The 144179-nt window shown below is 38.9% G+C and overlaps 2 protein-coding genes and 1 long non-coding RNA gene across 7 annotated transcripts; 2 read left to right on the plus strand and 1 right to left on the minus strand.

Moving 5' to 3' along the window:
* Positions 1 to 20513: 20513 nt before the first annotated feature.
* Positions 20514 to 76361, minus strand: IBTK (inhibitor of Bruton tyrosine kinase). 3 transcript variants are annotated; one of them, XM_027644808.1, is made up of 29 exons: positions 76142 to 76361; positions 68134 to 68801; positions 64649 to 64745; positions 63277 to 63401; positions 62636 to 62746; positions 61233 to 61403; positions 59962 to 60079; positions 58003 to 58183; positions 56647 to 56770; positions 54739 to 54916; positions 52992 to 53166; positions 51565 to 52158; positions 50117 to 50203; positions 49125 to 49207; positions 48985 to 49022; positions 47119 to 47215; positions 46649 to 46750; positions 45613 to 45730; positions 43913 to 43973; positions 43071 to 43198; positions 42118 to 42230; positions 41340 to 41488; positions 40984 to 41147; positions 39505 to 39597; positions 38209 to 38367; positions 31752 to 31904; positions 25241 to 25309; positions 25008 to 25140; positions 20514 to 22616 (listed from the first exon to the last, which is right to left on the minus strand). In XM_027644808.1, exons 2-29 carry the CDS (start codon positions 68455 to 68457, stop codon positions 22491 to 22493), a joined length of 4071 nt encoding a protein of 1356 aa, XP_027500609.1. In that variant the 5' UTR covers positions 68458 to 68801; positions 76142 to 76361; the 3' UTR covers positions 20514 to 22490. The 3 variants fall into 3 exon arrangements, with proteins under 3 accessions (XP_027500609.1, XP_027500610.1, XP_027500608.1); XM_027644809.1 differs by having other exon boundaries at positions 38209 to 38364; positions 52992 to 53169; XM_027644807.1 differs by having other exon boundaries at positions 52992 to 53169.
* Positions 76362 to 76586: 225 nt separating this feature from the next.
* LOC113947838 lies at positions 76587 to 82859 on the plus strand. Of its 3 annotated transcripts, none has more exons than XR_003527892.1 (2): positions 76587 to 76627; positions 82485 to 82859. It is a non-coding gene; the product is annotated as an uncharacterized LOC113947838 (long non-coding RNA). The 3 variants fall into 3 exon arrangements; XR_003527891.1 differs by lacking the exon at positions 82485 to 82859 and adding an exon at positions 77653 to 78640 and having other exon boundaries at positions 76609 to 76627; XR_003527893.1 differs by lacking the exon at positions 76587 to 76627 and adding an exon at positions 79820 to 80588.
* Positions 82860 to 101889: 19030 nt separating this feature from the next.
* Positions 101890 to 106084, plus strand: TPBG (trophoblast glycoprotein). Its single transcript, XM_027645069.1, has one exon. The coding sequence runs from the start codon at positions 101903 to 101905 to the stop codon at positions 103025 to 103027; it is 1125 nt and encodes a 374-aa protein (XP_027500870.1). The 5' UTR covers positions 101890 to 101902; the 3' UTR covers positions 103028 to 106084.
* The last annotated feature ends 38095 nt before the right edge of the window (positions 106085 to 144179 follow it).

Below are 144179 nucleotides of genomic sequence, written 5' to 3' on the forward strand. Positions count from 1 at the left end.
CCCTAAGGCAATCAAAAAAATCACAAGTATCTCACAGCACACTTTAATAGCAATGTCCTGTAAAACAGCTTTTGCATCTGAAATTCATCACTTCCTCAGCAATCTCATAAAAATGGTAACTTTAGAGATGCCTGCAGCAATGCAGGCACTACACTAGCCCTTCTTCCAGAAGTTACTTCTCATTGCTGTTATTGGCATTCACGAGTGGTAGAGCTGACTGGTAGGGGGCAAAGCATTGACTGTCATCTTGTCATGTTGCATCAGTCACCACTGATACATGCTAGTGAATAATGTAGCATAAATGAGAACTTCTGCAGACAATGGCAAAATATCGAAACAACAGTAAGGTCATTACTGAAAGATACTCATTTCACAGTGCTTTTTACTTAATAATACTGGCAGTGAATAAGACCTTTTAAATGCAATAAAAATAGTTGCTTCTTGGTGGCAACTTAATATGAGACATTAGAGAAATCCAGGCTTATGAGAAAGGAATCAAACAATCAAATTTAAGATATCTTTGATGGAAGAAAAAACCTGAAAAAATACCTTTGATGGAGAAAGAAGAATGTAAAGAAATCTCCAGTTTCATGTGACACTACCAAGCATTGAACACTATAATCAGCATAGAAAGATTAGCAGATGTTCTCTATACATGCCTGCTAATGCTCCCCTTTCCCCAGGTTCTACTAGCTTTTACATGGAAAGATTATTTTTCCTTCAGTGCTCATTCCACTAATGTTATCAACAGTAGTGTTGATCTGTAATTAATCATTGCACACATTAACCCAACCGCAAAACACCCACTCCATGTAAACACAGAGACTTCCCCACACAGTACCAAATCTGAAAAGGAAATAAAAGACATACTTAAATTGTGTGACAGACCTAGGAAGAAAGTTCAAAGTAATCTAGGAGCCATGTGTTGTGCATGAAAAGTAAAAGAACAGATTAATATCTCTAATTACAAAATGGGGATTATCCTTAAATGTTGCAATTTGAACAGCCAATTAACTGAGTTAATGGTTGCAAATACATGGCCTGAAGTGTTCTTACCTTTCATGTTTCAGTAAGGCTAATATCCATAAGAAAGAAATGTTCTCAAACCATGCTTATCATTCATCCAGTCTTCCTCATAAAATGTAAAACTCTTCTGGCTTATTTCTTTAAGCAGTAGATTTCCTACAGAGATTTTGTTTAATAGCTTGCTACTGCATGAGCTTCAGCAGATTAATCTGACTCCAAAGCAGACAATGCTGTTTTGGTACTCATTTGCACAGAGTTTTGTACTGAGGAAATAAAGTTATGCTGCATAGCTTGCTTGAACATTAGTCTTTCATCACTCAATTGATAAAGTACTGAAAATAAGCTTTGGTTAAGAACTAAAAAAATACAGTTTATGAACACAACTGCTATAAGTGGGCATGGCTCTGTGTTTTGATTTTTTCACAAATGCACATTTTACTAAAAGCCTACACAAGTGACTGATAGGACATTGCCTTGTTGATATAAATAGAATAGCTAGACTGGAAACCAGCTAATAGATCCTTACATGGTAGAGGTAACAGATGAGCTCCGAGCCGCACATCTCATCTCAGCAGCCCAGGGTAGTCAACCATGCCTTCAGATCCACCCCTTTCTGTGGGATATTTTCTTATTCCACACTTTTCAGAATCAGAGTTTGGTTTTGTTAAATTCAACAGGTCATGCAACATTCCAGAAATTTGGCTGTATCTTCAGACCCAAACTTGGTCATACCTGCTCAGAGCTACTGATGAGGGCACGAGGTACATCATGCCTGAAATGTACCAAAGGCAAGTCCATTCTTTCCTGGAAACTTCCCTGCCCACTCCAAATTCTGAGTAACACAGTCATCAGCAGATGCAGAGAGGTTGCTGTCCACCTTGAGTTCACAACTGGGAACTAATTGGCACAAACATAATCAGAGATATTGTCACTCCATTTCGCAGTAAAAGCGGGGAAGGAACATTCCTCCCCCAGACATTCAAACTGATCCATATGCTCTTTGTGGTAAGCTAAGTGGCTGCAAACTTCCAGCTATACACCAGTTGGAGAGTAGCTGAGCAGGGAAAGTCATAACATGCTATGGTTTCCAGCTGCTCCCCTACGGCCTGACATTTCTGGAGTAGGTGTATGTTTTGTGAAATAATACCCTTAGGCTCAGTGGAGAGTAAGGTTTTTTTCCAGAGCAACCACGACCAGTGCCTGCACACCACAAAATTGCTGTAATCCTCACTGTTTTAAATGACTGACTCAGACTTGGCAAAAATACTTGGTTATACTAAATAAACGTGACGATCTTAAGCATACCTGCTGGGAGACTGGAGGCGCAAGAGATGAGATGCAGCAAGCAGGAAGGCAAAAAGGAGGGACTTTTGAAAATTACAGGATGTTTTGTCTCTCAAACGCATTTCTGAAAACAAAACAAGGAAGAAATATTTCATGTAACAATGAGATGACAAGAAATTGTAAGAGAAAAGGCATCATATAGGAAGGCGACAGGAAAAAAAATTAGCAGGAAGAAAAATGAGGAAATACAGCAATAACTCGCACTGCAATCAACTGGGAGAAGTTTTAATTTCAGAGGAAATATTCATGGTCAGGCTAGGTTCAAAATGTGTTCAGACCATGTTCACCCACAATGATCAAAACTATGCTAGCTTTCTTTCCAACAGTTTCTAATGCCAGTACACATAGTCTTACCCATGTACAAGACTTGAACAGCTACCCACATCTTAACCACTAGGTCTGAGACTTTTCCTTTGTTGATTTAGAGGCTATGGCTTTGAATTAAGGCTACACCTTTTATCAATGGTCAGATGTTAACTGTTGTAGTGACCTGTGTGTGTGTGTGTGTGTGTGTGTGTGTGTGTGTGAAATGGGGAGGAATAATGAGGGAAAGCACAGCAACAAGACCTTGCTCTGGACTGCCTTGTCTGAGTCAGTTTCTATTACAGTTTCCAGACCAAGAACACACTGTTTGCTCGTGGTCTGTGGAAACCTAACTTGTTAAAGGTTTTTTGGCTCTCCTCCTCATTTCCACTTGCTAAATTGCCATAAAAAGCAGCTACGTTATGCAGGGATTTTCACCTTTGGCATTTCTGAGATGTCTAGCCTTGTTTTTCACATTCCTGCCCGGTGTCAGCAAGTGGTGTGGCTTCAAGAAACATGCTATGTAGTCATGACTAGCAGAGAAAAAGTCCTATGGAACTGTGAACTGGGAGGCCAAGAAGCGTGATCCACTTACTGGTTTGAAAAAGTCCAAGAAAAAGGGTCTCCTAAAAAAAATTCTGACTTCTCGGTCCTACTGGTGTGTGTCAGCGGTGCAGAGGGTCTGGCACAGAGAGACTCAGACCCTTCACAGACCCCTGCTCTGGCCTCAGCCCCAGATTCTTCTTTACCTCCAAATTAACAACTAAGATTCACCAGTAGAGGCTGCTGATTCAAAGGTCCACTAAATCTCCTCACAAGAACAGGAGGCACAAGAGTTATGATGGGACAGCAGGGGAAATCACATCTTGTAACAACTCTTCACAAATACCTTCATCATCTAAACCAGGAAATAAATAAATATTTCCAGAGTTGTCAATGGGTATAACTCTTACAAATAAGGATGGGGGTGTTGGGGGGAGTGCAGTGGAGGAGGGAAACAACAGATCTATACAGTACAGACACAGGAGATGCTCTTAGTGGAAAGTTGCAAGTTCAAGTGTACTGGAGGTAAATGGGGTGAAAGGACAAGAGGTCTGAAGGCAGAAAGAAAGTTTTCCTCAAGGTAGAGAGGATGTTTTTACAGTAGATTTTGCTTCTTATTCGAAACAGATTTGTTTTGTGTACGTCGTTTAACTTGCCTTATTCATAGACCAACCCAACATTCCACTGCCCTGTAAGGCTTCTAGATGTCCTCTCCTTACTGTAAAGCGAGTGTCCTCCCATCCACTTTGAGATCAACCACAGGTAGATTGCATAATTCTGGGCTAATTCTAATGGTATATACTGTGAGAACTGAGCCCATTATATGCTACATACTATCTCTCTCGCAGTGGTATCTAGCCCAAGCAATCTTAAACTGAAACATTGCATTTCTCCAGCAAGGCCCTGCTCAGCCTTGCTCTTCCTTTTCTCGAGAAATGTCAATTTATTTCCTTCACTTAGACTTAATTTGTGAACCTCCTTAATGACATCCAAAAGTGGGGGAAAAAAATTAAAACGAAATCAGCCAGGCTACAGTTACTTTGACTGAGCTAACTATAACTATAAACGAGTACAAAATCTTTGGGAAACCATCACCACAAGAAATGCACTTGAACTAAAAATATTGTAATACAGTTTGACTGAGTCTTGATCACTGTGTTTTAACCAAAAGTTTATCTTTTAGTGTTTGTTTTCAAGCAAAGGTCACTAGAAAGCCAACTGTTATGTATAAATTCTAAATGATCTTGTGATTTCTTATCAAAACAGTCTCATGCCCTTTGTTTTACTTGGGGGAAACTAATTTAAACTGAAACCCACAGTTACTCTATCTAATTTAGAGGTTCAACACTGCAGAACTCTTTTCACAGAACGGTTTAATTTCTGCTTCCGTAGATGATTCAACACAAAAGAAGGTGCTCAGAAGGTGTCCAGTAATTAATTTTCAGCAACTCTGGGGCTCAGGGACACTATATGAAGAAGACCAGGGCTAAAGACACTATGCAGTTACTATAAACTATGTAAAATGAAACAGAAGCAATCAGGCACTTGCGTCAACTTGCTTTTCTTTTTCATACACACTGGCACATCCAGACTGCTATTGTACTTCTCCACTAAAAGCCAGGCACTTATGTGCTATACTTATCCTTCTGATTGCCCAGATAAAAGCACCTGGCTCTTGCTTCAGTTACTGGATTTTCCAAATCCCAGTCACTCTTTTTTAAGAACATAATGGGGTTTTAAAAATGGACATTTTACGCAAAGTCACACAAGCATAGTAGTGTTAGTACACTATTTTCATTGAGACGACACCAAGCTCTACTTGCTCTGAATGACACTTTAAGTGCACAGATGCATATTAAAAGCCACTTGCTGAAATAAACTGAAATAATTAAAATAATTTCTGATTATGCTTAAAGAAAAGTAATTTCCAAGCAGTAAAAATTGATAATCAGTGAAATCTTGTTATTCAGCCATGGCACATGAGATATATGCTTTGATGTCTATTAGTTCTGTAATTTTTTCCCTCCAAGCATTCATCTGTGGAGATTTGGTAGCTCTCTGGGGTTGTTATTAATTACTCTAAAATAATTTGTCCTGAAAAAATTGCCAGTGCTCTTAATAAGTGGCAAGTCTGGATGCTTAGCTGCATGACTCATGAATATCAACCGTTAATAACAACTCCTCACTAAAAATACTAAAAGTTCCTTGTACTAATAACAACTTCTAATGCAGAACCTTTCACATAACAACTGTCTTTATACAAAGGTCTCTTTCATACAGATGTCAGCAGGGGCAGAAAGTGCTCCCTTTTTAGGAGGATGTTGATCATGATTTCAGGAGAACTACTAAGCAGGAGGCTATCTACATGAGAAACAGAAGAAATGGCTTGGATGGTGGGGGGACCTAATTCACCTTATCCTGAGTTGGGATCATTTACACCTGCCTTCATCCAGCCTAATTTTAAAGACTTCAGTGATTAAGAAAGTCTAGGAAAGTCATGGCAAGGCTTCACCTTAGGTGTTATCACAATGTTTAAGCCAAGTCCTCAATGGTCCAGCTGTGCAGTATGTTCCTACTGCTTTGAGAGATCCATTTCTATTCTTTTCTTGAGACTAAACAACTTCAGTTTTTCCAGTCCTTCCTCAGTGGTGATATTTACTACACCTGAAATGACTCCTGGGAGAAAATGCGCCTACTTCAGCCAGAAAGCTGAACAGGAAAGCAAGCCCAGCTCACTTTCACATTTTACTGCAGAGATACAGCAGAAGGTGCTCAAAAAGGCCACTGTGACCTCTGAATGGAACAGACATGTACGCATCTAACACATAACTCCTAGTGCATAACATTAATTTTACATTAATGTAAAATCATACCTATATAGTCAAAAATGAATGCCACTTGTTAGTATGAGAGATTACCCAAGAAAACAGTGATGATAGAAAAATAGGGATAATAAAATGAACATAAACACTGAGTATGAGGTGAAAGGGTTACCAGGATTTTTGTATGTGTCAACAAGTCAGATGAGAACAGCAAGGAAACTTTATATATCTCATAATCTGGTTATACTATGACTTCAGTGGAGTGCTGTATCAGATCATGGAACCCAAATATTCACATTTCAAAGAGGACTTCAAGAAGAAAAGAATAAAAAATCCAGAAAGTTTCCAGCAAGAGCTGTTACTCGGTTACATACTCTGGGATTATAAAAACATATATATTATAAATATATATATATTATAAATATATATATTACAAATACATTGCACACAAAGCAAATGATTGGAAGCTGAAGCTAAGGAAATAAGATTCAAAGTCAACCTACTACTGTAGAAGACAAAACTGCTCAGAGTATTCCAGTAGACCTATAGATCTGTCAGTTGTCTTTCAAAAAGACTGTGTGCATTAAATGTAAAAGAGTTGCATTACATCAAGATTTTATTGGGTTAATGTTGCAATTTCAAAACTTGCTGCGTTTTTAAATTCTTAATACACTAGGTTATTGTCAGTCTTTACTTTTAATATAAAGTAGTTTTCTTTGTTCAGAACAGAAAAGGAAGGTAAGAATATGAAGTTTTATATTGGAAAAGCCACTGACATTTTCCGTTTCAGAAGCTCTTTTTCAGCACAAGAAAAACAGGATTTTTTTCAAATGCAAAATTACTGAATAAGTAGAGAATACTTTAAAAACTAGGGATAGGAGGAAACAAAAGCATTCTAGGATTTGCCTTCAGCCCCCATCTACAGCACAAACAAACTCAAACATGAATCTTGCTGACCACCAGGAAAGCTTCACTGCTGCTTCTTCATTCACCTGTTTCAGTCCTCTGTCCTTCCCTATTTCTTCTCAGACCAGAACGGCATGCTGACAGACTACCCAAAGCAGAATTTCTGACCTCCTCTGAAGCATCACATAGTGTGTGAGAAAGCTTCTTCCAAAGTCACAGTCTTGTAGTAAAGCCCACAAGGAGAGAGAACTCAGCAGAGACTTTCCCCTGCACATGGCATGGCCAGACACCATTCCTGAGACAGAAACACACTGTTGAGCTTCCCACAGCAAGCTCCACACATGCTTCTCACAAAAGTCTGCATCCCTCTTCACCAAAATGATGACAGTTTACACAAGTCAGGATGAAGGAGACATGCTTGGTACTGGCAATTTTCAGCTAGAAGTAGCTGAAAGACCTATTTTCCTGGACTGGCAGAGTTCCTCTGTTGACTTACCTTATCTTACTCAATTCTCACTGACTTCTTTGAATTTGATTTCACAGATATTTAATTACGCTACTTAAAACACAAGCACTAAGTGTTGAAAAGTTACATGTGAGATAGTACACTAAAGTGTATCAGATAGGGGGGAATCCCAGGTGGGTATGAAAGGGCTTTGGCTGTCCAGTGTGCTGGCTAACAATTAGTAAAACAGTGTGGAAACAGAAAACTGCTACCAGAGATGTGTCTGACTACAGTTTTGTAGGCCACTGCAGAAGCACAAAAAAGATAGTAAACATCAATTCCATTTCTAAATTGTATTAAAAAACCCTTAATATGGGTTAAAAAAAATCTGGATCTAATAAAAAGGCTAGAAAAAAAATGGAGAGTGATTGTGGCTCTATGGTGAAGCAAAGCTGGAAACATTGCAGCAACAGACATGAAATCAGATATTATGAATATTGCAAAGGAATGTATAAATAAAATATAACCAATGTGAATCTGTGAGTAGATTAGATTCTGATTTCCAAGTAGATGAACTTTAAAGGGAGGATGTATAATAAGTAGTGTTTCCCTAGATAATGAGAGATATTATGAAATTGCAGTAATGGGAGAGAAAAAACTTGGGAAAGAGGAAGCCAGGCACAGCAGACCAATAAGCAGCAATTAAAAACTGCTGCTACACAATGCCAGGGCATTTAAATAAAACAGAATACTTTGGGGAGTGAGGGAGAGGAATCCTGAGAATTCTCCAAAAGCAGTTTAAAGCCATACAAAAATGGCATGTGTGAAAGATATTTTTGAACAGTGTTATCAAGAAGTTGAAGGAATCCCACAATAATATTCCACCAAGCTACTAAAAAAGACAGACTTGTGTAACTACCCAGTTTCCAGAGATGAACAGATGGCACTAGTAACAGAAAAGGGAAAGGCCATACCTGAAATGAAAGCACAGAAAGACACAAACCCTAGCAAACAGTAGAGACTTGCATAAACCTGATAAACAAGCTTATATGCAAACACAAGTCACACAGTGGCAGAGACAAGACACTGAGAAGAAAGGGGCAAGCGACATGGAAAATAAATCTGCACTCAGTCAATAGCAAATGTACAAGATGCAAACAAAAGAAAGAGGGTGATGTCAAGTAGAAAACTTAACAGAAAAACCTTATACATAGAATCATCATGTCAAGGGTTTCAGGAACAAATTTCCTTGCCAGTAAGTTTGAGATTTCTCACAGATGACATTAATAAAACACAAAAAGTAAAAAGGTAAAGGTTAGTCATTCCCCCCCCCTCAAAAAAAAAAAAATAAGACAGCAGTGAGTGAACAGGAAAACAGAAACCAAAGAGAGAAAATCAACACCTTTTTTTTCCATGAGAAACTCTATACTAAATAGTGCAAATTAAAACTGTACAATAGGATGAGTCTGGGATCTTTATTATGAACAACAGTTAGTCACATGAAAAGGGGTAAAGATTGAAATTTCTCATAGGGAGGAAAAGTCATGGGTTCCAAATAAAAACATGCATATAGCAACTAAAACCTCAGATACACTAAACCTAAGATACACAACAAAAAAAAGTAAAATTTGATAAAAATAGGATAGTTATGAGTCAGTCATAGCACATAAGTAACACATTGTTTATCACTGACTCTGAAGAAGTAAAAATGCTACTGCAGATATCCATCCTTAGCATTATCAGTGCAATAACCATTAGGATTTAAAACTATCTGGTATTTTCTCAAAAACTTGCAAGTACTTTCACCATCTGAGACAACAAATGGAGTAAGCTTCTACAGGATACTGTCTCAGCACACTGCAGCTTAAATGTTGATAGGAGCTGGAAGCCAGCTACCACATCCTGAAAAACAAAGTGGTGAATGAAGAGGCAATCAGAATACAGCATGAGATCAGCCAGGCAGAGCAGAAGTACCACTCCAGCAAAAGGCACTGAGCTGCTGGATTGCACATCAGCTTCATTATCAACAGATGGTCGAGAAATACTTGGAAACAACATCTTAAAATAAATGTCTGCTTGACAAAAGCCAGCCAGAATTTTTAAGAGTAGGTAAAAACTAGTGGCAAAGGATATTAGAGGATATTAGCCAGTAAGGAGAGGCTTTTTTTTTCTTTTCCCACTTAGTTGATTACTGGGTTGTGGGAGTTCTGGGGTGTATTTTTTTGTTCTGTTTGGTTTTTAACAAAAAATATCACAATCAAAACAGGTACTTCACTGAAGTGACTAAGAGGTAGAGAGCAAACTGCTGAGGTAGAGTGGCCTTGCTATGAGAAAACACATCAACTGAACAAGAACTTTGACCTCACAATGAAACAGAAAGCATCAACCACCCCAACTAGCTGAGAATTTTAATGCAGACACTAGAAGGAAACAGGAAAATAAAGCAGAAGCACCCAAGTGCACATATTCCTTATTCTGTCAGGCTGCCCCTGTCCCCACCTGCACCTGGAGGAAGAATTCTTCTCTGTGCCCACAAAGAAAAGAACCACAGAGAAAAGAGTCACATTCAGAATCAGATTGAAAGCATTGCTTAAAAGATGAGTGGATCATCAAGAACAAAAGGGCTGTAAAAAGTCAGAGCCACTATGAGAGGGAAGGCTATTTCTGAAAAGTCAGATTTGCCAAATTCTGCCCAGGACGCTGGGTTAAGTGGTCATGATACTTGCAGAAGTCAATTTAAGTGGTAAAGAGATAATGAGAGCTCATAGTACTGGCAGCAGGTTTTATATTTTAGAGTATTGTTAGCTACAGATAAATCTTTACAGGGTTAAAAAAAAAAAAAGAAGGAAAAAAACTTAAAAATCAAAAACTAAGGAAAAAATTTAAAAATTTAAAAAAAAAAAGAAAAAAAAAGAAAAGGGAAAAAAAAAGGAAAACACAAAAAAAAAAGGAAAGAAAAAAAAAAGAAAGAAAAAAAAAAGAAAAAAAAAGTCCCAATAGTATTTCAGTGGAAGAGTATGGTTGTTTTCTTGCAGTTAGTTTGTAGAAATATGTGCATATAACATTACCACCATATCACTGTCACATATGGAGAAAAACTAAATCTTCTATTAAAATCCCAAATAATACATTTTTTAATTGAAAAAAACCCTCTTCCTTGACAACACCAATGCTGAAATATTTCAACCTAAACATCTATGGAGGTCACTGGCTCTAGCATGTCCACAGACAGAAACAATAATAGGACTGATCATTCAGAAGAAAGATGATTACAAAGTGTCCAAGAAGCCCAGATCTGCTAGAAATACAAAAGCTCTGTAAGCATCAATCTTTCTCCCTGGGAGATATTGCTACATACATGAAAGAACTTACTTACAAATTCCCTTCAGTGTAGGACTGAGCACTTCAGTGAATCACCATTAGTATGGAGAACACTGTGTTTGTTCAGGTTAGAGATAATTTTGTATTGACAAATTGTGCTGCTTTTGGCTGGGATAGAGTCAATTTTTTCCATATTAACTTGCATGGGGCTGTGCTTTGGATTTGTGCTGAAAACAGTATTGATAATACAGGGATGTTTTCATTATTTTTGAGAAGAGCACAAGGAGATGGAAGGGGACACAGCCAGGACAGCTGACCCCAGCTGACCAAAGCAACATTCCATTCCATATGGCATCATGCTCAGCACATAAAGCTAGGAAAGAAGAAGGAAGTGGGGATGTTCACAGTAATGGCATTTGTCTTCCCAAGTCACCATTACCAATGATGGGGCCCTGTTTTCCTGGGAAATGCTGAACACCTGCTGGCCCATGGGAAGTGGGGAATGAATTCCTTGTTTTGCTTTGCTTTTGTGTGCAGTTTTTGCTTTACCTACTAAACTGTCTTTATCTCAACACATAAGTTTTCTCACTTCTACCCTTCCAATTCTTTCCCCCATCCCACTGGTCAGGGGTGAGGAAGCAGCTGTGTGGGGCTGAGTTGGTGGCTGGGATTAAACCATGACACAAATATATAAAGAAGTCATCTAATCTACCCTAACACCACATGATTTGATTTTAAATTTACTGTCTCAAACTAATGTGTCAGAAGCACAAGTGATGCAGTCTCCCTGAATAGGTAGCTATGATCTTATGTAAAAAAACTGAAAACAACTTTCAGGACCTTTTACTCGGTGAAGACAGCACATGTGCAAGAACAAACAGAACCCAGACAATGAATTCTTGTCTCACTCTTGTCTTACACAGAACAGGAGGGAACCAAAAGAGTCTCTGTGATAATTTATATGCTTGAAATACTTTTAACCGCAGGGGACCAGATCAATTTTGCCTGAAATTTTCTCTGCTCATTTGGAAGCATTTCCTGTCATGGATGTGAGTATGTGAGGGTGCATGAGAATGAAACTGGTTCCTGATTTCAGTCTGCTCTCCATCCTCCTCTTGGCTGCTTAGCTGCCTGTACCTCCATACTACTGCCTAGGAGTTACCATAACCTCCATGTCACAGGTCAAGAGCATGAAACAGTTTAATGAGAAAATAATTTTTGCTTTTTTGTCTTTTCTACTCAAGCAAGCTTTCTGTACTATATAATTAGTAGTTGCCATCAAAATACCATGATAGAACCTTCACCCAGACCTTCATAATGTTATTACTGCAAGGCAGTGTTTCAGTCAGTTCAATGCATAAGACATTAAAATAAATGCAACTGAATTTTTTTTCTCCTTTTCAGCCTGATCCAAAATGGTAAATTGATAGAAGAATGCCAGAAATATTGCAAAGGCTCAAGTTTGATACATTGCATCTACAACAGCTGAACTGTACCACAGCTGCACCACCACAGGAGAGTACATGAAGAAGCAGCCATACTTTTAGCAGATATTCAAGGCACAGATACTTTGGGGGAAACAGGGCTGGAAACTAGCATCTGATTAGAATCTGAGAAACTGCAAGAGAAATACTCTATATGTACAGCTCAACAGGACATAGAACTCTGTGAATTCATTTTTCATCTCTGCTTCACACTTTCACTTAAGCTTTAGTTTCTCTTCCCATGAACTGGAATTCAACATCCAGTATGTGAAATTAATCATTATTATGCTATCAGCAGTAGAATCCAAAAGAGATGTTATTAAAAATGCGAGAAATATCTAGACAAGAGTAAGAGTCAATAAACCAGCTCTTGAATCTGTTGGATGTCAGTATATTGTTTCAGAGTCCAAAGCAGCATTACGAACATCCAACCCTGAACTTACAGATGTCACTTTTAATATGTTAATTAAAGAAATATTAAATTCCTATTCATAAAATCTTCCTTCTTCCAGAACAGACATTGATTAATGTCCTCAATAAATAAAAGATCAACTTTTATTCTATGATAAATCTTTCAATTGTCATGTGTTTGTACTTTCCTGCTCTACCCACTGCATCTCCTCCAGCTGCTATGAGCTATTACTAATATTTCCAGAATGAAAACATGGAACTGTTCCTGTTTCTTCCCAAATGCCAGAACTGACAAAAATGAAACAGAAAGTGACATTTCCAACAATTTTTACCTGACCCATCATCCTTGCTGAAAATAAGTGTCCAAATAATAATGCAAGGCATAACTACTCCCACTTGATTTAACCTAAATTTTCCTTGGACTTCAGTGGGAGGAGACTCTTCATATGCTAGTCCACAATCCCTAACCAGAGCCAGTGTCTCTATACTTCTCATTTCTCATCTGTAGCTTCACCTGGGGGTGGGGGGGAGGAGGTGTGGGTGGATGGAGTGGTGACATTTACCAAAAAAAAAACAAAACAAAAAAACCAACCCCAAAGAACAGGTCATGAAACAAACAAAACAAACAAATGAAAGTCCTGATCCATACATCATAGTTTAGTGAATATCTAGCCATGATATGCAGTGTACAGTTGTTTACAGGACCATATTAAAGAGCAGAATGTGTTTGTTATTGCCACATGCCCACTACCTAAGTTGGGGCTGGCCATGATTCTCCCAAGCAAAAAACTTGTGAAGCAGTAGTCTAAAGCAGATAGGTTTACAGAGACCTATCTTGCCAAAACATTTGATTTTTCAAAATATTCCTCAGTTTTGTAGCCAGAGATTACTAAAGTAAACAGCTTTACAGTCCTTCAGGATAACCCAGTTCGACTAAGATGGAAACAAAGGAACAGTGATAAGTATAAATGTGATAAGGCAAAGCATTGATTTTCAGTCCATTACATTGCTCCTTTCAAAGGCATAAACCTCCTTGCATTAGCTTCACAGGGAGATTAAGTTCCTGTGCTTTCCTTGCCTAAAAAGAACTGATGCAGAAATTCTCTTTTCAGAGTTCCTTTTCTCCAATATACCCATCTTACCATAGTACAGATAAGAAGTCCTACCCAAAGTAGATCGTCTTCAATAGTCCATAAATTAATTTCCTTTCCTATTTAACATACAACATATTTTGTGCTAACAAAGCTTTAAGAGCTTGCTGGACTTTCATGTTTCTGTCCCTGCAATAAGGTTTCCGAGAATCTGGTCAAGACCTCACCCCAACAGAACCACAGTAATAGCAATATATTTTTTATAATGTTATACAATGAATGACATGGTAATCTGTTTTAAACTCTTGTTTAAAGTTAATTCTGACCATGCAGACATTCCCTATCAACAACTCCTTTAAGTAAAGCTGAGAAGGACATATAAATGCGGATGTGAAGGGAGGTAGTGAACAGAGAAAGCTCCTTTCCCATTCATGAAACAATTGAAACAAGCAAACAGTACACTATTAGTAAGCAAACTCTGACAGCTTTCCCCCTAAAATCTTACTAACACAGAAACATGGAGGCAAGTAGGTTGTGAGGCCTAAGATGAATACAGCCAGTAAAGATCTCTTTGATCCATCAGTGCTGTCTCATCCAAACCACGGGGAAGGAAAAGGCAAGAGGGTACACATCCTAAGTGGAGAGAAATGGGAACACTCTCCTCAGAAAATGAAAAGGAGGCAGATATACTAAGACTGATGGCATTAGTCTTCAGGTATTACCTGTTCTACTGGTGTTTTCCCCCAAATTTAGGGCCATTCCCCTTGAAAGATCCAATTGTTTGAATGCAGCCTCTGAACACTCCAACTGGAAAGCCTGTCCCTTAAATATTCCTAGACAGTCCAAAAGCACGGGTATTTAGTTTTCCCTTGGTGAGAGAACTAGCTTACCAAGAGGGAACCCCCGACTACAGATGTAACCATTGTGACTTCGAGCATCATGTGACAGAAAGGTAATAGAAGACAGCCTTATGTTGACCTCTGCAAAACAGGACAAGACAAAGATGTTGCAAAAAGTGATTTCATGTTCTAACAAGAGTTTGCACCAGGTCAGTAGTTACCTTCATTTTGTAATGGTTTTCAACACTAGACCTTCAGTTATTGCTGCTCCTTCTGAAGCTTCAAAGGAACAGGGGGAAAAGGACTGAGTAAAACCTGAGTTTATTGTTTCTAGGAAAGAAGAGGTTGGAAATTGTAAGATGAAAGTGAATAAAGGGCAGCATAAACAATTGCAGCTTGCAACTTACAACGAGTTTTGAGAATTCCAGACAGAAGAGAGAGTGCCCTTGGGAGTGCAACTTCCACCTCTGCTTGCATTGCTGTCCAGCCCTGAAATCTTACACGTATCAAATAATACCACATGCTTTGAAATCTAAATATATTCCTCTTTTCCCCTCAATCAAGTTATGCTCATGCCTTTTTTTTTTTAATTTTATTGTACTGTTTAACCATTTCCTTGTCTCTCTTCTGCCACTGCCATTCCCCCTGCCCCCAGCTTAACTACTGGGAATAATTTTAATTTTATTGCTTCAAATAACAGGAATTTCAGGTCAAAACTTTCCTAGATTACAAGAGGACATTTTAGAGACTCAAAAGTTGTTTACCACCTGTTCTTACAGGTTAGATGAAAGATGTTACCTGTTAAACACCTCAAAGAGAATATCTGTGTTGAGATGAATACACGTTGTGATTAAAATCTTCACCTTCTCTTTGCTTCTTTCTTGCCCTGATAGTACTAAGATAATACAGTATCTTTAACATAGAGATGGACTGAACATGTGATGCAAAAAAAAATGATGTGCAGAAATATGTAAAAGATGTACTGTAAAACTACTTCTACGACATGAACAAGAAACCACAGAGGACGTAAACTCAATTTTCTTCTCTTTGCAGTTCACTTTCAGACACCTTACAGTCAGCCCATCACTTCTCCATGCAAGTGGCACTTATTATTTTGTGCAGTTCCTGCCATAGGTTAGTGTCCTTTCCCTCAAGGAATTCATCATTACCAGTTCAACTAGTTAAGCTTCCCTATTTAAAGTGACATCATCACACTAAAACTTGTAATCACAACCATCATAGACTTATCAATAACAGGTCAAGCACTTTTTACAAAAACATTAGTTGACAAGACTAGAAATTGCTCATGAACATGGAAACAAAACAAAAGAGAAATATGACCTGATCAGCTTGTGAAGGGCTTACAGCCCCTTCAGAACAGTAATGAACAGATATAACCAAACAGCTGGCAGCCCAGAGGAGCATGTTCTGGCAGCAGATGCACTTGCTTTATAAAGACGGTCAGAGAAAGAGAAGAACAAGTTTTGGTTGAAAGGAATTGCTATATAGCTGATTCCAGAAAAGCTACAGTCTCCACATGGGACTGGAACAAAAAAACTTACAGACTCTCCTTCAGGACATGACTATAAATGAGTACATTTAACCTTAGACTAACCAAACTCCTACTTGTGTGCTGACAGCCACCACCTGGAAGCTGGGTAACAGTCCACAGTTAGTGTACCTCACAAATACAGTGAGACGTAATTGTTAACATTTGCAAAGCATAGAGATAAAGTTCAGATGAAAAGGTTCACTACCACTCAGTACACACAGATGGAGGGAAGAGATAACACATTAACTGTATTTGTTGAAGTGGTGTAATATATCCTAATTCTACAAAGACAAGCAAATATGGCTATGCACACGTGCATGCACACACATTCTCCTTCAGCCCATTTGCTACAAGCTGTATGTGTAACACAAAGATGTAATCCTGGAAATCCCGCTGCACTCACAGCTCATTCCATCTTTGCAGTATCCATGAACGTGGACAGTGTGTCTTGTAAACATCTTAAAATACAGTGGCGAAAAAAGACTTATATTCTGCATATTTTTCCCTTCTGTTGCAATAAAGGCAGCATATAGAAGGCAGCGTAAGCAAAAATATCTGTATGTGTGCATAAGGAAAACAAAAAACAGCTTTATGCTTAATACATCCTTTACATCTTTTTTTTTTATGCTAATGTATCAGCAGTTGCTCCCAGTGTTCTGTCACCAAATGGCATGAGTACAGTTCGCACCAGGAAGTGCTGTGTTGCCATCTATGACATTTAGCAGAAGTGGTAGGGTCCTGTAGCAGAAGATCAAAAATACCCGTAGAAGTCACGCTGAAGGCAGTCACAGCTGATGAATCAGGATGACTGGAGAGAGCTGAGCAGGAGCAAGTAGCTTGTATTCCCTGTGCAGCTCTCATGACCTCTTCGCCTCCTGTATAGGGACAGCAGCCAGGCTCATGCAGCAGGTACAGCTGCTGTACTTAAAGCAAAGGGCACCTGGCACACTCCCAACCACGTAACCTATAGCACAGGCAGCTATTTCCCTGTAGTCAGGGTTCAGTGCCTGACAAACGTACGTGACATATTCCTGCAGAATTACAGAACAATGAAATGACTACGTGAAGAAGACTCATCTTCTTTAATGGCAGTTCAATTCGAGGAGACAGAGACCTGTAAATATTTTCAGTGCTGTGAGAAATTAGTTAAGAACACAGACTCAGGAGTTGCATTCTCCTTATCTTCCTGAAAAACTTTTAAAGAATATGGAAGGGGGGGGAGGTGAAGAAATCTTGAAGTATTGAGAGTGATATAAAAAAACTTTTGGGTCCATATTTCCTGCCTACTTTCTTATTTGAGAATGATACATGAAAATTATGATTATTTTTTATTAGGAGAAAGGAGAGAACTGACTCTCGGCTTTCCCCCAGCTGTACATTAGTACTTGGGAGAATACACAGTGGATCTGTTTCAGTCTGCTCTAAGGTAAGTTTGCCTTTTGTTTGTTTGTTTGCTTATCTGGTTCTCATGCATGCTATATCCCTTATGCAAATGAAATCAGAAGAAAAAAACAATAAAACATACCCAGGCTTTTAACAGGTTTACTCCATTCATTATCTGAAAAGTTTATGCACAGTTTGGAAGAATTGACCCCAAACATTAAAAGAACGTATTTTAAAGCAACTCTAAAAATCAGGATCAAGGGGAGTGTGATTATCTGTTCTAAACCATCCCTTAACTCAGACCTCGTGAACTTTCTGGATCAGTTTCTTCTCAAAAAAATGCAGTTGAATGAGAACATTGTTATCCCACTGTGAAGTTATTAATCCTATAGAAGGTTTTGACTGGGTATTAAAAGCATCCTCCAAGAAGGGTTACCCAAAGAAAATGCACTTGAACAAAGCCTCATGCTTTTGACAAACTCATGCAGTTCCTGTGAAAAGATGAACCAAAAAGTTCTTTTCCTTCTTTGGAAAGGCTGAGACATGCAAATTCAAGTACCTTCATGTGGTCTGAAAGGAGCTGGAGAAGACCCATCCAAGGCAGGCACCAGAGCCTGGAGAGAACTCTACTGAGCAGCCCTCAGAAGCCCACTCCAGGATCTTCACACTCCCTTGACTCAACTGCTGACCTCTTTACTGTCTGCAACAGCAGCTTAGTCACACAACTCCTACCCCAAGGCCCGGTTTCAGGCCCTGATACCCATACACAATCACATTTGAGCAGAAGACTGCTGACATTTCAGTCACTCAAATTACAGGAAATACAACATGGTTTAAGCAACACTTTGATAAATTTGAGTACACTCTTCAAGGCTGACCTACAGAGCAGAGTTTCAACTTTTATAAGTATAATATGTTAGTATTAGTTCCTGCCGATCCTTATCTGAAGCCATTGCAAGTTTGCTGAATTTCTTTTCTCATTTTATTCAAGTGCTAAGAGAGAAAAAAGGGGGGGAAAAGGCCATGCTAAAGAAATAGCATTCTATATGAGAAATAAAAGCAAAAGAAAAGGGGAAAGGGAGAATAAAAGAGAAAAGGGGGGAAAGGGAGAATAAAAAAGGGGGAAAGAAGGCAGAACTGCTGCTGGAACAATAAAGATAGCTCACCTGAGGAGTATCTTCATTTTGTTTCTTTACATCCAACTGCCTTCCTCCAGAAAAGGCCTTCAAGGCTCCTAGTGCTGAAGCACTAGTGTAACATAAGTCCATGTAGGTCTTATCCATCTGAAAGCTGCTACAAAATTGGTATTTTTTTGGTGCCATGATATACACCATAGTTCAAGAAAGTTTCCTGAAAAGCAAAAACTTTCTAGGTAGAGTTTGTGTCAGATACAACTCTCTCATCCAAGAAAAATCTCTCACAAACATTAGGGGAACTCTCTGAACTCAAAGAATACCTTTGCTGCACCATTGCTAAAACCCTTTCCATACATGTATTGTATGTGTGTGAATTTGTTGGTCTTCTACAATTAATAAGTTCTTTTTTAAGGAATAACACCTAAAATGCTACAAATACAGTCTCTGCCCTCTTGGTGCTTATGAGGTCTGCCACAGCTTGAGTCTTGACAGGAGGGATTCGCCTTTTGGATGCCTTAACATCTCACCTGACCAGGCTACAGAACATCACATGTTAAAGAGAGAAAAACTTTCCCTTTGGTTTAACTAACAGGCTCTTTGGTGGAGCTTTACAAACTTTCTTTGGAGTAAAATGGATGGAATCCATTCTGAAAACTTTCAATACTTTAACTGACCAGTTCCTGTTACTGGAAAGGAACATTCTCTGATGACATCACGCAAGTCAAGGCTTAAGGGTTTAAGTTACTTAATTTCAGCGTAAATCTTTTACCTTTATATTTAGAGTGAGATCTAAGAATCCAGTGTTCTATTCTGACTTGTGTTGTCTTTACATTAGAGCAAGCAATTCTTTGGGTAAGGAAGAGTTCAGATTGCAAAAGGGCTGCAAAATTTGATTTCAATAGCAGAACGATCAATGAACTTCTCAAGCTGCGCACTTTCAAAAGAGTTCAAAGAGTTTCTCACTGTATTATTTACAAAAAAAGAAAAGAGGACGCGTGGACACAAATGGACACCAAAATCATTCAAAGTCCAAAGGCTTTTTTTTAAAGAAGTTCAGTTCCACAATTTGACTATTGCAGTAGAGCCTTCGTGAATGCTTTCATTTTAGAATATGTAGCTTTTTAAAAGGTCCTGTTGCCACCTATAAATGACACCAATCACAAGAGGCAGGGAATGGGAATTCAGTTAAAAAACATATGGTAGGAAGGTATCATCAAGATTTATACAAGTCAAATTCGAAAATTTAGTAATTTTTTTGACAATGCTCTTCTGTGAAAGATTGTATAATCAGTCCTTATATGGAGATTCCATTCAACAATACTCTACTGTCAGATTATTCACTAAAAAACAACCTCTCCTCTTGAGGAACAAAAGCAGTTAAGGTTCTCTAATTGACTGAAGTCTCCTGCTTTACTTATATTTTCATTTCAATATACAATGCAGAAAAGTTATACATTTCTCAAATGCCTTCACATGACTATAATAGCACATGCTGAAGGCAGTGTAGTACTATTAGAATTTTAGATGTATTTATTTCTCCATTTTAATGTGAAAACATTTGCAACTTTTACTTATCCTTCCATTTTTTAAGAAGTGACTGAGGTTAGGGATAATGAATGATGAAGAAAAGACAAAATGCTTACTGTTGTTCAAGAAACCTGTTTTGGGGGTTGGTTGGTTTGAGATATAACAAATATTTCACTAGAATCCTTTTGATAACTTTGCATTTCTTACACTAATTAGCCATAATACATTTCCTTGAAATTATATATCTGTATCCTAAATATTGTTTTTTACTGCAAACTCTGAGGTGTTGCTTTATGTTTATAGGAACCTGGGAATTCCACCCTATTTTGGTGTAAGTTAAAGGAATTAATAAGCCCAGAAACGACAAGACATTATTAGAGTTGAGTGAACAAAGATGGAATTCATTTTTAGCACTATGAGAAAGGTCACAAACTTGGGCATCTGACTTAGAAAATGCCAACCTTCTGTGTCACAGTTTAGCCTTAACTTTAAGCTATTCTACCACAACAGTTTAAAAACATTCTCAGCTCAAGAAGAGTGGCACACTGATCATTCCTTATTTTTGTTTAGGAGTATTACATATAAGTGATGATGCCTAAACAAACTGTGACAATAAACCCAGAACTTAAAGCAGTCAAGTTCCCTGGCACAGTGGAAGCATCAATCCTCTTACAATATCAGGAGAATGAGATTTTAAACAGCATATTTTGAAAAGAAAAAAAAAAACAAAACACAAATTAGGAACTTTACAATAATTTTACATTTGATAACAAATTGGGTTCACACCTGGAAAGGTCCACTTCTTTTTTAGCTGTTTCTCACAGTACATAAGCTTTCTTTTAAATCAGAACTATAGTTTCAGCAGGCCCTAAATCCCTGCAGTGCATCAAGTAAAGCCCTTACTGCAAGCAGTACCATCAGTATAGTGAATGAATCACCAGTAGAATTAAAAAACAGAATTAAAAGTTACATCATTTTTCGCCTGTGCAGCTTCAAAATGCCTACAGTTCTTGTTTCATACAGAAAAGAAATACTTTTAGATCACTCTGCAGTTACCTAAATCATTGATTATATATAGACAGCACATAGAAGTATATTAACTTTGTGTAAATCAAGATTTTATGGTTTATTGCGTTTGTTTACAATTTTTGTGGGGAATTTTTTTGGTGTAGCTTGACCTGAAATCATTAAGACATATCTACATAGGTTTTTTCAAGATTCTTTTATCACACAGTGATCAATTCTCTACATTCATTTTCTATAGCTCTCTCAATTCCAGTTTTCCAGAGTTTGCAAGTACTAACACTACTGAGAAAGTACAAGTTCAAACACACCTACACAAACAAGACAAACTAGACAGAATATTGCAGATAAGGCTACCTTTTTTTTTTCTTTTTTTATATACAAATTTGTTTCAACCAGGCACAGAGAACTTTGGAACACACTACTGAAAGCCATCTATGATAATCTTTGAAGGTTAGGTGTTTGCAAATTCCCCAGTCAAGCACTCATCCCTATAGCTTTAATAATGCATGCTCAGATCTTTTATTTCCTTCAGCATTTCAAGTGAATTGTTCCTCAAACACAGTGGTTCTAAAACTGTACCATATTTACCAGAATAAGACTATAGATGGGCTAATTAAGTACCACCACGTTCTATCCAACTGTGTGCTTTACTTCATGACAGAGCTCACTGCTCAAAGGTTGATCTCATAACAGTGGAAAACATATACAATTGAGCCAGGAGCAGGCAAAGGCCGGGCACTTGGGAACAGCCTGGGGCACAACAGTGAAATGCACTGGCCACAGCAACCAGAGAACCAGTACTGGCACACGGAACTTAAGGAAAACTGCATCATCAAACAAAGTCCTTCACACAAAGTCCAAGCACAAACTTTTTTCCAATAATCCCAATTGGTCAGAAAGCTCTAAAGGACATACTATCCCCCAAACTTTTCAAGTGTGTAATTCTGCACATCCAATTCCACATTAAATCACAAAATAAGCACTGGCTTTCCAGACACCTGTAAATTTAACAAAAATCCCTTACAATTTAAGATTAGCAAATGCATTCCCAATCTACAGCTTCATGTAACATTACTAATAGTATGTCTTGTTAAAGAAATTCTCTCAAAACATACATACAATAGATACTGTGGGAAAAGGACACAGTGAACATATTATTTCATTCTCTCTAACAAATACCTAGTGATTATGGGCAGTGTTTTAATGCTGATGTTAAAAGTTTCATGATTCTTATTCTTCCAGTCCTGTTTTACTTGTAGCAAGAATTACAACTTCAAAAGTGCAAATACAACTGTGAAGACTGTGTAAGGGAGGACTTTGAAGAGTACGGATTAGTGCTTGTTCCACATAGGTGTAGCTATAGGTCCCTGTGAAGCCCTTTCAACAGTCACAAATTCATCAGGGTTGTCAAAAGCTTCATAGTGGATTAATAAATCTTGAATTGCACACTCCTCGATCTGGAAGAAAAAAAAGAACATGTATGTCAGTGTCAGATCTACATTTACAACACTGGCATAGTTATGAACTGGCTTTACTGGTCCTGAATGCATGCCTGTTACAGACCTCCTAATCAGGAAGAAGTAGTAGGTGAGATTTTCTTCAGGCAACTTTAAGAAACCTCATGTTTTCAGGCCCTGCTCCTCATGGGAAACTGAACTACCATAGTATCTGCTGTAAAGGGAACACAGCAGGGCACAAGCAGTCCAGGAGGTCTGCATTGGTGAAAACTTCTTAACACAGATGACCAAGGAGCTGATCAAGGGAGACACTGCTGGATCTCATACTTGCAAAAAAAAAAAAGGACTGGTCAGGGATAAGAAGGTTGAGGGCAGCCTTGGCTGTAATGACAATGAGATGCTGGAGTTCGGGATCTTCAGAGTTAGGAACAAGACAAATAGCAAATAACAACCTGGGACGTCAGAAGAGAAGACTATGATCTGAAGGGGTCTGCTTGGAAAAAATTCAAGAGTTATGGTCTCAGAAAGCAGAGGGGTCCAGGTCAGCTGGTTGATTTTAAGGATCAACTCCTCCAAGCTCAGAAATGGTTCATCCCAATGAGCTTCTTAGCCCAGTAAGAGTGGCAAGAGGACTGCATGGACATAAAAAGAGCTCCTGACAAAACTCAAATGAAAAGGAAGCATATAAGAGGTGGAAGCAGAGAAAGGTGACACAGAAGGAAAACACAGACACTGTAAGCACACAGGAACAGAATTAAGAAAGTCAGTGCCCATCTGTAGCGGAATCTGTCAAGGAACTTGAAGGGCAACAAAAAAGGCTTCTACAGCAGCAAAAAAAGACAACATGGGTCCACTGCTGAATGACAAAGGCACGGAAAAGGCTGGGGACCCAACAGTCATCTTCATCTTGGTCTTTAGTGGCAAGATCAGTCTTCAGCAATCTCAAGCCCCTGAGATAAACCTGGCTAATATATCTGCAAGCCTCACTCTCAAAAAAAAAATCTTTGAAAGATTGGTTCCTGAGAACTTGAAGGAATCAAATGTCAGTGCTACATTCAAAGAGCGCAATAGGGTGACCACTTATCAGCAACCCTCATCTTGATCCCTAGGAAAGTGTTACAGTTTAAGTATGGACTAAGAGCTTAAGTGGACAAGCCTAAGAACAGACCATATAAATGGCATGTGAGAAATTGAAAACTGGTTGAACTTGTGATCTCAAAGGGTTGTGTCCAGTGGCAAAAAGTTAGATGCCAGGTACTAGCACCAATACTGAGACTAGGGCCAGTACTGTTTAACATCTTCATCAATAACCCACATGATAGAACACAGTGCACCCTCATCAAGGCTGCAGGGGTGGCTGATATACCAGATGGCTGTGCTGCCACTCAGAGAGACCCAGACACATTGGAGAAATGAGCTACAAGGAACCTCATGAAGTTCAAGAAAGGAAAACACAAAGTCCAGCTCCTGGGAAGAATAATCCCAGGCACCAGCACACACTGGGAGTCGACAAGCTGGTAAGCAGCTCAGTATAAAAGCAGCTGGGGTTCTGGTGGACAAAGTTGACTTTTAGTCAGCAACGTGTGCATATGGCAAAGAAGTATGACAGCCTTCTGTGCTCTGTGAGGGACAGTACTGCCATCAAAATGAGATAGATGACCCTTTCCCTCTACTCAACAGTGGTGAGACACATTTGGAGTGCTGGGTCCACTGATGGATTCCTCAGTACAAGAGACACACAGATATACTGGAGATAGTCCATTGAAGAGGCAAAAAATGATTAAAAGTTTGAAGCATCTGACACTGAAGAGATGCTGAGCACACTGAAGTTGTTTAGCACGGAGAAAAGAAGGCTTTGGGAGATCTTATCAAAGTATATAAATATCTGATAGGTGAGAATAAATACAACTGAGCCATGCTCTTCTCAGTGGTGCCCAAAGACAGGAGAAGAGGCAAAGGGCACAGATTGAAAAACAGAAAATTGCATTTAAAAGTCTTTTTTATTGTGAGAGTGGTCCCTGGAATAGGTTTCCCAGAGAGGCTATTAGCCTCCATCCTTGCATGGTAGCTTTGAGAAACCTGATCTCACTGGCCCTGCTCTGAGCAGGGATTTGGATTAGACATTTCCAGAGGTTCCTTTCAACTTCAACCATTCTGTGATGCTGTGAATATATTTATCATGGACTCGGTAGTCAATCTGACTTTAATACAGGCCTACCTTATCAAAGAGCAATGTAAAGTTATTATTAAATTATATTTAACATTATCATATAAATGGCATGTACTAATACATAATAAATTAAAAAAAAATTAATACTAATAACTGATCTCTGAAACAGCCATTGGAAACACGCTGTGTTACTTTACAGCAGCAGTAACTTGGCACTTTACCTGGATCAAAGCCAAAGGTTTTTCTCTGCTCCTAATAAGAGCAGCCTCTTGCTGGAGCTCTTCCTCTACAATAGCTGAAAACATGACAGGTGCCATCACAGGAGAGCTGGCTGGTGATGCTGCTGACCAAGGACTGCAAAAAACACAAACAACATTATGAGGCAACATCAAGAACAAAGTCAGCACAACACACAGAAAACAAGCTCCAGAATCTAAGCCACTGTCAAACTTACTTATGATTCTCCAGCTGAGGAGAATCCACAACATGGTCTTCCAGACCTGGACTACTTCTACTGGTGCACCTGGAAAAAGGTAGGAAAGGAGACTGAAAGTCACAGACAGAGCATTCTCCTATACCACATCGTGAAGTACAAACTTCCAGTAGGCAATTTGAACAAATGTGTATAGTTTTTCCAGAAGAAAGGCATTACAATGCAATGGTGAATTTGTTTTTAAGTGTGATACAGTGACTAAAGGAGACACTGATGCTCATTTCTAACTACTAAAACTTAATGGAACTTCAGTTTGGGCATTAATTCTGGCATTTCCTAACATTTGAGCATTTAAACAAAAGTGCGTCATTTTGGGGTTTGGTTGTTTATTAAGAAAAAAAGGCTTTTTTCCTTTTTTACATGTGAATTAGCCAACTGAGTTATGCACTACCAGCACTGACTATAAAACTTTGCAATTAATATGAAAAGAATATGGTTTCAAGATAAAAATCCAACTGTCCTGCATTCAAATTAAGCATTTCATATAAAAGAACCAGTGCTACAATAGCACTAGAGGAAATTACTTCCTCAAGTGTAAGCCCAAAAATTATGGACTTTCAGTACTTATCCTGTAACCACCCCCCCACATTCATAAGAATAGCATAAAACCAGAATTAACAGAATAGAAAAAAAAAATCTTGAAATATTTATAGAGTTCCCAACAGGATGATATTTTATGCAGCTGCAAAATGTTAACCTCTTAGTAAAATAAGTCACATTTGGTATATTGTACTCCTCAAGCGATGAGGATTTTTGTAAGAAAAATCCTACACCAGTAGGAAGAGAGGACACTATTCTCATGATTTAATACCTCTCTTTGACAACTTCTGCAATTTCCAGAACTCTAAAAAAAGTGTTACAGCATACTATGAAATGCTGGCAGACTTTTTTGAATTATTCTGTGGCATTGCAAATAACTCTAAGGGTGTTGCTATTACAATAAATCAGTCTCAACTTTCTTTAAGGTTTTGGTAATCCTTTGTAAGTGACCACAAACTCTTGAAAATGACACAAAAAACCCCCTATAGAACGCTAAGAGAATTCCAGTAACTACTAAGTTCTCTGTATGGAATATTTTCCCCAGAACACAATTCCAAAGACAACAAAAACCATGACTCCTACCGCTAAGCAATGAGGGCAAGATCTCAAAAAATCTGGAATCAAACATCCATCATCAAAAATGACATTTAAATGAACTGTGTTGACCTCTTTGTCAAAAAATATAATTTGCCCACCAAAAAAACAATGTACATTGCCAGGACATGTATCTTTGTACTCAGTCTGAAAAATATGGACTGAGTAAATGGACTACAATATGGGTGTAAAATAGGCTGGAAATGGATTAGCTGTACAAAGTCCAAATGGAAACCAAGTACTTGTGGTGGTTCTCAAGGACTGATACTGGAACCAATCCTTTCAAGCATCTCTGGTACAAGAAAACACACCCTCAGCAGGCCACAGATGGATGGGGAAAGGATGTGGACAGTGCACATTCTGAATGCCACGCTGCCACTCAGAAGCCCTCAAGAGGCCAGAGAAATGTGTAGCTGATAACCAATAAATTTCAACAGCAAGTGCAAAGTCCTGTATTTGGAAGAGAACAGCCCCACAACTCAGTACAGGCGAGGGGCTGACTCGCAAGAAAGCAGCTCTGCAGAGAGAAAGCAGAACCTGCAGAGTCCTCGCTGGCAAGGAGTTGAAAATGTCATCAGCCTGTGCCTTGGCAGCAAAGGCAGCCAACTGCATCCTGGGCTATAATACAAAAAGTACAGCAAGGCAGTCAGAGGAACTGATTCTTCATATAAATGAAGAATAGATACCCTGTATCTATTAGTCTATAAACAGAGTATCATTCTCACTTTTGTGCTCCTCAATTCAAGAAGAATGCTGTCAGGTTGGAACAAATCCAGCAGAGGGCCACCAAGATTAGGTGTTAATCCCAAAGGGAGTCAGCAAAGGGCAGATCTCACTGCTGTTGTCTTCAACAACCTCACTGGAGGGTAGAGAAAAGATGCAGCGAGAATCTTCTTAGAGGGGCACAATAAGAAGCAACATACGCAAGAGGCAAAATAGGAAATCCCAGGCAGATATAAAAAAAAAAAAATCCCATATGGAGATGATTATACACTGAAACATGCTGCCCAAAACGTTTGGGATATCTTCACACTTGGTAGCAGTCACAACTCAACTAGACTAGGTTCTGACAAAAATTATCTAGTTTGACTTACTTAGAGTGGGAGTCTAAACTACAGAATCTAAATTATTCTACGATTTCAACAGCAGGGCACTACTTTTTATCTGCATCCAGCTTTGGGATCCTCAGCACAAAAAACCATGGACCTTGGAGTGAGTCCAGAGGAGGGATACCAAGATGATCAGAGGGATGGAGTACCAACTCTTGTATGAGGAAAGGCTGAGAGAACTGGGTTTGTTCAGCCTGGAAAAGAGAAGGTTTTGGGGTGACCAAATTGTGGCCTTCCAGTACCTGAAGGGAGCATACAGGAAAGACAGATAGGGACATTTTACAAGAGCATGTAATGAAAGGACAAGGGGGAATGGCTTCAAGCTGAAGGACAGTAGGTTTAGATTAGATATTATGAGGAACTTCTTTGCTGTGAGGTTGGTGAGGCACTGGAACAGGTTGCCCAGAGAAGTTGTGGATTCCCCATCCCTGGATGTGTTCAAGGTCAGACTGGATGGAGCTCTAAGCAACCTCATCTAGGAAAACATGTCCCTGCACATGGCAGGGGAGACGAAACCAGATGATCCTTAACGTCTCTTCCAACTCTTCCAATCATTCTGATTCTATGATAAACTAGCATCCAGCTTTTACTGCACTTTAAGATAAAAACATATTAAAAGCACGAAAGAACCAGAGGAGGGAAGAAGAAGAGGAGATGAAGGCAGTTTTTTGCACTTTTATACTCGTGTTATCTCTCAGCTTTATCTCTTTTTCCACCTGCTTTAGTAATACTCACCTTCCTGCACGTTTGACAGTAACCAATTTGACAGCTACACTCTTCTTCCCACTCCCAACCCAAAGAACTCACAGCACTACTATAAATGACCCCAAGTAGAATGTTGTACTTGACAAAGTTGTCTCAGTACAGACTAAAAGTTCCTTCCAGAGTAAGATTTCTATACAAACAAACAAACCAAAAAACCTAAACAGCCAAAAAAACCATCTCAACAGGAATTTCCAAAAACTGGAATTCCTAGTTCCAGCATCACAGCATACTCTAGCGATCAGTTAAAAGACAAGTAAATACTTGTGTCATCTCCCTTAATTTAAATATGGCTTTAAAATGTAGGAAGCAGTCGAGGTATTTTGAAGCTGTTTGTACATATATATATCTGTGCTTCTTGCTAGCAAGATATTCAGTCAAGATATTAAATCAACTGCAGATATTTCAACATACTAGATTAATTCCTCAGCTGGCATCAAAATAACTAGGGGAAATGGAATAGACAGGAAACGTGAAGCTAGCATATACAGGAAAATGGGAAAAAAAAGGCTCAAAAATACAGAACTTGGAAACCTGGAAGTCCTGGAAATTAAAGACTGATGCAGACATATAAGTGGTTCTGCATGGTAACAAACTAGCCAAATATCATCAGTACTGAACCAACTGGATTAACTCAGTTGGCTGAACTTGCCATGATTCCTGCACAGCCACCAAAATGTCCCAGCACTCAGCACCCCAGTGTTTCTTTAGGATTTGTTCATTCGAAGCCAGGTCAGGTCCAGTGCCTCTCTGATCTAATAACTGCTCTCAGAAAAAGAACACAAAGCCTGGTCTCCTGCAGAACCTCTTGGGTTTTGCTGTACCATTTCAGTCATGTACTACTTATTAGCTCATTATTAGCCATGACAGAACTAGGTCATTCCCACACGAAGTCACAAATACTTGTTTCCACTAAGACTCTTCACTGCTCCCCGGAGTAAAAACAGTGAAGACAACTCAGGCTGCCACAACAAAGTTAAGTCACGCCAGGCCTGTGTTTTTAGCTTGGACTATGAGCTACACATGCACAGCTGCACAGCATAACTCCCAAGGTGAGGTGCCCCTGGAAACAATGCAGCCACATCCACACACCCTGGCTTTTGGGATGATCTGCGTCTGGACAAAATCCAGTCCACATCACCACAATAAATGACATGGCTTACATACAGAAAATTTCTGGGTTGCATAAATTTGAAGGTGGCATAGAAGAGTGTTTATGCAACCATCCAAAATCCACAGACATAAAACTGTCAGTTTAATTACCACACATTTTATCCAAAGAAAAAGTAAAAGCAGGAACATTAGTCATGCAAGTATCTTCAGTGTTCCATCAACAAATCTGACATCAACAGGTGAGGATTACTTATGCTCTACACGTGTGTAATTTCCTTCCCTTAAAAAGGAAGAGGTAAGGGTATGGATAATTAATCTTCACAGAAATAGCCCTTGAATGCCACAGGGAAAAATCAGAGCCTACTGTGACAGGAACTGTACAGTCAAAGACGAAAATTACCTCAAACTAGAAACTCAACTCATAAGTTTCAGATGGAGGAACGAGTCACTGAGGCTCTTTATACCTAACAGAGAGAAATAAGTGTCTTCAGACACAATTCAAAACCATCCTGAAATAGCTCTAGAAGTACCTTCTTTTCAAACTGATGATAGTCAAATTAGCCATCTACTAGGTTTCCACTGGTTTAATGTAACATTTTCAGACAGTTAACATATTAGACCTGGATTCAGCTCAAATAATCCACTTTGAGAGCATGCAGACTGCCCAGAGTGCACAGACTAGACAGAGCAATGTGAAAGGAAAAGAAATGACTTCATGAAGATTACAAAGCTGTTGTGACAAAGATATTAATAGCATCCAGGGCACCAGCCCTTGCCATCTCCTATATGATGAAAAGTTTTATTATTGTGCAAGGAACAAAATGAATACCTGGTTTTATGCGGATTTGTGTTTCATGTCCCTACATGTCCACTCACTACAGCAACTTCAGCTTTATCCCTCTGTTCCTGAAGAATGCGTACTCATCACACACACTCTCCAAATCTCTCCTACATCTCTGCTCAGACACCATCCCACACACAGTGTTCCTATATTTCTACCCTCGTTTTGTTCTTTATCTACCAATAAGACATGTACTACTTCTGTCCTAAGGAAACACCAGTTTTTATACAAGTTGAGCAACCAAAAGTGAGGTCCAGTAGAATACTCTTTTCCTTAAAGAGGAGTCACTTACTGGAGGAGAACAGAACAGGAGTTCATAAGAAAAACTAGTAGATAATGAGTGTCAGGGCTCTCTATGCACCAATGGGCTCTACAAACTCTCCTCCCTCAATGCAGCTGTGTGAACTTGAGTCAAGCTGCTGTGAGGAGAGCTGGGTTGTAAGGAAGAGTTGAAGGATTACAGAGGCTACTGCTCTTTACTCAGGAGCTGCATTTAAGCTCAGTCCCCCAGTCTTAGGTGTTCTTGAGCTATGCTGCAGCTATGCCCAAGCCCAGCCTTGCTGTTCCTGAGCACGACATGACTTGCAGGTTTGACCTCAACCCTACCTCATCACAATGGAATTCTGTGGTTCATCCTGGTTTCTGTCATGCAGTCTGCCCTGCTCACCTCACTCTGGCACATTGGGGCTCTGTGCTTGCCACGAAGGCCACCACTCAGCCAGTCCTGCTGTCACCTCGGCTTCTGCACCACTGTGGGTCAGCTGGCCTGCATTACTTCCAGATAGGAGGTGGGAAAATCTGAGATTTTCAGGCTCTCTGTCTTGTGAATATATCTGAAATGCCTAGCACTGAAAATTACTGATGACAGGGGGAAGAGACGCAAGTGAGTGGGCAGCTCAGAAGCACCTTAGCAGTACCTTAGAACTGTAGTCCTCCAGTAGTTATAATACACAGACATAACCAATGCATCAATATTTCTGTAATCCATGAAAAATTCCTCTTAAACAATTAAGTCAGTTTATAAGCAAACTTGTATTAGGAAATGCCAGAACTGTGTTTGAATAAACTGATTTTATCCAGTCAGTGGTTACACAGAAATACCCCCAAGCAAACGGTTTCATGCATGCCAATCTGAATGCCAATGAATACATAATTTCTACAGAAGTCAGAAAATATAGGATTATCATTTTATACATACATACACAAACACACACACATATTTTGTTTGGAGGCTGAAGTGTTTGTATATATATCTATATATACATATAGATATCCATCTATACAGACACAAACGCTTTGACCCTGAAACAAAGTATCAACAGTGGCATGAAACTGCTTCCTATTCAAAAGAGTATTCTATTCATAAATACTATTAATAGAATCATTAGAAGAATGTTTATGGGATTCTTTTTTCAAATTACAATTTTATTATTTCTTTTTTCAACAGAATCTAAACAAGGTCACTGTGATTCCTGTATAACGACTGATCAATTAGAAAAGACTACATTCTTACCTTAAGGCGTTTTGGACTAATGAATCCTCAGATCCTTTATATCCACATCTTCTGATACCAGTACCAGATGAACTATTCACACTCATACTTTTTTCTTCTTCCATTACAAGATCACGGAATGACTTGGGCAAGGCAGAATGTAACGAAGACGACCTTTTTAAAAACAAAAACCAAACAAAACCAATTCACTTTATATTTGCACTTTCCAAAACTCCATATTGTTCCATGATTCAGATATTAAAGAGAACCTTTTCACTTGCTAAAAATAAAAATATAATATTACTCAGTTTTTCTATTTCATCATTATCCTGATAGACCCCATTTGCTAAAATAAGTCATTTTGGGTCAAATAGGTAAAGAACAGGAAATAAATATCTGTGAGAACAGAACAAGTCAGTAGTTTTGAAATTTCATTAGAATTAAAAATAAAAAAATCAAACCAAAAACCCATCCCTCCTTCTATTCCCCCTAACACATCCTCTTAAAAATCAATTTTTTTTCCCACAGTACTAGTCTAACAGTACTAGTCCACAAAAAATATTTTCACAAACCACACGATGCCCTAGTACTGTTGATCTAATACTGGCAGTTTACCACCATGAAAGTCAAGTATAGCTGATCTTTTTTCCCCTGAGATATTGAATGAGTTACTCGTACCTTTTAGATGCTCTATAAATCACTTAATCCACAGTGAAGCTCAACTGATATCCATGATTTTCTTTAACTTGACTAAGCATAAGTTACTGAACTAGAGCCTGCATATTATCTTTCAAAAATAAACCATTATGAAAATATAGCAATTTAGCACCTTGGGTATTATGAACTCTTTCTGATCCCAAAGCCTTTTTGTTTACAGAATTCAAGGCAATTACCACCAGTCCTTACCTTACCCATCAAGGCTTTGGAATTAATTCTTCATACGTTTGCTTAAGATTTAACTTTATTAAGCATAGCAGTCCCATTCATTGTTAAATACACCAAATACATTCTGGAAGAACAGCTCTGCTCATTATCTACTCAAAGAAACAAAGGACTAATTATAAACACTACTGAAGTAAAACAAGCTCTTTATACAGTGCCAATTGTTTGTGCAGCTGCCATAAGAAGGGAAGCATCTGAAGTCAAAGACTTTCAAACTATATCTAGGTGGTATACAATTCAAGATAAGAAATACAAAGGAATTAAAACATTGCAACATTGTATCTGAAATCTTACAACAAAAGCACCTGAAAGCTATACATGATGCCTGATGTTAGACCACCCCGGCTTAAGTTTGGGTCTTTTTCTTTTTTCTTGGTTTTTCTTTTTCTTTAAGTTAAATATTGGATGAGCAGCTCAGAAGACATAGAAATCAGAATGGGAACCTCCAGATGCAGGGGCTCAGAGTCATTTTGCACATCCTCTATTCCTACCACCAGTTGGCACACAGAGGTCAAGGCAAGTGTTTGAACTTCCCCAAACCTATTATACCAAGTTGGCAGATGGTCCATATGATCTGCTTCCATAGAAGCTTCTTCTGCTACTAAGTAGCCTACCCATTTTCACGAAAATTCTGTACTGCAATCAGAAATGTATTGCAACAGAGAACAAACAAAAAAACCCAAACATCAAAACAATCTCCCCCCCAAAAAAAAATCAAAAAATCAATCCAGTTTGTTACCCAAAACAATTATTCTTGGCTTAAAATGGTTTGTCTTAAACTGGTACAAAACTTTTCTAACAGTAACAACTCTAAATTTCAGCCTGTCCTGTCTGATATATTGTCATTTCAATCTAATTAATTTATACTTTTTTTTTAAAAAGTGGAATATGACTAAGTTTCTCTAAGCTGCAACTGCAAAACATCAAAGCATGAAGTTACAAAACAGCTGTTGATGTTTCAGTATAAGCTGGAATACTGTCAAACTGACAACCTAGACAGTAAAATATACAACTGTTAATTCTCAAGAGAGATTTCAAATTTCTTTATGCCTCCAGTCTTGAAAAGCCACAGGTTCTCTTGATCTTAAAAAAGCCCCAAAACAAATAAGCAATACCCCCCCTCCCTCGATCGAAGTAGGTTTCGAGAACTAATAAAGTCAACATCTAGTTAACTTTAGAGATTCTTTCAAGGTATTTGATTTATTTTTTTTCCCTTCTAATTTTCACTTTTCTTCAAGGGAGGAAACATAGGTTCAGTTTCCACAAAAACTATGAAACTGGAGATTTCTTTTGGTGGAAAAGGTATTGTGTATGACAGACTCTGACTTTCAGTCAACCAAAAAAGAGCCAGAAGGTCCCACACCCTTCTGGCAACTGCACTCACTGCACATCCAAGATTATCTGATTTCACTGGAACACAAGTTCTATGGCTCTTACTATATTGCATGTGTGGAAAGCTCAATCTATTGACAAATGCACTCTCATAATCCACTGTGAATTTCCAGACTATAACTTTGCAAATATAATACTAGAGCAGATGAGTAACACTTATCATTCATACATACAAAAATACTTTGAGAAACTAGCAGAGGCAATCAAATAATTTACTGCTTCCCTAAAGCAGTTTAAAGTTTATTCCAGCAGCTAGAGCTAATTTTAAATATTCATCTAGCTCTCACTGTTCTTTGCTTGAATTCTTGAGCTACTGGCATTTTCCAGAAGAGCAGCCAGAGTAACACAGGAGAGGAACGTACGGAATCATGCATGGAGACCACATGAGCATTAGATTGGATTCCATCCTCCTGAAATATACCCTAGCCTTTCCACTTAAGATGTTTGTGTAACACAGTAGAGCCCAGTTCTTTTCAAAAACTCTTTAATCAGAACCTTAAGAGCACAATATATTTTTTGGACACAGTTATCTATGGGTATTCCAAAATCAGTCCATATTTGCTTTTTAAATGCAAGGAACAGTTTATAGGCAGTTGGTAGTTTAAAATTAAATAACACCGAATACGTAAAGAATTATCTGTCAGAGAGCAGATGGGCAGCATGAATAAGACAAACTATTCAGGCAGGACTGCCCTTCATTAACCAGGATGATCTGCTCCATGACCTTCCCTGAAGCTGAAGTCAGGTTGACAGGCCTGTAGTTTCCCACATTCTCCTTCCGAGAGTTCCTGTAGATGGGCGTCACATTGGCTAAACTCCAGTTGTCTGGGACCTCCCTGGTTAGTCAGGGCTGCTGGTAAATGATGGGAAGTGGCTCAGTGATCACCTCCATCAGCTCACTCAGCTGGATCTCATCCAGCCCCACGGACTTGAGCGTGTCTAAGTGGTGTAGCACGTCACTGACTATTTACCCTTGGATTACGAGGAGCTTCATTCTGCTCCCCCCATGTCCATCTTCCAGCTCAGGGGGCTGGACACCTGAAGAATGACTGGTCTTGCTACTAAAGACTGAGGTAAAGAAAGCATTAAGTATATCTCAGGTTTTTCTTCATCCTTTGTCACTGTGTTCCCATCCGCATCTGATAAAGGATAGAGATTCTCCTTTCCCCTCCTTTTATTTCTAGAAACAATTTTATTGTATTTATTTTTTAGAACTTTTATATTTCGTTGCCTTTATGCGTAACTACATTAGTAATAAGATTGAAAATGCAGATGGAGTATTATTATTTTAATATAATAAAGGATTGAATAACTCAGTATTCCCTGTGTTCATCAACATGTGATTCAATTGTCAGTTTCTCCAAGCACATTTTAAGCCTCAGAGCTATAACTGCCCTGTGACACCTCCATTAGCTAAGGCAAATAACCAGGGTGCTGCTTGATCTGCAGAATCACCTGTGTAAAGCAGGTAGCATGTTCTTCGGAGCACTTGAGAGGACCAGTTTTAAGGACTAAAATTCATCTGGCTCAATAGACTTCAGAAGATGAATCTTGCAAACCTTGTTCCTCCTACTGTGAAGGTCTTCAATTACTGTTCAGAGGTCAGGAAGAGTCTGAATCGTTAGGTGCAAAGCAACTCTCTCTTTCCTCTTAAGACAAAATTGTGGATTTTTACCAATATTATTTCAGAATAACTTTTGGGGACTGAGGGAGCAAATGAGACCCTAAATTTTAGTAGTAAGCATTCATGGATGAAAATAAATTGAGAAGACAGATATCTAAGTCTTGCTTGTATAAATCACAGAATCATAGAATGAACCGAGTTGGAAAAGACCTCTGAGACCATGAAGTCCAACTCTTGATCCAACACCGCTATGGTTACCAGACCATGGCACTAAGTGCCACATCCAGTCTCATCTTAAAATCCTCCAGGGATGGAGAATCCACCACTTCCCTGGGCAGCCCATTCCAATGCCTGATTACTCTCTCCATAAAAAAATTTCTTCCTAATATCCAACCCAAACTTCCCCTGGCAGAACTTAAGATCGTGCCCTCTTGTCCTACTGCTGGCTGCCTGGGAGAAATCAAAACACCCGAATTCAACCTTTTCTTAGAATCACTTGAAATACTGAGTGCAAGGTATTTTTAAAACCAGGTCATCTTAGGCAATTTATTTTTGTAAGTAGCTACTGTAGTAACATACCTCTATAGCTTGTAAGCTGGACACTAGAAAAACATAGATATAATTATTTTTTTTTAGTTATAATCAATCTATGACATACAGATGCCCAGAAAAGACTCCTCGTCCCTGTTTTCACTGGCTCTTGGAGGAATCCTTGTCATCACTACCAGAATCACCACTTGAAGGAAACATCATGCCACACTACCTTGAATTTTCCAAACAGCTGTCCATTTCAGATCAGACTGACATGATCCTTGACAGATCCTTTAAGATACTAAAGCCTTTTAACCATAAGGCTGAATGTACTGCATACTGTCCAGTAGACAAGCAAAGCTTGTTCTGGTGTCATAACCAGAATATCATTTTAGAATCACATTTTTTCCCATACATTACTGACTAATATATTGAACACCAATTCTACATTGCCGTTGTTGTTTTCCAGGATATTACTGTTATTACTATGGTCTTAAGATAATAGCATACCAACAGACCTCTGTGAAATCTCAAATAAATGTAAAGGCACTTAAATACCAAGGTGCTGATTGTATTAGCATCCACCCAAAATAGAGAAATGAGGTAAAAGAAACATGAAATGAAGCAGAGAAGCAAGCAGTTCTAGATATTGTCCTAAACCTTTTGACACAGAACGCCGTTCAAGAAGGGACTATCACCAAGAAGCAGCCTACCTTTTCATCAGCCAGTTAGCCATGTGACTTTTTTTTTCCTCTTCATACAATCATTAAATAGCTAACAAGTTACTTTCTGTTTCGAACTTGCAGGAGCATAGCAGAAAGGCAAAGATTCCAGCAGATGCTTACTACTGTTATTTCTGAAAGGAGCACCCAATTCATATAAGAGATCAAAGGAAAGAGAGCCAAAAGACACAAGAGGGAGATGACTGTGGAAACTAAACATACCCTTTAAAAGACAGAATGCTATTTTACTTTGAAATCCATCCAATACAAAACCCAAACTACTATAATAGCATTTAAAACAGCTAAATTGTATAAAAAAAGACTTTGTTTAAAATAGTGACTGTGGGGTGTATGCAGCTACCTTTGTTCCCACTGAGTTACAAAAAAGTAAGCTATAGAGAGAGGAGAATAACAGTTCTTCTAGGGTAACAGAAGTAACTTGCAATAAAAGTCTAGACCTTCTTGAACAGGGAAAACTGGAGAACTGCCCAACATTTACTTCAAGCTTAAGAGTGTGCAAATAGGTATTTATCCTGTAAGAATTAAACACATTAAATTTACATAACTTGCAACTTTTACATTTTGCATTTGTGCTTTTATCCAATACCAACAGTAAATATGAAGAACAAAGCATGAGTTGGGCTAGCACCTCAACAGTTATAAATCTCGGTCATTGAACAGATGATATACTATTTTTCTGTTCTTGATATTCTGTGATATTAACTTGAACACCTAAATTGTGTGCAATCAGCATTAAAAGTCACTTTAAACCCATTATGCATCCTTCCACCATAAAAATTTTTAGAAGCATCCAACACCCCCCCCAGCTCCAAGACTCCAGATAACTTTGTTATCTCTAATTTCAGTCGATTTTGCTCTGCTTCAAAGTCACTGCAGACCTTTCCCCCAGGAAGGGCTAGCATTTTTCTTTATGTTTTTGACAGAAAAAACACCATTTGTAATGTTGTTCAGTAACTCCTTCCTTCCTAAGTTTCAGAGCTTGTGCTCAGCCTTCATCTATGCTTTACTTGGATACCATCTGCAAATACCACATCATACACAGGAAAGCACCAGATGGGATGCAGTCTTCTGACTCATATAGAAATATTTCAAAGAACTGTTAAACTGTAACCACTGCATTTCTCTACCCACTTTGAATTTCTAGATTACTACCAAATGTAGACACAAACAGTTCAGTCTGCTTTTAAGAGGCTATTTCAATGTCAAAACCCTCCAAAGAGAAAGAATTGATAGATTTATAACATACCATGCATTCCCTAGTTTTGCAACTTTTGTAGGTGGGGGTGGTGTAGTTACTATAGTGGTAGGCTCCGTGCTGCTACTGATTGATCCATTATCTTTTGCTGCCAGGGCAATCATTTTCCTTTGCTTCTGAGAAAGTTTGGTTCCATGAGACATCATTCTGCTGTGAATGGATATTGCAAGGAGAGAAGATGTAAGATCAAGGTCCTTTGAGATGACTCACCTTTAATCCTGCAAATTAAACTGAGAAATACTTCTTTCCTGGACCAAAATACTTTGTTTAGAGTGCCAAGAGGCAAGGAAGGGAGGGCTCAGAAGGCTGGGAAGCAAAAGGAGGATCAATTAATATCAAGAGTGACAGAAAGAAAAGCATCATAAAACTATTCTTCACATAGATGTCTGTAAATGAAAACATGCAGAGTAGGAATCAAGTGTCCAAAAGAGATGGACTACCACTAGATGAAAACTACTATTTTCTAATTTTATGATTTTTTTAGAGACTGTTAAGCTTAGCTCCCTTAAACCAAAAATATTCATGGATTAAAAAAAGTATATAACAGCATATAGCCATTTTTTCTATTTGTAATAATTTTCTTTTCTAAGTTATTTGGATTCTTCAGTCTTGGCTGTTTTGTTTGCAGCTTCTGAATCTATTTAGCAAGCAACCCTTTACCAGGCTCCATTACTACTGTCCTAACTCTTTTATAAGAATGCCACACCTCAAAAGGTTCCAATAGTCATCTCCAGTTCTCTTCCATATGTTTCTAGTTAAAAAACACTAGGTTTAATACACTGCCTTGTAAAAAAAAAAGTACATTTATTTCCCTGTGTCTTTCAGGACACTTCTCCAAGCAAGAACTACCATTGCTTCTGTATGAGGAAGAACTGTCAATATCAAGATATGAGTGCTGGAGGAGGTCAGAGGATGAAAGACAAGAAACAAACTTATCAAATACAGTACTCATCCACAAGCAATTTCCAAAGTCCTAGGGAGAAGAATTAATTCTTTTTGGTTGGAAATAGAAAGGCTCAGCAGAGCAGATCACTTATTTAAGATACTAGTTTATTAGCTCTTTTGCAGTAGCTGACAAAACAAGACTAGAGTTAAAAAAAAAAAAAAAATTTTGCATGCCTACAGAAAAACAACATAATGAACTGAAGTAAACAAAGCTGTTCAAAACCAAATAGGACAGCTTTTGTCCTGCTTACTTTAAACTCTGAACTGCCTAAACCACTAAGTAAATTCATAATAACCCAGCCTATCACACTTTTTTTTTATAGATTTTGGTTTTTTACCAACCCTGAATTTGCCTTTGGCATGGTTCCACATTTCTGCATATTTTCCTCAATTTCCATGATGGTTCTCAGATCCATAGCAGGAGGGCTGGCAGGGCTAAATGAAAAATAAAAAGTTACCTTACAAGGCACTGATTTTACTTACATTCCACAGTTCCAACCTTCACTGAAATCCTCTAAATCATACATGAGATTGGTGACCAGTTGTATAATTTATGTCTGTTTCCTCAATTATGGCAAACCTCAAATAAAATGTTTCTGACAAAACTTTTATAAATATATACATATTTAAGAACACACTATAAAAATACTTTCAAGACTCATTATACTATGAAACAAAAAGATGTGAACTATGATTACTCTAAAAAAATTAGATACCTAAATCCAAGATACTTATTTAGTAGTAAAATGCTCATGCTAAGTAACAGAGAGGCACTGGTCACAGCTCTTTCATGAAGGCTGAATTTGATCTTTCTTTGAAGAACAGGATTAAAACTATTTCACATGATAAATAGAACAGTCTTCGCACTCAGAGGTCTGTACAAACATCAGTAACATTCTCAATCTTTAGGAATCAGTCTTTTTTTCATAAATGACCTCATTTTCAACTTCCAAAGAAATGAGCATGAGTTAAATCTAGACATTTTCAAGTTTTACATAAAACTATAAATTAAGACCCGTGTACTTCAAAGCATCCGTAAACCAAGATGTGTTACAACCAGACCTGAGGATGGGCTTTGAAATGAAATATAAGCAGCACTCCCTCCATCTCTCCCTACGTAAACCCAACTGCCACAGTCTAACTAGCAAATTAACCACTGGAAGGTCACTGCTCCTCCAAAGTATTTCAACAAAATACACTACAGAATGAACCCTTTAAACAATCTACACAGCAGCGCTGCCTGCTTTTCTCTTGACATCATGCCAGCGATATTAGAAAAAGTTAAGATATAGCACAAGAGAAACACATAAAGGCACAGTGACATTACAACAAAGTCTTATGGTTTTATTTGCTCCCATTCCATACAACCCTCTAGAAAATGATCACAAAGAACCCTAAGATAGAAGATGAGAGTCAAGCTTCTTCCAACTAGTCTGAAGATCAAAGAGTTGGTTGAGGGGTGTGTTTCCCTCTCTGCATAAAGTAGACACAGTGAGACAAACACAGATTCACCCTGCTCATGATACACTTCAGTTGCAACTTTAATTTCTACAGCTTTATCACCTGTATTAACAAAGCCCATCAGCCTCAAACCCACAAAGCCTGGGAAAAGTGCCAGAAATTAGCATTTTAGAAAAGTAGCACTGCTTTTTTCAAAGAATAATTAAAAAATGTACCACTTTTATTAAACTACCAAAATCTTGAGTTCACATGTCAAGTAACATATGATCATTTTGAAGAGCAGACAGCTTTTCAATCTGAAGAGAATATTATTAGCATTCACTACCAAGTGTAGAACAGTGATTGTAAGTGCTACTCCACCTGAAAGTGGTTGCTACCCAATTGGGAGAGCTTGCAGAGTTGTGTCTGGCACTGGGAATGGACTGTGGAACAGACTGTTTCAATGCTGATGCTCCCTTGTATGACTTCATCTCCTTATTAGCTTGAGAGGGTTTCATTCCCTGAGCACATGCTTTGTCTTTCATCTAAAAACCAGGCAGAAAATTGTTGAATAAATGCTACAAACACTAATTTTTATTTGCTTAATCAAACAAACAATAACTACTTAAAGTTATCTACTCCATTTTAAGTACAACAACTTTGCAGAAAGACTCCAAAATACAAACTCTGCCTTTGATGAACGAGATAAAAACAAACAAATATATTGTTAATCCAACCTCAGTCCTCTCTGGATGAAATCCTTTTGTGAAGTCAGGTGACTGCAAGTCTCTGGGACTACCCACTCCTGCATAACTACCTTCAGAGTCAGATGTTAAGAGTTCTGGAAGTGATTCTACAGAGTTAGTTTTATCCAGTTTTACTGAGCCTAGAAATAAGAAAATATAATAGAACTATTAAGTCATAAGAGCCAGACTAAACAATGCTTAAAAAACCCCAAAACTATTCACTCCATATGATGAATACAAAATAACCAAAAGTTTACCTAGTCCAAAATACTAAGTTGTAATAAGCTTAAGCAAATTTTAGACTACCTTAAATATTTTTCGCAGAATAATATTATCCCGGTTTTCTTCCTCTGTCTCACAATATAAAGTTTTATGAAGTAACATTGACACTTTTTCTTTGAAAATGAAGGTTTCTACCATCTTTTCAAAAAAAAGTGACTAATTTATCTTTTATATTCCAGAATAAAACAAACAACCCACAACACATTAGTAGAAATGTTCCACTTATTAAAACCACATGAGAAAGTGTCCATTATCTTTATTTGATAAAATATGTCCTTTTATCTGAACTTTGGGTACAAGCTTAAAATGACAAAAGTCCTCTCAAAAAAACCTTAATCGTAAGAATTCACTATTCACATTCAACTATGGTGTTCACTACAAAAGAAATAATCTTTCTAAGATTTCCTTCCTGAAGTACAGAAATTGCATTGCATATTATACTTTATGTTCTGGTTTTATACCTGAAAGGAATCTCTTTTCCACTGACCTGTAGAGGCTGGACTCTGAATAATATCTGAGAGATTATATCCTCCAGAGCTGTCAGACCGTTTTCGTGGCTTCTTTTTTGCCTTATTTTTTGCTCTTTTGAAAAGGGCTTCCCTATTAAAAACAAACAAACAAACAAAAACAAACAAAAAAAACCCCAAATGCGTTAAGCCACAGAAATTGAGGCTCAGAACTACCAGTGTCAATGTCAAGTTTTTCAGTCAGCAACAACCATTATACTTCAAGCAGTAGTACCTGGTCCCACCCGCTGGCAATAGCTGCTTGTTCCTGCTCTGTTTATGCACTGGTACAACTATTTCATAAATGATTTGAGGAGACAAAAAGAATCCAGGAGGAAAAGAAAAAATTCTTTTCAATCTAGATCTAGTCTCCGGACTATTACACTGCACAAAGACTTCTGATGAGACAGTGGAAGATACAGCTGCTGCACAGACTGGCACTGCCACCTAGGTCAGATTAAACCTGCTACACAGCACAGCAATGGACATAAAGCAAATGACATACAAGTCTCCACTTTCTTCTCTCTTGATTTCTCCTAAATTAGTGAAGTTCAATAAACTCCACAGTTGGTCTCATTTTTCCCCAACACAAACATTCCCATCATAATAATACGAACTTTACAATAAAGCAGGTATAGGGCCATGCTACCTAAATGTCACGTGTTCCTGTATATGCTATTAGGAAGAGTGGAATAAAACAAAAGGCATCTTTCATTTTAGAAAAACTACTAGAAATTCAGTTATATGAATCACAGCTACAGTACCCTACTTCAGAAAGTTTCTTTAAGAAGCTTTTTGTGGAACAACTGTACAGCTACTTATTATTTCTTAATATTTCAGTTCTGAATCTAAAGGGAGTCAGGCACCATGAAAATGAGGATTTAATTCACACAGTTCATCTAGTTAAAAATATTGATGAAAAACAGATACTTACTGAGAATTTTGTTCTGTGTTCATTTCTTCCCTTAAAAAGACAAAATTCTCTCCATCTTCAGGCTCAATAGAACTTATATCAGGCCCATCTGGATATGGGGTAATTACTCTCCTGACCATAGCTGGAATCTATAGTTGTAAAAGCCATTACATTAAGTTTCTCTTAAGTTGTATGCTAGCAAATATATGATCTCTTGTAAAAGGACCAAAACTGACTGTAATTTAAAACACTTTCACAGATCAAGTAATTAATTATTTAACAAGCTTATAAAGTTAAGTTACGTCTTTAAGCAAAACAGGAGAACTATTTTGACAGACTCAAAATGTCTGTTTCATCTGTCTATAACTCCTGACAGAATATGCTTCAAGATTTTGCAAACATTTATCTTCTACAATTAAAAAATACTGGATTATAATGTGTCTTGGTTTTCACCTTTGCATTAAAGCTCAACTTTCACATTATTCTTCTTACTGATTTTAAGATCTACAGAATTTTCACTGGAGATATATCATTTTCTTTCTTCTCCTTTCTTCCAAGTAGCAGATGCTCTTTTCCACAGGTTTTGCTTACACTTTTTCATGCAACAGTTGTTAATTACAGAACATTAATACATTTAATGTGTATAATTCATTAATTCTAAAGACACGATACTGTTGCAGCAGTAGCTAGTGAATAATGAAATATGAGGTCCTTAAGAGTGATAATTGCAGCAGCCAATCTCATCTTTTGAGTCAGATGTTTCACATTTAGCCTGTCATCTACAGACCCTGCAGGTATGTATTTATTACTCACCTATTCTCATTTTAAACCTAATCAGTTTACACTCAAGTTGTACAACTTACCATTTTCCTGTAATAAACAGAAAGATCCTTCACAACATCATCACTTAAGACGTCCAGAGTCCTAAAGAAAAAAAAAATTATCTAAGCAGTTTATTAAAAGAAAAAAAAATCATAGTAATGAAAAATTCAAATTAACATTTTGGATGAATCTCACCTACAGGCATTACCCTCTATTCATGGTGGTCAGAGTCAGAAGGAAGAAATTGAACAGAGAATATAAACTAATCAATGCCTTTGCTGTAAGGCAGGATTAAACACACAACCTTTCCACTTGTATTTAAGGTCAGAGCCAATACAGACCTACATGGTTAAGTAACCATCAACTTTCTCTATTTCCGCATATTTTCAAGTTTTCCTGACATGTATCTAAATACTCCAAGTCTATGTAAATTCTCCTATAAAACTCAACCCAACATCCCTACACATTTATGCCAAAAAATAATTCTATAGCAACAAACTGGACTCAACAGAACTGTCTTGTCCATGTGAACAGTTCTCCTTGCACGAAGCTGTCAGGACTAAGTTCTACCTGTCTTAGGTATCAAATTAAAAGTTTTTCTACCCAGTACTAACATTTTCAGATTTTCACTAAAATACAGATGCAGTCTTAATCATAGTCAGAATGCTGCATGTTCTTCAGGCTTAAGGTGAAAAAAATCTGAATTCAGAGTAATATTTAAAGCAATTTTATTACATTTTTCTCTCCAAAATCAAAGGTTAAAATGTTTATACTTTATACAGATGTGACAAGGAAAATGGCTAATATGAATAAACTCCTGTGATGCAAGTGGAGCACCTATGTGACATGGCAAGGAAGTGCTGGCATTCTGAACTGTTTCAGATCTCTAAAAATTTCTTTAGATGAAAAGTCTAACAAAAAGGACAGTGAGGACTAACAATAGAGATGGATTTTTTTCTTTGGCTGGGTTTTTTTGGTGGTTTTTTTCCAGTTTTTGCTAGAAAAGAAGTTCAATCAGTGCTGATCAGATTTGCTCTGAAAAGATGGTATGTACTTAGGAAGCAACCTGAAGACCTGTCCAAGAGAAGGAAGGCCAGAGCACACCTTCAACTTCTTAGAACTTTAGAAGAATCACTGTGGAAAGCAAGGATAATAAATTAATTTGTTCAGCTCTCACTGCAGACAGTTAAAGCAAAAAGACTACCAAATGGCAGGCCCATCCTCTTTGGAAAATGCAGCAGCTATATAATAAACCTACTTAAAATAAATTAAATATGTATAGTAACAATCATGTTTAAAAAATCCCCAAATAATCCTAAAACAAAGCAAACCAAATAAACCACACAACTCCCTTCCCCCCAAAAAACCAACCCCCAAACAGAGAACAAAAAAAAAACCCCACAGTAGTTTTATGCATCTTCAAAAACACTTCTAAAAACCCAAAAATGACTATGCATAATGTCAAAGCCCACTGAATTCAAGACAGGTTTTTCCACTTAATTCAGGCTCTTCATGGCAGACAGGAACATATGGTTTTGTACTATAGAACTGGTACAGTATGTACAGATATTTAACTAGTTTTTCTCTCCCTCTCTGGCAAAAATGAGCCTACCTTTAAACTAGCAGCATTCAGTTGCGTTTTAACATTTAACTGCTTGTATTAGTTCTTCCAATCCTTTTGCCTTTTTGAGATGTTTAAATTCAACAGCTAATATATGAACACAAAGGCATTCCTACTAACCTTGCTTCAAGCAAAGCTGCCATATTGAGTCCTATGAACTGCAAGCAGGACAATTTTAGCTGTTCAGCATTATACATGGCTGAGAACTCCAACAGCTCAGCAGCATTCTTTAAAGTAACTGCAGAGAAGAAACAACAAACTAAATTAGATAATCTGCTGCACTATCAAGCAGCAGTTTTTAAGACTTATTGTACAGCAGGATCTAGTAATTGAAACATATTATATACTTCTCCATTCCTAGAAAAAATGGTAATGCTCAAAATGGCCATAAACTATAGCAAGCCCCATGTAACTTTGCAGCAGTTTGAATGCAATGGCTAATTCACAGAAACAGGAAGTCCTACCTGCAAACAGAGCAGTTTCAACAGCAGTCCAAAATAAAGGGGGAAAAGCAAGCTAAAAATAGCAAGTTTCATATATAGCATAAATAGTTCTTAAAATTCCAAATGTTCTAATTTAGTAGGGACAAAGAAAACATAAGGGGTGGTAAGGGGGAGAGAGAAAGGTAGGGATCGGGGCCAGGAGAGAGGAGTAAAATGAAAGTCAGTAAGAAAGCCAAGCAAAAATATAAAGTTATGCAACAACACAGTGTTTTCTAGAAGAAACAGGTCTTCATAGACATATAAAAACAGCACTGTATCAAACAAACAACAGAAGAACTAGTAGAACTAAATACAAGGATGGAAACAGAAACATATAACTAATTTTGTTGTATTTTAAAGAGAAGAAATTTGAATTCAATGAAATAAGGGGGCTTGGGGAGGCGGTTAGCTTTTTGCTTTTTTTTTTTTTGCTTTTTTTTTTCCTTTTATTAAAGAGCATGAGATGAAGACAGTGATGCATAAGGAATGAAAGATTATGCTAACCGAGAACATTGCTCAGACTAAAGATACAACTGTTAGCTGTGCAATGAACAGCAAAACATAATCAGTGCAAAGGAATATAAGCAAATAATTCTGTGCTGAAAAAGGCAAGAACCTCTAAAAACCCTATTTTTTATTCTCTAACCCTTCATAACACAAGCGAAAGAACTCACGTTTTTCTGCAATGGCTACTTCACAGATTTCTTTGAGTCTGGATATAAGAAGTTGGTCTGCTACCACCAGAACGTTACACATGAATTCCACGTTTTGAGAATCTGGAAAACAAAGCATCATGTAAATGCTGTGGGCAAATCAAAAGCAATTATCACACATACAGCTTCAATGAGATTTTACCAAGGGACAAATATAATGGCTTTGCAAATTTCCGTGGGATTTTCACAGCACAAGGAATAGCTTAGAAGAGCACCAACAGTCAACTTTTTTAAGCAATAGGAGGGAAAAGGAAAATTGCAAAAGAAAAGAGACCTAGGGTACAGCTATCACCTCACACTCTTAAGCAGAAGGCATAAAAATTGGGATTTTTTTTTACATATAACTTCAGCACAAGCACGTTAAGTACTGAATTTCTATTCTAAAAATACAAAAATTGCAACAGTTGCAGTTGAAAATATGTTAATTGCACCTTTTATGGCAAGAGCTTCATCTGTATACAGGTAATCCACAATTATCTGTAGTATGTCAGAATGGATTGGCATTTCCAGAGCTGAACAACAGGTAGCCTAAAAGTATTTAAAAAAAAAAAAAAAAAGAAAAGAAAAAAAAAGAGTAAGAGAAGCTGAGCACTTGGAATAAAATACAACATTAAGACAGCAACTATATTTAGCAAATGACTCAGACTGAGGGTCATATTTTCAAAGTTAAACAATGATTTAAGCATTTGTACAAAATCTGTTCAAGTTCTTCAATTAAGAATTGACTGTAGTAGAGCAATTAAAATCTGCCCAAACTTCTGAATAAATATACACGAAACAATTCAGTGTTTCCTCACTTTGATCATCTTATCTTACAACCCTCTCTGATTATATTACTTTAACCACAATTGTCTAAAAGTAGAACTACAGGAATCCCCTATGCAACTACTGAACTGTTTTCCTTTCAAGGTCAAAAGATCTAGTGAAATCACAAGTTCCCAAGGAAAAAACGAAATTAAAATAGTCATTACTGTTAATCCCTCTGAAAACAAGGTCCTCATCAAACCCTCCATTTGAAGGGCCATCCTAACCATTAAAGTTTTTGTATGAGCAAACATTAGCCAGTAAATCATGTGTCCCCATTCACTTTTTATGTAGCATCACTGCTTAACAACTTTGGTTTATTTCAAGTGGTACTGAAGTAAAGCTTCATACCAAAATATTTCTTTTGCTTTAGAACATGCTACTGGTAATGACATATTTTCCATCTAAAGTTTAAAACCTCTTACAGACATTAAGATTTTTATACGACATCTAGAGCACTTGATTCACAAAATATTTATTTATTAATTTAGGTTGATTTAGATTTACTTATTAAATAATAGATAACTTACGAACTACATACAATTGATATAGAAATCGATGATACACATGGACATTAAATGCTTAAAAAAACCACCTTAAATCCATCATTTGTCTCACAGTGTTTTAATTTGTTTCCTCAGGGCTGACTGAGGAAAAGGCAGCACAGTAACTTAGAGGTGAAGTTCTGTTTCGCAGCAGAAGAGAACTGTCAGTACTTTACCAGGTTCTTAGATTTACATATTGCCAGAAAGCTATGAAACTGAAAAAACTCCTGCCACTGCTTTAGCTTTCCATCTCAGAAAAATGCTTCTCCACTTACACCTCTCCTCTCTTTCCATAAACATTTTCAATAGTATTCAGATACTTAAACAGAGGTATTTAGTGAAATTACAATGTCCAGGAACAACCAGGGCATTGACACACAGTTAGCAAATAGGAACCATGACAAATTAAAGATCTACACCTTTTGAAGCACCAGTTGAATAAGTAAGCACTAAGTAGAATAGTCCTTGATATCCTCTATTTCATTAAACAGCAGAAGTCAACTGGAGGTTCTACACATTGACTCTTGATCCTGTTGTATCTTATACTCACTACAGGACAAGCTATTCCAAACTGCATATTATTTAAATTGTAAGATCTTTTACAGAAAGAAAATGAAAATTCATTCAAAGCAGTATTCCATAAGTCCAGTACTTTTTATAAATCCATGAACTAGCTCAAACTAAACCTCTAAAACAAAAGTAATACTGTAATTTCCCCTGATATACAGTACTACATTTATTACTCTCATTTAATACACAATGTAAATAGCACAAATGTAGAGTAACCAAAAATGTGGGTTTTGGTTTTTTTTCTTGCAAGCAAGACCCAAGAATCCAGCCTTTCCTTTTCCTCATTATTTAGATTATGTTACTACAGGAAAAAGCTGAAAATCTCTCACTTATTTGATGCGAAAAAAACATACCACCACACGTGTTTGGCAAGCTTACCTCAATCCATGAGCTGCTTAACATGCTGTGAAAATAATCTGTAAAGAAAGGCATTTCAGTTCAAGATGCAAGAAAATGACAGTTAAAAGAGACAATATGACTTATGTTATATAAATATATATAAAAATACACACACATACCAAGTCTTGCACAAAGTACACACTTATGACACGGGAATTCCTTTCCATCTAAAGATTTCAGGGTCACATCGCAGAGGTATGAACTAGAAGATATTTAATAGGATCAAAACTGTGACTATTCAGAAGATCTACAAGCTGTAAACTCTACAAATGAATGATAACTTTAGCAAGTTAGGATTTATTCTTTGAAATAAAACACACCTGAACTTTAATAATATCACAGAAAATGAACCCAAAAGTACAAGCACAATAGTTTTCAGAGAGAATTTTTTTTTCCAAACTTGAGCTCTCAAAATTCTATCTGAAGTATTTCCTTCAAAACAAGATCAATTACCACTATGATCAAATAAATTAATTATGGCTAATTTTAGTCAATCTTAAATGGTCTATGTTAAGTTACAGAATTCTTTTATATCAGTAGCTACTATAGGCTTTCATGATGCATTTTAAGAGTGCAATAATCCAAATTCTGTTAAAAAGTTACTTTTATGCAATGTTGGTTTTACTATGTAAATAAGACTATTCAAGACTTTGGGTATAAATAACTCAATCACATCAATGGAATTAAAAAAACAATATCACTTAGCTAAAAGCAAATTAGAAAAAGTATTATCCATTTGCTTATTTCCAATCTGTGTAGTCTTATTGTCACAGCAGGCACATTTACAGAAGTCAAATTGCTTTTGACTGGATTACCCACAACACTTCTCCTGACATTAGCATTCTATGACACAGTTAACCCACAGAACACATTGAGGTACAGTAAAAAGAAACAAAAATACACCACACGAAATCTATCCCAGATTACTAATTTAGAGATCAGTCTATAAGCATCTACAAAGAACATCCAAACATGAATTACTGTGAAAGAGACAAGTGTATACCAGAAGTTAAAATGCTGTTGATCAACCTTAGCTTGCACTTAATAGAGAAAGAGATGACATTAAAGGAAGATGATGGGGGTAGGAGAAGCTTGATTTAAAAAAAATTACCATTTCTTCTGATTTAATTTTGGTTTGTTCCCATTCTTCTTGTTGACAACAATAACTTTTCCATTTTCTAACCTGACTCCATCCAACCTGCAAGTCATTAACATTAGTAATAAGCAATACAATTAGTAGACAGTTCAAACCATTAAGAACAGTTCCACCAAGTAACAGTACTTCAGTGGCCTCATACTGTGAATATGAAAAAAAATCAAAATGATTCATCACAGAAAACTATAAAAGGGCCAGTTCTTATTTCAAAGTCTTCACTGCAGATGTAAAATATAACTGACATTCTTTCCACATCTTAGCTGTCTTATTTATTATCTTACCTGAAAGCTATATTGTATAGTTTAGGCCAAAGTCCCACACCACAGGGTCAAAAATGTACAAATAATATATACTGCTACCAGTCAGTTATCTGAGCAAAGACAGCAGTTTAGAAGAGAAGCATGTTTCAGCACAGGCTTTTTTAGCATCCTAATTCATCAGAGAGGCTCATGAATGGGATGGTAAATACACAGGAGTACTGCTGGCGGATTACGAAGTAACACACTTCCAAAGGCAAAGTGCTTTACCGTGGAAATTTTACTCAGGAACACAGTTTTAGCAGCAGTTTCACATCTTTGCTGCGTGTGCAAAAACTACAGCAAAGAAAACTGTCCTGAAAAAGCTCATTCCCTCTTTTGAAAGGACAAATGCAGAAAAGAAACCCTAGACAACTGTGTAATACTGTTCTACAGAGACATTTGGTCTCAATTCCATTCGTTTCGCCACGTAACATAAAATTAACAACAGTTAAACAAGAATTCAATTTTGCTTTGTGTTGTTTTACACAAAATATGTTTGTTGTCTATGGAAAAACTGCTGGACTATGGACCACAGTATAGAAATTAGTCAATCTAAAACTCAGTTAGATCAGTTGTCTCTAACAAAACAAGTACTGATGTTTTAAAACAGCCATTCTGGAAAGTCACATGATCTGTATCACATATCAAATCCCACAGAGCTCATGCCTTAAAAGATACTGCCACAGTTTAACCTGGCTGGCAGGTAAGTGCCACACAGCTGCTCACTCACTCTCCCCCACCCACCCACCAGTGGGATAGGGGAGAGAACCAGAGAAAAAAATAGTAAAATTCGTGGGTTGAGATACACAGTTTAATAAAGCATAAAAGCAATGGAAAATAATAATAATGGTCAAAGACTTAGCAAATACAAAACAGTTGACACATGATGCAAGAGCTCACCATCTGCCAACCAATGCCCACTTCCTAAGCAGCATCCCCCCACCATTTCCTCCCAATTTTTATTCTAACATAAGTGTCTTTACTTACATTATTGTCATAACAACTAAAGTTAAATCAGCTGACATAAAAACACTCCATGAAGACTTTGTTATAATATAAATTTAATACATATATAATACAAATATATAATTTCCTTTCACCTACCTTCCACTTAAATTGCTGAGTCCAAATTTCTTTGCTGCACTTTGCAACATTTTAATGAGGTTAGCTTCTTCACCAGCTTTGCCTTTTTTAGATTTGCTCTTCTGTTTTTCATTCATAACTTGTACTTGGTTATTTCTATAAATCTCAAATGCAGACTTTCCATTAACATTTTCATCAAAACTCATTTTGCTCAGATTAGAAATTAAAGTATTTTGGTATTCTTCTGATTTTTCTTTATATGGGATTTTCGGTTTATAACCATGAGTCAAAAGATCACAAGTATCAGTGTATATGAACTGCAGGAGGTATGCAAACAGATCTGGATGAACTTTCTCTATTACATAAAGATCACATCCAACAGCATCTTCATCTTTACGGTAGATGTCTGGAGTGTCTAGTTGGTTGTCACTGGAAACAAACAGCTTCCTGAAGAAGTCAGAGCGTACAGCCAAGATGTATTTGTGCACGGGGTACGTTCTTGTGCCGATTTGAAAAGTCACATCGTGGATGCTGTCCATTTCATCTGTTTCATCTAACAGTTTGCCAAAATCCATTCCAAAACTTGATAATGACACACTTGGAATTTCATAGAGACTAGAATAAAATGAAATACATTAAAAAAACCAAAATCTACAAGCTTCATAAAACTTTACGTAGTATGTTTGATGAGGAGGATGAGGTTGCTTCCGTTTGGTTTGTTTGGGTTTTTTCTTACATTGCTGCACTACTCAACATTTCTTGTCCTATTCTTCACAAAAATAACTAATTATATGGTATTTAGGCAATTACACCACATATGTAAGACCTCCCTAGCTTCAGAATATCAAATATGGTATTTTGTCTTTATAATGCACCCAATAAATATGTATTATCAGAAGTATCTTATCTTCATCACATTTTTCCAACAAGGAAACACAAAAATGTTTGCTGTATTTCATATTACAAACCAAAGCAATATGGAAAAAAAACCCCTAATGCTTAGCTATTTATCAGATATATTGGAAACTATTGTGAGAGTATAAGAAACATGGTTCAGTATTCTACTTATTTATTTTACTTTATGCATTTTTTTTTCAAACAAGTAAAAATTCACTTTTCACTTCTATTTAAAATCTGATTATTGGTGATTACTGAAGAGGTGAATTTCTACAGTATTTAGAACTCAGAGTGTGTTAGGAAATGCAGGGTAAACGCTTGCCTCAAACAACTTAGATAAAACAACACTGTCTATACAAATTATGCAAATATGCTATCTGAGGCTTTTGGGTAACTTCAACCTAGTTACTAACAAGTGCTATCCTCTAGCAGGATGGATAACCGTATTTACTGTGACTTCTGTATGAGCCAAAAACTAGTTTGGAAAAGAACGATTCAATTGCAATCACACACAAAAACACGAAACATTACCGTTGGTGTTTTAAATATACCTGGTTTTAGGATCTGACTGCAATACAGCAAAATTGCAGCCACTAGGGTCAGTGGCAATACTAACAGCTCGGTGGACAAAAGTTAGCTTCTGAAGTCGAATTCTTTCATACACACTGTTTGCATCATGTTCACAAGACACATCGTATGAAGAATTCTGAAGGCTCGATACAAGTTCTGCTAAAAAAGAGTAAATACAAATCATAGAAAGATCCTGATAATTAAAATGCAACAAATAAAACAAAAAGGTAAAACTGACTTTTGTATGTCCACTGATGGAGTCACTGAATAAGACTAATTCATGCTGAAGATTTCAGCTAGCTTATATACAGTATATATAGGAGGAGAACTTACCCAGAACTTCCTGTAGAAGTGTTTTGCCACTTCTTATGTAAGGGAAAACACTCCACCTAACATTCAATGCAACCTCTTGCAGAATGAAACAAGCTGTGCATCAGCGTACAGCCGTGCAAGACTGTTCTCTTTTCCTGTCAAATCATTATAACAGAAATAACACAATTGCCTTTGGATTTCATATTATATCTGTTTAAATTATACCCAGACTAACCAAATACTATTGAAATAACATGAATACATCTCTGAATGCATCTCTAGAATTTTCCATTACCTGGTAATTGAATACATGCACACCATTCACAACATTCATTAAAACCTTGCAAAAAAACAGGAACCCTTATTCATTACAAATCACTGATGAATATCATAGATGTTCATCTATATGAGAGGAAATGGCCTTAAGTTGCACCAGGGCAGGTTCAGATTAGACATGAGAAAAAAAATTCACTGAAAGGGTGGTTAGGCATCAGAAAGAGTTGCCCAGGGAGTTGGTGGTGCCAGGTTGACGGTTGCACTAGATGATCCTGAAGGTCTCTTCCAACCTTGAGGATTCTGTGTATGTGTCATTGTGTGTGACTAGGCATTCACCTAGTCAACAGGTGTGGATTCTGAAATTTCCCTGAAGACATTAGAACTACAAAAAAGAATAGCAATAAGCATAAAAAAGAGTGCCTACAGACACATATCAGCACCAGGACAAACAGCAAAAAGGAGATGCATTTGGTGCTTCTGTACTATGTGTTGTGTAGAACAAAAGAAAGTAGCAACTGAGTGTGCAACTCTGAATTAAAAAACAGAGGAAAGATTTTTACTGTGAAAGAATACAAAAATGGACTGAAAACTGAAGACGGATCTCAGTATCAAAGGAAGTCGAACTGCAACATACAGTTATAAAGTTCAAATACATCCCTGAAAAAGAGCTGACAGTTTCAATTAAAATCTTGTCCTGTAGTAGACAGGTAACACGAGCCAAGCTAGTAAGGGGGAAATTGCTCTGGACCCTGTATTCTGCCCAGGGTCTAGGAAACACAATAAGGTTTCACAGACTTAGCAGCGCAAGCAAGAATATGCTCCTCCTTTGGGTCAATGCCAATTCTCTTAAGACTCATTATCTAATATGTGACAAGATCGTTGCACTAGACCCTCGTGCTCCTATTACTCTTCAGAAGTACTTTTCCTCCCAGAAATCTCCACCTAAAGTTTAACTGAAGGCTGCAAAATAAGTAAATCTTAGTATTACTGAGGAAGTGTAGAGTAGGAGTCAATACTAACAACCATCAGCCATAGAGGGAAGAACAAACTCACCACATAACATGGTTAGATTGTAAAGATTCGATTTAACTTTTATACTGATTTAAAGCACTTAAAAGCCATTGAGAAATCATGGTTAACCTTTCTTTTCTGAGATTTTTTTCCCTTCTTCCAGCCACTTCCCTGTAAAGGCTTCTCCATCCTGTGTGACAAACATTATTTCGTTCCCATTTAAAGCAACATCAGACATGAAGACTTGCCGGCCATATACCCAACGGCACTGCTTCATGGAGTTGTTAGATGACTTCCAGCAGAACACCTACAATATAAATATTTTAGAGAAAGGGGAAATCTTCATATCCTATAAAAGCAGTCACATACTACACACTACTTCTTTAAACACAAGAACATACCACCTCTAAGTTGCATATAAAAGGAGAAAGATATTCTTCAAAATTTCAGAATAAAGTGTTATGAGCATCAAAGAACCCACAAGTAAAACAGGGAAAATCTATTATGACATCAAGATCCATTTGCCCATGAAGGGCATTTGAAAAGTTTCTCTGAATATTCAAATATCTTCAAGGTAGTAATATAAAGTACAGGTTTTACTGACACGTCAACAAGGACAGCAAAAGGTGTCATCAAGTCAAGAAACATGCTTCATCTAGTTCTTAATTTACAGATTTGCCCAACTGGTTTGCTTATAAATCAGACAAAATTCAAAGTTAGCACACCAAAAATTTAAACCATTTCCTGTTAATTGTTTGACAAAAATCTTAGATTTCTCTATACTAGTCAAGGTTTTGAAATGGAGACCATGACCAAACACATTCAAAATATTCAACAGGAATGTGAAACGCTGCATGCACAGCAAGTCCCCAACAAGGTAAACTGTACATGTCAAGGAAGCGAACATAAAGAAATAGTCACAAGCAAGGTAAAGCCCAGGCACAGCATTAACAGCACTAAAGTCAGACTTTCATCTTCTCCCATTGAAGGGCTTGCACAGGTCTGCTAACACCTACATAAGGAGAGGACAAAAGAACCCGAGCAACGTATTTCCTTTCCTGCCCCTCGAGCCCTACAGAATCACAGAATAGCTGAGGCTGAAAGAGATCTCTGGAGGTTATCTAGTTCAAACAGAACTGCCCAGAGCTAGCTGCCAAGGAACACATCTAGACAGCTTTTGAGTATTTACAAGGATGGTGATTTCACAATCTTCGTGGGCAACCTGTGATAGTGCTGGACCACCCTCATAACGAGAAAAGTGCTTCCGGATATTGAGACAGAGCCTCCTTTATTTCAGTTTGTGCCCACTGCCTCTTGTTCTATCACTGGGCACCATTGAAAAGAGCCTGTCTCTATCTTCTTTACATCTCCCTTCAGGTACACATTCATTAGATCCCCCTTGAGCCTTCTCTTTTCTAGGTTAAACAGTACTTCCTCAAAGAAAGTACAACCAAGCCAGACCAGAAAGCCCTCATTTAGGAAATAGAAGTATTAAGATCACATCCCTTTCCTTACTCAATAATTTATAATGCCTAGAAGCACTAAAGATCCCAGCACTTGTCAGTATGAAATGTACATTGACATAGTTCCACTGATGCAGGAAGATAAAGTAGTTTCTTACTGCTAAAGCAGTGTCCCAAAGATGTTAAAAGGGCACTACCAATACTATAGATGCTAGATCCTAAAACTCACATGCACAAATACTACACTGACCTAATGAACAGACAAGGGTATCTCAAAACATAATTCAGTCAAGGGCAAGGAAAGAAAAGGAAATACCCACATAGTTCCCTTATTCTGATATACAAGATCAGTTTTTAACATTCTTTAAGAAGGTATTTCAGTAAGAAAAATTTTTTGTAAACACCACTAGATGGCACTGAAGGCTTAGCTCTCCCAATGAGCAGATCTGAAAAGGCGGAGATTCTGAAAGGTCCTGTAAAATGGGACTTTATTATGGGAAGAAAACAATAAATCCACCACAGTATTCCAGTTTTAAGACAACACAGTGTCTACATTTAACTATAAATAACTTACTCTTCCAGCTTCATCCAGTGCCAGAATGCAAATCTTCTGACCTCCATTTTCTTTAAGATGCTGGGTATCTACCTTATATTCCAAATATCCCCCACTGACAAGAACTTTTTTAAGGTTCAGCTGTCTAAAAGAATACAAAAGGTTAAATTCGTATTTCCTTATTGTGTATTTATGTTACTTCTATGACAGGTTTTTTTTGTTGTTGTTTATAGAAGCAGTAAAAAAATATAGTTGAGGCAGTGACACTGAAAAATTACTTATGTTTAATTTTGTCCCACTGGTACTATCAGTACAACTGCTAGCAGTATTCCATTGCTACTATAATAGTATTCTACTACTACTGTCAGCAGACTATAATTTTTGTTTTGTAAGCACATTGTATCTACAGGTTCTTCACAAAATTCCATTAGTGAAAAACAGTAGATGGTGCATCTTTGATTTCAGAATTACAAAAATTCACTTAGCTGTTTGTGTTAAAAGACCTATCTTATCCAGGTTATTTCTCAGGGATTTGGTACATTTTGGCTTTTAGCTGATCAAAACCATATTCCTTATCCCTTCTCTGTTTCTTAGTATAAGAGCACAGCATGTTGTATTAAGTTTCTGTAAGTGCCAGCACCTTCACTTACAGCCACGTAGAAATGAAGTATAAAATAATCTTTAAGCTATAATCCATCAAAAAATACTGTCAGAATTTGAAATGAAGCTGAAAACCTAGTTGGAAGTTAACTAGGCAAAATCGAATCTAAACAAATCTAATCAATTCTAATCTGTTATTGCAACAGAGAACAGGATCAAATAATTTCCTAAATTTATGAGTCAAGGATCCAACTTCTTCAACAGGTTTTACATGCAGGTTTTAGCATATGGACCAGATGATGTCAAAAGGGCCCTCTTGCAACTTAAATTAATCTTCATAACATACTTTATCCACACATTAGTTATGAACATCAGACCCTAAATTACTGATTCAAAATCATAACAACATAAATAAATAGAATAGCTGATCTTCAATGCCTCTACCAAGATGCACTTATACAAAACCAGGCTAACAGAGGAAGAAAAAACACCAGATTCAATGTTTTTAAATCAGCACAAAATATTTCCTTTTAGTGTGTTTTTTCAAAATATCTTCGGTAAACAGCAAGTGGCACCTTAGCCTCATGTCCCAACAAATACAAATAAAGAAACAAACAAAAACGATAGCCCTAGTTCATATAAAAGAACAGCAAATGAAGAAAACATGGGGGACCATTGCATTATCTGCACAAAAATGTTTAAAGACCTTCAAGTATACAACTACAGTGTAATCTTCACCTATTGTTTTTCAAGACAATTTAGAAAAGTAACACATACTTTGAAGCTATCTTTTTGCACTGATAGTCTGCAAGTAAATAAATATCTCCTCTTTCAGTAACACATACTGTAGCACCATCACTTGCAGAGACCAAGGACACAGAGATGTCTTTATGGTGTAGAGCAGAAACTTGGCGAGGTGCAGTTACACATTTTTCTCCATTAGGATCCAATAGATAACCTAAAAAACACAACACACCCCAAAAACATTATTTGCTATTCTACATGTCGTACATTTAAAGGATACTTTGCTACACTACTTTGAACAACCCTTAAACTCCAAAAGATTTTTTAGGTAGCTGGATAATTCATCTTCAAAATAATTAAGGCAGGTAAGAAACACACCATGCATACTTGTTAGTTCACCACAAACACCAGAAAACACTCAAGATTTGATACATAAAAATGAAGTAAGGCATATTCCACTAAGAAGCTATTTAATGTGGTTGTACTGCTTTGATTCCAAAAAAAAGAATATTAATTTGATCATATTACAGTTCAATACAGTAAAATACCATAACACTGGCATAAACTACAGCTTATTTCAGCCACTGGAAGACACCAAAAAAGTTTGTCAGAAAAACTACTCTAAGTGCACAGAAGCATGAAGGCAGCAGTTAGACAAGGTTGCAGCTGTAATGCAAGATCTCTGAAAACATAAAAAAAAAAAAAAAAAACAGGCCATTGCTGCTCTGCTGGGACAAGAAACCTAACAACAAGAATCTCATATATAATATAACCCTGCTTTGTGTGCAGGGCATAATTGCAGGGCACTTAGGTCTGCACCACTGAATGGAGCAGGATACAGATATCCAGGAACAAGCAGCAGAGCTACCTCTACAGCTGGAAGCAACACTGCCTTATGACAGTGTAGGACCATGCTCAAACATTTTAAACAGGCAAGGTTTACCAGCACAGGTCTATCACGGTGCCCAGCTGATATAACTGTACCGTTTACAATTCACTTATTGTCTCTATGGTACTGCACTGGGACGTGTGCTAACCAGAATAATCCCAACAACACAAGCAACCACAAAAACAACTTATATGATGAGTGCATATGAGAAAAAATGGCAAAAACAAAGAGATATTCACTGTAAAATACTTCTCTGACAAAGACAAGTTTTTGCACATACCTCTTCAACCTTAAATAGAAACACAAAAAGTGTTGGAACCTGAGGCCAGAGCTGATGCAGATTAACTATAAGCACCAGAGCTAGCTAAACAGTTTTGTTCGCACACAGACACAGAACTGCAAAAGTGCAAATCCAAACCAATACTGCAATACCTGTTTATCAAAAAAGACAAAAGCAATTAAAATATACCATTCATACAACCAATCAAGAAGTTCACCAATTGGTAATACGTTTTTAGTAGGTTCTTTCTTGACTTCAGAATAATACAGAGTTAAGTGAAGCTTCTGGTAATGGCGTTGTTGGAAAAAATCTAGATATAGGCAAGTATCTAACTTTAAAAAGTTAGTATGGAAAAAGTTATCAGTATCATGTTTACAGTGTATGATGAAAGAAGGACATAGGTAGGAGAGCTGAAGGCTGGTTTATAATTTATTAAGGGCAGTACAAACCAGACTGCTGGAAGAACAAAAGCATGCCTTGGGGTAATTTCCAACACAAACAGCAACATTCTGTTTCCTCAAAGTATTCAGCAGCAGGACCATACTTGATACACATAAGGTAGAAGAATTATAAAGAGTTCAAATAAGACAGTTAAGTCTGACTAGCTCCTGTCATCTTAAAATGTGAAACTGGTAGTAACGAAAAATATTCTTCAAAAGAAGTGTGAAGGGATGATGTCACCAGATTGGTTCAAAAAAAAAAAAGAGGGAAAAGAAAGCTTCAACTAGGCTTCTGTTCTAAGAAGCAGATGACAGGTTAAGCATGAATGACATCTTTAAATGGCTGGATTTTAGGTTTTACTTTTAGAACACTTCTACCTTACCTAGTTGGCCGCCATTCAGCCCCATGGTATACACTGCTTCCTTAGTCCATAGCACCGTATGGAATCTGCCTGCAGCCACTCCAATCACCATTCTACCTTTCAGGTTTTTTGCCTGAACCTAAGCACAAATCCAAAGTACATCTTAATATCAAGTAGCAACAGGTGAATTTCACATGTACAAACTTCTGACAACATTTAACTCCTAAAGTCGTTAAGCATGAAGCACTGACATCAATCCACATACAGTCTAATAAATCAAGATTATTTCAGAAGTTCATCAGGCGGGGCACTATTGCACTAGTGACAAAAAGAAATAAACTTTTTTCATTATCTAAGCAGAACTGGAATCAAGTCTCTTTACACTGTCTTCATATGTAAGATTTTGAACAAGACTGCACAGAACATGTTATAAGACAGCCAAAGAAGACTCAGGTGCTGCAAAATTTCAGCTAAAAGTTTCAACTTGTAAGTCCTAATGCCCTAAACATACTGCAGAACACTACACTACTAATTCCACACTACAAATTTAACTTCATTTTCCAGATTAAGATGAAAAACTCAAAACAAATCCTGTGGATACAGAGCTGTCATTACACTAATGAAGAGCATCCCATGCTAACCCAAAACACTATTCTGCTGCATTTTGGCCAACAATTCTTTTCTATTTTTATAACACTGGTAGTGCAGTGTTGCTCTACTTCAGATGAACCTTCCTTTCAGTGAAAGGTAATGTAACACTTTCTTTACTTACAAAAAAATAAAATTTAAGAGATTAAGTATAGAAATATAGTTAAATTGTTGATGCCTATACCCTCTCTTCCCTGTAATTATTCTTCCCAAAGCACTGACTCCAGAATCAACAGTGCTTCCAGCAAAGGATATAACAATCAAACCCTGAGAGCCATCATTCAGTGATTCAAAAGGAGCAAGAACGTCAAATAATACACACCTATTAATGTTACATCACTTCAGCTACAGAACAATTTGAGGAAGAAAAGGGTTTTGGCAATTGTACCCTGTATCATACTTCACACTACAAACTTTAGTACTGTTCAGGTTACAAACTAACACATTTATCAGGACAGAGTTAAGCATTTAAGATCTGAGATGTATGATAAGACAGAAACAAGATTTATCTGAACTCACATTAAACTTGGTTGTCCTGAAAAGGTTTAAAAGTTATTTCCATAACCTTCACATTTTACTTTCTGTTAAAAAAAACAAACCCAACAAAAACTAAACAATTAAGCTTTGACTGATGTTATTTTTACCTGTCTAGGAACACTACAGTTAGGAGGAGGAGGAAGAATACCCAATTGATGGAAAGTATTCAAACCAAATGTGTAAACATATCCATCTTCTGTTAAAACAACAGTATGATCCTTGGCTGCAGCTATCTGGGAGCACTGATGACCAGCTAAGCCTTCCACAAGTCTTGGAACCTGAATAAGAAAAGAAATACTGATATAAAAGTATATTGGTTTGATATTAACTGTTGGCCATCTATGACACCAAAGTAACATCAATAGAAAGTCATGACCAAATACTGAAATACAGATAAAAATGCATTTGAACACACAGTACACTCATTAACATAATTACCACATTCAGTGCAGTAAGATGAACTACTTTCATTTGAAATGCATTTTCTGCTATGAAGTGAGATGACTTTTAAACCACCTGTTCCAAAATTAGATTGGAAACTATATCTTTAGAAGAGCTGAACAGATATTAGCTATCACCTCTTTTGTTTTTCTTTTTAAATTACCATGAACATTAAAGACTTCGCCCTTCAATACAGGATAATTCTAAGAAAATTCCACAGAATAAGGAAGCAGTTCTGTATCCTTGACTCTTCATGCCCTCTAACATGAGTTCTCCTTTATTCCACTAGGTAACATCCGAATTTTGAAAGAGCAATTTGGAAAAAAAATTCTAATTTCACAGAATTGCTTTAAAAAGCTCTCTTCTTCAAAGAGTTCCAGTCTTCACTATAGCATTCACCAACAGAATATCCAGTTCTACCAGATACTGGATATTAGAAATTTTTAAAAATGACTGTGCTGCAAGCTAGAGGCACACTACCAGGTAATGTGCACAGGATAAGATGTTTAAGTCTAAGAATTGCATTGTCATCATATCTTAGTCTTCTCAAATCTTAGTTTTCATATTGCAACAATGTACTATTCAAATGAAAGTGATTGGTGAGTTTGCACTTAATAGCTGTGTAAGTCCAGTAAGAAGCAACCTCACCATCACTCTTCATGCCACTACAGTTCCACAGTGCTGCTGTTTCCTTTGTGACAGCCTTGCAAACATCAGGAGGCACCACAAACCTACTTCAGAAGCCAGCCCAGACAAAAGACATTTGCTTCCACTTATCTGGCATCAGCTAACCTTTAAAACAACTCAGCCATAACACAAAAGTCAGACTGCTCTGTCTAGCTATCTTAAATTAAACTATATTTAAATGCACATTCCTTTACTCTCTGCCACCTCACTACTAGCACTGCAGAGGTTTTTGTTATTTGGTGGGGAGCAAGGGGGCTGGTTTGAAATCAACAGCAAACTCCTTTTGAAAGTACACTGACAGAAACTCCAATTCACTTTTTAAACTTGCTGTTTGAAATAAAAGAAACATTATGCTAGACTACATTAACATAAAGCAGCATACCAGGCACGTTTGTTCATCACCATGACCCAAGCGCCCTCCTTGTCCATGTCCACATGTATAAACTTGACCTTTGTGGGAAAGGAATACAGAGTGGAATTTGCAGAGTACCACCTGAAAAAAACAAAGGCAAAAAAGGGGAGGGGAGGAGGCAGTATAGGGCAAATTAATTTTCCTGGATAATCTGAGAACATCTGTCAAAAGTACTTTGTGAAGAAGTTCTTCTTTAATAAAGGTATGTTCATAAAAATACAAGTAAGATATTAAAGCATAGGACTGCCAAATCAAGGTACAAGGAACACAAAATATTTGCTTTAAGTATATTATGTACTGCTTTAACGTACTTGAAGAGATCAACAGTTTCAGTTTAATAGCCCCCAGGCTAACAGAAGCTCAAAGACTGAGTTCTAAGGGTCACAATACTGCCTCAGAATAGCTGAAGAAAACATGTTAAGACTGCAGCAGATTGTCTGCCCTGAATGTTTGCTCATGTTCTACTTTATAAACTTCCAAACATTCTCAAACTGAAGTCCCAAGAAGTTATTAGAGTTCTCAATAATTGATAACTTCTTTGATACTTCTTCCCCCTCACGCACCCATCCAAGTTCATCGAGAAAGGTGCCCATGCAATACATTAAGAATACCTGTTTGATATACACGCCATTCCGAGGAAAAAGATCCACCAGCTCAGGGTGATGTTTACCCTGTTGACCACCATGACCCAAAGTGAAATTTATATTGTTTCCCCAGGTGTAGACTTCTGTGGGATCTGTAACGATAAACATTCTCTCTGCAGCTTGTAAATTTACCAGTCTTGTGCATACTGACTCCAAAAAACAACTCCTGTTTCTATGTAAAATGTGAAGAGGAAAGCTGTTTCTTACCTAAAACTAAACTTTACAAACATTTAATCCTATGAGAAGTAAGGTGCTACGACAAAATATTTTAACAATATTGTACAGATGATCAACATTAGTTACACTTGCAGAAAATGCAAACACTCTGCAGCAGCAGATTTACACATCGTTTTCAGAAGACAACTATTAACCACCTTAAGTTATATGTGCTTTGCTTCAATTTAGTAAAAAGCCTTTCCCAAATTCAAATCAAAGTGGTGGCCAAAAATGACATTTATATTTTTTAAATAACCTTTCGGTGACATCTGAACACCATTTTCTGATGAGTAAAAAACTGAAATCAATGTGTATTTTGCCAAGCTGCATCACTGTCCAGGGAGACCTTACAGCAGCCTTCCAGTACCTGAAGGGGACGTATCAAGAAGGCTGGAGAGGGATTTTTTTATAAAGGTATGTATTGATAAGACAAGTGGGAATGGTTTCAGATGGAAAGAGGGTACATTTAGGATAGACAATAGGAAGAAAATATTTACAGTGAGGGTGGTGAGGCACTGGAACAGGTTGCCCAGAGAAGTTGTGGATGCCTTATCCCCGGATGTGTTCAAGGCCAGGTTGGATGGCACTTTGAGTAACCTGGTGTAGTGGAAAGTGTCCCTGAACACAGCAGCGGGGTTGGAACTAGATGACTTTTAAGATCCTTTCCAATCCAAACCATCTCTGATGATTTTAACTGAGAAAAACAGCAGAATAACTGAGGTCAAAAAACACCTCTGGAGATAATCTAGTCCAACGCCTGTGCTGAAGCTGGGTCATCTAGAGCAAGTTGCCCAAGACTATTTTCTCTCATGTTTTGAGTATCTCCGAGGACGGAGTCTGCACAACCTCTCTGGGTTACCTATTACATCACTTGCCTTTTTTCTTATTTTTTTTAACCTCTGAGCCAGTCATTATTCCTGTGCACATATGTGCATCCTGTGCCTACCACCAAGATTCTGTTCTTGCTTTCTTCTGATATTAGCAACCCCATACCTTCAGGTATCTCATAATTTACAAAGTCCTAACTAAAAACACAAAATATTGTCTACGCTGGTACATACATTAATACATTGGTGACACATATCTTCTTAGAAAACACGAATTAAGTTATTTAATCTCCTACCAGTTTTCTTGAACACCACATGGATAGGTCTATCTTTCATCACGAGATCCAGGGCTGATAAGCCTTCTTTATCCTGAACATACAGACTAACACCATGCTGAAAGTGAAGAAGAGAAGGGGAAGAGAAGAACTGAAGTTCATTTTAACTGCACAGCTTGAAGTAAACCAGGTAAACGTTTAAGAATCTATACAAATCTTTAATTGAAGTTTAATACTGATAAAAGAAAATCTTCAGATTCAAATAAACTGTGAGCAAATCTAAAAAAATAAACAGTGCAATTCTGTTCAACCACATATACATCGTGTTGACTTATTAACTGGGATTTTACTGTCTGAATGCTGACTGTGTAATAGGATGTAATCAGTGAAATACAAAGTAAACTGATTTGAAGATAAAGTACTGACATCTAAGAATGACAAATATTCATCAAAAATGCATTTACCAGCTTCAAAGAACGTATTTTCTTAAATTGGCATGTTTATAGAATCAGTTTTGACAATCTAGAGAAGTAAAAAATAAAAAAAACCTAAATATGACTTTGAAAACAAGCAAGGAACAATGTTTCACAGCTACTGAGAAAAGGTGAGAGGACACAGCCAGACAAGAGACAGTGGGGAAGGTTCAGAGGCAGAAAACACGAACAGTTCATTCCTTTAGAACTCAGAGAGACATAGACAATCTCTGTAAATACCATTTGCTCAATACAAAAGAGTGTTGCTACACCAGCCTTAGTTTTAAGGAAGTCAGGTGTCATCAACCACTTCCCTAAAGGGAGGAACTGCAGATGTTCCCAATAGAACCTAATGGATAAAACAGCTGTACCTTGCTAACATGAAGGAAAACCTTATAGAACCTCACACTTAAGAGGTAAATACATGCAATACAAAAATGGAGGGAGTGCAGTTCACAATTCCTTCAAGTACGACAGAAGGCCAGCCAGCCATATCTGAAATAGGGATTTTAACCCATAATTTTCCTTGGAAAACCACCAGCCAGAAGAACAACAATATACATTCTCCAAATTATAAAGGCAACCCTATTAGCTACAGTGCTGGTATTAACTCACTATACAACAGAAAGACTGACCTATTTGTTTGACTTAACCAGTTTTTGGATATTCTTCACTTTGGAAGTCATTTAAGTCATTCACAAGCAGACAGAGGCTGCAGTGATATTCACATGGTCTGAATTTGTGAAAACAAACCCCAGTCGCTGAGTGGCAAATCTTGTAGTAAGATACAGTCTGAGAATAAGGCATGACTGCCTCCAGCCCACAGTAGAAGTTTGTCATCCTCATTAGTTTAGGGCACCAGGGCCTGATTCTGGGGCCAGTATAGGAAGTTGGTTAGAGCATAGTGCTCACTAATAATGCCAAGGTCACAGGTTCAATCCCCATACAGGCCATTCACTTAGGAGTTGGATTCAATGATCCTGGTGGGTCCCTTCAAACCCAAATATTCTTTGACTAAACTATACTGGTGTTGCAAACAGTACTGCTTAATATCTTTGGACAACAGGCCAGAGTGCTCCCTTAGCAAAGGTGATGATCCAGGAGGAGCGGCTGATAAGTCAGAGGATTGTGCTGACGTTCAGAAGGAAGGACCTTGACAGGCTGGAGCAATGGTCCGAGAGGAACCTCATGAAGTGCAACAAACGGAACCCACTGTACCAATACAGCTGGAGGCCAAATGGCTGGAAAGCACCTTAGTAGAAAAGGACTTGGGGCTTCTTGTAGACAACCAGTTGACCGTAAGCCAGCAATGTGTCCTCACAGCTAGGAATGGTGAAAGCACTCAGGGCTGCCTGTGGGACCATTGCCAGCAAGCATTACTCAGCACTGGCAAGCCACAGCTGGAGTGCTGGCTTCAGGTCTGGACTCCCAGACATGGATATACAGGACCAAGTCCAGCAAAAGACCATGAAAACAATGACTGAGGCATCTGACATACAAAGAGAAGCTGAGAGAGCTGGGATGCTTGCCTAGAGAAGGTTTGGGGTGGGGGAGAAGGACAGCATGCTTTATCAAAATGCATAATAAACAGCTGCTTGGAGGTGAGAGGTGGGATCCTAGCGATACTCAGTGACAGAAAAAGTGGCAACAGGCACAAACTGAAATATAAGAAATTCTGTTTAAATCTAAACCCTGCTTTTACTGCACTGGTATTAAAACATTGGAACAGAGATGTCTGATGCTCTTTTCAAAATCCAGCTGGACACAGCCCTGGGCAATCTGGTCTAGTTGACCTTGCCTGAATATGGGGGTTGGACTCGACAACCTTTAGAGATCTCCTTCTAGCTCAGCTATTTCGTAATTCTATTCTATAATCTGTTCCTGTTGTTGCTATAATACCTTAAGAACATATCCTTTAAATAACACAGTACAGCAGAGGATTCAGTTAAGGAACTGGGAGACAGAACACTCTCTTCTTAGAAGAGTATCAGCAGAGCTGGCTATCACAAAAATCTCATTTTTTTATGCAACTGACGGAAAAGTAAAATACATCTGGGAAAACCTGCAGAGGCCTCCTGTAAGCAAATATCAAAGATACAGATATACACACATACACTAGAGGATTGAAAACTTTTTCATATATCAAGCACAGAGTTACTAATTTTCTAGAGAACAGAATCATGAACAATTCTTATAAAAACACCTACTTTTGTGAAGTTTAACGAAAATCTCCTCACTATGTAAGGGTACAGCACATATTTAACAATTATCAGACCTTCAAGAAATATAAAACACTGGATCCACAATCTTTTTGCTTCAAGTCTTGTTAAAAGCAGAGAGTTCTATGTCTACAAATGGCTAGCCACTCTAATCTAAAAAGGCTGAACTCAAAATGGAAAACTCTCTGCCTTAAGAGGTTTTTAAGCAACCCTGAACCACAAATATTTCCTTTTCTCACATGGTTAAAGGGATAATGGAACACCTCAAACAAATGTAGCTCTTCCCTTTGCTGTACTTGGGACAGGAGGAACAGAAGGAAGATTAATTAAAAATACATACAACTCGCTAAGTGGATGGGAAGAAACAGCAATTGTAAGAAAGGAATAAGGGGGACTGAGCAAAAGCCACTTAATGAAATATGCCATATCTTGAAGAGCCTCTCTCAAATATAAGATTCATTTCTAATTATAACGCCATTTAATCTTTCGTTATTTAATGTTCTCTTACACCAATTGGTACACCTGATATCACCCACACAAACAAGAAGAACTTGTGGACTTCAGGAAGTCCACAATTAATCAGGGATCCTTACTCAGTGCTGATTTCTGCACGGGCAGACAGTCATTTTTCATGAATACAGAGACAACCTTCAAGTAAATCAATGCTCTGCGATCTAAATACAAAATTATTAAGACATATATTGAGAAAACCCTCAAGAGGCTTTCAGTCAAATTTGAAAACACACTTTTACATAACCAATACAACTCTAAAAATTGTAGATGTTGAGGAAGACTACAGTTGCAAATTACTCACCTTCAGTAATGACAAAACACAGTCAATGTATCCATAAAATATACTTCTGTGCAAAGCTGTCCATCCAGACTCTTTGTCTTTCGCCAAGAGATCTACTCCTTTGGTCTCAGCCAACCAGTCTAGCACACCTTTTTTGCCACAAGACGAAGCGAGATGTATAACATTTCTGCCAAAGGCGTCCTTTATAGTTGCAGCATTGTAGCAGTAAGAAGAGAGAAAGGCCTTGATCTGGCCTTCACTTCCTCTGGTTACTACAGAAATAACATCCAAAGCATGCTGTAGAGATCGACACTTTGAAGTGCACTCTGGCATGTGAGAACTCATCTTCACTTCTAAAGCTGCTCCTCTCCTTAAGGGGAACAACCCTTAAGTGTATCAAGGCACTCTGATTCAGTACACAACACAGTGCCCTAGAAAAATTGTAATTCCAAGGATGTAAATCCAGTTTTATTGAGCTGCCATTAGAAAACTTTGTTCTATTACGTTTGGCACTTGATTCAAATAAATATTTATAAATATATATTTTTAGAAGTCTTATTTCACCATCTTATATAACAAATATTCTTGTCCATAGAAAATTCCAAAAGTGAACTACTTCTAGTGTGCAGAGGGGGATTCCCCCTCCACACAACCTTATTCTTCTAAAACTCCATAATTGCAAGGGAGACCTGAAAGAGAACAAACCAGAACAGATTAGCAATCAAAAACTCTTTTCCCCAGCAACTGTGCTGATTTAACCGCTTACCAAACTACCACTTTGAAGTACAGGACAAGACAATGTGCAAGGGTTAACTGACCTGCCCCATGCCATGTGAGCTTATATTCAGGTATTCACTCAGTTTAAAAAAAACATTACTCCCTTCCCCACCCCAACTGCCAAAGGCACCTCCTACCTCTCTTTGACATAAATCTTGTAGCCTACAATGTGAACTGGATCCAAAAAAGTCATCTGAAGAAAAAAAAAGTATGCTTTCCCAACCTTAGGGTCCTCAGCACCCTGTTTACTGTCTAATTGTATCGTTACTTTGTTATCAGAAAGCAAGAACTGAACTAGAAGATTGACTGGGGGGCGGGGAGGGGGGAGAAAGAAAGAAAAAAACCAAAATACAAACAAAACCAAAAACAAACACGCATCACCCCCCATCCCCCCCCAGCTGTTGAGCACACTTTGGCTAGTAGAAGACTTGTCAGTAACACCCAGGGGGAGGGAGGGACCACCACAGTTTCCATAGCCACTGCAAAAAATAGGATTATGCCCCACTTTCTCTTCCCTGCCCTGAATGCATACTCATGTCCCTACTAATTCTGTTCCACAGAACCAACAGGAAGGTTCCTCTCCACCACTCCCATAGCTGCTAACACAGGTAGGAGAAAGGATGGCATCAGAGCAAATAAAAGCAGCTTGTACAAGATACATGAATTCAGGCAGGAAGAAGTGAAGGTCTACGTTGGAAGAGGTAAGGGAGGAAAAAGAAGGAAAAGGAACCAAAGATACCAATTTTTCTTCATGAAAATATATTAACAGTCTGGGGCATACAGTATTTCTGCTTAGCTTGGCATACTTATCTTTAGCACATCCATCTTTCTCTGGTATCCTCTTTCTCAAAAGTAAAGGCCTGACAGAAGCACTCACCTTGCATATGAAACATGTACAGTTAAAGTCAAAAGCGTCACAATTCACAAAGTGCACACAGCAGTATAAAAATCACAGACAAACCCAGAAAACAGAGAAACTACATACATCACTGATACACTGCTGAATTAATTATGAACTGCTATTAAGCCTCCAAAAAACAATATGCTTCAATCTTCCAAGCATAACTTTAGTTTCAAACTGAGTGAAATAGGACAAGACACAACACAGTAAACAACACCCCCCACACACACTACTACTTCCAGCTCAGCAGTCATTAGCAAGTTCAGGTCCTACTCCTTGACCCCCACCCCATCCAAAAAGCCTGTTGAGCTTAGCTTCCATTGCTTTTCAGGCACTGAGTGCATAACCATATTTTGTCAACATCTCTCTCTGCAAAGACATGTCACAAAAAAACTTATTTTGTTCGGAAAACAGAAATCCCAGTCCTCCTCCTGTTTCAAGAATTATCATCAAGATTTCCATAAAGCTGCAAGCAATCAGTTTAGAGCAAACACTAGTAATGGAATGTAAACTTCCAAGAAAACAAAGGTCTAATCCAAGAGTATTCCTTTAAACATTTCACGACAAAGCCTTCAACAATTATTTTTCCACCTCATTCACAAGGGATTAAATACTCGGAATGCAAATCTACAGATCAGAAGTTGTTTCAGTGTGTACCTTCAAAACAATTTCACAGAGAGGCAAATGAAAAAGAAAAAAAAAAAAGTAGTCTTTATTTACTACAATTTAGTCCCTCATCCCTGACCAGGAGTAACAATCAGAAAGCTTTATGAGACCAGAATTGACCAAAACTTGTATTTGTCAAAGCAAGCTCCAGTTCACCCTACAGGTCATTCTCCAACCAACTTACAAACTTCTACAGTAACACAAAAAATTAAACATATATGCGCATCGACTTTTCTCCTCTGGCCTTCTCAAGCCTGAGACTATAAAGAGAAGTGAATCACTGTCACAGGCTTGAAAAAAAAGCTCTAATTTCAAGAATGCAGCCTGACTTGCTGCTCCAAGGAATCAAAGTGTGATAGGTGACTATCAGCAGACTCAGATTGCCAGTGCAAACACCTTTCTAAACACTAATAATTAAAAAAAAATATCTGGAGATCTACAGGAAGAACATCAGAAGTGCCATTATCCTCAAGTCAATTTGTCAGATTTCATCAATATGCCACTAGGCAAAAAAATTATGCTGTGGAAGAAGGATGAATTTTACACATACCTTTTAAAGCACATCTTAAATATAGTTCATTGTTTAGACATTATTATCAGTGCTACAAAGAATAAAACTAAAAACAACATCAAGAAAAATTACTCAGAGGAGTCATAAAACAAAGTAGACTAATCTCTTAGGTAAACTGGTATGAAATGACACCACCACCCAAGGGAGCAGTCCTGCTGTGCCATGTGCCATACCTCCCCTTGTGCAGATACACACCTATTTAAGACACTGAATTGCATGAGAAAATGATTCAGAAGTCAAATCCTAGTTTCAAAGAAACATGTGCCATTGCAAGAAAGGAAGAGAGAGGCCAAAGAAAAACCTATTTAAGGCACCTGAGGTCTAGCCTCACCAAACACCAAAATGTGAACAACAAATCAAACATTAAAAGAATAAAAAGTCTTCTCCTAGATAGAAATACAAGCCTGCCTACATCACACTAACTCCATCATGGTGACATTTAACGCAGTTATGTGAAACCTGACTCTGCTGAATTATTTCTTTATAAGTCATTCCAACCCATCCCTCCTTTACTCCAAACATTACAAAACTAAATACTATAATAGTATATTCATACAGACACCTTGAGTTTCAAGACAGAAGGATGCAGATCAAGTTTTCACCTCTCCACAACAGACTGGCACACCAGTAACAGACATTATCATGTTAATACTGCATCTGAAAAAGGTTAATAATCAGACCTGACTGTTACACAAAGGAAGTCCTTAAGTGAAACCTTAAAACTTTCAAACTGTGAGTTGAAGTTCAGGTCTGTGTAAAAGCCTTTCTGCTGTTCAAATGCTTACTTCTAGTACAGGGAGTCCCAAATGAATGATCAGCATCTAAAATAAGCACAAAATACGAAAAGCAACAGCATTTTTCAAACTTTTAAATGAAACGTCTAGAACACAGTGCCCTTTTGATTATGTGTCTCTACTTTTATTTGCAGATATTTCTGTAGGCTTCTCAGCACTAGTCATATTCATGCTATAATACCAGCGTCTTCCTAACGCTGTAATTATCAGAAGACATAAATAAATAAGATTATAACATTTTCAACATTTTTATGATAAAATAAGTATCATTTGGAATTCAAAGTATTTTTAAAAACAAATTCCTAATTACATTTTATTATAGAAAAAAGTCATCAAAAAATGGAGGAATTGGAGCAGTATAACAAAGACGTTTTATTTCTGCAGCAAGTGGGTTTCTAAATTTTTGCCCTAGAGACATGAGCTACTTATTATACATGTTCACAGACCAGGAAAATTTAAAAGATTACAACCAACTTGGAAGTAATTCCTTAGAACTAAGAAAGTGTTTGTAGTATGTTGCCTCCTGGAATTAAGTAGAGCTGTCTCACTCAGCTCTCCCCTTCAGATAAGGCAAAGCACCACAGATGTCAGACACCCTCCAAGGAGGTGTGTGTCAGATGTGTCATCTGACCTTATGGAGTCAGAAACATTTGCAGTTGAAAAAGTAGCTCTCTACCTATTGTGGCTGTTTCTTTGAAGAAGTCGCTACAAAAATCACAGCTGTCACACCTCTCTTGAGTATGAAATGAACAAAGATTCTACACATTTGTAAGACCAAGCTAACAAATAACTTCATGACTAAGGATGATGGTGGCAGATTTCATTTCCTGAAAACAGCAGACAGTGGACATGAAATCTCAACATTTGAGCAAAATGAACAGAGTTGCAGAAGCCTTCCACTGTGAAGTTCCAGAAATCTGTGTATCACATTATCTATCAACACATCTCCAATTTTCTCTTTTCCTAGAAAGCATTTCCACAGAGGTTGCCTGTTCTTGGCTCAAAGGTACAAGGGAACAACTAACCCTCACCTTATGGTTGGCAGCTTCACCGTACATTTCTGGCAACCAGTCTGGGAGGCACACATTTGATACTGGAATTCGTATCTGTGGTCCTTCCACTTCTTCCTGATGAAAGCCTACACTGAGGTATCAGATCCAGCAAAATCTGGCTAACATGAACATGGATATCAGTACCAAGGCAGTGGCTAGTAGCTGTTGTAGCTCTTTTCATCTTAATATAGACAATGGTTTCACATGGAAGTGAAAGAGAATACAGAAGAGATTCAACTACTCAGAATTCAGTGCCACTTGAAGACAGATTGATGGGTTTGCATCTTCCACGTGCACTGCATTAAAGTAACTCAATTGTCAAATAAGTGACATGGCCTTGAAATCCATCCTCAGGCTGCTTTACTAAGACCTTAAAATTGGCATAACTTCATTCCATTCAATTAGCTTTTTATTTGTTTTTTAAGATGTTACTAATTTTATTAAATACTAGTTGCATCTAAAATGCACTTGGTGAAAAACTACCTGGCATTTGACTCTTCTAAAACAGAACTAAATAATGGTTTCTATTTTCCATATAAAGGAAGCCTAGAGCTTTCCTTAACAATCATAATACCCTTCCTTTACAAAAATAGTGTAAATAATATGGCTTTTCTGAAGGTGTAAAATTCACTTGCTTTTCCTTTTGATAATAAGTTGCTAAATGAAGTGAGGGATGACTGGCAACGTCATAAACTTCAGGAAGGCTAAGTCCATCCTTATAAGGGATCCTAAAGATCCTAAAGATTTCCATTGTGGAATGGGAGTTGTTTTTCAAACAAACATGCTGACATTTCATAATGTTCTCCAAGTTGGTCCACTTGCACTTGTTTCATAAGGTCACAAAAGATCTGTAACCATAACAGCATGAAAATCCTAAAAATATTTGTTGCCAAAGCAAACTTTACCACACCAACTACTCGACTAATAAGCTAATCAAAGAAGCAAATCTAAAGCTTACAGAATTAAAGCCACAGGAATTTGCTATCATGCTACTAATTTTTCAGGATTTTCTGTTGACTATATTCTTACCTAAAGGTAACTTTCACTAATACATATTAAAGTAATAGTTCAGAATCTGACAAAAGTGACTAGAAAATTGAAGCTGGGTAGTAATATAATAAACTTGGCACTGGCATTAAGCAACATATCCTTAAGGAAACACAGATGAATTCCTAGATAAACAAAGTGAACACACCTTTAGGGTATAGGTAACATTGTCCTAGGTTTAAAAGAACAGTTAGACTATTAATTTCTACTGAAATTACATATCCACATATAGTTTAATCTGTTTAAAAATTCTCTGTACAATTGCTGAAGTCTAGGAAAAAATCTAAGCTTTTCAACCCCTTGAATGGTATTATATGAATACAAAGTACATTTTATGGAGAGAAAAGTGATTGATTATACAAGGAAAACCAGGTAAATCTAAGCCATGCAGCAGCTCAGAGTGGTTTGGCAGTCTGAAATTCCCACATAGAGACCTTTAAAAAAAGTGTTCTGCTCTTCTCCATGCAAAAATCTAGTTCAGCTACCAAGTTTTAAGAGAAGCAAGTCAGTAGAGGAAAACTTTGGAAAGAGTCTGGGATTCAGAATGTTTATGAAACAACCCGTGAGTACAGGCTGAGCAAATTGGATCTCTTTTTTCCTTCAGCTGTGGCTTCAGAAGAGCACCCAGAGCCTCTGAATGCAGCATCTGTTACATAAAGAAGAAAAATCAAAACTCCAGTCTGTTTTACCCCTGACAGTGGGATAAGTAGTCATTTGTTCAAATTCCATAAAGGATTCCGACAGGAAGGATTTTCAGATGACAAACTGAACGAAAATAACACTCTCAAAACAGGCTAGACAACAAGCAAACTGCTCAGGTTATAAATAAATGTGACCTGCCTATAAGTAAAGCTATGGAGGAAGACCGAGTTGCTTTAGAAACACCATGTTCCACCATGGCTGCTGTGTCCCTCAGGCCATGGCAGATCCCAGCTGCTTCATTTACTGGGCTGGGGCCTCTGTGCCACCGCTTGGCACAGGTACACTCTGCCACAAGTGGCCTTTAGAGGCTCTCTCCAGAGTTTCTATAACTTCCTCCTTCACAGTGACAGCAGCATAATCCTTATCAGAATTAAAACGTTCAGCAATCCAGCAACTCTAATTCAGCTGTTCTTAACTGAGCTAACAAGCACTACCAACTAAAGGCAGAAATGTCTGTCAAAAAAAGAACCAAAGTACCATTGGTAGCTAATTTCAGCTACAACACGTCAGAGGACATCTATTACTCAGGAATCATAGTACATAAACAGTAAACTGAAATATTGTGCTTGGCTTATCTAGAAATAGTCAAGACTACTTACATTTAATAACTTAATACTGTCCAAAACAATTAAAACATACAGAAAGTGATAAGGACGAAAGTACAGTGAGTGCAGCTACAGGCATTTCCACAATACACTGGGACCTTGCTATAGATTTTTTATTGAAACAGATAATGCTGAAGAGAAGTCAAGCACAACAAACCACAAGTGTGCTCTAGAATTTCACCACACTTAAAACCGTATTTGATAAATCCATCAAGGATTTTTTCCATCTTAGGAAAAGTTGACTTTTTTGAACGAACTCTGAACTTTTGGTACAGTGTTATTATAGACTACCCATACCAGATGTTGGGCGATTGCTGATTTTTTGTAAACCATAAATTGTGATCCGTTTCCATTAAGACAGACAATTACACTAACCATGTCAACAAAACAAAACAAAAAAAAAAAGAGTTGATTTTCCCTAAGAAGACTGGATGAAAGTATCCTTTTAAGCTAACTACGAGACCTCAGCTCTCTAGTGCTTACGCCGCTGCTCGAATGGAGCAGCAGCCCTGTGAGCTTCTACCAAACGCCATAGACAAGGATCACGGCAGGCTTCCCGGGAATCTCCAGCTAAGGAAATCTGGCAAGAGGCTGCAGCCAGTGTCAAGAGGGGGAAGGTCTGAAGTGTTTCAGAGCCGGGAGAGAGGCCAGGGGAAAGCAGGGGGACAGAGGGCCGTTCTGACTCCCACTACACACGTTCACATAGCCGGAGACCGACGAGGGACACGAGAGACTCCTCCACACCGGCGGCCGAGCCACGAAGCCGCTCCCCTCCCATCCTACGTGGCCGGCTGCCCTTTACCCTGCCCGGCTACCCTTCTCAGGGCTCTACCTCTTCCCCTCTCCACAGCCCCCCACCGCCCCCGCCCCGACCTCTCCGGCCGGTCCCCCCGCCGGCCACCCCCGCCCCTCACCAGTCGCTAGATGAATGGGCTCGGGCGGGCAGGGCGGGACGCGCGCTGGGCAGCGCGGGGGCTCATCCTCAATGACTGTGGGGCAGGGCCAGGCTGTGGCTGTGTCTGCAGAAGCTACCGCGACACCTCAGCCGGCGACAGTGCCAGTGACACCGACGGTGACACCGGCGGCGGCAGCGCCAGACGGGGCCAGAAGTCTCAGCAGGGAACACCGACAACCACCGCCGCACCCACCAACAAGCGAGCCGCCGATTGGCCGCGGTGCCGCCGCACCTCGCACCTTGATTGGCTGCGACTGCCGCCTCGGCTCCGCCCCTCCCGGCCGAGCCCGTATTGACTGACAGGCGGGGGCGGGAGGGGACGAGGGGGAGAAGGCCGGTCGGTGGGCGTGGTCTGGGCGTGGCGGAGCCATAGTGGTGGGCGGGGTCGGCTCCGTGGGCGGAGTGTCGGAGGTGCGCAGGCGTCAAATCAAAATGGCGGCTGCGGGTGAGGAGGGTTGAGGGTGTTTATGTCTTGTGGTGGGCAACTGAGGGGGCTGGAATTAACAAGAAGATTAAAGAAAGGCAGGGAGCTGAGGTGCCTCCCGCTGGCAGACTTCACGGGAGAAGCAGCGTGTCTGCAAAGAGAGGGGATGGGTTTCTGGCGAGGCAACACCTCCCTCCAGCAGGGCTCAAAAGCAAATAATCAGCCTGCAGGTCTCCTCAAAATAATAATCGAGAAGGCTGTGCTGATTCAGGCTGCGTTATGCTACTGCAGTTTGTCTCTCCGACAGAGCCAGTGGTCTAATTTATGAGACATAGCTTGATTTTTTATGAGGCTTTTGACACCACCTGGGGGCAGTCTCACAAGCAAACTTGGCGTGTGGGCGGGATTTGCAAAACTGCTCTTGAATCTGTGGTTCACTTCATGTGTGCTTCAAGTAAACTCCCTGAGGGCTCAGTTCAGTTCTTGATTAACGTCTCAGATGATGCAATGGGTGCTACAGATTACAGTTTAATCTGGAACAGGATTAGGGCGTAGTATTTTAGGGTGGGAAGCTGGAACCAAGACAAGCAGTACCTACTGTAAAATACAGAGTAAAAAAAGCCACACATCACTTTTTTTTTTCCAAAAAAATCGTTAATGATATATTTTTTTCCAAGAAATACATGAATGATGCCTTAATGCCAGTGGCCAAAGTTTCTACATGTTTCTTTAAAGCCACAGTATTATGCCATGTGGTGTGAGCATTAAGACCTTAAAAGAACCTAGCTATTTTTTAAACCACAAAACAATTGAAAGAGAAGTTATGTGTGTGCTTCAACAGAAGTTCAGTTTGGGAAAGATTGAGTAGAAGTTGTATATAGATGAATCTCAAGCATTTTTATCTGTGCCATCTGACGAAGTACATGTGAATAGTACAGCCTGCTTCCTGATTTTCTCTGTATAAAAGTTTAGTTTGCCAGCAGTCGTTCACCATTATAACTAACCCCACACGCTATATGAAATTTATTTATGCATTATTTTCCTAGTGATAGCTTCTTTGAGCTCCAGTCACAAACATACTTCAGAGGTGGCCTTGCTCCAAGTATGCTGCCAGCTGGCCTAAGAACAGTGATGACCATCTGGGGAGATAAAGAAGTCCAAATGCAGCTGAAGTCAGTCATAAACAATGCTCTGTTGCACAATAACAAGTTCAAGTGAATAGCTGAGGCAGGCATCCTTTGGAGAGGTAAAGAGCTCGGTGGAAAAATAAAAAGGGTCTAAGTAGAATAAGGCCCAAGATTCTATATTACAAAAATAATTTCTAGAACCTGGACTGCCCCTCAAGTCTTTAAAAAAAATACTGTTGTAAAGAATAGAAAATTACAGCAAAGAACAAAGAAAAGTTTGAAAACAAGTCATGACTAGGACCTAATGGAGTCCGAGTCAGCCAAAACCGTGACATAATAACCAAAGGCTTTTAGCAATAAGTTTCTATGCAAGATTTTTATCTTCTTTACAGGACTTTTAATATTTTCATGGAAAATTAAGATATTAACTACTTTGCCTGTTTTTTATTGTTCAGGTTTTTGTAATCGACCCCATCTTATAGGTCAGTAACAGAAATTCCTGCGATCTTGTGCTGCCTCTGCATAAGCAGCTGCAAGCTAATAAACACCTTTCACAGAACACGGGTGCTGTAGTTTGATTTGCTAGTGCTGTGCTGAGGTGATAAAGTAACATTGTAAAACAAAAGTAGCTCAAACAGGTTAACCTGAGCCTCCGTTTAAACTACGTCTTTTGGTTTGGCTTTTACAAAGCTACAGAAAAATATCCTATTTTAAGACTTTCTGAAGAAATTACAGGCTGTGGAGATGAACAGCCAGGAACAAGTCGCTGAAGAGTCCTTTTTAAAGTTCAACAGCCCGATTTGTGTACTACTTGCTTGACAGTAAGGAAACGTCCATCTGGCTTTTTTCAGTCTGTGATGAAAAGGTCTGAATTATCACAAATAAACGTGTAATTATAAGAAAATAATAAGCCTCTGACCACCATTGTTACTTTTTATAGCAGCTCTAGACTTTTAAGTCAATAATCCGTAACAAAAAAAGGTAAAATGGAAAAAGCAGCACTTAAATAGGAAAACGGGTACACTTAGCCAACTTAAGAATTTGAGGAGGAACATCAATTTTGAGTGACTTAACCAGCGTACAGAGGGTACGTTTGTCTTAGTTTTGCATCTCAGTTCAGTCACTGTTGAAGGGTTATAGGTTGCCTGTGCTCCAAATGAGTATACTCATTTAAGGTTAGGGGAGACAAATCTAGGCTATAGGGAGGACAATACCCCAGTAGGCAGCTTTCTGGTGACCTGTTAATCTTATCAATCCATCCAGTGTAGTCTGGACCAGACTTAGGCTGCTTGGAGGAATTAGAGGAGAAGATGTAAATGACAGTAAGGAACAAATGAACTCTGCACTCTATGCTATCTGAAATTGACCCTGAATGTTGAAAAAAAATGGTAATCATTTTTATCAGCCAATAATCAAAAAGTTCAGTCTATATATCAAAAATTAAAATAATTAATTTTTTTCTTTTCAGCTATGCTAAATGTCAAGTGACAGATTTCCCCCTTCACATATCTATTTATGGTCCATAAGTGGCCTAATTATTACCAGTGTCCTCTGAAACCTTGAGTAATAATTCTTATTGGTAGCAGTAATACTCTGATTAAGAAAAAATTAATCAGCTCCAGGCTTAGCTTCTGCTGATACTAAATAAGTTCCTCGTGATCTTTCTCTTTTATGAACTTGGAAAAAAATATTATAAAATACTGGAAAATTATCCTCCTACTGAAACAGACAGGGTTATTAAATTCCATATGACAATACTGTTTAAGAATAGTTTGGAGAAGAAGTCTGGGGATCAAACAGCGTGGAAAGGAGGATGAGGACTCCCTGAATTCTGATCAATCTACTTGAGAGTTCCCCCGTGAGGGTGAAGTAGGAAATTGAGATGCAGTGAGCACCCAGGAGCTCACTGGGTGAGCTCATCAAACCATGGTCAGCAGAGCAGGGTCTTCATCTTGCATGACTGGGAACACTTCCACGTAGCTCTGTCATTGCAGATACTCTGACATCTCTTCTTTACTTGCAGGATTTCCAACTTATCTCATTAGACCTTGGGAGCGTCTCTGATGCTCAAGGTAGATTTTCTGTTATTGTAGTGGTCCAGATACCAGTGATATGAGGTGTGTGCAATGAGAATGTGTTGTCCCACATTTGTTCAGAATTCCCATATTTAAAAAAAAAAAAAAAAAAAAATTAAAAGAATTGTAAAAAAATTGTGCTAAAGGGCCAAATGTACATGAAACAAAAATTGCATTTACATACTGTAAGTAGTAAAAGAAGATTTGTGGAAACTGGCAAAGGGACAATCACTCTCAGTGATTGGTATATAATCTTCAATACAATCAGAAACTGCAGTATGTTTAAAGTGGATGTTTTCTGTTGTGATGTGAAATATTTTGCAGAAAAGCATGATTTTTAAAAAAGTGGGGCTTTTATTCTGTGGGAAGTTTATTGTATGAGTGCAGCAGGAAAATTCAATTTTTGTTCTGTCTTTCCTGCACATCTTTAACCCTGATCTTCCTAAATAGAAGGAGCAAAGCTGCAGACTATTTCAGAGCATCAGCCTCCTATGGAGATAAGAGGATAGATGGAAATATGCGAGAATCAAAGACATTCTCTTGGGCTTCATAAGGACTTTCCTGTGCAAATCTCGGACTCCTTAACCACAGCAAATAACACTGCTGGTCATGAGACAGTCTCACAGACAGGGGAGAGGCAAGATCATGGTGGTTAGGAGAAATGGAGGATCTGCTTATAGCTTCTGAACTGGTGAGAACAGAGAGGAACTGCCTTTCTTGCCCTGTTCCGATGATTGGGAAAAAGAGATTGTTATTTTTCAAAACTTTTTTAAAGACTAGGTAAACGTCCTGTTTACAGTACAGCTGATATTTTTCTGGCCATTTCGTGCCCAGATGCAGCTATTTGGGCCATATTGGTGCTATCCCTGAGCAAGTCATCTGATACCCTCTCTGGCCCTGAGCGTTAGATATAGTGGCTTTGAGGTTGGTGCTGCCAGTATGGTCCCAGTGTGCTCAGTCAGGGTGGCAGAGGGTGCCTACCTACTGCCACACTGTGCCACACAAAGTGCCATGGCCAGGATGCACTGCACAGCACTGGGCACAGCGGGATGCACCCTATCTCTGAGTGTACCAGTGTGACCTCTGCAGGAGTTCACGGCCCAGCTGAAGTCATGCCTGGAGACCTGGGTTATCTTGCTGCAGCTGCCTGACCAGGAATTCCAGGAGCACCTGCAGTCACCACTCCAGTACATTGGTCTGCAGTGGCTTACCACTGTTGTGGGAGGTATTGGTTCCCAAAATGGGATAGCCCTGCATTAAATAGTATGTTGGCAAAGATAGCATGGCATTCCCTTTACATCACCTCCAGATAATTCTCCTCTGGCCTTACCTTACTTCTTTCTAGGTCTTCTCATGTGTTAAAAACCTCTTGATGGCAGTGTTTGGAAGATAAAAAACCTCAAGGGAATAAAATCTCCACAGCTACTAGGCACACCTTTGCACTTACCATGCAGTGCCATCTACAGTTGAAAAACTCTTCTGACACTCAGATGAGACCACAGTATTGTTTGGTTAGCAGCTTGCAGGCTTAGCAGAGCAATTTTGCAACAAAAACTATAGTACTGCAGTGTTCTTTGCAAGCAGAGCTTGTTGAGTGCAGGCTCAGGACTCAAGGCAGATCTCTTACCTAGTCTCAGCATTGCCAGTGGCTCACTGAATATTGCTTTAGGCAGTGGGGAGAATATTCATCCTTCCTCACTTCCACCATAGTCTATCTCCATGCACAGTAAGAATAAGCTCCTCCACTGGAACTGTAGAAAACAGGAACTTAACTATTTTGCTTTAAATTGTCCCTTGTAGGAGGTTGTTTCTGATCACTGACTCCCCAGCAAAATAGAATCATACAATGGCCTGGGTTGGAAAGGACCTTAAATATAATGTAGTTCCAATCTCCTGCCATGGGCAGGGACACCTTTCACTAGGTGACTTTGCTCAGAGCTCAATCCAACCTGGCCTTAAACACTTCCAGGGATGAGGCATCCACAACTTCTCTGGGGAACCTATTCCAGTGCCTCTCATCCTCACAGTAAATAATTTCTTCCTATTGTCTAATCTAAACATGCCCTCTTTCAGTCTGAACAGTCTGAAGCCATTCTCTTGTCCTGTCACTACATGCTCTTGTAAATAATCTCTCTCATTCTTTCCTGTTGGCTCCCTTCAGGTACTGAAGGGAAATAGAGAGAGGTGGCTAATAGGGCTACCTAAAGTGCTTTGAAACCTATGAATAAAAGGCTGAATAAGAAATGGTAAATGTTTCAATAGCTAAAATTTGAGATTCAGTTTTAGTTTAGTGTGTGATGAAATTACAAATGAAGATGCAAGCGAAGCGATAAAAGAAGTGAGTAGGGTCTCCTTTTTCTGAAATTTTTAAAACAAATATATAGAGTCATAGAATTTGGGTTTGAGTCATAGGTTTGGGTTGAAAGGGAACTTAAACATCATCTTGTTTCAAACCCCTGCCATGGGCAGGGACATCTTCCACTAGACAAGGTTGCTAAGGGTTCCATCCATAATAGTTCCTATTAGCTCTACTAACTGAGATATTCTTCTCCATTTCCCCACAAAACTCAAATTCATAGTCCTTATGCTCACTGTTTGACTCGCTGTTTCAGACTAGCTTAAAGAACACTACTTTCTCAGAAGATACCAGTCTCCCTTTATGGTTTCATTACACAGGAAATATTTTCAGGTGTGCAAAAGGCCAGTCTTTCTCAGCAACTGAACTAAAAGCGTGGACCTCTTCCCGCAAAACATCATCTCCTGTGCAAACTGCTAGAAATACTCTCTCATCTGTTCTGGATGGAAGAAGTCTTCAAATCGCCCGCAGGGAAGCCTCTCAAAGAAGTACAGATCTGTGGATCAAACATTAATCAGGATGTAGAAGAAGGTGGCTGGCTGGTTGTCCCACCCAGCTCAGCGGCTGCGGTTCTCTCAAGGACATCACACATATGGCGCCACTAGATGCCAGTGTCGAGACACATTTGTTCTTTGATCCGGCTTCTCCAAAGGTATTCAGGAAAATCACATTAAAAGAATGGCAAGATATGTTTATTTGTAGCGTTTTGGGTGGTCTTATTCTGAAAACATGACAGGAAAACACAATCAAAGAAGCTAAAATTTCTAGTGAATATGGTGTAGTTTCCTGAAGTAGAACCAGGGACATACCTTTTCAGACTACTCCAAGTTCATTTTGTATTTAGTTGTCTAAATACTTACAGTACCATTTAGAGACAGAATAAAGTTTTTTCACCTAATCACTATCCTACTTAAATATTGCAGAATCAAAATTAGGGAGCGAAAGTGGCCTGTGAGATTTCTATTTAATTAGACCAGGAAAAAATACTAGTTCTTCCCTAGTTTTGCCAAAGTCCTCTTATCTGGGAATATATGCCTTCCTTGCTCAGCTGCAAAACATCTATTCTTTCTCACATGAAAGATAGCTAATAACCAACAGCCAGGACAAAAAGAAAGGAACCCGTAAGCTGGACCGTTCTTCCACTTCCTTTTTCCAACAGTGAAGAAAATAAGAAGTATCCCATTACCCTGAAGGTATATTGTGGAGGACTCCATCCAGCTATTTGACTGGGACTAAAGCAAATTTGCAATCCTGTTTCTAGACCCTAGAAACTGAAATATTCCCTTAATCATGAGAAGTTCTCCTTCTGTCGCAGAACGTGTCCGCACGCTCCCACATTTCTTTGGTCTGGTGGTTACCTGAACAGCTATCCTTGTGCTAAATATTGCTCAGCTCCTGCCAAGGTACCCACAGGCTGTGGGACCGTTTCCAGGCTCGGGTAGGCTGGCACAACAGGGAGACTGACCTGAAGTTCCAGCTGAGAAACAGTGACACACTGCTGTAATTCTGATGCTGTTTTGAGCAAATGTGAGACTATTTTAATTTGGCGTCATTTGGAAATGAAATAAAAGGACTTGTGCTCAGAATCTATAAGTGGCAATTCAGTGAATGTTCAGTATTTTGAAAAGTGAATCAAAACCTGTAGTATTTGAAAATCAAAATGATGTTAAAAATGCAAAGACATTCATTCATTTTTCATTTTTAAAAGTAATTTTTACCACACATACCACACATACATCTTCGCTAGCTGTTGCAGCTTGAGAGTTTGGTCACTAGTAAATTGCTTGCAGAACATGTGGCTGCTACTTCTTGAAAAACAGCCTTATCAGCTTGCTGCTTTTAAGGTTCTTTTTTTTTTTTTTTTTTTGAACAGAATAAACCTGTCAAGGCAGATTACATACAGGATTGGATTAAGTTTTTACTAAACCAGTAAGTATTTTCTCAGGTCAGTGAAGATACTGTAGACCCACATTGCTAGATCTACACTATATCCTTAAGTTACGTGGATTTCAAAAATACTCCTCTTTTTAATACAAATCAGACTAGATCTTGTTTTCAGCAGAGCCTCACAAACATGCCTGAGCACAACAGAACAACTGCAGCACAGACATGGGAATGAATGTGTAGGACAGAGGATAGGATGGAGAGGCAGGAATTTCGTGGGCCAACTATGCAAAAAAAAAGAAAATGTGGAATACACCACAGTCTGTTACACAGCTCACAGCACCCTTCTAATGTCTTTCTTATCAGCAATAAAACTGGAATACTAGCATAATACTGCCCAGACTGCAAATGGATGTTTTAGCAGAGGCGTGTAACATTTTCAAGATAAGTGGTAAAATACTTTGAAATCACTGTGACAGCCAGGAAGCTCCAGGTTGGCTCACCATACTAGTTCTATTTCAGCCATTCACATAATGACAGTGTAAATGGAATAGAGACTGCCAAGAGTACAGACTCCTTGTCTTGCAAAATAGTATGGGAAAAGATATTCACAGATTAAATGTTTTTTAAAAAGAAGGAGGACAAGAGGCAACACTCAGCTATAAGTGCTGGGCATCAGTTCACCCACTAATGACATGGTTAAGAAAACCCCAGGAGCCCACTCTGCTGTGGTGATGGGATCCCTGGCTTTGAGACCCTGCCTGCCCCGGGGGAGCCCCTGCCACTCCATATTCCAGCCCCACTATGACCTGACATTTGCTTTATTTTGAGGAACGTGGTCATTTCTCTCTGAATGTACCCATTTGTTTGCCAGGTACTCTTCGTTGCTCTCTCAGCTCTATTTTTACAGAAAATAATAGAACAGAAGAAATAAAGAGCATTTTTCATGCCAAAGCTCATTAAGCAAACTTGGTTCAGCTCCCAAGCAAAAAGAAAAGGAAAGGAAAAAACAACTCAGAATCCTGTTTTCCCCTGTAACTCAGTAGCATCCTTAAAGAGCTGACCTGTGAGAAATTATTTTGGTCTATCTTTTAGTTGCCTTGGTAAAGAATTCACACCAGTGTCTCACCTCAATATTGTCTTATGTCTTGACTCGGGTCTATGGCAGCACAACAAAACCTTTATGATGTTCTAACCAGTGCAGGTACATTTTATACTAAGTGGCATTATGCTATCCTCCCACCAAAGCATGGAAAAACAAGGCTGGGGAACAGATACTCAGAGGTGGTATTGAAATAAGAGACCCGTAAGGAATTTTTAAGTGACTGGTGTTGCATAGTGGTGAAAGGGATGAGACACAAAACACAATTTCTGTAATAAACAGGTCCAAATAGATGGGGTTTAATGATATCATGTAGTCAGTGTAATGATTCACTCTCTGCTCTGTAGGACTTTGCTGTTACAAGCCCTCCTTAGCATCCTTTTCTTTTTGCAGCCTGCCTTTATATGAGTTAAAGCCTTGCATTCAGTCTTTTGCAGCCTGAACAGATTATGGCCAGCTTTTTCTCAACTCTGTCCAACAAAGAGGTCTGTATTACCAGCACAGGCAATATCGTTGCACAAGAGTATTTTCCATGTCCTCACATAGTCAAACACCAAAGTTAGTGTAGCTTTATGCAAAAGACAGCCTGGAGGGGAAGAAGATAACAGAAAACTTCTTTTATAAAAGCAGCTTCTGAAAAGTAAGAAGCTTAATCTGTCTGCTCCAGTCTTTTAAGGAGTATCTCCCTTTAACAGCTAGTAAATCTCTGCTCTGGGACTCAGCTGCTGATGACATAAAAATGGCATATGTCGGTGAACCTTCAGATGCCTCAGCACCTACATATGTTTTAAACTCATAAGCACTCACAAAAAGTCGTGTCCAGATGGTATAAGACTTAAACCTGGTTTCTCTCTCTCCTTGGCACTTGATTATCTCCTAGCTATGCTCTTTATATTGCTTGCACTGCTTGTACCTTCTAATTTATATCTCTGTAAAACATTGCCATTTTGGTAAGGTGACACTACACACCTACCTGTAAGTGGCTGCATCGAATATAAAGTAACAGAAGATTAGGTCTGTGGTTCCAATCTGTCCTGCAGAAGGTAAAAATCTAGAGAAAAAAGGAGAATGGGAATTACCAGCTGCTAAGACAGCAGAAGATAAACAAAACCATTATTCTCCCATCAGGTAAGGAAGCAGAAAAGAATTCTGGAGTGACCTCATACACTTCATCTAGGATTGCTTTTCTCAGATTCTAAAATGTAGGTATGTAACAAAAGAAAGTCCATTAAAATGTTTTAAGGAATTTTGCCTGAAAACCTATGAACCAACATCAACCTGTTAACTTCAACAGAGTGCTTGATCACTCTAACAAACAGCAGTGATTCATTCTATAGCACACTTACATGGCACTTATCAGTATTTACCTCTGGGCAGCAAGCACAGCAATGCCTATAACAATACAGCTGAAATGCTAGGCATCTGGCTCATGCACCTGAAAAATGGTAGGGAGTTAATTTCTTCTCTCAACACAAGAGAGAATACTCCCAGTGCATCTCTGGTGCTGTAAGAGGAATACTGAAAAGATTAATGCCCCTCAATGAGGAAGCCAGGCGATCATGAGCTGCCTGTGCCAGTTGCAGAAGGAGAGAGGAAAGCATTCCTTTGCTGTCCTTTGTCTCCTGGGGGACATGACAGCCTCCTTGTAAAACTGCAGCTGCTGGTAAAAGCTCAGGTCAGCGACTCTGTAATGTATCAAACTGGTCTCTTTTTACCAGTATATCTATAGTGTTTGTGCATCACTCATACATATATACAGTTTATATATGCAGCTAAGCAAATGGGGCTTACTCTGACTACTTTTACTTTAAAATAAGTACTTCTAAAATTACTTTTGAGTAATTTTACACCTATGACCCCTTTCACAAGCCATTTTACCTCAGAATACTTTTTTTGTTTGTCTTTAGATATATGCCCCGTGCCAAATGGTATCAGCATTTTAATTCTCTAAATTAAGATAAACATGTGAATCCTAACACTCCTTATGAAGGATTTAGACAAAAATGAAAGAAGGAAACCAAAAACTGCACAAGGTTATAACCAGTTGCAGTCAGCTTGTTCAAAATGTAAGTTTTGAAGCTGTCCTGTGAGAACTGTGGATAATAACAAAAATTGATTCAGCTGAGTTCATAAATCGGATGATTCCTTTCAAACATTAAGAGTTAATACATCTGTTATACTGTCTAGAGGCTGCTCTTTATGGTAAGTCAAAGAAAAGCATGGGACATCTCCAGGATGCTCTACACATTATTGCAGAAGCTTTTTAACAGGTGAAAGGCTACTTTGTCCAGAAGGGGAGTATCAGAGAGCCATGAAAGTTGTAGATGCATTTTGGATACCAAAGTACCAAAAAGGAATATCATCAGTAATAAAATGCTGTGCCCTAAGCAATGCAATCTGGTGAATAGCTTTAATCAGGCTCCCAGAAAAGTCCAGAAACGGAAGCGAGAAACTAGTAAGGGAGAGGAAGGGGTTAAAAGAGCTCAGCCCTAACTCTGCTTGAATGGAAATCAGTGCCTTCCCGAGGAACAGCACAGGATAGTTTCTTTAAAAAAACAGTACCTGTAATCCTTCCTTATTCATTACCTGTTTTTATAAAGTAAAATTTTCCCATGGAATGAGAAATAAGCACTGCATTATCCCAAGGATCTAGATTTCTGTTACTCTTTCACTAAATAACAGGTAAGTAGAAACATTTCAGTTGATAAAAATGCTAGTACAGGGCTGATTTTCTTTCTGTTTCTATATAGACAGTGCCCAGTTTGGAGTGCAGCTTACTTCCTGGGACTCAGCTAGGAACAGAAATGTAACATATGGAGCTGTTTGCAGAATTAACATTGAAATTTAGTCAGGCAGCTTCTGTAATTTTACATTCATTCGGACCCAGCGGAGTTATTCCCTTTCTATAATTAAGTCTATAGTCGCTGTAATAGGAGCCATATCTGAGGCTGGAGAAATGTCACTTTAGCAAAAATGAACATGCCTCATCAAAACAAGAAAATGTTCAAGGATATTAACTTTTCAAAAAGAAACAGTAAATAAGTCATCTAAGCTGCCAAAATAATGCTTTTCCCTATTTTCGTATTATTGTGTTTATACAAAGACCATCTTGTAAGCAAAATAATATATTCTTTAATTTGCATTTAACATTGTGCCTGAAATAATATCTAGCCATTGCAACAAAAGCATGCTTTTTACTTCAGCTACACGTAATGCATCTCTGGAATTCTCAGGCTGCCAGGTGTTTTATATATAAAATGCTTATATCAAAAAAAGAAAAAATTATATTCCATTCCTATAAAAATAGCATATTAACAGAGTCAAAGCAATCTGGTACACAAAGGAAATGGAAATAGCTACAGCAGGTTGATAAGGAACAACCAGTATAAGAAACAAAAGGAGCCAACATAAGTGATGAACTTTTAATAAAATGAAAAGTTCTGGTTGACGTAAAATTTACAGAGTGTGAATGCCTCATTGATTGCCAGTGCTATCTGACAGGGCATGGTACAGTCCAACATAACTTATGGATAGGAAATAACATTTCCATGTTACACATCATGACCAGTTTCAGACAGGCACATGTCGCTGCCAGTGAGGAAATGGTTAGTACAAAAAAAAAAATGGAATCCATGTAATGGCTGAGGTTACAGCCTAAGAAACCCACATGCAAAGGCTTTCTCCTATGGATCACCTCTCTTCCCCATAGGATGGAGTTATAAACATGGTCCCATGCTCATTTGCAGAGGAGTGGCGTAGATCTGTAAGAAAGTGGTTTTATACTAATCCAAAAACAGAAGCAAACCTGAGTGTATAAATATAAGACAGGTTAGATTTCCAGAACCAGAATTGTTTTATTACTGCAGGTAAACAAGTCAGCCACTGAGATACAGAAAGTCAATTGTAGGCTTAACAAACTAAAAATACTCCTATCAAAATTCACTTGACGTTTCTGCATAAAAAAGTTCCAGCCTTTAGCACACATAATTGAAATGAAGAAAAGATGATTTGTTCAAATCTACTCCAAGCTTTGATGTAAGGTTATTTTTTTTAATTAATTGAATGAAAAACTAGTTTCTCTTCTCCATCCAACTAAAGACCTCTGGTACACACAATTAACACATGCCTAGACAAATTTAGCTCTCTTTTATTCTGAAGCTTGACATTTGACCTTTTCACACACTCAGTATTGCTTTCTACAAATTATCTTTATTTTTAGATTAAACAATTGCAACACTTTTTTTTTCTAAGAAGTGACATGAAAAAGTAATTATGAGATACATTCTCCCCATTCATGTTTCACTACTAAAGACATTGCCTGAACACTTAATAAACCTTCTTTAAGATTACATTTGGCAAGGTAAGACATGAGATTTAATAAGCATAGCCTAATTTATATCTCATTTTTGCCTTATAGACTGAGTAGCAAAATCTAGTCAATAACAAGAAATGCTAATTGCATTTTCTCCCTATTCCCAAGGGATATATTTTGATATTATACATAGAACCTTCATTTTTTTGAGTAGTGCTGTTCTATTCATCAAAAGTCTACAAACAGTATAAATTCACCTTCTAGAGACACCAACTGTGAGTATTGGGCACAAGAACATCTCTGTAACAGGGAAATAGTTAGAAGCCCTACAAAGTACCCTGGCTTGAGAATTTAGTTACTTACAATGAATGAATTAAACTCCTGGAGACAAAACAAGGTTAGTTTAAGTGTGCTAAATTTGCTATTTTGCTAAAGTGTGGGGGGTTGTCTGAATTCATATGCTGTTGGATTATTCCTTAGCCTATTAGCATTAACCTGAAGAAAATAAACAAAGACTTAAGCCAAGGAAGAAATAATGAGAAGAATTAACATGCTTTTGAGAATGCTGAAAAAGATTTGAGATAGCAAAATGATTGTTCTAGCTTTCACGTTCAGTATGTCTACCAGTGTAAATGGCAACTATAAAACCTGGGAATTATTTTATCCTATCTGAATTGGGAAACGATTTAATTCTGAGCCTGCAACATAAGTAGTTGTGTAACCAGATGAAAACATTTCTATAGAGCTTCTGCTCCCATTAAAAACATCTGCAGAGTGTCACATTACCTGTGGCTTTTAAGACTTTACGTTATCGTCTGTCTCGTGCATATCGTGGTTAAAATGCCAGTCCTAGCCTTTTGTGAGAGTTTTTCAAATGTATTTTCCCTCTCTGCTTACACAGGCTTATTTTCTACACCAGCCAACACTTTTTAAAAATAATCACACCCCATCCAGGGCAAGTATGTAAATAAGTAATGTTCCATCAGCAGGCATCATACAGCCAGGGTTTATGTGGCTTTTTCAAAGACAAGTAGGAGACCCAGAATGAAGTGTTGAGAGTTAAGGTAAAGAACAAGATTAAGTGATTCATCAGATTTTGGGAAACTGTCACTGCCTAGCAAGTCACTAAATTTTTTAGCTCATGAAACTGTGGCCAATAGCCCTGGCAGTCATCCTGTGCTCCTGAAAGGCAGTAATTTTCTGTCACTGAAAAGGAGCATGATTTTAAGAGCATTCTTGAAAATAACAAACTGCTTGTTCAGCCTGAAACATAAAAGTAATTAAAGTATACCTTTATATGAGCATAAAAGACAAGTCAAGCTATGATCTGAGAAATGTTCACAGGGCAGATGACACCAGGCGTCAGTTATGGCCATGCAGGTGTCTGTGAAGGAGCAAAAGAATTGAACATCCTGCTGCAAGGCTGAGAGGCACTCAGTGCTTTAGGAGGATGCAAGTCATGGATGCCACATTATAGTTGTCAAATTGCTCAAGGAGCTGCTTGCTTCTCAGGCAATATGTGAAACCTCAGAGCTAGTAAACAGAGCTGACAAAGGGTTGCAAGCTCTATTTGATCACTGTCACAAAATCACTAAAACAGACAAGACTTGGCCAGAATTGTCCATGATGACACAGTCAACATTTTTTTCCCTTGCTGTAAAGAAGAAAGGCATTTAGCTCTGTTAACATCATGAGAGATGTTAACAACATCATTGATTCCAGAAGACCCAAGTTTGATTTTCTGTCTGCTTCTGAAGCCCTTTATTAACTTTAAGTAGAAGCAAGAATTTTTTTGAATAATGTTAAGTATCTGCAAAATCATATAGACATATGCATGAAGGAGAGTTTTGGAAAGATACGTCCCATGAGAGTGATGGATGTGCTTACAAAGTATCAGTGTATGATTGCATATTAAGTATTTTCCAAAGCATATATCTTGTATGCATGCTTAAAGATCAGCTAAAAATCAACCCATCATTTACCTTCTAAAGCAATTTATCAACTTTCAATCACGTTTGCCCTCAAAAAGTAAGGACCAGAGAGAGGGGACAGAACATTTAAGAATGTCTGCTAATGTTAACGTGTGCATAATGGTCCCAAGTGCCAATATCTTCTGTAAAGATTACATACCAACTAACAGGGATGCTTTTTGGTTCATTTGCTAGAATATTGGTCCAACTTTCAAAAACATCAAAAAGGGTTAGAAACTGGGAAACCTGGGCTCCATAAAATCAGTCATTTCTGAAGAAAAACTTAGAAGAGCTTTTATCTTCACTGCAGGTTTCACTGTAAGGCTAGAGATACCTGAATTATCTCAGAGTAGCTTAACTGAGACGCTAGTAGCTCTAGCCACAGCTATGAAGAACAGCAGCTGGCAGTGTGTGCATTATGTACAGTAACATATTATTTCCTGAAGGAAGATCATAAAAATACAGGGTTTTGAAACAGATCTAGCCAGCACTAGATCTCCTAGCAGCATTAAATGAAATCTTGTCCAAGGTCAGTCTTTCTTCTCCTGTATTTTTCCAGCTATTGAGTTTGCCTTCTCACATGACTCTGAACTGTGACTTGGGAACGTAAGATTGGCAAAGTGAATGCATTTTTCAAACTGATACTAAATCATGGACAAAAATGCCAGCTGACTGGAGATTTAGTTGTCATGGCATATAGAAAAGCTACCTCTACTTTATGTAAAGAAATAAATTATTACCTTTTTAATACTTGTTGAGTTTCAGTTGAAAACACAGTGAAGAGCAAATGAATGCATCCTGACCCTTTTTTCCTCTCCTAGCATCTTGCCCGGTTGTGCTTCCTGGCTTGCAGCAGTTCTGTAGAGGTATATGCATTTGCAGTTTGTCTGAGCATGTGATAAAGAACATGTTGACTGAAAGAAATAAATAGAATACTAACAGTGCAAAAAAGAGAGCAAACTACTCTTCTGTCACTGTAGAATCATAAAATTCAAAACAAAAAAAAATAATTTTACTTGCAGCCTCAACAATTCCAAGACACTATGCAGTTTCCGCTCATTTGAATAGGAATCTATAAATGCAACAGGGTATGTCCCAGTATTTTTACAATTACTAATAATTGACTTTTTCACATTAAAATTACTATTAAATACTGAAACTGATTTACCCTCAAGAAAGGACTCACAGACTAGTATAATTTAGAACTTAAATGCAGCCAAGACCTCCACGTCCAGTGTGATCAGTTTCCAGTTATAAGTACCAGCAGCAAATGTATGTGAGAAGCAATACAACATACCCAGCACTGAAAAGTTCAGCGGGATTTTTTCTTTTTTCCAGATTGACCTAGATGATTTAACCATCTTAACAACTGCTTTCTGGACATTTTTGCCAGCACCACAATAATTTTGAAGTGTCATGTTTATTTACTCAGTATTAGCATCTCAAACTTCAGAATATTTTAACCTAGCTGTAAAAGAAACAGTCTTTCCAGACTGGATCTAATTTCATGTAATGAATCTCTTCAAGCAGGAAAGCCTCAGCAAGAACACCTTTGTTATGTTACCTCGCATCACCTCCATCGCAGGCTGCGACGGTGCCATCTTTGCCCACTCTGCCGCGTTTCAAGAGATACATCTGTTCCACTTAGAGGAACCTCTATATCTCTGTGTTTGTATTGCCTTGAGGTTATCCAAAACTGGAAGCCTTTTTTCCCAGTTACTTCTTTAACCCTGTTTTTGCTTTGGGTTTTTGGGGGTAGGAATTGTAGGAAAAATGATATGGACACTGAGAGTCAGTCTGTGTTGTAGGCTGTGACCGTTCTGTCCCAAATGTGAGCCAGAGCAGTCTCAGGTAGTTTCTGCTGTCCTCAATACCCATTAAATAAATTGTAGGTATATATGGTTCGTTCTGAAACTAGCATGACCCTTCAAAATGTCACTTCAATACTGCATTTTTGTAGAGACCTGCACATGGAGAAGAGAAAGAGCTTCAGAAACCCATTTTAGCTACTTCAAGGCATTTTTACTCTGTAAATATGGCACAAGGAGGCCACAATAAAACAAAGAAACAATCCAACAACTTTTTCTGTGGGACTTTGCAAGACATATATTGTGCAAGTGTCTTTCTAACAGTTTATTCAACAACATCAAGCATAAATGATAGTTCTGAAGTGTATTACAAACATACAGAAATCCAGAATTAATGTGGTTAGCATTAGATCAACTGTTAATTTTTAAAGGTAGAAAGTTTTGAATCCCTTAATAAATATTTTAATTCCTTAATAAATATTTGTGAATAAATAAATTCAGATGATCACAGAAATTGGTAACTACAATTGCTTGAAAACTGAATTTCTCCCAGAAAAATGTTCAAATACTTTTTCATGTCATCTGTTAGTTATATCGTAGGGAAAGTTAGATCAAAAATAGATCTAAAAAAAAAATCAAATGTTTTCTGTTTCTCTTTATATTCAAAAATTAAAAATTTTAGAATTTTGTCCCCTTTATTTTCATCTCTCTGCCTCTGTTTGGCCACGGAATGTAACTGAATTAATCAGGTCTGCTTCACTTGCATTTTTTCCATTCTTTTTTCCTTCTATAACTGAAATTTTTTAGAGCTAGAAAATTAAAAGAGGTGATGTAAGTTTGTAACAGTTTTACTTTGTTTTTAAAACATTCAAGATATTAAGGATTCTTAATTTTGTTTTCAAATTTCAGATTAACAGAGAAGCATATTTCACCAAAGGAAGAATCTTTTGATGGTAAAATCTTTTAAGTGAAAATATTAGCTAGTGCCAATGTCAGTGCTCATGTTCATAGTACTGAAGATTTTTGACCTCTGACTTAAGAAGTGCCTTAGCTACAAATCAATGGAGGTTGGGAAAAAATATTGAGGAGTCCGTATTTGAATGGAATTTAATGTCTTTCTTCAGCAACCTCTGTTGGCCATCATAAGAGACAAAATCTTGGACTAGGCAGATTTTTTTCCAATGCCATAACAAGACCTTGTTTCCTTTTTCTTGTGCTGAAGTTCTCCCCAGGTATATACAGAAATAATAACCCTAATGGGCAGACCTCAAATCATTTACAATATCGAGCTGATAATTTGCCTTTATAATGTAAAATGCATCTATTACCCATAAAAGATATCAAAATATTTCAGTAAGCCCAGTAAGATTAATTTTCAATGGTTAGCTGGTGATGACACACATCATGCTTCACTATTGCATTAAATCCTTAAAACTAGCATATTTTTAAGCATGTAAAGTTGGACAGAGAGCGCTGTGGCATTTTGATCCTGACTTTACTTTTTTTTTTGGAAGAGACTACCAGAACAGACACTTGTTCTACATATACTTGCAGAGGACCCTGTGATTCTTGGCCATGATATCACAGAAACAGAGAAATAAAAAATTAAGGACATGTATTCCTTAAAAACACTCAATTACTACATCGGTTCCCTTTAGCTTTTTGTCTGTCACCATAGTGGCCTTACGCATAGATAGTGGACTTCCAAGGGATACAAAGATTGGACCTTAGAGGTTCTTGGACTGCAGCAATAGCGAGAAATTGCACAAAAAGCTGTAAGTGTTCACAACCATGAACAAAGGAACAAGAATTCCAAAGTTGCAAGAACAAGTCAAGAAAAAAATGAAGATTTGCCCTTCGTACGTACAGATTTACATACACCCATCTGCCATTGTGGTCTTTGAGACTCTTTTCAGGCCTAGCAGAAATATAAGTATTTATTAGAGTCATGTGTTCACTAGCTCATTCAGCTGATTACAGGACAGGGAACCTACTATGAATTCTGAAGTACTGCCTTTAACTAAGTACAATAAAATACCACTAATACAGTGTACTAAGGATACAGTTCTATAGCATAGGCAAGTTTATATCTCATAGCAAGGAAACATTTTTCTTTTCTGCATTTCATCCAATCATCCCTATCCACCTGGAAGTACTATAACTAGCTCACCTCTTCACTCAGTTTTACAGTCTGTTTTGAAACAGAAGTATCTCCTGTAGCCTTTTGCTTGGGCAAGCCTTTGCTCAAACTTTTAAAAGTTAATTTAGTCTTTCCGCTAAGTCCTTGTACATCTAGCCTCCAAATCACTTTTATTGCTCTTTTCTTTCTTTCTTCTTTCTTTCTTGTAATTTTTTTCCAGTCATAGGATGCCAGAATGGAATGCAGTATTTCAGGTGTAGTCACCAGTGCTAAAGAAGAGAGAAGGTATCATCTTCCACCTTTGCTGACAGAATGTGTGACCCTCATAAAAAAATCACCGTTTCCCTTGTTTCTCTCACCCTCTTTCAACCTCTAAGAATGCATTCCTTTCAACACACTTCAGATGTAGTAACCCAGAAAGATGCAAAGACTTGGGATAAAAGCAGAAGGATGGAAAGGCAAAGCAAGACAGGAAGTTTTCAGTAGAGGAGGACTATATAAACAAATATGTGACATGGTAGTCAAAAGCAGGTAACAAATGATCATTGAGGAAAAGATGCAGGACACTGATTCACCAAGCTTTTTAATCTTGTGTATTCAATCATGCTTGTGGAGGCAAATCTTAACCAGGCAGTGAGTTGCATTTTACATCTGCTTTATCAGATTGTAAACAACAGCACAACGTGTAAGACAGTGGAGAATCAAACCCCATATGTTCTCAAATCTGCTGAGCCTTTTATACGCCTTTTTTCTTTTTTTAATGGGGAATTCATCAAAGTCAACTCTCCCCTATGAAGACTTTCAGTTTCGACAGATGAACATGTTTTCATGAAAAAGGCTTTACATGGAAACACTCCCGAATTGCAGTCCTCTGTTGTTAGAGTTCCTGCAGCCCTGTGTGCTGAAATCAGCCACTCTTACTTGCTGGGGAAGCAGGGCAAACCGGGAAACACCCTTGGCACCGTGAACGGCTGTGAAACCTCGGCACAGCACAGCCTGCAGAGTGAGGAACGAGTGGGACTGTCGACAGAAGTGTGAGGAACACATTGGCCCAAATTCCCTGCAGATCTGGGTTTCTGCTTTTCAGAGCCAAGAGAGAAAGTAACGTATTTCAGCTCTCCCTTCTTTTCCTCACTGCAGCTAGGTGACTGCCCTAGCCTATGCCATCTTTTAAGAGTCCCCTCATACCACGGGCAAATATGAACTAGAACCCAGCACCTCAATCCAACCTGGTGCCTTCTTCACACACTGTAATGAAGACAAAATTGCAAGTTGGCCCATAAAACAGGATTTTGAGTTCAGTGTCAGCTAGAAGGCACTGTGTGCAGCAAGGCACAGAGCCATAGCACAAAGCAACACTAATCCAACAAATAATCCTCTCAGCCCATTTTCCAGCATTGCCATTAGACTTCTAGATTGCTGCTCCTTGACAGGACATCCCAAGTGGACATGAACAACATACAAGCTTTCCAGCTGAAAGCTCATATTATCCACCCTGTGGTGCAAATCAGAGTAATAAGGAGTAATCAGAAGGCAGGTCATTTTGGTCCTTCAAGAAGGACTAAACTCAGAAGGCTTATTTTGTGGAAGGAAGAGTTTTACTGGCTGTAGTGATTTACTCTGAGTACATAGAACATAGTCTAGGTTATAGAACCAAATTTGCATTATTAAAATTAGAATAATAAAAAAAGAATCACCATTTTAAAATCCACATAGTAATCTATCAAAGATAGCTTGAAAGTAAGACATGCATTGTTTCTGAGCAAAGAAAGAATAAAAGCATGATTTAAAGTTTAGCCTGACCTGTTTAAGCATGTTAAGTTCTCAGTTATTTTGTGATGAACTTGTAAGAGGTTATTCAGCTTGGTCCCTGTTGCAGATACTCTACATGTCAGAGCATGCAGAGCTGGAGTATAGACAGAGGGATATGCACTGGGTGGCAGCACCTAGAATACAGCAAGTCCTCTTCCCAAGTCTTTTTTCCTAGTGTATTCTTGACTCCAGCCCTGGTAGCCAGTTTTGCTGAAGGAAGTCACCATTGTTTCCTTCTTATTTGAGTCACACATTGTTTTATTATTTTTAACAATAAAACACTACAGGGAAACATGGGGAGCAGGTAGAGTCTGTCTTCACAGTTTCACCAGTTTTCAGTGTTGCTTACATTTAGGTGGGGGTACTTTGTCTCCTATCATCCCTTCTATCCCCACCTAAGGCACACAAGAGACTCCAGAAGTTACAACAATGCCCTATCACAGACACCAAGTTAACATATTTTAAAGACTCCCCTCCCAAAATGTTACTTTTGGTTAAAATATTTTTTCTGTTAGTTCTGGCAAACTTTAATATGTTTTCACAGTATTAAAAATCAATATTCTCTGTGCTAGATTAACTTTTATTATTTCAATATAAAAATGGGTAACATACATGAAAATGTAAACATAGATTCCTCGAATGTTGCCATCTATATTGCTTCAATAAAAACTATTATGCAAGTTTAAGGGCACCTAAAAAGAAAACTGGAACCTGAATAAATACGAGTGTGAACATGTGAATGCTGAATAAAATTCAAACAAGAATATGAGGCAACATTTGGTTGCCTAAGTATTTTTATGGTACCATCTTCAGGATTCTGATGGTGTTTCTTAAAAGGAAGCCAAGTCCCAAGAAAAACAGGTGTCCCTCGGAGGACCTGCTGGATCTCTCTCTGTGAGGTAGCAGACAGAACTTGCAGCTTGTTCTTCCACTTTTGTGGGAAGACATTTTTGCTAAAAGAAAAGATTTCTGGTGCCTGAGCAATTGCTCACTTGGTGTACGATCTTTAGCGCATCGTAAATGCCCTTCCAAGGTCACTTCCTATGAAGTATTGAGTATCTTAATGCAATATTAAGGCAATGAAGAAACACTTCACTGAAGAGACATAAATTTCCCTGTCGGTAAAGAAAATAAAATATAAAAAAAATATAATTACTATTGCATGTAGTTCTTCCCCAAATTCTTCCAACTCCTTGGACATCAGCTGCAATTAGGCTACTCAAAAGGGGCATCCAGCATTGTTTGGTATCTGTCGAAGGGGCATTGAGATTATTTAGGATGGGATCCATCTCAATTAACTTAATTAACAGCCTTAAATTTGAGTGTCTTAAATAATCTTCCAGATTTTCCTAAGAAGAGTGGAGAGGCATAAGCATCTACAAATGCCACTTTATTCCTTTGTAAGGTGAGAAGAGTAAAAGGGAAACAGCAACTCTGAAATGGTTGAGCAGTATAGTTATCACAATTTGTCTCCATGACTCTCTGCAGTCCCCTTGTTGTCACACTTTCACTTTGTGGAAGCTGAATTACTGGAGTACTGATTTTCAAAAGCAAGCAGTTCTCATCACTATCACATGAAGCAAGCTTTAACTGTCTGGAGGAGGATGGTCAGAGGTTTACTTCATGGTTGCAGATGACCAGCATATTATTCAGCCTCAGCCTGGAGCCGCAGAACCACTGAGAAACTGAAGCATTACCTCAACCACCCCTATCCCTGAAAATGAGCTTCTCATTTAATCCCTAGGAATATCAGCCACAGGAGCAGGAACAGTTTCCTTATGGTAAATTAACTTCCAGTTGGAGCCCTTTAGCCAAGACAATATATGTTCAAATCCTATACTTTAACTCAGGTAGAAGTTTTGCATAACCTTTATGCAAAAAACTATGAGATTAGATTCTATGGGCTTTGCAACGCAAATTCACAAATCAACCAATTGTAATAGCCAAAACTGACCAGAAAACATATCAGGGTTTTTTTCTTCATTTTCCTAGTGCAGATTACAAACACATCCAGGAAATCACTCAGCATACAAAGAAATACACTCGGTATAAGTGTATTCACCAGAAAGTAACATTTGTTTTTTTGGAGTGTGCCTCTGAGAAAAGATGTTTTATTTAAACAAGAAGAGAAGAGAGCAGAGGTTTTTTTCCTCTTGCAAGCTTAAGTAGGCTTAGCAGGTACAATTTACCACTGGAATAATAGGAGAGAATAGGAAAATACTTGTTATCCATTATTTGCATTACTGCAGCACATTCAAGCACCTGTCAGTGAACACTCCATAGACATGGAACATAAACACATTCCCTGCCCAAAGAGCTAACCTGCTGTGCAGGCCAAGAGGCACAATCCCATCCAGACAACCATAAAGAGTCAGGAACTTCTAGGAAAACTATGGTCAGCTAATGAGCAGACCAGCATAATTGCTCTTAATTGTATTATTTAACTAAAAATGACATTGTATTTAAACATTTTATAAACAATAGTTATGGGTAGGCTGATTAAGAATTTTTTCCATTATTTATTTTTGTAAATATACCTTTTAACAAACTAAAATCTCCTGCAGTGTAGTGCCACTGTTTTTTAAACTCAACATCAAAGGAACAACTTCCCAAACTTCTGGAACAGCTGGCAAATCCAAGACCTCACTTGTATCACTATTATTTCAGCCACCCCTTATTTCCTTTTCTCCATAATCTTTATGTAAAGAGCACACTGGTCTATCAGCTGGGCAGCCCTCACCTGTCACCCCAAACCCAGACTTTTCTGCACTGTAATACCACTGTCAGGCTAGAGGGAGGAGAACAATCCTGCAGAAACAAGTGTTTTAGCTCATTCTCGAGATTCTGGGGCTGATTTTATCAAGTCTTCATTCTGGATTTATCTGTTCCCCTATGGCTTTTGGCAGCTCTGAGATTCCTGCTGACTTTACCAAAAAAAGGAACCTAGTTTATCAGAAAAGCAGGAGTATAACTGTGACATATGAGAAGAAAATTTTTTGTAGGCAGTCAGCAGAAGGGGAAGGAAAGCCCAAAGGAGTTACCGACTCTCATTCTGTTTCACATTGCTGAAACTGGTTACTTGAATACATTGGTAGGTCTTCTGTGTTAATTAGATGTTATTTAATGATCTCAATCACTTCTTAAGGACCAGTGGCTCAATACAGCCCCCCACGATAGCTCACACCATTCATGTTTTCCTCAAATATCCCAAGTTAGTCAATATTTGTACCACCTGGATTGTTCAGGGACAGTCAGTGGATGAAACTGGTAAATATTTTACATACACGCAGGTATTTAGGCTTTTCCTCACCATAATAAAGTTTAAATCTCAGGCTTGGGCTGTCAATGCGGGTCCTTTTCTTTTTTTAAAAAATTATTATTGTTCATTTTAGGACTTTTAAAAATCCCTGGTTGGGTTTTTTTGCTTTAGTTTTGGAGTTCGGTTGGTGTATTTCACGGCCGCTGTTGCACTCCCTCTCCCGAAAGGCGATCCCTGGACAGACGCGCGGGGGCAGCGGCCGGTCCTGCGCCTCCAGCAGCGGCGCAGCGCCCCCGCCCTGGAAACCCCTCGGGATTCCCCATCCTGCCGCCGGCCTGAGCGCGCTCAGCGTGGAATCCGCGGGAAGCGGCGCCCAGCATTCAGGCTCCGCCGCGTCGGGGCAAACACAGGTACGGCGCTGCCAGGGCGGGGAGCAGCGCTCACCGCCGCCGGCTCTCCCTCCGCACGGCGGCCGGGAGCTGCTCCGCGGCTGAACCACCGCATGGTGCGGCTCCACATGCCGCGGCTCCGCTCGGCGGCAAGGTGAGTCTCCGGCAGCACCACCTGGGCCGGGGGGGGCGAGAGGAACGGAGAGCCGAGCAAATCCTCCCGACGGGCTCCCAGACAAGGCCTCCCGGCAGCGGCGGCTGAGCCGGAGCGCGGGGGCGGCGGGCGGGAGCCGGGCGGGGCGCGGACGGCGGCGGGGCCGCCCCTCGGGCAGGCGCTGGCGGCAGCTCCCCCTGGGCCGGCGGTGCTTGGTTTCTCCTGGCAGCGGAGGCAGGGCCAGGCGCGGCGAGGGTGGGCGCGGAGTTGGCGGCGGGGCCGGGGGCAGTTTGTGGCGGCGGAGTGCTCCGCGGAGTTTGTTCCGCAGGCCACGCGGGAGGTGAGGGACGGGGTCCGAAACCGGGACTGGGCTTGGCTCCGCTGTGCTCCGCGGAGGGTTTGCGGGCGGGAGTTTGCAGCGGTTGTGGCGCGGAGCAGCGGGGAAGAGCCCCGGCGTAGGGACGGCAGGTGGGGAGCCATGGGACACGATGGGTGGCGGCGGGTTAGATCTTTCCCTCCCCTCCCCTCACTTCCCTCCCGTGCTACGCCGGCGGAGTCGACGGCCGGCTGAGAAGGCGGCGGCGTGAGCTGGAAGTGGGCGAAAACTTGTTCCTTGGCGGGTTCCCCCGCCCTGCCGCGGGGTCGGTGCCGCTCGGGCGAGCCGCGTTTTGGGGGCGAGGCGCGGGCCGGGGAAAGGCGGTGGGCGCAGGCAAGCGGAGCCGCGCCGCCCCGCCGCTGCCGTCTCGCTTTCCTCCCCTGCCACAGGTCTCGCTGCGGGAAGCGGAGCGGAGCCAGTCCCGGAGGGGACGCGCCCGAAGAAGGGGCTGCCCGAAGCCGTCCTTCGTCTCGCCGCACCGCCCGGAGCCGGAGGCGCCCGAGGGCGAAAGTTGCGCGGGGGGCCGGGCGCGATGCCGGGGCTCGGCGCGCTCTGCCTGGGGCTGCTCCTGCCTGTCCTGCTGGGCTGCGTCTCGGCGCAGCAGCCCGGCGGCTGCCCGGACCTCTGCGAGTGCTCGGAGCCGGCCAGGACGGTGAAGTGCGTGAATAGGAACCTGACGGCGGTGCCCCTCGACCTGCCACCCTACGTCCGCAGCCTCTTCATCACCGGCAACCCCCTGACCCACCTGCCTGCCGGCGCCTTCTCCGCCCAGCGCCTGCCCGACCTCAGCGCCCTCAACCTCAGCGGCAACCACCTGCAGGCCGTGGAGGCCGGCGCCCTCGCCCTGCCCGCCCTGCGGCAGCTGGACCTCAGCGGCAACGCGCTGGTCTCGCTCAGCCCGCAGGCCTTCGGGGAGGGCGGCAGCCCCCTGGAGGAGCTGGCCCTCCGCGGGGCCCTGCGCGACCACGGCGTCCTCTTCAGCCTGGCCGCCTTGCTGCAGTCCGGGGCCCTGCGCAACCTCAGCCGCCTGGACCTGGCCGACAACGGACTGCTGGTGCTGCCCGCCGGCATGTTCACCGCCCTGCCTGCCCTGCGGCAGCTGGACCTCAGCAACAACTCCCTGGTGGGCCTGCAGAACGTCTCCTTCCAGGGGCTAGGCCAGCTGCAGAGCCTCAACCTCAGCAACAACTCCCTGGCTGTGCTGTGGAACAGCACCCTGGCCCAGTTCCGCAGCCTGCCCACCCTCCGGCACATCGACCTGGACCACAACACCTGGGTCTGCGATTGCCCCATTGAGGACCTGGTGACCTGGCTCAAGGAGAGTGACCAGGTGGAGGGCAAAGAAGCTCTGACTTGTGCATACCCTGACAAGATGTTGGGTAAAGCCCTGCTGAAGATCAGCAGCTTGGACCTGAACTGCTCTGTGCCCATAGACCTGCCTTCCCAGCTCCAGACTTCGTACGTCTTCCTGGGGATAGTCTTGGCTCTCATTGGGGCCATATTCCTCCTGGTTTTGTACTTAAACCGAAAAGGAATCAAAAAGTGGATGCACAACATCAGAGATGCCTGTAGGGATCACATGGAGGGCTATCACTACAGATATGAGATCAACGCAGACCCCAGGTTGACAAACCTCAGCTCCAACTCAGATGTCTGACAAAGTGCCCCAGGTGCAGGGCAGAGCACAGTACCTATGCATGAAAAGTAGACTTATGCTTTACCCTCATGCTTGCTTCCCTCTCTTCTGAGAAGTCTCAGACATGCTTGTAACCTGGGGGGGGATATGCCTCCTTGTGATTTCAAGTTCATTTTTGTTTTGAGAAGCTGGATGGCTGACCACGACGTTCAGCTGTATGTAGGAAACAAGCTGCTACCTATTTTCCACCTTGCCTGTCTGTACTTGTGGGAAATTTTTTTCAAGATGTCGGAAGAAACAAAAGAATTTTCTCTGATGCTCCAAAGCCACCAGAGTTTATAAAACATTTACCGACACAGATGTTGTTCAACAAAAGCTGCCTCAACGTTTTTGGAAAAAGATGTTATGTCCCTCTGTGCCAGTTTTGGTCTTGTATATCCGAATCTTGATGCGATGATTACATTTCATAGACTACCTTGAGATTTTAAGAAAATAACTCCTTTTAAAAACTCCTCATTTACATAGGAGGAAATCAAATAGCATGCACAAACACTGTATAGTTTTACATGTTAGAAAATTTATGATCTCGGTAATCTCTTACAATTTTGTAGATATTTTTGATTGCAGTTTACCTGAATCGAGAGATTTTTTTATACAAACTGCATCTAAACTGCATCTCGTTGCCCTCTGAACTGTTAAATTCAATAAACGGTCTTACAAGAACTGTTGCGTTTGCTATTCAATGAGAAATGTATGGACATCTAGGAATGTGAATAGTGCTACAGTCTCAGAAGTAATAGCTTTACAGTAGTAATATGAATAAAATTTTATACGAATGTGTAGCTTAAAGACGTAAATGTTTGACAGTTTTGTGATATATGCTAGAAGAATTACACTGATCAATGATGGGAGCAGTTTCGTTTGGCACAAACCCCACAGTCTGCTCTCAAAGCAACTGCAAAACGTTGAGACAGAGGCTAGGGTCCACCTTGCTGGGAAGGTACAAGCTAATAGAATTTTCAAAAGGTATTCTCCAGATTTAAAAAAATAATCAAAATAAGTTGTGGAGTTTGTTAGCTAGAGAAAATTTTACCTGAATTGAATTATTTATTATAAAAAACCATACTTAGGTGCCCTGAAGTAAATTAAATGCAGCTCAGTTGTACAGTTGGCAAGCTTTAGGCTTATAAATCACTGCAGCATTTATTAGATTGCTAACTGGTTCCTTTTTAAGGTCTCTGTTCTTGTGAAGTTCTGTTGTGATCTACATCTAGTAACTTGATGGAACTTTATCTTAAAGCATTTAACAGGTACATTTCAGTATGGTATGGTACTCATGCTTCTTACTTGCTTGGGAATGCATTTTCTTGTAAATAGATAAGGCATGCAAAAAAACCCTTAAAAATGCATAATTTAATATGCAACTCTGATGGCATATAAAAAGGTTGGCAAGAATCTTCCAATGGCTGCCAATAATCAATGCACTTTTTCTGATCTATTTATAGTTTCTTAATGAAAAAAAAATACACCAGCTGTAAAAGTGATGTGACTTGATATATATCAGTTTATCTGTGGAGCTTTTTCCATGGTCACTGTTACTTGAAGCTCTTGAGCATCTCTCAAATTTTATGAATTACTGGCTAATTCCTTTTGCTTTCAAAAATGACAGTTTTCTCAGATGTGTGCTTTTAGTAAGGGCTCATAAATATAAAATAGCCCTTAAAGTATCAGAAGAAATATAATCTCTTTGGGCTATCAGTATTATTCAAAAATATTTTTCATCTCTACAACTTCAGACAAAGCAAATAGCACAAGTTGGTTCAGATTGATTTTCTATTGCTTTAAGTTGGATTTATTTAACAGTAGGGATTTTTTTTTATGTAGTTTTGTGTATTTACCCTTAAAAGGAAAAAAAGGAATAGGTATTAAATACAATTAAAGTATTGTAAATCAGTATATTTTACAGTTAATGTAAGTTAAGTGATAGCCTTTCTCTTCTGCTGTCATTTAAATGTATGAGCAATATCTAGTTAACAGCATATGAATTAAGTTTGTGGATTCTTAAAAAGCAGACTACCGGTCTGAATATTAGCTGCCCATATTTTAAGAATAGCATAAAAACACCAGTGTGAAGAACTATTACTGTGCCCCTATGCAAACTGTTCATACTTGGTATACATCAGATAGTTTATGTAAGAAGTAAGAATTTAGTAGTTACACAGTGTGCTTTGTTGTATCGGTCATTTTGGAGATTATCAACTTACACTTACTTGTACAGTGCCAAGAGGAGCAGAGCATCATCCTTGCTTCAGATGCTCCTGTAATATAATAGATAAAATATGTATAAACCAAGCCAATTCTTAGGCAATTTCCTGAGTTTTGTTAACAGACACTTTAAAGTAACTACAGTAAAAGCAGTTATCCGTGATGTTTTAATGTAACGGCTGTGCATTTATAGAACTGTGTAAGGACAGGCAACAACTTTAATTGCATTTTCTCGCCAATGGAGCAAGTATTTATATAGTGGGCAAGTGTAACTGTTATACTACACTTACTGTTCTAAAGATTATTATTACTATTATTTTTGTATCTTAGAAAGTCAATGTAATAGAAATTTATTAGAGATCTGGTAATAGCTACTTTAAAGCAATTTTTGTCATTTGCTTACATGTGTATTTATTAGGATGTATCATTTAGCATGTGTCACTGTTGTGGTGGGTAATGCTCTCCTACTGTGTTTGACCAGCAGTGAATGCTTTGGTGTTTTGTACAATGCATTATTTGATCTTAAATCCCCTTTCATAAACAGTGCTTGAAATTTGTTTTGCGTTCCTTTCACAACATACTTAACAGTGGTACTCTGAAGACACAGAAAAAGTAACTCCCACAATACTTGGGAACTTGGTTAAAAACTATAAATCTAAAATAACATCAGTTTAAAGGTTCCTCTGAAGCACATTTTATAGTCTTACTCCGCTTTGACACCAGAAATTCCAGTTGCTTGCTATTTCTGGAGCAGCTTAATTAGCAAGACTGTTTTATTCACTCATTCTTCAATAAAACACATGCAGTACTAAATGCCTCTAAAATGTTTTTTGTATACATAAACCCTTAAAGTTCTGTATGACACGGTTGTCACTGAAAAACATCCAGACTAAAGTCGTGGGCAAAGCTTCAGGGAAGGCTGCACAGCTAAGTGGAAAGGATGGCTTTTCCCAGGTTCAGCTGCTTTCTTAAAACTATTTTTAGTTGTAACAAGTTTAAAATTTTCTTGACATAGTTTTAATATATTTTCTTAAAATACTTTCAATTGATGCTGTTGCCAGGTAAGAAAATCCACAAATCCTTCTTTATCCAAGGTAGCTTTATATTAGATCATCTGGCATTTCTTTTATATCATCAAGCCATAACATTACCAATAATTTTGACATCCAGAAAATGGTTTGAAGTTTTGTACAACTGCTTTAAATGTTTTCATTCAGGGTAATTTACCTTTTAAGTACTGGTGACAGTCCTCATTGATGTGGCAAGTACTGAAGCAGTCTGTTCAGACCCGTATTCTGTTGTTGACTGAGACGTCACTGAAAACAGGCATAGCAGATTATTCAAAATATGACTGCACTAGGATCCCAGTCCTCATTATTCTACCAGCATTTTCCCTGTGGTATACTCTGGTCTTTATGCATCTGCATAATTTCTTTTTTGCCTCATTTTCTCAGGAAATCCATTAAAAAGAATATTGTGAAAATCACAGGTAGAGAAATCAGTCTGACTGCACCTATATTTTGAGGTTTAGAATCTTCATTTCCCTTCAAACCTTAATGTGGAAAAAAGAACCTTTATCAAAGTGGACAGAATGAAAATTTGATATGCACTTTTTTTTCTCTTTAGCAGCTGAATGTTCGAGAAGAACCATTCATTCTCAGCATAAGATGAAGGAAAATAGCATTTGGTAAGAAAAACATTTTGGTTTCAAGCTTCGAAATTACATTTATATTCTATGAGAGAAGGTGGAAGGGAGAATCTTGTAAAGGAAACAGGTTTCTCTTCCTAATGGGTCAGCGCTGGAAATCACAGTGCTATGAATAGGAACAATTGCTGGTTGATTCTGTCCGTTATGTTCTGGTCATTTTTTTAGATACAGCTCTAATTTCTTCCTGTTGCTATAAATAGATTTTGCTAACAAGCTGCATCCCATCTTACAATATTTGTAATGCAGGTGTTTCCGAAGTGAGTTTCTTGTTGAATATAATAGAAGATTTAATTTAATTCAATGCCTGCTGATTTAATAATGATCAGATCAAGCCCATAACTTAATGCTCCTTTTTCTCTTGCACACGTTCTGCTTACTAGTTGTAAAGACCTTGGCTTGAAATCAAACAATAAAAGCCCACCAATGAAGAGAGAAAGCAGAACGCTTGGAGAATGTAGCATTTATCTGATATTTCGCACAGAAAAGAGACCTAAACCACGTGGGAGCTGAGGGTCCCCTTGGTGATACAGAAGTAAGTGTACTCTGTTAGCTTCTTAAGTCAATACAGCAGTAGCAGAAAAGTGATGCTTTGTACCAACACAATAAACCTAACAGCACTTCTGTCCCACATTGGCAAAAACCCCACCAACCCTTTAGAAGTAAGAGTAGGGGTTTGCAGTATAAGTATGTCCTTAGAAAGGACTTTGACTTTCTCAACTGTGTTACAATTTACGTGTTGTCACATCCTTGGAAAACCTTGCTATACCAGAAATCATCTGTTGCGTAGGCAAAGCTTGAAATCAGGCCTTGCATTCTTAATGTTAGCCTAAATAGAAAAAGCAAACTATTAAAAAAATTAAGTCAGTAGTTTGGACAGTGTACTCATGGTATGGTTAATAATTTAATACTTGCAATTATTTATATTTTTCAAAGTATTCACTAGATAGCTTTTCCTTTCTGATGATTGACTATCAAAATAACAGATTTGTCTTTCTAGTAATTATGCATGGAAGCATCTGAATAAATTAGCAATGTTTCAGTACATACAGTGATGAAAATGCTAGAAATTTTGTGTTCGAGAATGTTTCACTATTACAGAAATTTTAGATGTGCTAAAAACAGCTGTAACTTTTTCAGATTGAAGTTTGATTTCCTAATTAAAAATTATTCTTGAAGAAAACCACAATAAAATATTTACCAGATTGCCTATAAATGTTGTATCTTTACCCTCTTGATTTTATTACTGTAAATCCTTACAGATACTGAGGTCTTTACTAAAAGTGTAGTTGCATTCTTTTTAGCTTAAATTGATGATTGTGCTGTGTATTTGCATGATAGAACAGGAAAAAAACAAAGTCCATTTAGACGGCCTGTTTGATTTATTTAGAAAGAAATTTGGCCAGTGAATATAAGGGATTGCGTTTTAATTGTTCTTGTTATTTTGGACATAATTTGATAGATTTTTGGGGTTTAATATATGGGATATTGATTTTCAAATTGCCAATTCTAAATTTAGCAGTAATGTATTTTCAGGTTTTTAATGACTAGATCAAACTGTGTTTTAAAGTCTTCCAATACATATTTACATAGCAAAATACAGAGACACTGTTATTACTGATGGAACTATTAATGAAAAGTACTGCTGAAACAGAATGAAGGGTGAAAACCAGAGGAAAAAAAAAGCATTCTGATGTTCTTCAACTTCTTTTAATGCAATTATTTATATTGTAACCACATGGAAATTCAAAGGGAAGGGATGATGTTTTCTCTTTTCATAGATAACCAGTGCAGATGTCTGAAATTTTAAAAGGTAGGAGTGATTTTTTTGGGGCTGTCCCAGGAGCACAACTGGTAACTTAGTCTTGTGTTTTCTATTGTTTTTTTCGTATTCCTGGGACAGCTAACATGGAAGAGTGTTTGGGTTTACACATGACAGATTGATCTGTCCTAGGTTTTATTATAGGACTGATCTGTCTTAGTATCTGTCCACAGTCTGCTTCAGGTGTTTCATTTGTTCTAATAGAAATTCTATTCTGTGACATAGCCTGGCATAGCCCAGGGTAGCTTTGCATGGCATTGTGGGCATGCATACAATAAAGAACTCATATGTCAAATTGAAATTATCAAATGTCAAATAGACATTTCAACAGAATTCAGTGTATATTTCATGCTGGCAATGTAAAGCTATCAAGTAATGGTAGTGAAATAGTAAAATAAGAAAAAATACCTATTGTTGCAAGAATGCCGTAAGCAGTCATGAGCTGACACCACTTTGGGGCATGTGAGTAATTTCTGAAGACAGAAAAAGAAAGAAGAAGTAGTTACTGCATTGACAGTTTTTTTTCTTCAGGTAGGTGTCTTCATTCATTCTCCTTAATAGGAGCAGTAACCGAATCCTATAGATAGTTATACATTTGAATCCATTTAAGTCAGGGGCTTTACCCCAGCGATTTTCTGGTTCCCTCTTTTCAGAGGTGGGTGCTTTTGTGAACCTGGAGGAGAATAAGAGCTCTTAAACATCAGAAAAAAAGAATTTTTATTTTATATGTACAGATATGCATTTCACAAATGCACACACACATACATGTATAAATATAATGGAGACTGAAGAGAAGTAGAATCCAAGGCACACTGGTCTCTCCAGTACATTCTGTTGGCTAAGTTAAGGGCCTATTTTTCTTCACACTTTGGAAAGAGGACCTAAGTGCCTAAATGGAGTGGGTATCCCTCTGAGAAGCACTTAAGGCACGCTTGATGTTGTTGCATGCCTAGTGTGACCATTACCAACAAGTTAACATAAATTGGTACTGAGTGGCCAAGATTTTCCAAAGTGGACACAGTTAGGGGTTCTGCTTTCAAAGTAACATAAAGGGGCTTCATTTTCAAAAGTTTTTGAACACCTTTTGGAAAATTATACTGGTTTTAAGTGAATTGAATGAAATGTGTAAAAAAAAATTTCAATGTGAAAAGGCATATGTCTGGTATACACTTGAGAGAAAATATAAATACTTGTAAGAACTGAAATTCTGCAGTCTTTTCTCTCTCTGTCGTTTCTCAGATTGAGATCTCTTAACACCGTCTATCCAGAATATCCTTCCTCTTCTCCAGTTTATTTAATCATCCCTAACCCAGATGACTTGTTTCCATCACCTTTATGACCAAACTTGATTACTTCACATTGATAAGCAAAGGTAGAATCCTAGGAAACAAGTAATGCATAAAATCAAATATTGAATATTTGTCACTAACCAGATTAAGGTTTTATCTATTTTAGTCTTTCATTCAGATTTTCCCTTTTCCTGTTTGTCCCTTTCTGTTTAGTTTTTCGGTATACTAAAAAGCTTCTGTGGTAGCCCAGAGGAACCCTCTGATTCCAACTCCCAGTAACGAACAAGATCTTTTTTGAGACGATAACCTCAAAAAAAACTTGCAGAGACAGTGTTCGAACTTTTCTGACAGGATAGTAAAATGTCACTGAAAATAGCTCTGCTAACATATCCGTTTGTCAGAAGTGCTACATGTGCAGAAAGAGCTGGAATGCTGAATTTGTGATACTGATATAGATGCTGTTTAACGAGCCTGTGAGGTTTCTACCTCTGCTCCGATTTCTCCTCCTTGCAGCCCTACACACACTCCAATATGCCTGAACAGGACTCAGATGAGTTTAGGACAGGCATTCACAGATTGTAGTAATTTATTTATATTATTAATCATATGTGAAGTCCCTTATTTTCAGGCACATAAAGAAGTATGTTCTAGTACTTGTAATTTTTAACATAGAAAAAACTAGCTGGCATACGCCTGGTTTCATAACTTATCTGTAAATACAAAAAAATGCTCTGAATTTGAGTTTGCAAGGAACAGATGTCTTTCAGCAAGCTTGAGTGTAAATTCAGCAGGATTTCCAATTTAATCCAGGAAATAATGACACAGAAATTTACTGCAAGCAGAGAAATGACTCGTTCTTCATCACAGTTATGCAGACTATGCCTTTTCTATGAAGCAGTGCAAGGTGTTTTATCTCCTAGGTTTCCAGGGAGACAATCACAATCCAGTAGGGGTTACTGTTGTTCTTAATAAAGCTCTCTAGATTTGTAGTTTTAGCAATTTTTCTGACCAAAATCACAGAGATAGCAGATAGGATTTGATAAATGACACTGAGTAACGTGAGTTGATGTGACCTATTTCAAACACAGATGATGCAGTGATGCACCAGCTTAGAGTAGATGGTAATAGTGCTTTCACCAGCTAGAATCATTTTAACTGGCAGGAAAAGACTCAAAACTGAGTATTAGTAAATGTAGAGAGCTATACAAACTATGCTTAGCATTTAGCAGTTGATATAGAATATAGGATATCAAAAAGGTTTCATTTATAGGTGTGAAGAACCACCTCCACCACAGTAATTCTATTTTTTTGTATACAAGTTGTGTATGAATTCACAGAAATCTCTATGTCTGCTATGTGATTTAGAAGGAAAATTGAAGCAAGTGACATCTGATTAATGTAAATCACATTAATAGCCAAAAATCTTATCTCTCAAAATAATACTAGTTACCGATCTTATTATTGATGAAAATTCAAGAAATTTTGTTCACAGAAATACATTTGCCTCACGTATTTCTTTATCCTTATACGTTAATCAGTGAAAACACATAAATTTGCAGAGGCAATGTTCAGTACAAGGAGATCAATGGATAGTACAACAGTGCTACTGAGGACCCACCAATATTATTTTCCATTATTTTGCCATGTGAAGGGGGGAAGTAGAAAAGGGAAAATCTTAAACAGAACAAACTGTTAAAGAAAGGAAGGTGGTAGAGCCAGAAATCTCCTCCAATGGCAGTTCTTTTTGCACTTACTGAAGAATGATATGGCAACGTTAGTGATGCTGACGGACAGGATAGTAAGGTTTCTTTCAGAAGTTTCACAGAATCACAGAATATGCAGAGTTGAAAGCAACCCGCAAGGATCATTGAATCCAACTCCTGGCCCTGCACAGGACCATCCCCCAGAGTCACACCATGTGCCTCAGAGTATCATCCAAATGCTTCTTGAACTCTGTCAGGCTTGGTGCTGTGACCATTTCCCTCAGGAGCCTGTTCCAGTACTCAGCCACTCACTGGGTGAAAAATCTTTTTCTAATATCCAACCTAACACAACTGACACAACTTCAGACCATTCCCTTGGGTCCTGTCACTGGTCACAACAGAGATCAGTGCCTGCACCTCCTCTTCCCCTTACAAGGAAATTATAGACTGCAATGAGGTCTCCCCTCAGTCTCCTCTTCTCCACGCTGAACAGACCAAGTGACCTCAGCTGCTCCTCATACGGCTTCCCCTCAAGGCCCTTCACCATCTTCATTGCCCTCCTTTGGATACTCTCTAAAAGCTTAATATCTTATATTGTGGTGCCCAAAACTGCACACAATATTCAAGGTGAGGTTGCACCAGTGCAGAGCAGAGCCTCCCTTGGAAGCTTCAGGTTATTTAGATTTACTCAGGGTTTTATATTGTTGGAGCCACAGCTAATTAATACATTAACATTTAATCTAGGTCACCATAAAATACTACTGCCAGAATGTGCTATACATTTTCTTCCCGTAGTTTTTACACTGCACTCTGTACCTTCCAGTAATACATGAAGTGGCTGTTGTTCTCTCCTTCCCCTCCCAAGGGAGGTGTTACACTGGCTGAGGGATACTGTCTTGCCTTATGTTTCTGGGAAAAGTCATAAGCAAAGTAAAGCACCTTGTACTTACGAGTTGATTTGCTTTATGGTACTCTCTAATTCCTGGATGAATAAGTTCCTTTGGAAAGCCTACTGCTAGGAAAAGTTTTGTCTCCTGTGCAATGAGCCTTTTCTCTTCTTTAGAAGTAAATGTTAGGTACATTTTTCTCCTCTTTAATTTAGCCCTAAATGTTCATCTTTTCAAAGGAATATAATAGTCTTAAAATTGTCTTTTGCATCAGTAAATGGAATATCATCTGTGCATAAATTTGGTAGCATGATGAAACTCACAGGAATATTATTGTTTAGAAACAGTGAAAAAATGAGTAAAGATCCTACCAATTAAGTTTTTAAAGTACATCATGTAAATAAACTCCCTCTATAAGTCTAAGCTTATACCATTGCAGACCCCCCACTGCTCTTGGTAACACTGCTCCAAGCAGAAAGCCCAGTGTTATGATATAGTCAGCTCTCAGGGCTAAGTGTTCCAACAGCAAAATGAGGTTTGCATTTCTGTATTGGGTCGATTCTATGAGTTTGCTATGGTATTGATTTTTGCAAGAGGCCAGACCCTAGGCAAAGCTCTGAAATGTGGGTGCCATAATACCCTGTGAACTCTCCTCTCTCCGGTCTCCCCTTTCTCCCCCATCCCTTCTCTTTTCTCTCCTCCCTCTCCTCTCCTATAGGCTGTGTTGTCCTGACTGATCAGGGCCCCACCATCCAGCTAAAAGTACATGAATTTCACCCTTTTACCTTCCTGGAGACACAATATTTGCATGTCAGGGATTGATTTTAGTGTCTTTTCTGCATCAGCCAAAATTTAGCATGTGCTGATCTGAGCTTTGCAGTTAAATGCATCAGGGATACAAAGTAAACTGGAGATGTGCATGCAACTTAGTTATCTTGTGAATTGCTTTCACTGCCTTTAAAAGATGAGGGGAAACATCCCCATACCCCTTTATTTTATACAAATAAATAAAATACATTTTATGCGTTTTCAATTTGTATATGTACATATATATATATACATGCACATTTATGCAGTACATTATAAAATTCTTGCATATTTGATATGTATGTAAACACATGCTCCTTATATACAGGCCATGCAATTCTTGCTGGAAAATAATATTTCAGTTTTATCTCATGTACAGGCTTTTACAAATAATGCTAACTGAAAGCTATTTATATTTTGTTCACTTTTTTAGATAAAAGAAGTAGAGTCACTGGTTTAAAATTAATTATTGCAGTAAGTTCTGCAATAAATATTTTTGATAAGAGGAATGGTAGTTCAGGTTAGCATGGCATTTTTTAGTATCTGTTCAGCTTTCTGAGTAGCTTTAGAATTCTGTAACTTGTAAAACAGTCAGACAGAAGCCTATCCTGGGTGAATAGTTTAGCACAAAATACTCCCTTGCCTTTACTTTGTTTTTATTGCTCCTTCAACATGAGGATGCTGCCAATATTTTGACACTTTTTTCCTCCTTAAAATCTGCATATCTCTGTCTGTGGTGGTATGCCTTCAGAGAAAAAGAGCAAGGGGTTGGGATATTCTTGAATTTTCTTGTCAAAACACCGACAGGATAATTACCAAGAGATGATACAATTTGTCAGCGGGAGAGTGGGTGTTTATGCTTTGTGAAGGAGTGTTGGTGTGGTGAGTGCATTGTGCAGGTGTCTCATCCTGCTTCTGTAATGTGACAGGGTCTCCATCTTCAAATGTGGTTGGGGAGCAAGGGTACTTTGTGAAAGGTGGCCTAAGATCAGCGTTGCCTTTGTCCTGGAGTACCTGTTTGCTGGGTTGTAAAGGATAGAGGCCTCCACATTGTGCCAATATCTTGCAGGTCTTAAGAGCCGTCGTAGTGAAGGAGGTTGTCAGACATCATGTAATGGCTTTTTGGCATTCCTGCATCTGGTCTCTCTGTGCTCCCAGTGATCATTTTGTGGCCAGTTATCCTGGCTTGGTGGCTGTTTTGTACAGGCAAAGCAACATAAACCAGACTGATTACAGGGGAGGACTAGACCTCCATCCTTATTCCAAAATTACAAAAATGCATGATCCATAATGTGACCTGGCGCACTCCAAAAAGAAGAACAGGAGCTTCAGAGGTATTTCCGTGAGCTCTGGGGATAAACTGTTCTTGGCAGAGATTATTTAGATTTGCTTGGAGAGAGAGAACTCTATTGGTGACAGGAAAAATATTCTAGGGTGCAATTTGTGCTAAGCACTCATGGAAGCTCTCTTTAGCCCATCAGTTGCAGTTACCTGGTAGCACAAAGTAGTAACACAGAGGACTGCCTTTGAAAAAAGAAGGGGAAAGGCAGCTGATTTCATTTGCAACTTTATTTTTACTAATGGATTCTACAAAGCAGGACTTGTGAATAGTGCAAAAATTAGGAGTTAGCAGAGGTCAGATCATGACTATATGACTCAACAATAGAGTATTGTAAAGTAGGAGTAGGTAAGTGTTCTGCCTACATCAGGAACAATGTTTTTAGAAAATAGTAAATAGTACCTTCTAAGTACAAAGTACTTAACATTATGAAAGGGCTCTGCCAGGAAAGAGATTTTTAAATGAGGAAGGTTGAGGCATGCCTAAGAATTCTTCTTGAAACAGATAAATACTACATGCTAAACTGGGGGAAAGCCTCTAGTTTAATGTGGAGATTCCCGAGTTGGCTTTAAATGCTTTGCTTTGTGTACAAAGAGTCTAGCTGTGGCAATACAGAACTCTTTGCAAGAGAATTTACTCTACCAGAGAGACTTCATCTTTGAAGAGCAACAACAGTAACAGCAAAAAGATACCTTCTTTTTTACCATAACAATTCTTAAAAAAATATTAAAAAACTAATACAGGACAAATCCCTGGCAGAAAAATAATTCAGAAAAAGAGATCCTATTTAGTGAAGAATGAAGCTGTGATAAGACTGCAGTGAAAGAGGATGAAATCATCCCAGATGCTTTAGATTGTACCAGAAGCAGATTTTCTGCTGGATTTCATGCCACTTTGAACATCATTGGTCCCTGACTAAGCTCCTTGTCAAAGCCCAGCCAAGCCATGCCGTCTTTCCTGGGGACAGCCAGGTGTGCCTCAGCCATCACAACACCTGTGCTCATAGCATATTCTCTGTGGAGGAGGACAGCAGTGAAGCAGATCATGAGCTTTCTTTTAATAAATAAATTGATAAAAAGGTCTGTGCAAGAGACTTTGCAGAAACCTCTGAGGGATGCTCTGGCCCAGTCAGTCTTAAGGACTGTGGCCAGTTTGCTTTGAAGTATTTGTATCAAAGTAACATAAACACTGCACCGCTTCTCTTTCATTTATTTTCTTTCACATGCTTCCAAATGTGCTAATTTTATGCACAGATGTCTGTTAGCTGTAACAAATGTTTATCCTCTGCTAGAGCTGAGCTCTTATGAGTACACAGCAGCACTTACAAGCAGACGTTTGAGCAAGGCAGGTATGCAGCTGCTCCATTCCTTCCTTTTTTTTTTCCAGCTAGTCCTTCTCAAAAGACCTGAACTTCCTAAGGTCTGAGTTGTAATTAATAAACTTTGGTGGGAGCTGTGCATGAAATACCTGAAAGTATCTGAATGCTCAGAAAGGTGTATCCAATACTTGAAGCAGGTGATTTCTCTGAGCTAACTATTCATGTTCCTGACCAGCAAAATAAGCTGAACTTCTGAGCAACTCAGTCACAAAGTAAAGTAATGCATTGGTTTTACAAGTAAAAGTGTCTTAACACACTGCAGCAGGAGGTAGAAGATAGTTTTCCCCAGTGTTTTGTATTGTGTCTTGTAAATTTTGACTCCACTTCAAAGGAAAACAGGTAGATGTGCTTTCTTCGGATGCTGCACCTCCTGAAATACCTTAAGTACATTCTGCTTATGATCATGTCACATCAATGATACTTTTTAATTCATGAGGGGGGAGAAAAGCTTGGAGAGAGCAGATGATTGACTTACATCTGTTCTAGGAGAGCAGATCGTGATTTGTCTCATAACTTTTCTGATCCATCACTAGAAAAGATGTTAAGTACAATGAGCTGCTAAACCCAGTTTTTAGTACTTTATTAGTAAAATGAGATCAGTATACTCTCTAATGGTGTGATTTATATTGGATTTTTAGATTTTTATATCACCCAAAGGCCCCAGTAAGTCTTAAGATTCATCTTGCACTGCAGCTAAACATCCTTAAAAATCCCATCACCAAGGTGAATATGATTTGCTCATCAAATTATGACACAAATTGGCTTTCCATATATGTTTCAAATTTATATGTCAGATATATATAATTATACACACACACACCCCTTTAGGAAAGACTGAAATAATTCTAGGACATTGTGACTTAGAGAATATATAATGCAGTTTGGGGGTTGTTGGGTCAGGAAATAAGCAAACTGAAATTCAAGAGACTACAACCCTCTGCTTACCAAGTTGTTCCCTTGGACAATTCCTTCCTGTGACTGGAGTCTTTCCCCAAATTTGCTCCTACAGTGTGGTGGGTTGACCTTGGCTGGATACCAGGTGCTCACCCAGCCAGTCTATCACTCCCCTTCCCAGCCAGACAGGGGAGAGTGTAAGATGGAAAACAACTCGTGGGTACAGATAAGGCAGTTTATTAAAGCAGAAGCTAGATGGAAACTTGCACGTGCAAAAGCGAAGCAAAAGGTAGCAGCAGGGTTTGTTCTCTACTTCCCATCAGCAGTGATGTCCAGCCATCTCCAAGAAGCAGGGCTTCAGTACACATAGTGGTTCCTCAGCAGGCAGCCATTGGAGACAATACCTGCCTTCCTGCTCTTTGCCTCAGCTTTTATATCTGAGCCGATGTCATATGGTCTGGAATATCCCTTTGGTCAGTTTGGATCAGCTGGCCTACTTGGGTCCCCTCCCAGGATCTTGCCCTCAACTGAGGAAGGAATGTTACAGTGCTGATGCTGTGCTCAGCAGTAGCCAAACCACCGGTGTGTTATCAACATCCTTCCAGCTACCAATGCAAAGCACAGCACTGTGAGGGCTACTATGGGGAAATGAACTCCGGCTCAGCCAGACCCAATACATACAGACACATCTTTTTTGCTGTATTTTGAAGGAAGAGGCTGAACACTTAAGCGGAAAGGCTGTGGAACAGGATCTTGTAGAGCAGGGGCGAAGAGAGGAATGATTGGAGAATGATCACGGGTTTTTAAGGTCATGAAGACTTCAGCTTCTTAAATGTCTGAAGCCAAATGACTTTGCCTGGTCCATGAAGCGAGGTAGTGATTGCACAAAGAGAGTACTTAATCACAGACCGGCTCCATGGGTCCTCTTTGACTTGGAAAGACAAGGCTTGACCCTTCTGGAGAGTGCCTTCAGGTAAGAATTTCTCTTCTTCTTCTTCATGCAGAGAGGGAAGCATTTGACTCAATCCAATAGCTCCAGTGAGCTGCCATATCATTCGCTCAACGGTATTTTCAGATGATAGAAAACTGGGAGGAGCTGTTGACTCCCTTGAAGACAGGGCAGGCCCTGCAGAGAGACCTTGACAAACTGGAGGACTGGGCAATCACCAACCACATGAAGTTCAAAAAGGGGAAGTGCTGGATTCTGCATGTCGGTCAAGGCAACCTTGGATGTAAGTACAGACATGTACAGACAGAATGATATGACGTACAGACTGGGGAATGAGCTGCTGGAAAGCAGTGCCAAGGAAAGGGACCTGGGGGTCCTGGTCGATGGGAAGTTGAATATGAGTCAGCAGTGCCATGGCAGCCAGGAGGGCCAACTGTGTCCTGGGGGGCATCAGGCAAAGCATCACCAGCCAGTTGAGGGCTCTGCTCTGCACTGGTGTGGCCTCGCCTTGAATATTGTGTGCAGTTTTGGGCACCACAATGTAAGAAAGATATTAAGCTATTAGAGAGCATCCAAAGGAGGGCAATGAAGATGGTGAAGGGCCTTGAGGGGAAGCTGTATGAGTAGCAGCTGAAGTCACTTGGTCTGTTCAACCTGGAGAAGAGGAGACTGAGGGGAGACCTCATTGCAGTCTATAATTTCCTTGTAAGGGGAAGAGGAGGTGCAGGCACTGATCTCTGTTGTGACCAGTTACAGGACCCAAGGGAATGGTCTGAAGTTGTGTCAGTTGTGTTAGGTTGGATATTAGAAAAAGATTTTTCACCCAGAGAGTGGCTGAGTACTGGAACAGGCTCCTGAGGGAAATGGTCACAGCACCAAGCCTGACAGAGTTCAAGAAGCATTTGGATGATACTCTGAGGCACATGGTGTGACTCTGGGGGATGGTCCTGTGCAGGGCCAGGAGTTGGATTCGATGATCTTTGTGGGTCCCTTCTAACTCTGCATATTCTGTGATTCTGTATGTAGATTTTGGTAATGGAAAGCCTTCACTGAGGACTGTCCCAATGTTCCTGTAGCCTATATTTTTACTTTATTGCTCTGCACTGTCAGAGCAGCCTGTCAGGGCATATCCAGAGCAGAAGTCTAGAACAAATAGCAATTTCAGTTTCAAAATACTATACAAAAACCTTTCTTAAGTGATGAAATAGGTGATGGACAGGAGTCAGTTCACATTCTTCTGAACGTACTACCCTATGGAAAAATTTGATTTTATGAGTAGTGATACAGATGCTGTTAAACCAATGACCGTCTAGGCAATCAGCACAATTTTTTCAATATAGTTATTTAGTAAAATCTAAAGTGTTCCTTCTTCATGAATATGATCACACAAGTTCCACTTTGTTTATTTCATCCAGAGAAAAGATGTTTTGACAAAGCTACGTGAAACAGTACTTCATGCTGTAAAATACAGTTCATTAAATTGCATTCTTGTTGATTTTTTCGCTGGCAGTATTTGCCAAGTAGTTATTAAAGGAAACAATAGAAGATATATTTTTATTTATATAATATGAAACTGTTATTAATCATCTATATGTTTTGTTTTGTACAAGGTTTGTTCATCAAACCTAACCTTATTAAAGAAATTAGTCTGGGATGGAGAAATTTATCGCATTTCACTTTTCATCAGCAAGAGCTGACTATGGTCTGGTGACCTTAGCTTGTTTACACAAGTCACAGCTCAATGTTTAATGCAGTAATACAACCACAATATGTAGTTCCACAACTCCTTTTAAGCTCCAGCGTAATTAGCTTCCGTGAATTAGTTAATGAATTAGCTTTCATTAGTACCTCACCTCTACAGTTACAGAGGTCACCTTCAAATGCAGACAGAGGAGTTTCTGACCGTAATTCTAAGAGCTGAGAACTGTCCTCATTAATAGCTGTAGATGTTAACTCTGAAGCTTAACAAATACCATTAAAATTTAAACAGTAATATCAGACTACTTTTTACCTGTCACTTCTTTATCACATGCAGTGAAGGTTCTCCCTACCATGATCACAGCTGTATCCATGGTGTATTTAAAACCATTCAGTTCCTTATTAACTGCCATGGGTTGCAAATATCATGGACAGAATCTGTGCTAGCCCTTTACAATGTAATTGTTTGGATTTTGTTTTTTTTTTTTTTTTTGATATTCAAAATATCAGCACAGAGCCTAATGTGGTAAAAGTGAGAGGGAATGGGATCTGGAGGTTGTGCAGCACAATTAGGTCTCACATGAGGTGGAGAGCTGCCTATTGGGATCACATGGAGCCAGGGGAGCCCTGAGTTTTACAGAGGGAATTGTTACATGGATGTGGGAGTTGACTCCTCTGGTACACGTGCCTCCAGTTTGTGGTGACATCACTCATAAACTATGCTCGCTTAGAATTCTCGTTTTGCTCAAGAAAGAGCTATAGTGTCAGTCTCAGTGTAGCCAGAGATAAAACGTAAAAAAAACCCCAAACAAACAAAAAAAACCCAAACCCAAAACAAATAAACAAAATCACCAAAGCAAAACTGAAGAAAGATTTTAAAAATAATTTTCTTCTAATGCCCAATGTACTTGGCCATTTTGCTGAAAAACTCTTAGGGTTTTTATGACTGTAAAGAGAGAGGGTGAAAGACAGACCTTCAAGAAGAGGGTTCACAAGTTTACAAAATTGTTTCTTTCTAAAATAGAATAACCATGGAGAAAGACCCTTAGGATGGAAATGGGAGTTCTCTATAAAGGCTCTTCATGCTGATCAGCAGCGACGAGATGTAGAAAAAATATCAGTGGCAGAAAGCTCACCTAATTTGCAAATATAATAGTCTACAAGAGAGGTTTTCATACAGCCAAAGACACTACTCTGCCTGCCAGTCATTAGTGAGTAGTTAGTGTAAGGGATGTTATGATCATGCCAGGTAAATGAGGAAGCAGGTAACTAACCTGCACCACTTTGAGGGTTTCCTTTTGAAGACCTGGCCTCCTGGGGAAGCAGCATAATACCCTGAGATGCAATATAAAACATTTATAGCCTCCTTTTTAAAAGGCTTCCAGAGGGGAAATTTCAGCTTTTCCATTTTGTTGCAGAATGTTTTGCTGGAAGAAATATACTGTGAAGAAAGGGGCAAGCAGAGAAAGTTAGCAGTAATCATGCTTTAGGGCTTTTTTTTTAGCACCTTCCTTGGTCATTTCTACAAACTAAAATAGTTGAAAGCAATAAAATGTGTAGAAATAGTCATTCCCATTTAAAACAGGAATAGATGATATGTTAAAAATATTTTTCAAACTTTATCATATGGAGTCCTCTCTGAGTTTGAAGCTGAGCAGTGCAACCACAAGACAGAAAAAACCTCATGTTTCAAGTGTAGAGCCTACTGACATACAAACAAGCAGTTAGAATATCTGATATACCTTAATAGCCATGAAAATGTTTTCATTTATTTTCCAGTAAAATCTGTACCTAAACAGTTAAATGACAAATACAGTGCAAGAATTTCCTCACTTGGTATGGAAGTCTGTGGCATGTGGCAGGATGTCCACTCTATTAATTTTGTTAAGAAAAGTTAATGAAATCCAGTAACACAGTGTAAAAGTAAAAATAGCCTAATAGAAAATGGCATTATTTTAACTTAGTTCTACCTCTTAATCCAGCATCCTGAAAAAAGAACTTCATAACCCCACCAAATTTATGCTGGATTTTACCATCTGAAGATAGGTGTTTAAAAGGAACAGTTTTGAAAGAAAAATCTCATTTTAATTGCATTTTAATCCACCTGCAGAGATGCTGCATTTTATTGATTTGATTAGCTGATGGCCATTGTGTAGTCACAAATGCAATTTTTTGAGTATCATCAGGCAATTTCACTTGTACAAGTCAAGTATGTAGATGCATACACTGAAGAGAGCAAAATAAAGAAGTCCTTCCCCTGCCTCCAGACTGTGCTCCTTCTTTCTAACATGTTATCATTACTCAGAGCCATGTTTGCACATCCTACCTCCTCAGGGAGAAGAAGGGTCACAAGGAGATGTTTTAAGTGCCACTTGTCTCGATTTCATACCAAAAATAATTTTTAATGAGCATGTTCACTTGTTTCAGGGCAATGCCCACCATAGAGCATCCCTCGGAGCCAGAACACCTGGGAGTCTTCAGTAAGGGTATGTGCATTGTGAGCAGACAAAAAAGAGCCCTGCCGAATAACCCATGATAAATTGCTAGCTGGTGTGACTTGCCTTTGAAACATGAGCTGGTTTGCTTCATTATTCTGTTTGCAGCATGTGTATGGGAAAGTTCAGTAAACTTGGCTATAAAAATTTATGACCGGTTTGAATGTGTACAAAAATAGTGAGTTCATGTGTTTCCTGATGCAGATGGTGATGGACACTAAGAGCATATACTACTCCAAGTACAGAAACCCACAGAGCTTTATTTAGTGTGACCTGTCACTGGGCCCCTACACATTTCTAACAAGGCAGCAACATTGGCCAATGCACTGCACAGTGAACTGCTTCAGCTTAAAAAATAACATACAGAATGTTTCTTATATGCATGAACACAAACTATGGTACTAGGTTCTGCAGGGAATTTAAGTCAGAAAAATCTCTACAAAAAGTTAGAAAGATTAAACACTGCTCTCCCTATAATATGGGCTGAAGCCCCACAATTCCCCATCCACCCTTTAATTCTGTGTCCTTTTACACCCAGAAATCCACCTTTAATTTCCCCCACAAGTTTGCAGATCCCTGCACAGGGTTGGTTCAGACAGCATAGCAGTAGGAATATTTGATCCCAATCCAGGGCAGCCCTGCTGCCAGTGACGCAGTGTAGATGGACTGGTGCTGGTGCAATGGCAGGAGATTTCCTGTACATTTTGGAACCACATGGAGCCAATTAGCCCGTAGCGTGGATTTTCCTTTTATGACCTCTAATGTTGTTTTATACTCGTCAGAGGAGTGAGATGAGCCTGCTGCCGGAGCATAAAGCCCATATATTGTGTTTCTCAGAAAAAAATAATTAAAAAAAACGATTTTATCTTTCCTGTGAAGTACATATGTTTTATTATCATCACTTACAATTAGGCCAAGGCAGTAGTCTTCAAAAACTGGGTAAGTCTCCCTTCCTGATGGTATTACTCATTTTCCCCCTGTGACAGAAATGGTCAGGGAAAGATTTGCTGTGCTGGCTGAGCAAGACATGGAACAGGAAAGCTTTATGTTAGGTAGTCTTCTGCTCCATCTCAGACTACATAAATCTAGCAGAGATGCAAACAAGCATGGTTTTATCCTGCCCATGCTTCTAACTGAAGAAAATGGAATTTGGAGACCTTACATCTCTTTTCCGAACTCTGAGCTTGGATATGATACTGCAGTCCTTTTCAATAAGAAGTGGCATGTCAGTAGAGCAACTTCAAAGCAGCTTAGGGCAGCCCTGGTCTTTGCTTACTGCACTGCTTTTTTGTTGGGTGATGAGTTCCCTTCCAGTGTTATTTCAAACATATTTCAATATTAATCCATTTTGCATAAGGTAAAGTACTATATTCCTCAAAAGAACCCAGAAAAGTAGCAAAGCTGGTCTTGTTTGATACTGGTGAGAGAGAAATCACAAGCTCAGATTTAAAATGAGAAATTTATTGCTACCTGATAATGGTTCACTGTCTCCTCACTTAATCTGAAGACAACGTAGTTACCCTGTTCCTTTGGTTTTATGAACAGCCTATCGATTCAAAGACTAACTAAATAAGATATCAAAGCAAAGATAAAGCAGCCGTAGGGTAAAAGTTGCAATATAACTAATGCAAGTCTGAAAAAGCCGTACTAAAAAAAAAAACAACCACACCACTGCTGGAAAATAATATGGATTAAAAAACTTGATCCTTCTAAACTTGAAGATATTACTGCACACATGATAATTTTCTACAATCTTTAAATCATGCATGAATTAAGTTTTAGGGTAGAGACGTGAAAGGAGGGTAGACCTGAGAGAGTTCTTTGAATTGCTCTGGGAATTTGAGAGAGAACTTCTAAACTCCTCTGGGAGCCTAATGCTCTGCAATAGATGTAATTCCTGAATTATTAATCAAAAGAACATATGCTCTCATAAATGATAAGCAACAGTTGAGGAAGTGACCGGAAGACTATTTCCAAGGAAGCCAGGGGAGTCATGCTCAGACTTTCATTGTATGAACTGAGATAGATATAGCTGGTCTGATTCAGTAGCCTTAGGACAATTTACTCAATTCCTCTATAGCCATGCTCAGAGATGGGTAAAGGGTAGCAAATACCACCCTGTCTCATTTTTTAGCCAAAGAGTGACATTTGGAACAAGCAGCCTGCTCCACAATGCCAAGAGGCATTGCACCAAGGCAAGACACAGCCAACAGACCATGCCAAACAGGACAGTGCTTCCCAGCAGGCTCCTCCAACGCTGCTGCAGATGGCTGGTGTGTGAGCCATCAGCCCAGCAAGGCAAGTTCCTGTGGTGTCTTGCCAGAGCACCTGCAGGAGGGCAACAAGAGCCAGGAATCGCTGCCTTGCCCAGATCTGTTGATAGGTAGGGTGTTAGCAAAAGGGAAGCAATAACTTCAGGCCTTGAATCTAGTTCCTCACTTTTTTTTACCCTCCTTTGTACACTCTCCAGCTCTAACCAAGAAATTGCTACCTAGAGAGCTGGGAACCTGGCTATTTATGAAAATGTCAAATCATGAATCCAATGCCTCTTTCTGCAAGTGCTGAGAAATGCCTAAAATCAAGACTGTGGTCCTGATAAACATTTCAATGTTTTACTTGTGTTTCAAAGATGTGAAATCTTGGGCTTCTACTGATATGCAAGAAAAGGGAAGAAATGTGGGATAACAGTATCCAGATCACTCTCCAGAAGGTAGGGAAGCATTTATTTTCGCTTGACTTGTGATTGTGTGGAAGGATAAGGTCTTGTCATTTCTAACACCTAAAGAAACAGGGGTGAGAGATCAGAACAAACATGCCAAATTGTATCCTTATGAGGAACTGTACTCATTGGTGGAGATGTGCATAACTAATCTCTTAGAGCAAGTTAGTGGTGGGAAAGAGGTGATCGGAGGCAGCATAATTTGGATTATTCTATCTAGAAAATAATTGCCTGTAATACCAGAAGAAATGTATCACAGGAAGTAATGGTGAAGAGATGTTTAGTTAGTTGCCTGATTAATTATTTTAAAAATGCATAACCTTATGTAGATTATTCTGAAAAGGGGTTGACCAGTGTTCCACTTCTTGCTGGGATGATGTTACAAGACTATCATGCATGAATGAAGCTAAACTTGGTGTGATTTATATCTAAAAGCTCTTGCTTGGAGGAGACTGTGGAATGAAATGTCTGTTCATGGGTTTTCTTTTAAAGAGAACAAACTGGTTTAATTCAGGGGAAAAAAAAACCACAAAAAACCCAAACAACAACAACAAAAATTTTAAAAAAAATCCAAACAAAAAACCAAACAAACCCCCAAACAAAACACAAACAAATGAAAAACACCAAACAAAAAACTCCAAACCAAAACAAAAAAGAAAAACAAAAAGAACCAAAACAAACACCCCTATTTTCTATGCAGTGTGGATGCGAGAGCCCAGGAACGAACTGAGGAGCTAAGTGATTTGACAGCTCAGCATCCTCACATGCCTCTCCATCTCCAGCCCCCTTTGAAGCAGAGACATGGTCCCTCAGAGTGACTGAGGGGGACAGGTTTTGAGAACAGAAACCCTATCTACAGCAGCTTCTGAATCTGAATGTCAGAGTTTGTTTCAGTGCTTAACAGATGACATACACTAAAAATGATCGATGGTCTCAGTAAGGCAGGGAAACTTGAAAGACAAACCTTGAGTCCTTCAATGCATAGAAGCAGCACAGGTTTGCTCTGCTTCTGGCTGGGGAGGACGGGGAAATTTCTCCACCTAATGGTACTCCTGCTGTTCCTTGTAGGACAATTACTCCTGAGTAGGTATCCAAAATACAGAAACATAATTCTCAATTCTCTACACTGTGGTAAGAAGCAGTACTTCTGGTACTAAAATCATGAAGTGCACTGCCCCAGAGAAGCAGAAACCCATACCATGTCCCAGGACATATTGGCTCTGAGTCCCAGTATACTATAGTGAGCATGAGGAACTCAACAGTTTCAGAGAGACTTGGGAAGGGATACAAAGTCCTCAGGCCTTGAAATTACAGACACAAGGTGGCCTGATCATGAACCATGGCTCACAGAGAGCTGGGTACTCTCCCTAGGCTTTCCCACTAATTGTATGCAAAACCCATCATGCTGGGTGTTCACCCCTTCCACACACAGTTCAGTGCAGAGCACTGTGCCTCAACCAGGCTCCAGCCTCAGCCCACTGCAGCAAAGGTAGGAGTTCACCCAGTGCTGGGGCTGAGTACTATGCCTGCAGCTGCCTGCCAGGAAGGAAAGTCTGTGGTGTATGGATCCCCAGTGCAGCTACATTTTTCTCCACCTCTGCGTCAGGCATGTGAGCTGCCAATAGGGGAGATGCTCTCCTTCCCTGTTTTCTTATCAGGTAGGCTTTGGGCTCAGTAAGTAAGCTGGTTTTGAGAAAGATTTTGAAGCCCTTCCCTGCCTCACTATATGTAGTCTAAGGTTTCCTCCTGCAGTCAAGCAAGGAGGCAGTTACTTAGTTCTGCTTCTAGGACCAGGGATTTTGACTCCTTCTCTGTATTCTTAAATTAGGCAAAGGTAGAGCTTTTGACTGCCTCAAACCATTTTCTTCTTTCTCGTAGCCAGTAAGAAAGAGACTTTTTTTTCCCTCCTCCAATGTTCCTACGTGTTTGTGACAGCTTGAGTCCCTGGTTACGCTGTTCCAAACACACAGGAAGAAGAAAAATCACCCTCTTAAAGAAATTGTCTACTTTGCACCAGAAGGTCAGTATTTTAACATTAAACTGTGCAACATCTACTTACAGTTTGCAAATTTAATTTGCAAAATGATTCACCAAAACATGGGTATAGTCTTTTGTTTGTTTGTTTGTTTAGGCATGAAAAATACATGGATTTAATTGCAAAATCAAATACAAGAATAAAAAAATAAGACCAAAAATTGTGTTCTAATTTAGGTTAGCATTCACATAAAAATTTATGCAATATTCAGTTAAACCTTTTTTATTGGACCAAAATCAATGAACATCCATCTGTTATTTTGCTTATTTTTTAATGTAATAGAAGTAAAAGCTATCTTCAAAGAAATAAGGTAGTGTCTATCAATAATTTACATTCAATGGTTATAGTATTTAAAATTAATCATCCACTGGACCATTTATTACCCCTGACAGAGTGAATACAGTGTCAGAGATCATTGAAAGGCCTGGAGGATTAAGGCACCAATGCTGCAAACTCTGATACACTTGCCAGTCAAACTAGTCTCCAGGATATAGTTAAACCAGGTCATAACCCTTTGCTTGAAGTAAATGCATTTAAGTCTGTTCATGCTTTGGATCATTGCCTCTCTGGCTGCAGGGAAAGTATAAAAGTCAGCTCAGCACTGGAAGAAGAATTTTATATAAATGCAATATACCATTCTTTTTCTTGATACATCATATAACACATGGAGTATTATTTGTCTATAAAACTGTACTATCTATAAAATATCAGTCTGATGGGCTCTTTCAGTGATGTTAGGAATGCAGTAAGCAGATAACTCTCGGCAGTTCTTTTAAATCCTTTAGTTATGTGCAAGAAAGAAAAAGCTTTTGCTTCAGATATTTGAACCATATTTGCTTATATAAAACCCCCCAACTTTTCATCTTTGTTTTCTTGTTTAAATAGTGTCATAAAATCAGACTGTACAGTTACAGCATCATGATGCATTTTATTCATTTAATAGCTATGATTACCACAATTTTTAGTGCATCCAAGGAAGACAAAAAAAACCAACTAACTAACATTGTTTTTTCCCTAATTTAACACCTTGTCGTATTGGGCTAACTAATAATATGTTACGATTAGAAGCAATGATGCTAAAGGAGGAGAAAAATGAAAGACTGAGTATTAAATCTGATCCACACATCCAAGTCAATGTTGCTGGATCATGTAGCAAATGCTCTTTTATTGGCATTATCCACCCCTTTCTGTGATCTCCCGTATGGAACGACGCACTGGTTGACAGGTGTACATTAGTCACATTTAACATTCTTTGTCCTGGAACAGCAGGCAGGACAACAGTTGGGTTGAGCTGTCTTTGGAGAAGAGCCCCATAACTGCCCATTCTCAGCCAATGACTCCAAGCTGCCCGTGCCATGATGCCTGTTTGCTTCCTGAGAGGAGCAAACAGCATGGCGGCAGCAGCACCATTCCTGACCCAACGCCCAACCTCTTCATGCCCAACACCCCAGATGGAAGGAGGAGAGCTGTCATGTCTCCTGCTCAGCTGGTGCCTCACAAACTGCCCCACTGTGCCCTGTGGAGCCATTTCCCCACTGCCTCTGCATGGGATGGCTTTATCTTCCCTTTGCAGCCACTGGCTCCCTGCTCCCAGGAGGGTAAGAATTTCCTACCAGCAGCATGACAGCCATTTTATTGCCACATCAATTCCATGAACTGCTGGAACAGAGCCATGGAACTTCTCCTAAATGAAAAATTAAATTTTTTGAGCAAACTGGGTAAAATTAGTTGTCTTCTTTGCTGCAGCAGCATACGTAGTGCAAACTGTGGCCCCTCGTGATGCACTGTGAGAGTAGAACAAGCCTGAATGCCTCTACCTTAGGCGCAAAGAGGCTGGGCTTTTCTTGCTTAGGCCATGCTTAACTTAAACTTATCCACTTAATTATTAAAATGGGCATATTTAGTCCTAGAAGATCCCTTCTACCCTGGAGGTAAGATCTCAGTAAGTTTTTCTTCTTGCCAATTTTCACAGGTTTTCCACAGTAAAGAATCTGATTTCTCTTTTTCCGTTGGATCTAATTTACATTTATCTTCTCATATACAATAAGCATTCGTTGCTTCCTTACAAAATACAGTTTCTGGGAGCTTTGCTGGAGCTGAAAGAAAGCGTGGATAGTATCTGATATTTGAGAAGAACAGAAAAGAGAGGAAGGGAACATTTGTTCTCATTCATTTTTTTGTAGAAAATAATGTCAGATTATGACAGAAAGAGCAGTATTATGAACTAATAAAACCCAGCCTGTTATTACATGGCAGTAGCTGAAGGCAATTAATGTTCTGTGTACCTTCTTGTATTTTAAATAAATGAGCTTAATAATCAAATATAGAGAAATTTTTGTACACTGTAAATTATTTGATTTTATTGTGTTCCCATCAAGACCAGAAAGGCCTTAAAATTCCATGAAAAATAATGCTGAAAATTATTACAACCTTCTAAGTTTTATCATAAAAGCTGAAGTAGCAGCTAGCTGTGTCTGAAAGTGGCAGATCCATCCACTTCAGAGGTCTTGTTCCCAGAGACCATCTCCCAGGTGGACTCTCTGCTGTCTAATAATGCAGCCAAACATTGTAACCTTCTTCTCAGTGGAGTAACTAATTTGGGTATTTCATGGGGGGAAAAGGAACCAGGGAGAATTAGTTTTTAGGTATGTAATACCTTTGAGATTTCTACTCTTTGGTCAAATACAGCCAAAATTAGCTGACAAGTGAACAATTATAAAAGCAAAATCTGAAAAACAGATCACATAAGCCCAAAATCATTCGGAAAGTCAGCTATGAAGGCAGAATGGACCAGTGAAGCTTTTTTGCCTCTCTTACACACTTAGAAAAGCAAACTTGCACTAACAAACAAATCCAGAAAAAACAGCTGGGATGGCTGCTGATGGAAAAAACAGAGGGTGGCAGGGAAAAAAACATACACAAATGCTTTAAAATTTACAAAACATTATTGCTTACTGTCACTCTTTAACCCCAGGGCTTTAAACCAAATATCATTATTTTCAATGACAGAAGCAGAGATTTCAGGACAGAAGAGGAAATGCTTCAATAAAGGCAAAATTTGAAAGGCCAAGATGCTGCAACTGTGCTTCTGTGTCAGAATGAAAGACTTCAGTAAAGAAAAGTTAAATTTATCTTTGGTAAAGCTCTCAGGTAATTTCACCAACCTCAACAGAATATCTGTCACCCATGGATGTTTTCTGATTTTTGGTAAAAGCACAGAATACAGAGGTATTGGCTGTCTCTGCCTCTGGGTTCCCACACTGGAGCCCAATTTAGCCACCAGCTTGAGACCATGCCTAATTACACTCAATGTCAGTTATGCTTTCAAGTTTTTTGCTGAGACTGAATCACCGTCTGTTTCAAATTTTGGTGAGGTGGTCATTGTGCCAGTAGTAGATACAGAATGAATATGTAGACTTAACAGCTGTTTTCAAACCTGTTTCCAAATTTGTAACTTGGTTCATATGTCAAACCATTGTCAGATTGCTATGCTGAGTAGAATCAGTGCAGTGTGCTTTAAATATCTAGACTGAGACAGCTACAGAAAGTGATCAGCAAATGGCATGAAGCAGTTGTACAGCAGCTATAGAAACCACAGCTTATACAATACAAATAACCATGGACCATTACCTACAATTTAGTACACGTTCCTTCAACTGTGTCATGACATCTGTTGTAAGGAACCTTGTAGGGTGGGCTGAGAAAATATGTTAAACACAAATATTGCTGAACAAAGAATAAAGGCATTTCAAACTTAATGGTGCTACAAGGGTATTTAAATGTACTAATAAAGTAAGTAATGAGGGATGCTGTTGGTGCCAAAGCAAAACACTAGAGAAAATTAGCTACAGCGACTTGCCTGTGGAGCAACATACATTACATCACATTGGTCCAGGCTGTAGCAAGGCAGTGTTGTAATAGCTTTAAGCATCAATTTTTAAAAAAAACAAACTATTAAGAAGTTGGCACTATTTTTGTTACTTGATGGCATACAATATCACCCTTAAAGATTTTGGAGTTTCCCCAAAAAATCAGACTCTTGTTTCAAAAATAGATTTAAAATAAAATTATTTGAAATGAAGATTGGTTTGTAGCTGATAGCAGTGGCCACAACCTTCTTTTCCTCCTTCTGGGCCTCTACGAGTCCACCAAGAAAATATCTGTCTTGTGTCAAGCAATAAAAATTGGAAAAAACCATGAGAAGGAGATGTAGAAACAGACATAAGAAGTAGTGAGGTATTATGACTTTATCCTAAGGCACAAAATATATTCTTGCAGCTCACCCCTTCAGGTTCTCTTTGCTTTAGTTGTAGATCCAGTGGCCTGATGCCCTTGAGAGCACTCTGCTTCAGGTAGGTTCTTTCAGTCTCTAAGTCGAGATTCTGAGTTTGAAATGTAGATAAACCCATGAGAAAACGAAGAGAAAAGTGAGCCAATACCATGGGTGGTAGTGAGGCTTTGTCCACAGACAGGACCACAGCCTTTATCAAGAATGAACGAGAGACGGGAATAGCTACTGGTCAGCAACAACGCTGAGCCCAAGTCTGAAAAATGTCTTTAATTCCTCCCTGGAAAAGTGTTTGGCATCTGTATTTGGTAGAGGTTTGGCTGACTCTGTGCCATTAACTGCAGTCACCCTACTGTTAGCCAATTTTGATCCTTTATAGAGGATCAAAAAGGAAAACTAGGAGGGATGAGCAGCCATGTGCACTCTAAATCCTGGAGTCTTTATGCATCAACCAGCAAAACAAGAAATTAAGATTGGGGAATTAAGTAGTTTCATAGAATCATACAATTGTTGAGGTTAGAAAAGACCTTTAGTATCACTGAGTCCAGCCGTTAACCTGGCACTGACAAGTCCACCACAAACCATGTCCCTAAGTGCCACAAGAGTGCCTGAGAGCAGGGCACACCCTGCAGCTGACACCTGGGTGGCAGCAAGTTCACCCCAGAGCTCTTTCTGGGCAGCTGCATCAGTCGTGGTGGGTGTGGAGCTTAGAGAGGCCATGGCTTTCTGCTGAATGGATACCATTTCTCCCTGGTCAAACTGCTCTTCAGCACCCTTCCTGCTGCTCTTCCACATGAGCCGCTGCCCAAACTGTCATGCTCACTCTGCTTGCGGCGCTCCTGGTTGCTAATGCTCCATTGCACTAGATGGTACACAAATATATTAAAAACCTTGTCTGTTGAGCATGTTTTACAGATAAAAAAGTGACATATAGGGAAATCAAACTTCAAGACACAGAATCTACAAGTGCACTTAAAGGAGTATTCCTGCTCCTAGCTCCAGAAAATATGTTCGCAGTCTGCCAGTAGCCCATATACTCGTCATCATCATGGCTAGGCTTCGCGAACGAAGATTTGGGAAAGGCTCTATCCACATTTGTTACAAACACGCTGGTGGCTAATAAGGCCAATAAGAGATAGACATGACCGATTACAAAAGGCACAGCAGAAGGACTCCTTAGGTGGTATATTCTGCAAGACACGATTCTTTCTGCATTGTCTTTTCTCCTCAAGAGTGATCCTGCGTGCTTTCTCAAAGGCATCGGCAGCGTTATAGATGGTGTGTCTCGAGGCCTCCCGATTGGAGGCCAGAGTAGACCAGTTATGATGATCAATATGGCCAAGGCTGAGATGTTGTTTCAGGGAGTCCTTGTATCTTCTCTTTGGGGGTCCTCTCTTGCGGCAGCCAGTGGCAAGTTCACCATAAAGCAAGATCTTAGGGAGGCGGTGGTCCTTCATCCTGGAGACGTGCCCTGCCCAGCGCAGCTGTGTTCTCAGCAACATGGCCTCAATACTTGTGATTGCTGCTTGTTCTAGAAGATGTGTTGGCCACATAATCTGACCAGTGGATGTTTAGGATTGTACGGAGGCAGCATTGATGGAAGCGTTCTAGGAGTCGCAGGTGGTGGCAGTAGATGACCCATGATTCAGAACCATATAAAAGAGTAGACAGCACTATGGCTCTGTAAACACTGATCTTTGTACTTTTCTTCAAGTGTTCATTACGCCATACTCTTTTATGGAGTTTTCCAAAAGCACTATATGCCTTTGCTAACCTGTTGTCTATCTTACCATCTGAGGAGATGAGTCTACCTAGGTAATTAAACTGCTGGACTGATTTGAGCTCTGATTGGCCAATGGTGATATGGGGATGATGGAAGACTTCCTGAGGTGCTGGTTGATAGAGAACTTCTGTCTTCTTTAAGCTGACTACCAGCCCAAAGAGCTCAGCAGCGTCTGCAAAGCAGGATGTTAAACGCTGCAGAGCTGCTTCTGTGTGGGCAACAAGGGCAGCGTCATCAGCATAAAGCAGCTCCTGGACAAGATGGTTTAAGTTCTTAGTGTGGGCCTTCAGTTGCCTTAGGTTGAATAGGCTTCCATCAGTACGGTATTGGATTTAGATACCATCCTGATCATTGAGGTCTGCCGTGGCCCTTTCGAGCATCATGCTGAAAAAGACTGTGAATAGGGTTGGTGCGAGAATGCAGCCTTGTTTCACACCATTCTTTATTAGAAAGGGCTCAGAAAGTGCATCACCATATCTGACTTGGCCGTGCTGATCCTCATGGAGTGAGATGATCATTTTAAGGAACTTGGGGGGACAACCTAAACGTTCCAAAATCTGCCATAGACCTTTTCTGCTCACAGTATTGAAAGCCTTAGTGAGGTCGACAAAGGTTACATAGAGACCTTTATTCTGTTCCCTACACTTCTCTTGCAGTTGTCTGAGAACAAACACCATGTCTGTGGTACTCCTGTTGGCTCTGAAACCACATTGGCTTTCAGGTAGAATTCCTTCTGCTATAGTGGGTATTAGTCTGTTCAAGAGTATTCTTGCCAGGATTTTGCTAGCAATGGAGAGCAGAGTAATACCACAGTAATTTGAGCAGTCTGATTTAATACCTTTCTTCTTATACAGGGTGATGATGACTGCATCACAAAGGTCTGATGGTAGTTCACCTAGTTCCCAACAGCGCACCACAAACTTGTGAAATTTAGCATGGAGTGCAAGGCCCCCATGTTTCCAGACTTCGGGTGGAATTCCATCAACCTCAGCTGCCTTGCCAATTTTCACCTGCTGTATGACCTTGAGGGTTTCTCCTAAAGTAGGGGCAGTATCCAATCCGTAGTCCACTGGTTGTTGTGTGATGGACTGAATTGCTGAGTCTTGGACTACACGGTTGGTACTGAAAAGAGTCTGAAAGTGTTCAGACCATGGAGGTTTTATCTGTCAGAAGCGTTTGACCATCATCACTGAGTAGAGGGCTTTGTACCTGGTATTTAGGCCTGTATGCTGTTTTCAGGGCCTCATAGAATCCTTTGTGATCACCCGTATCTGCGCATAACTGAGTTTTTTCAGCTAGATTGATCCACCACTTGTTCTGGATGTCACGGAGTTTCTGTTGGAGCCTGCTGCGTGCAAGACAAAAGGCTGTTTTTCTTGTGTGACAGGATGGCAGTGCAAGGTGTGCTTGGTGAGCGGTTCTCTTCTTCCTCAACAGTTCCTGGATCTCTTGATTGTTTTCATCAAAAGCCCATATACTGAACTACAAAGAATTAGTATTTCCCAGGTTTTGAGACCAAGATAATTTCACAAGTATCCTGGGAACAGTAGTAGGAGTGACCACTCAGTATAATGAACTGTCAGTATGCAAAGTGCAAAGAAAAGAAGCAATCTTCTTCAAGGAGCCTCTTTTTTTCTAAAATCACAGGGTCTCTTTTTTCTAAAATCATCCTCTGTAATGGCTGTTACCAACCTATCTTTTTGTTCTTTAAGTTATTCTGCAGTAACAGCCTCAAATATGGCATATAAAGATTTGATTGGTATGTGGAAAACTGATGTATGACAAGTTAGAATCATGACATCTAGGGCATTTAGTTTCCCTAAAGGATTATTGAATAATATTCCTCAAATAACTCTCTCAATGCATTTAATGATATTTTTTCCATACATTATTCATTTTTCATTACTTTCACATCTTATAGAAGGAAATATTTCCCCAAAAGTTTAAATCAAATATTTGCAATTTAGTTCTTTCCATTATTCATTGAACTCTAGCTTGCACTTTCTTTTTCATAAGCACAGTTCATCAAAAACAAGTGTTTAAGGACAAGATAGTGGGTGGTGATATAACAGACACAGAATGGAACTAAATAAAAATTCCCACATTTTTATGTTTTGCTACCTGAAAGGTAGGATTCAGAAGGGGAATGACATGAGTTTCTCTGGGAACAAATATCAAGTTTGCAGTGGAAGGGAATGATGGAGAACACTCCCAGAGCTACCACTAGAAAGGTGAAAGTAACCTTTTTCCATGAGAGGGAGTTATATGTGTCTCTCTGACAGAGCAGGACATGCTGAACTATGCAGGCTTGCTATGCCTTTTTAAATTATTTGGTATTGATTTTGTACCAACTTGTATTCATTTCTGGTGAGTGGCTGGAAAAGGTCAGGGGTACATTGTGAAGAAGCAGGAGGCATCTGAGCACAACGTGTCGTCAGAATTTAATGAGATGATCCAGTCTGTGCATATGCTTGTAACATGTCACAGCCATGATAATGAAAACTGTATGTTTGTTGTTTCTTTTTCTTCTTTCCTTGATAGATATAGGAGTTAAAAATGGGATAGATAAGCTAATAGGAGGAAAAGGAAGGAAAACTAATAGTTCATACCATGTTTCCCATTCTGTAACAAGGTGTTGTTTTTAAGATATCTTGTCTCTGGTTAGCTGAATGCATGTACTGAATCACTGTCCTGCTAGGAATTTAACTAGTAAACTCCAAGTTTAAAATGCAACTCTAAGCCTAATTTCCTTATTTTCCCAAGGGTGAGCTGTCAGCTCCTACTCATTGGCACTTTTTATGTTACAAGTGTTACATTAGACCTAATGCATCTTCCCTTCCTGAAATGTGTGTAATTGGTGTTGATTAGAAAGTTTAACATGAAAATCTGTGATAAAAATATTAGAGGGAAATTATGTTAAAAACAAACAGAAAATTGCTGAATATTATGGAACATTAAAAATATGACAGGAGGCAAAACCGTGATTGTTGGTCAGTCAGTCCTGTGTAGAAGCCTCCAGAGCAGGACTCACAGGGTCATTGTCCAATCCCCCTGCTCAAGCAGGGTCACCTAGAACAGGTTTGCACAGGGCCTTTGTCAGGCTTTGAGTAGCTCCAAGGACAGAGACTCCACAACCTGTCTAGACAAATCATTCCAGTGTTTGACCATCATCATGGTAAAAAAACCCCAACCTTATTCTAAATAGAATTTCCTGTATTTCAGTTTGTGCTCATTGTCTGTCCTGTAACTGGGCACTGCTGAAAAAAGCCATCATTTTTAATACCTCCCATGAGATATTTATACACACTGTCAAGATCCTCCTGAGCCTTCTCTTCTGCATGCTGAACAGGTCCAGCCCTCATAGCCTCTCTTTGCATGTCATGTGCTTCAGGTCCTTAACCATCTTCATGATTCTTCTTTGAACTGTCTCCATGATGTCCACGCATTTTGCTGGGGAGCCCAGAATTGGACCCAGCTCTCCAAGTGTATTTCACTATTGCAAATGCTTCTTCTAATGCAATCCAGGAGGCTGTGGCCATCCTTGCTGTGAGGATGCACTGCTGGCTCATGGTCAACTGGTTGTCCTCCTGGACCCCCTGGTCTTTTTATGCCAAGATGCCTTCAAGCTGATTGTCCCCAGCTTGTATTCATATACTGGGTTATTTCTCCCCAGGGACAGGACTGTGCATATGTCCTTGTTGAACCTCATTCTTCTTGGCCCATTTTTCCAGCCTCTTAAGGTCCCTCTGAATGGCAGCACAACTCAGAATTAAGAAGCAGTTTCCCGAGCAATCAAGTCTGCAACTCCTACTTAGCTTTCCAATGAGAGCTACAAACCTAAAGACTTTGGTGTTTTTGGTTTCAAATTCCTGCAGTATTTTCCCAAACGGGTTGACAGAAAAAACTTTCCCAGTCATTTGAAGATGCTTCTGTGATGTGGGAGATCCAGGCCCAACAGTTTCCTCTGCTTCACTTATAAGGAATGGCTTTAAGCTCCTGTTGGAACTGTTTGAGTTCATGCAGGTTATTGTCACAGGTCTGCTTTAACCCAAATGAACAAATTCTTCACTCAGTTTTCACTAATTCTTTTACAGCTCTATCAAGATCCTTTTAACTTCTATTATTCTTCTCAGAAGAGCCATGAGCACGTCCATTTACACCCTTTAGGGTGTAGAAGATTCTTGGCCAAGGCGGATGATCATTCCAACATTTGTATTTTGTGTTTATTTAGAAATAAGAGAGAACTAATGAGTTTATATTCACGTGGGAGTAAAGTCTCTCAGAATTCTGCTATACCTGCTCTTTGTTCCTTATTTTAGGCCAAAACTCAGACACCAGAAGCAGGTGCAATCAAAGTAACTTTTTTTTTTTTAAAATGCTATAAAGAGGATCAGATAAGCACTGAAAAAGCCAAAACTCCTCGTGTGTGCAAGATAGGAGGGATTTATTCAATTTAAAAAAAATATTATCTGCTTTTGTCCTCAAAGGGGGCGCATTTTCTCAGGAAAACATAATCTAGCATGCCAACTGGGTTAGACGTACTACTTATTATCATTAATATGCAATATTTTTGTCCTCCTACCTGACATTGAGTCTGGTAGAGAAAAAAAATGCTTAATGAGCAGAGAGAGACCAGTTCTAGTTAAAAAAAATTACCTGTAAAAAAATTAAAAAAAAAGGAGGAATAGATTTTAATTTCCATGACAATAGTTCTTTAAAAAATAGAGCCATGTAAAAATGTGGAAGTGAATGTGAAATACCTAAAATAAATTAGTTGGCCCCATATAGTTTTGTTTGCCAGTTAGTTCTGTGTAGGAAACTAGAAAGTTGACATATACACAGTGATAATTATGTCTTATAAGTTCAAATCCAAATTATGTTTAAATCTGTATTTTCTAGGCTCTACTTTATAATACTTTCCTCTGAGGATCTCAGGGAACAGGGCGCTTAATTAAGAGTGTTTTAGAAGTGGACTTCAGAATGATGTTCCTTTTGTTTACATTAACGCCTTTAGCAATCATTTTACATGGAGATCTGCAAACACTGGTCTATCAAAAAGGATTTTCACCATGTAAAGTTATTCATCATGTAGCTTCAGACTTTCATATCTTTGACGTCATTGTCATTGTTTGCATTCTTAATACTTTAAATAATATAAAAGCAGTTTTAACACTGCAATTGTAAAAATTAATTTAGGGTTGATTTAAATGAGTTTATAAAGGAAATCAAAGATTCCTGTTGCCTCAATTTATTTTTTTTTTTTAACTAGAAGCTAGCAGTACTGCATATTTAGCACCTGATCTGATGTATTATTCCAAGGTGTTACCTTCATAGGACTTGCTGATGACAATAACATAGACATGGACACTCAGGAAAAGTACATGTAAAGAAATAATAGATTTCATGTAACTCTATACTTAGCTTAGACTTTTCAGCCTTTTGAAGAAAAACTTCTTAATTCTTTCCAGTCTTTAAATGGTAGAAGAATGAAGCTTCTGAAATCAATTTGAATATTTCCTGAAATTTTTGTAATATCTGATGGTAAAGAAAATAACAAGAAAGTACTTGTCTGTGGAAAGAAGAATTTTTTTCCTGGAGATACAAACAGTGTATCATCCTCATCTGCAGTTTACTTTGTTTTGCTTCTCACTAACTTGCATATTTCCATGGAAAATTTATGGTTTAAACACATTTGCAGGCAGGAAAAGTTAATCTAGTGTGTTCTGTAATACATACCTTATGGGGTTTCAGTCTGGTTTCCCAGGGGAATGCAGTTTACGTGATCTTTCTGTCTCTGTCCATCCATCTATCGTGTGACGACTACAAGCCCATCTGACAGAAAGGCAAACTATCAATGACAAATAAAGTCTGTGGCCATGCAGATGAGAGAGATCTAAATAATGTCCTGTGCTGAGAGAAGGGTTGCGGAGGGAACCTAACCTGGTTAGGGGCATTAGCTGGCTGATAAATTGACACAGGGGCCACTCTGACCCACGCACAGCCCTTGCCTAGCCATGAAGAAAGAGGTACACAACCAAGACATAGGTGCATCATGAGCATGGAATGATGAGCCTCTCAAGCCCAAAGAAAGAGGGAAAATGGAGATAATCTAGGGGAAGTTAGACAATGATACAAGGGGATATCTGGTGGGTTATCATGGCAGGGCTTAGGGAAGGCACTGGGTTATTGTTGGGAAGAAATGAGGCAATGAAGAAAACAAATCCCTATGATGGTATATGTGTTAGTTTCACTGGTTCCAATGAAATTTGTTTGCTTGGAATAATAATGGAAATTACTCTTGCGTTTGCTGTTTTAATATGACATACTTGAGTATGTCAGTGCAGTAGAGGAAGAATGCAAAAATGCTGAAATTTGAACGAATATTAGATTCAAACCTCTTGAGGGGAAATAAAGCCGTGTTTGAAAATGTATTTAATATGTGCTATTTATTTATTTATTATACTGTAGTTTCTCAGGCACATTTCCTTCCACAATCACTGCTGAAAAAACCTAAAACAAAACCAAAAAAACACTAAGCAATAAAATTACATTTGGTATTATACAGAAAAAGAAATGGAATATCGTTCTGGAACCTTAGTGGCTGAAAAGATTTAATACTCCTATTAACAACTGCAAATAAAGAGTGATTGATTATATGAAACCAAATAACTTGTGTTCTGTTAAAGTATATCTTCCATCGAGTCATAATTTGAAGTTATCTAAAAATTAAGAATCTGCTACCAGCACTGGTAATTTGTTTCTCATTGATTACAAATAATGAATGTTCTTTGGTTTTCATTTGTATTTAACAAGCTTGAGCTTATAGCCATTAGTTCTTTTCACCACAGAATCATAGAATTACAGAATCATTGAGATTGGAAGAGATTTTCAAGACCAGCTGTTAACCTAGCGCGGACAAGTCCACTGTTGGAGAAGATAGAGATGAGTGGGAGAGATTTCAGGTGTGGAGAAAGATCTATGACCCATGAATGGACTTTTTATTACCGGAATGGACATTATATACCTAAAAGGACTTTATCTGGATTGGACAGTTTACCCCTGTTGCCCCCAGTTATCCCCAGTTTATGATTATACTGTTGTAATGTTGTGTGTACCCCTGGTTGTTGTTTTAAAAAATCCTATCCTCCATATTGTCTTCCTTTCCCCTCACAGTTTTCCCACCTAAACCTGTTGTTCCCCCCTGCTTTCCCGCTCGTCTGCCTGTGATTGGTTGTTGTTTGGTGCAGTGCAGAGGTAGCTCCCATTGGTCCTTTCCCCTAGATACCCAGAGTTGCTACCCATCCTTCCCCTGAGATCCAATCCCTGCTCTCCCTGAGTTGTCAATCCCTCTCTCCTCCCCTCTCCTGAGTCCAACCCCTGTCCCAACCCTATATAAGTCCTTGCTCATCTTAATAAACTCGGCATTGCTTCCTTCACCTCAACTGCGTCCCAGACCCTTTTTGCAGTGCCCTGTCCCATTGTCCTCTACCCCCATGAGCCGTGGCAGTCCATCACTAAACCATGTCTGTAGGTGCCATATCTACATACCTTTTGAATACCTTCACGGATGGTGACACCACCCTGGCCAGTCTGTTCCAATGTCTGACCACCCTTTCAATGGAGAAATTTTCCATAATGTCCAATCTAAACCTTCCCTGGCACAACTTGAGGTCATTTCTGCTTGTCATAATGCTTTTACTTGGGAGAAGAGACCAACCCTCACCTGGCTACAACCTCCTTGTAGGTAGTTGTAGTTATAAGGTCCCCCCTGAGGCTCCTTACTCCAGACTGAACACCTCCAGCTCCCTCAGCCCCTCCTCATAAAACTTGTGCTCCAGACCCTTCACCAGACTTCTCTGGACACACTCCAGCACTTCAATGTCTTTCTTGAATTGAGGGGCCCATAACTGGACACAGGACTTGAAGTGCAACCTCATCAGTGCCGAGTATAGTGGGATAATCACTGCCCTGGTCCTATTAGCCACACTATTCCTGATAGAGGCCAGGATACCATTGACCTTCTTGGCCATCTGGGCAAACTGCTGGCTCATGTTCAGCTGCTGTCAAACAGCACCTCCAGGTCATTTTCTACCAGGCATCTTTCCAGCCTGTCTACCCCCAGCCTGTAGAGCTGCATGGAGTTGCTGTGACCCAAGGGCAGGTTGGGCACTTTGCCTTGTTGAACCTCATATAATTGGCCTCAGCCCATTGATCCAACCTATCTAGATCCCTCTGTAGAGAATTCGTATCCGCCAGGAGTTGAACACTTCCACCCAGCTTAATTTTGACTGCAAACCAACTGAGGGTGCCTTCAATCACCTCATCCAGATCATTGATAAAGATACTGAACAGGGTTCATGCCAGTACTGAGCTGCCAGCTGGATGTAATTCTGTTCACCACCACTCTGGGCTCAGCCAGACACAGCTGGTAAACACAGACAGGCACCTACTTATATCAGAGGCAATTATAAAAAATACCTCACTGACTTCAGTATACATAGGTAGATGTACTCTGCTGCAGAAGAACCATTATTGAGAGTAAAAGTGCAGGTGAGATCTAAGAAGGTGAAATTCCATCGTTGCTGATATTTGAAAAAGCTGGAAAATCTTCAGGCTTGAAATAAGGCTGTATTTTGAAGTACTTTTCTTTTTTAAGCACCTGGTAGCACTTGTGGGGTAGGAAGTCTGTCATCCTTTTCAATATGAAATTATAAACACTTGATAAGACCTAGGAGTTCTCATAGTGTACACAGTGTCAAGCTGGCAGGCCTGGTTAGTAGTTGTTTTTTGGTTTGTTTTTTTTTCCTTTTTGAGTCACTCCGAAAGCAGTTGTATTTCTATAAAAGAAGAATGGGGATATTTAATTTGTTTCATTATGACAGGCAAACTAATCCTTAAAATTTCTAATTATGGTTTAAAAATATATTTAATAAATAACCATTGTGCTGTAGCTTAAACTGACCAAAGGGATATTCCAGACCATATGGCATTAGCTCAGATATAAAAACTGAGGCGAGGACCAGGAAGGTGGGCATTCAATATCTCCAATGGCCACCTGCTAAGGAACTATTACACGTGCTGAAGCCCTGCTTCTCAGAAGTGGCCAGTCATTGCTGCTAATGGGAAGTAGAGAATAAACCTTGCTATTTTTCACTTTGCTTTTGCACACACAAGCTTTTCCTTTGCTTTTGCTTTAATAAAGTGCCTTATCCATACCCATGAGTTGTTTTTCATCTTACTCTCTCCCCTGTCTGGCTGAGGAGTGATAGAGTGGCTGGGTGGGCACCTGGCATCCAGGCAAGGTAAACCCACCACATCTTCTTTCCCAACACTTTGAGAAAGCCAGTTTCATTTCTGAGAATGAGGAACAAGGTACTAGAAATTAAATTTGATTGTCAAAGTCCTCCATAAGCAGCTTCTGGCTAAAAATTCAGCAAGTACAAACAGTATTCTTCCAAATATACAAATTGCTCACGTTTGGTGTGCAAGACAGGCACAATATTGAGACCACTGCTGTGAGTAACTGCACATGTAAATTCTTGATATGTATCTGTAAAGAAGACAATGTACACTGAAGTACTATTTTGATTATTTCCTTCCTTGCCTAGAAAGGAAAGGAAGATTGCGCATGTCAGAAGAGTGTCATTTGCACACAGCTCCAAATTGAAAAGTGCTTTATAGTTTCATGTGTAGCCACATAAAGAACTCCAAACAAGCCAAAATCACCAGCAAGAGAGAAGGCTTTTCCCTTTGAAAAAAACAAACAATATTAAAAAAGTAATTAACTGTAAAGAAACTCTTAAGTGTATTTTTTGTTATGGCATGATGGCTGAATGATAAAAGGGGATTAATTTACATCATAACATCTCATAATTACATATCAAACATTGTAGTGTGAGATAAACAACAGCTTGGTAAAATGGAAGTTTTGCTTTTAATTTGCATTTTTTTGTTGTTGGATTTTTTCTTTGGTTTTTTTGTTTGTTTGTTAGGGGTTTTTGTTTTTTTGTTTAAACCTGCTTTGTAGCAGCCCTTAAATCTATATTTTCTACTTTAATTAACAAAAGACATAATGTACCACTTTCTAAATGATAGCATGGAAATCAGTTTTGTAAACTGCAGTTATAAGTAGTTTTGTTAAGTTCATCTCAACTCATGAATAAAAATAGCACATGCTGCATAGTAAGCTCTGCATACTGGTAAAAGAATAGAAATAGGGAAAGGAAAATTTACTGTCATTTAGTCTTGTGACAGCAAAATGGATTAAAACCTTGTTCAAAGGAGGTCAACTCAGCATCCAATGGCTCTCAGAATCAGTCCCTTATGCTTCTGCCAATCTGATAGATATTTCAGGCAAGGGGATTAAAACACTGAAGAGGAGCTGAATAAAAATATTCTCTCTTGGTCTCAACTGTGCAGTAAACACAATCCCAGGAGTACTCATGAGTTTAAAAATTAGTGCACTAAGCAGATCCCACAAATAATAAGAAAATGGAAATTATTTGGTTAACATGTGCAGGACTAACTTTTGCTTCAATGATGGACTAATGCTTCCATACCCACTCACCTCCTACACTGTCTCAGATTCTTATCTCTCCCTGATTTGCATTTGGAACTATGTATCCAAACCACCAAAAAAATTCTCATTCTACATGTCTTAAAGTGCTGACCAATTAGCACCAAGATACAAATTGATCTCTTCCTTGGTCTTTCCTTTGTGGACTTTCTAAACACAGTCGAACAGCTAGAGGACAAATGGCAAAACTGGAAGTGTATCCCAATGTGAGAGTCATCGCTCAGGTAACAGGTTTCTACCTGGAATGAACTCCCAGTAGTCACAAGCATCCTGTCTTTTCTGTTCTGAGGGGCTCAGTATAGTGCTGCTCACAGGTCCAAGGTTTTGTCTTTCCAACAACCAGAGGTTACAGCCATTTAAGAACCACAACAGAGAAAACAAAAAAGCCATCACAAAAAGCCGAGAGCCAGCAGTTTGTATGAGCAATGGCTTAAGTCACTGAGATGCTCTTTGTATGCATTTCTAATGCAGTCATTACCATAAGAACAACAAAACAATTCCTTTTCTTCCTTTCTTTTTACTGTTACGGTAATAATTTATT

This window comes from Corapipo altera, unplaced genomic scaffold (assembly GCF_003945725.1).
Source record: "Corapipo altera isolate COAL_440 unplaced genomic scaffold, ASM394572v1 2, whole genome shotgun sequence".
NCBI lineage: Eukaryota > Metazoa > Chordata > Aves > Passeriformes > Pipridae > Corapipo > Corapipo altera.

Coding starts and splice junctions, on each gene's coding strand:
- IBTK (XM_027644807.1), bottom strand. CDS start 68,457: ATGAGTTCTCACATGCCAGAGTGCACTTCAAAGTGTCGATCTCTACAG. Junction 58,184..59,961: donor GCTGAATGGCGGCCAACTAG/GTAAGGTAGAAG, acceptor TGTGTTTTTTAG/GTTATCTATTGGATCCTAAT. Junction 45,731..46,648: donor AGTAGCCATTGCAGAAAAAC/GTGAGTTCTTTC, acceptor TCTTCTCTGCAG/TTACTTTAAAGAATGCTGCT.
- TPBG (XM_027645069.1), top strand. CDS start 101,903: ATGCCGGGGCTCGGCGCGCTCTGCCTGGGGCTGCTCCTGCCTGTCCTG.